The 115,027-nt window shown below is 32.2% G+C and overlaps 3 protein-coding genes across 10 annotated transcripts; 2 read left to right on the top strand and 1 right to left on the bottom strand.

Moving 5' to 3' along the window:
* Positions 1-6,936: 6,936 nt before the first annotated feature.
* LOC148627506 (uncharacterized) lies at positions 6,937-18,065 on the top strand. 2 transcript variants are annotated; one of them, XM_088574124.1, is made up of 5 exons: positions 6,937-7,026; positions 11,091-11,225; positions 11,671-11,799; positions 14,931-15,195; positions 15,430-18,065. In XM_088574124.1, the coding sequence occupies exons 2-5, from the start codon at positions 11,108-11,110 to the stop codon at positions 15,554-15,556; spliced, it is 639 nt and encodes a 212-aa protein (XP_088430250.1). In that variant the 5' UTR covers positions 6,937-7,026; positions 11,091-11,107; the 3' UTR covers positions 15,557-18,065. The 2 variants fall into 2 exon arrangements, with proteins under 2 accessions (XP_088430250.1, XP_088430255.1); XM_088574129.1 differs by lacking the exon at positions 11,671-11,799.
* Positions 18,066-30,484: 12,419 nt separating this feature from the next.
* LOC148627505 (uncharacterized) lies at positions 30,485-70,147 on the bottom strand. 2 transcript variants are annotated; one of them, XM_088574114.1, is made up of 19 exons: positions 69,643-70,147; positions 68,511-68,848; positions 65,103-65,120; positions 54,891-54,998; positions 48,374-48,451; positions 47,775-47,948; positions 47,272-47,494; positions 46,360-46,454; positions 45,804-45,854; positions 45,208-45,327; positions 44,919-45,068; positions 44,380-44,496; positions 42,506-42,679; positions 41,354-41,490; positions 39,956-40,019; positions 39,320-39,525; positions 37,782-37,968; positions 36,820-36,915; positions 30,485-36,123 (listed from the first exon to the last, which is right to left on the bottom strand). In XM_088574114.1, the coding sequence occupies exons 2-19, from the start codon at positions 68,835-68,837 to the stop codon at positions 35,989-35,991; spliced, it is 2,460 nt and encodes an 819-aa protein (XP_088430240.1). In that variant the 5' UTR covers positions 68,838-68,848; positions 69,643-70,147; the 3' UTR covers positions 30,485-35,988. The 2 variants fall into 2 exon arrangements, with proteins under 2 accessions (XP_088430240.1, XP_088430243.1); XM_088574117.1 differs by lacking the exon at positions 65,103-65,120.
* A 7,875-nt stretch (positions 70,148-78,022) lies between these two features.
* LOC148627504 (uncharacterized) lies at positions 78,023-113,589 on the top strand. 6 transcript variants are annotated; one of them, XM_088574106.1, is made up of 8 exons: positions 78,023-78,119; positions 78,414-78,524; positions 83,834-83,878; positions 103,011-103,065; positions 103,809-103,922; positions 106,919-107,165; positions 109,666-109,822; positions 110,374-113,589. In XM_088574106.1, exons 2-8 carry the CDS (start codon positions 78,519-78,521, stop codon positions 110,470-110,472), a joined length of 723 nt encoding a protein of 240 aa, XP_088430232.1. In that variant the 5' UTR covers positions 78,023-78,119; positions 78,414-78,518; the 3' UTR covers positions 110,473-113,589. The 6 variants fall into 6 exon arrangements, with proteins under 6 accessions (XP_088430232.1, XP_088430223.1, XP_088430218.1 ...); XM_088574092.1 differs by having other exon boundaries at positions 78,034-78,524; positions 103,812-103,922; XM_088574088.1 differs by having other exon boundaries at positions 78,034-78,524.
* The last annotated feature ends 1,438 nt before the right edge of the window (positions 113,590-115,027 follow it).

Here is a 115,027-nt window from a genome sequence, read left to right as displayed (position 1 = left end):
ATAGCCGACGCAGTAAAATTTGTTCTTTTTACTTATAATTATCTATATTTCATTCAGGAAATAACACATGGCACGCAATTTCATTTCCAATACATTTTTTTTCGAACGCCACTAAGTTATCAGTATTTGGCCAATCGGAAAACAGAATTTCGATCAGGTGACTTGCGTTTCCATGGAAGAGCGTCTTTAAGGTCAAAGGGTAAAAAGCGAAACTATACCGACTGCGTCGGAAAAATAAACATAAAACAGTGACCCTAATCGGCTTCCATGACGATGGGATAAAATCCATACACAATAAAATATATTACAATATATTATAAAAGCTGGAGATGAGGAAAACAAGACGTAACAAAAAAATATGGTAATTGTATACTCCTACAACTTAAGAGGTTGGAATTCCGTACTTCCAGTTTAGGACGGCACCAAGTCAGAAAATAGCTTGCCAGACAACCTCTAGCATTGCTGGAGTAGTAATTGTATAGCCAGAATAATGTAGCTCCCCGACACGATTCACAAATGGGTCTCAACAAAACACTATTCACACTTTGGCGATATCATTCAATTCAACAAAGTATATGCGATGTAAATAAAGTAATTAAAGCCGAAATGGTAGAAACTTATCCGAAATTTGATTACGATATTAAAAATCACCTTAAAAATGGACAACTATATACAGTTGTCGGGAAGGAAACTATCTTTTTTTTTCAAAGATTTTCAAAATTTTAAGGGTCCATGCATTTTCTGTCAGAAGAGCAAATGGCCCATGGCCCCTGCCTTCCAAACCCTAGGCCTGTATATATTTAAAAACGCCGGAACATTTGCATGCTCTTGAAGTTGATATAACATATCAATAAATCATGCAAAGAAATAGCATCGTTACAAGAATTTATTTTAAGACTTCAACAGAAAGGAAACATATCTGTGAAATTTCAACGTCCTCAAATGATGACAGTGTAATTAACTACTGTAAAATACCGTACAGAGAATAATAACGTCATTGAGTCACATTAGAGAGAACAGACTAAGTGTGGAATTAAGTATCAACGATAGTAATGACGAAAAAAGGAACAATCTGGTATCGATGCTTCAAAGATCGCTTAGTATACTGTTCAGGCTTTCCCGAGAAGACGAAGTGTGATTTATAGTAATTATAGCCATAGCTAGTACTGTTACAGTAATATTTTTCTCCGACACAAAATTCTTAATCATCTTATCCATTGACAGTAAATCATACTTTTGTTCAAATTTTAAACAAAGCCAAGGCCGTGAATTGAAATTTTCCGAAAAAAAACTTCAATGGTAACTTAATCATAGGTCCATTGTGCCGGGTGTACACAACATATAACTGTTTGATATAGATTTTATTCAGGGGCGTAGCCAGGGATTGATGTATGTGGAGGCTCATCACGGCAAGGGGTCTGGGGCCGGTTAAGGCCCCCGGTGGGTCGTAGTGGGACCCAAAGAGACGAAGCCCCGGAATTTTCGTTAATTGGAGACAAAACATCATGTCGAGATTACCATTTTGTGGTCTCTATATACTAATATACGCTAAATGATGAATAATGGAAGTGATGAAAATAACATGCATATACTGGTTCACCAAAATATACTCCTACAACGTAAGAGGTTGGAATTCCGTTCCTCCATACCCCAACAAGTCAGAAAATATAGCTTGCCAGACAAACTCTATCATTGCTGGAGTAACCAAAATAGTTACAATTCTTGACAAATTAAACGCATAAAACATATTATATTAAGAATGCAAAACTGACATGCACGGTGACAAGATTAATTTGGGAAAAGCGGAAAGGTATATCAGACGTACAAGAGCTTATTGTATTTTTTAAATTTAACCCTAGAAAAATTCTAAAAAATGGATCATTATATTGAATAATGTATAAAGAGAGCTAGAATATTTACTCTAGTATACTCGAAATGAAATCCAGTGAAATATGAGTATAATTCAGGTCAGCGTCGCGCTTCTATTCTGAAGTCTTCGGTCCTTACCAGGGTCCTTACGTACAGAGAAACAAACCATAACTTAGCCAATGTCATTGCATGCAAAACGCATAATTCTGTTAGTCGCTCTGTTGCAATTGCACAGTAAGATGAGCATATATTATTACAAATCTGGATAAAAGTTTATTTATTGCATGTATCTCTATAATAGCAAATCTACTAATTATTGCAGGATTTTAGCAATAAGTAATGGCGTTATCAGAAGTTAATTACATAGGTTTTCCTGTGCCATAAATACATTGTTTAATGAAGAGGGACTTGTATCAAGTCTAGTTTCTCCGCTTCATCTAGGCTGTTCCACTTGGGTTTCCATCAACGGACTTCACGTTTGAATTCATCTAATGTTGTGTCTGCCAGGTCAGACCTGAAAATGTCAAACAAAGTGTTTGTAACATCATCAATGAGATAATCTATCACTGAATGAACGATGTCCCGAACAAGAAAATTATCTTCATTTATTATCAGTCCTCCTTGAAAAGATGGTCAATCTTTTCCAATACTGATTAGGGTTTGCTGACGGACCATTCACACGGTGTTGCTGCATTGAAGCTCCTCGAGGGACACAGGGTATCACTTCTACACAGTTTCCGATCGAAACTGCTCATTCATATATTGAGTCTCACTCAGTGTTAATATCTCGCTTTTCCTACAACAGAGATACGACCTGTGCTTCTTAAACTGCTTGAAAAAAGTCTGGTTTGAAGAATTGCAGATAACCGAACATATTGTGTCGCAACCAAACCAACGATAAAGTTAAACTTTGTGATTAGGCAGTATAGTAGCTACGTACATTAGCATCACCATCTTGTTGCAGATCATCCGAAGAGCTCACAGTAAAAGCAGTCAAAAATGTGAAATTGCATCAATGGATCTTTGGTACGCCACGATGACTGAAAACTTCTGTTTCTATAACAGATACTTCTGCATACTTACCACATTCTGTACATACGCATTTATGTTCAATGTCGGGCTACTTTTGTCAACAATTCCATTTTTGAATTCATCTTTTTTATCATACCGCGATGCTTTCCCTAGGTCGATTTTTAAATTTTTCATCAGTTGAGCAGCTTGTAGATGTGGCCCTAGAACATCTTTATCGGCATTCGAAGCGTTAACAGGTTCATCGGCTTTGGTTTATAGATGATTAATTTTCTTAAAATAAATGTCGAAATTTCGTTGCATTATCAATTTTACTTGTGAATCGTATAAAATAAAAAGAAATTGCGCATTTCTTGTGATCAAAATTGCCGGCTTCGGAATCGATTGATACTGTGTAAATTTATAAATTTAGTTAATCGATGTCTCCACCAAACGCGGCCGTCAATTATGATTGAATGGCAAAAATTTACACATTATAAAAAAGGAATGCAGACACAAATATATTTACATCGTAGTTAAATCTGATACTTTGACGTAGTATATAGGGTCAACAGTACATAAATGATACATTACCTTTGTCAGTAGACATGTAGAGATCCATCGCCCCTCTCCCCCTCTCTCTCGTGTTTTTACTAACTTATATTTGGCCTCGCTAATTTGAATTGCTCCGATAAACTTACGTCAAAGGAGCTGTGCAGGTCCGGGTGTCGAAGAATAGGCCTGCAGCAGCAATAAGCTTGTCGTAAAAGGCGACTAAATAGTGCTCAGAACCCTAGCCGGGGGCTAGGGCGCTCTGCCCACAGAGCAACTGGGTTGTGTGCCCCAGGTGGTGGAATGAGGTACCCCTGGCGTGTTACATGCTGGGGTTGTCAGGCTATAATACGGAAAACCTGACCGCAAACCATAGTGGTGCACCATGTTGGGAAAGATGCCACGTTCCTCGCACGTTAAAAAATCCTACTGTGGTATTCTCCCGGAGTATGAACCTTAAGGCTCCGCCACAGGAGGCTAAACTGCCCGACCCTACCCACCTCTCCCTATTTCTAGTGGCAATCAAAATTTCTGGACCAATTGTCCTTGTGTCCCGAACCATTTTTCATTTCATCATCATTTCATGTTCATTTTATCATCCACTTCATGTTCATCGCCTGAATATAGCTGAAACATTGCTGCTCGGACGTAAACCCCAACAAACAAACAAACAAACCTTGAAGTTGTTCTGAGGATTGTGAGCTGACATGTAGAATCATGCTGATATATAGTCCTCTGCAGGTTAAAGTTAAGGTAAAGTCCAGAGAAGCCATTGAACATTGTGAAATTAGCATAGAAGCCTATGGGAAGTGGAATTAGTGGTTTTTAGCCTAAACTATTATAATAAATATGAAAAATCTTGCCATGTTTATTAATCATGGAGTTTCCAATGCTGGTAAAATATATTGAAATTTATGCAGAAGTATAGGTTCATATTCAAAGGCTTTAAGTTTTCCTTGGTGAAAGTTTTTCTGTTGTTGTATTCAGTTCTTTCATGATAATTCAACATCGTCTTGTCTCCAAATGATACATGTCAAAAAAAAAAACTGGGGCCGGAACGACTTTTCTGTTGTTGTATTCAGTTCTTTCATGATCGTTCAACATCGTCCTGTTTCCAAATGATACATATATATATACAATAAAAAAACTGGGACCGGAACAACTTGGGCCGGAACGACTTGCATCTAGTTCTAGTCCTACGTACATCTGCCTCACTAAATGACCAGACCAATAGCTGTACTAGTGAACGATTTTAATTTACGATTTACATGTGCTCTGTAATTGGCTGGATGTTTTCTCTTCTCTTATATGTATACACTCTGCGTTGTCAAGCCATGCTTTCAGTTCACTTTGAATTGTGAATAGTACGTATCAATCTAAAGAGCATGAATCGCTCACCTGGCTCGATAAGCGACAATGTATTTTTGTAAGAGCGGCCATATTTTTTTTCTTGGATAAAATTTTCTAATGCTCATACATTAGGAACAATTATATCAATTTTCATTCAATTGTGTCCAGTAAATAACATGAAAGAGTATTCAAGGGAACCAAGGTTATAGTGGCAATCAAAAGAATGCAATCCAGGGACAAAGACCAGACATGGAAAACAGACACACACAACAAAGAACATAAAGTAACTAAAATCATACATACAAAGTAACAAAAGTAAATGAGCAACTCGGACTCCACTAAAACCTGGGAGCATGGACCAGGTGCACCGGTAAGGTAAGCGTCCTCTGCTTTTCTAGAAACACCCGCCGAGTTGCTCATAAAAAGTCAAGTCCGGGGTAGACAAACAAGGAAAGGCAAACTATGACCCGTGGAATAAATCAGTTTTCGTGGTGCTGATGGATACATCATAACGATCCACGAGTTCATGATGACGACCATAAAACTTCTGTAGTGATGACTTCAATCTTGTAGCAACATAACCCTGTTCCTGAAGCCTATTTGTTAAACTTCTAGCGCGGTACAAAAAGTCTGCGTAGTTTCCGCAAGCTATGGCATAACGTATGAGTTGTGATATGAACACTCCATACGCAGTTGCTGAAAGGTTGTTGCCACAGATGAAAGGAAAGTTGACAATACTAATGAAAAGTCACCACGTTTGTCGTAAAGATGGCAAATAGTTTTCCTTGACCATCGATCTCTAAGTGTAGGTCAAGATATGAGCCTGGCTTAATTCAAAGGGTCTGCATGTAGAATCCTTTATCTCAAGTACTTTGGGGTAGATGCGATGTATAAAATCCCCGAAACTAGGATTAATTAACGATAATACGTCATTTATATAAAAGAAAGTGAGACTGAAGAATCTAGCTAAACGATGTTCCTTCCTTTGGATTAGATCAGCTATCAAGTCAGCCTCATAAGACTGAAGGAATAGGTCAGCAGGTAGAAGAGCAGTCCTAATTGGAATGACGACTGTTTGTTGAAAAAACGCGTCCTCTATACTAAAGAAATAAGTTGTCTATAAAAAATTCCAGCATTTTGAAAACATCTTCTTCGGTATATATTTGGAAAACGACGTGGAAGAGTAATCAAGGGAACCAAGGTTATAGCGGTAATCAAAAGAATGTAATCCAGGGACAAAGACCAGACATGGAAAACAGACATACACAACTCGGACTCCACTAAAAACTGGGAGCATGGACCAGGTGCACCGGTAGGGTAAGCGTCCTCTTTATTTTTACAAAGTATGAGGAATCTCTACCAAGAACAACATATTTGTATCTAGATGTACCGTCTTTTTTTTGGAGTAAAGGTTTTTTTAAATAAAGGTTTCGTATTCGTATTGTGTAGGCTATTCAAGTTGGGAATATAGGAGAGTTCGCCAATCTCATTAGTGATGTCATATTTACTTATTTGCATATCATCAAAATTGTGTCAATTTGGTGGGAAAATAAACAACTTACTAAAAAATTGACAAATTCATGATCAAAATCCCAATTTTCAAAACTTTATAACTTTGTTCTTTTCTATCCAATTTTGGTTCTATAAAATGTTTATTTTACTGCACATAATTCATATTTTGTTTGTGAATTTTTAACTCTTTTACTTGAAAAATAAATATGAAATGATATTTATATGTAAACCTCTATTTTCGTATAAAATTATTTTTAAAATTTTATGTTCATATAGTCTTATTACTTAATATTTATTTAAACATTTCATTGATAAAAAGATTTTTATTGGCAGTATAGGGAACCAAAAGAATTTTTCAATTATCTTTAAAAATGAAAAACAGTTATGATGATTTAAAGTTGAAGCTCCCATGCAACTCAATGGATTTTTTGTCAACACAAACCAAATCACAGGTAAGTGATGACATCACGAAGAATTCTCCTATAGAAAGCTGGAGGACAGTTGCCACATCTTTTGGGACTTTTTATATGTTGAGGCCATGTCTTCCACAAACGTACATCACGAGTTACCCAAGATTAGGGGTAAAATATACATAAGAAATAAGAAGTATTTTGTTTCGCTGTGTGCAAACCCCATTGATTTACCATTCCGTGCCGTGTGCAAAAACGAAAAGCAAGTCGAGAACGAGAGGAGAGGAGGAAGTTGGAGCTAGGACGGAGGATTAAGGGTGCAGTGGTAAGTTTTTTTTAGATGAAATTAACCAAAACGTATTATCTCAGTAAAATTGCTGTAAAATTGCGCGAACAATGGCGGTGTACGCGAAAATACGCATCATTCTGGCAACAGCAGGTGTAGACCGCATGGCCATTGAGACCCGTTGATTCTAAGCATTTCGTCGAGACAGTTTGAAAGTTCTATTTCGCTTGAAAGATCTTTGATTTTTTAAACTCGTTATGCTAGTTTAATGACGACATCTTGTCGTAAGGGCGGTCATAACTACCAATATTGACAGGACATAGAATTCTGTTTAGTCAGTTCGGAAACCGCCTACTGGGGTTTTATTGTTCATCAACATGAAAAAAACCGAGAGTGCTAAATTTATTTGAGACACGTGCTCGCAAAAAATTTACCATGTTTCACGTGTTAAACTGTCCAAGCGTTATTCTTGTGTTAAGTGGTCCCTTTCAAAACACAACATGGAAGAAATGACATTCTGTAGGAATGTTAGAGAAATGTTCTTGTACTCTATGTAAGGCGATCTTATTGGTTCTAGAAATTGGAGGGTTTCTACCGTCTTCTGCCATGCTTGGTATGTCGATTCTTATTCTTCAGCCCTTTCTTAAATTGTTTTACCTTTATTTTTTATTTAATTCATATATGTCAAAAAGAGCCAAGAAGGAATTATTATATGAGGTTTTCCATTTGCACTATTATTATCTTGCAGTCTACTTCATAATTTTCAATTACATGTAGGTTACTAATTTATCATCACGAAAAAAAAAAAACCAAATAGGCCAAATTTGGAATAGCAGCTAAGGCCGGCTAGACATAGATATAGTAGAGTTCTTCGTGATGTCATCACTTACATGTGATTTGGTTACGATAGGCAAAAAATCATTTGAGTGGCATGGGGCATTAACTTTAAATTATAACTTTTTCATTTTTTAAGATAATTGAAAAAATCTTTTGTTGGTTCGTTACACTGCTTATAAAGCCCTTTAATCCATTGAATTTTTAAATAAATATTCAGTAATCAGTGCTTTCCTTGAGAGCCATTACCCGATACTTTTACCCGGCTATGGTAGCATCTGGTACCGGCAGAATAAATAAAAGCAAAACAAATCATGAGGAAAAATCTAGTAAATAGATATCTAAGATCATTTCGTCTGTAGGCTATGGGTATGTCTCCAAAATCACGATCTTTACTGTTTATTATTGTTTATATTGGTGTCTTCATCGAGATCCGCGTCAGAATCTAATTGGTAAATCGCTTTAACCTACGACGGTTTAACATAGTGTCCATGTATAGAAAACTTGATGACTGAACAATGTCAATCACCGATTATTTTGTGCTGAACAAAAAGCTAAACACAGGTGAAGATTCTATGAAAACGTGTAAAAAAACTGCCATTCGTATTTGGAATTGCCCCATACCTGTCATTTTCCCGGATATTTGTTGTGATTTGTGCAGGAATTTTTAGGCGATACGTGAAACAGACTTACAGAATTCAATTATGATTTAAGGGACGACCATTCGATTCAGTGGGGAGGGTTTGGTAAAAATATTTTGGTAACCCTAAGTTTGAAAAGAACATGTCTGGCCTTTTCTCACAAGAATATAAAAAAAAAATATTGGCTCAGAGATTCAAAACTGCTACAGATTATAAAAGAAAATAAATACATTGTAATGTTTAAAACAAATTCTGTCCGTCAGACTAAAACTGCTAGCCTTGTTCTTTTTCAGAAGCATAGAATTTCTTATCAGACAATCATTTTTAGACAAACATTTCACAATAAGACACATGCAATTGCTCTACATGTCACAGTATTAATTAGGCAATAAACAACAACAAAGTTTAATTTTATTATGAAAATAATCAGCACTAGGAACCACCACATGTTGTGGAATTTCATTTAATGAATAAATGTTCAGTTTTGTTCCGATGCTTTTATTTGTACGTGTTAGTGTTCAAATTTTGTAACAAGTAAATAAAAGCCTAAGAACAAACTAAGACATTTATCAAAATTTCATATACAATGGCATAGTATTAAACAGTCAGCGAAGTTCATCAGCATTAGTCTAGAAATGGATCTGGTGGGAATCATGGGGAGCTTCTGGATTTCAGGGTTTTGAGACTAAATCAGTTATGATTCATCATATATATTGATTTCAAATTCATATATTTTAAACAAAACTGAAGCAAATATTGCAGACTTATTTGTAATCCCATATTTTCTAGTCAAAATTTAAATCTCAAAAAGGCTAACATCCAGGAGCTCCTGAACCCCCTCCAAGACATTGCCCTGGACCCACTGGGGCTGCTAAAGGCCACCAGACCCCTTGCCAAATTTATTTGATACCTCCAGCCTGAAAAAATTCATGGAACCCCTGAGTAATAGACCATATGAGTATAAAATTTTAAAAATAATTTTATATGATAATTGTGGTTTACATATAAATATCATTTCAAATTTATTTTTCAAGTAAAAGAGTTACTAATTGCCATACCAAATATAAATTTCGTCTGAATGAAATATTTAATTGGATGTAAAATAACAAAGTTATTAAGTTTTGAAAATTGGGATTCTAATCATGAAATTGTCAGTTGTTTTATTTGTTTATTTACCAAACAAATTGATATTTAATAATATACAAATTAGTGAATATGACATCACTAATGAGATTGGCAAACTCCTATTGAAGACCAAATGTACATCTGCTTTGTGTCAATTGTCACATCAAATCACTTTTCTTTTCTGTTTTAGTTTTTATACTGTAGAGTGTAGTCCTTCATCATAGCTCCACAGATCTCCCATCAATTAGACCCTTACATGGCTATTTGTTTATCGCAAATGATAGGAAAGAGTCTTTTTTTTTGTCTGGCTGCAATCAAATTTTGGATTTTTTTGGGATGCTTCAGTTAATATGTCTCCACCATTATCAATATTTTCAATAGGGGGTTCATAAGCGTGTCCAGCTGCCAAGTTAGTTTCTACAATTTCAGTTTGATTCTGGTAATTACTATCATTAATATTTTTTTTAGGCTTTGAAAAAGATTATTTCTTCTGTTTTGGGTCTAGCTTAAAAATGCCTTCGGTGGCATTTTCAATTTCAAATGGGGCCGCAAGTCCACGCTTTTCTGATGTTATATTGTCAAAATATTTTTATTCTTTAAAAGTATGTTTATTGTTCTTTCAAACGCGTAAGCAATCGAGAATATGTAATCTAAAAAATCGACTAAGTACTGTTTCATTCCCTGGTCTTCAAATCCCCTCGAAAACGTGGCAATCAAAATATCCACCTGCAGCTAATAAAACATTGTTTAAAGACATGTTTGTGCCTTTATTACTGTTACGAGTAGTGGACAACACTCCACCATTAATGTTCGAAACTCGATGTGTGCACATGACATGACACATTAGACACTCGATGAGCCATTCAAAGAGGAAATGCGACTGGCGCACGGTAATCCCAATCACTGCCCCTCTGAATACAAAAAAAAAACCCTTAATTTACATGCAGATTTAAGCTGCTAGGCTTACAGGCCTTTCATTAAGAGGCGGTACCAGGTACTTTTACCCTTCTAAACTGGTGAAAGGTACATTTACTTCCAGAATTTTAACATTTCATACATTTTTATTAAGCAAAATGATGAAAAGTACCTCCTACAAAACCAAAGGTACCTGCATTGCAAAAAATTAATGAAACCCATTATGACTTTTAAACTGAATGAGAAATACACATATATCATGATCATAACTAGTAAAAGCACTAATGTCAGCACAAATTTTAATTTCTCCACTCTCCACAGTGGATTTCAAAAATTGTAGTGTACTTCTCCTGTCTTTACACCAAGGTATATTTAATGGTTCTAGCTATTTAATAACATTTCTCAGTTATGGACAGGGAAAAAAAATATTGAAAAGTAAAGAATTGGAGCAATTTTATCGTAGATTTTACTTCGGTGGAGTCACAGTGGAGGACATTACTCAACTCAACTGTGAAGAGTGGAGAAATTAAAATTTTGGTTGACAGTAGTTTACATCATATTTGTACATCTTCTGTAATGCCCTTTCAGGTTGGTGTTAGTAAAGGATGAGTGATAAGTGTTACAAATGTAATAAGCCAGGCCATTTTGCCCGGGAGTGTCCAGATGGTGATGGCAGACGTGGTGGTGGAAGACAAGGTGACAGAAGAGGCGGTGGCGGTGGTGGTAGGTATTGCGGCTTAAAATGTCAGATTAGTAACTTTGCATGTCATTAAACCATATAAATCTGACAAAACTTTTAAGTTTACAAGACTTTTTATATTCATACTTTACCCTAAAAGTGATCGCAAGATAACATGTTAGCTTCAGAAAATAAAGGAGTTCATTTTTGCTTCAGCTTTTATGATAGTATATTTTTATGCCAATAGAAATTTATCTTATAAGGTAGACTTAAGATGTGTTAACTATTGGAGGAAATAGATACATTTGAATGTTGTTGAGAGTAAATTTTAAGTTGCACTTCTTTTTAAAATTTAGAAAAATTGTGATGCAGAGCCTTGGTGTTGATACTTAGCCTTGGAATTGCTTTGAAAAAGAATATGGTGAAGGTGTTCTTCAATTATATTTTTCATTTTGGGAATTTTTGGTTAAAACCTTTATTGTTTATTAGGACTGCAATGTTACAAGTGCAAACGTTTTGGGCATTTTGCCCGGGAATGCAAGATGGAAAGTGATCGGTGTTACAAATGCAATAAACTTGGTCACCTTGCCAAAGAATGCACAGAGGAAGTAGAGGAAGGTGGGTGTCTGTGTAGCGTTCTTTGAAAATTTCATTTGTAGATTTCATATTCCATCTTGAATTCACTAACATTACCTCATCAATTCAAATGTACTTATTCATTTGCATCATTCTGTTGTATACACTACTAACAATGTCATGTTGAAATATTTTAACTTGTTTGCTAACATTAAAATGCTGTGTCCCCACAGCTTAATCTACCCATCATTAGTGGTATTGTCCTTCCTTTGTCTTTACCTGTCACATGTATTAAAGAAATTTTTATGAAGACCTTAAAAGCGTGCATTTATCCTGAATTCATACTTCATTGTTGGAACAAAGATATATAAAAAAATCTTCAAAAAACTTTACTAGGTTCTACATACATTATCACAGTAGAGAAAACTGATTTTGTGTCCGGTCTACATTTGTAGAGTTGTTTGAATTAAGTGCGTTGTGGTTTACTTCGGTAGTTAATTAGTGAAGTTGATAGAAAATACGGAGGTCTCTTCATGATGAAAATGTCAATCCTTGGATGGTTATAAATAAAAGCCAATTAAATATACATCTCCTGAGGTCAGCTTAATATCCAATTGTTGAGAATTTTTTAGATGTGTGTTATCTTTTTTTATGTGACCACCAAATAATTGTGGTATAATTTCATGGTGCAGTCGTCATCTGGGGTTATTTCCTTTCCATGCGATAATTTTAGTTGTGGTTGAACAATTGTTCTGAAATTGTGATATGATTTTACTGACCACTTAAGGAAACTTCATGTTTAATTTGGACTTAGTGGCCCCTACCATTTTAGAAAAAGGGGCCAAGAAGTGTTTAAAATAGGTGTTATATTAAAATATTAAAACACATGTAGAATGTTCATTCCCCCCCCCCCCAAATCAATTTTAATTTTAATTCTTTTGGATTATTGTGTTTTTTATTAAATCTGATAAACTTATTATGTGTTTTGGATTGTTTTCAAATTACAGGGGTCGAAGTTGTCAATGCCCCAAAAGTTAACTTTTTATTTTTGGTCCGATTTCAATTTTTTTTTAAATTGGAATCCACGAAAAGCCCTGCCTGCTTTTTATCATCAGGTTACAGATATTTCTTATGGTTATTGAGTTGTTAGGGATCAAAGGGGCCACATCAAAACAATTGTTTTTTACTGGATTCCTGATAAAAATTCTTGCTGGTGTTTTTCAGTCAGATTTCAGATATATCTTTCAATTTTTAAGTTATAAGGGATCAAAGGGGCTACACCAGGAAAAATCAATTTTCTTATATTTGGTCTTGATTTTTAAAGGAATTGTGCAATATAGTGTCCCAACTAATTGTTTTGTCAAAAACTAATAACATGTCCTCACTTGCCCCACCTGTACTGGGTTTGACCACTAAAATTTGTAATCCACACTGAAACTTGTTAAGTGCTTATGTACATATTGAAAATACTTCTGTGCTGACAAATATATGAGGGTGAAGCAAATCTTATGGGTCTTGTTCTCAATGAATGACTTGTAAATGTAGATTGCTTTCCATTATTTGAAAATTTAATTTCAGAAAGAAAATGTAGATCCTGTATTAAAACAAATTTCACTTGTAAAGATCAGTTTTTGATGTGTTCTTTGTTTAAACAGAAGAATTTCTTGGGCTTTTACTGGTAACACTGGTATAATTTAATGATACTATGACTGAAACGATAGTCACCTCATGATACAATATTTATCATTTATTTTTCAACGATACTTTTACATTGTACTTTCGATACGATCACTACAACATATTACTAATACTACTCAGGGATTGATTTTCCCCATTTTTTACCTCTTCCTAAAAAAAAGCAAGTGTTAATTTTTTCTACTTGCTAAAATAAATTGCCAATTCTCATTAAATGATTTGAATTTAATTTGTAATTTGTCGACTCATGCTGGCATAATACATATTGACCTTTCAAGGCCGTTTAATTTTCTCGATTAATGACAATGTTGTTGATATTGTCCAGGTGCCTTGTGGTTCCACTATCTGCATGATCTAAGCTTACTTTTGAGAGTTTCCATTTGTTATTTTTAAAAAGCCGCAATTTGTCGACTCATGCTGGCATAATACATATTGACCTTTCAAGGCCGTTTAATTTTCTTGTAAATTACCCCGGTCAGTAAAATGCTGTAAGGCACGATAAATAACCTTCGCGTCAGGCGTTCTAATGATCCAGACGCTTGAAAGTGAAACTTGGCAATAAGAAAAAAACACTGCTTAAATTTGCTGGCATGATGTAACTTCAACTTGCTAAATTGAAATTCCACTCGCAATTAGTGAGTATTTCCAGTAAAACTTGATCCCTGATACTACTGACCCTTAGTGTGTATGAAATCAGGAACTGTAATTTGGAGGGGCAGCACCATACACCAAAATATTGAAAATACTGTTGTAATATAAGATCTTGTAGTCTTTTCGCCCTTATATAATATACATGATATATAAGTGTTAATAGAGTTCATTGTTCGTAACCAACTTATAATTCTGTTCTCAGACTCACTGCATCATCTAGGATTTTACAACTTGTCAATGATGTAGAAAAACGTGTAAGAATTTTTTGCCTATTCGTGTTTGGAAATACAATGTACTTATTGCTTCTAAAAATATTTCATCGTGCTCTACTGCTTGTTGCTGTATGCCTGTGTCACAATTTCTTCTAGTTGGAGGACACATCTTTAATAATATTATGTAATGATCTTCAAATAGTGTATAAACACAGTGTAATCTGCTGTTCTTATTTTATTATTTTTTCTACATGTCATATTTTTGTTATTTGAATTTTGGTTTTGTGGATATTACAAGCCATTCCAATTAATGAAATCTTTTTTCAGTTCTTTTGTTTTAAAATGCTCCATTTGCCCAGTACCTTTTTTGATCAGCAATTGTAATATGGCAAGATGTATGTAACATCTTGTAGAATGCTGATATATTATTGGGTTTGCACATCTTACAAAAAGAATGTTTCAGTTAGGGGGTGGTGGTGGTGCAAGAAATTCAGACTTGAGTTGGTAGTAATGAACTTATGCAAAAATTCCATGTTCACAATTTTATCAAGTCATGTACATGTATGTTGTGTGTTTAATTTAAAAAAAAAAATTTTTATGTATGACTGTTTACAGGCGCATGCTACAACTGTGGAAAATCTGGACACATGAAGAGAGATTGTCCACAATCAGCTAGAGGAGGAGATGGTGCCAGTTGTTACAGCTGTGGAAAAAGTGGCCACATTGCCAGAGATTGCCCCGACAGTGCAAGTGATGATGATCGTAAATGCTACAGTTGTGGTGAAACTGGTCATATTTCCAGGGATTGTAAGGCCCGTGATAGCAGAGGCCGTGGAGGTGGAGGTGGAGGTGGCAACATGAGGGATGTAGAATGTTACAAGTATGTTGTACTTTAAGTATTGTTAACAAATATTTTTTAATGTCCATAGAAAAGATTGTTCTGCTAGAAACACAGATCAACGTAAAATTGTGCTGCACTAAGCCTTCTTTTAGCACCCACTATCCTCAGTATAAATTCAAAAGGGTCTAAGATGGAAAAATCCAAAATGAAGTTTAAGACAACTCTTGTATTTTGATCCAGCATTGTTCTTACATCTTGACATACTGATTACAGGTGTGGGGAGATGGGACACTTTGCCAGAAACTGTTCAGGTGGAGGTGGTGGTGACAGGAATGCTGATGTCAAGTGCTATAAATGTAGCGAGTATGGTCACTTTGCCCGGGATTGCCCTGATGCATGAGTGGTACCACATCTTAGGAGGTGCCTGCATAAAGTTTCCTCCAGAGGTCCTGAGTTGAGATAACTTAGGAATATTTTGTAAATGTTCTAATGGTAGTGGCAGAGACTATTGTGAAGGGTCTCTTTAACAATCTTCGTAGATTTGATTTTGTTGTTTTCCTCAAGGATTGAGTATTTGCATTGTAACTTCTTCAAATGATGACTATTCAACACAAGGCTAAAAAATTTAAGTGTCTTCAATTAAAAAGATAATTTGTTTCTTTTTTTTTGTATTATTATTGATAAAGTGCAATTTGGGACTTTGGGATAATGAATAGTTGAGACTGCAATGAATTACAAATTTGCCAAGTAAGATGTTTTTATGTGCTTAAATGACCAGACTATAGCTGAAATGTTGTGTAGTTTTCATATTGTAAATATTTTTTGTGTAACTCCAAAGTTGTCAAGGTTGAGAAGGTTTGGAAGGAACGTCATTCCATATTAATCATCTTAAAATAGCTGTCCTCATTGTATAGCTGAATACATGCTTGTATTCTCAATTTTTTTATACTGACTCAGATTTTATGTTAAGTGCAGATTATGGTGTTTTGCATGAAGTTCAAAACTTATGCACTGCATGTACAATTTTTAATCCAAGACAATTGAAATTGTTATTGTTGTTGATTATTTTTTTGACTTTTTTGTTAGACATTTTATAGTAGAGGGTTCGAATTGGAGGAACCTTGAAAGTGAGAAGGATACAGAATTTTTTTAACGTTTTTTTTTTCCTTTCATAGTTAAAGGGTACAAGGCACTTGAAAATGTGAAGTGAGTAAAGGGATTCTTCGTAAAAGATAAGTGCCTTGTAGATACCAGATTTTGGAAAGATGATGGGTTAACGTTAAAGTTCTCTGTATCAGGGAACCTCAGGAAGAACCGTCCATTTTTTATAATGCTTTTGGAGATCAGAAGAGAAGTGGCTTTAGTATTACAGGGTTCTAAACAAGGCAGCTTGTGGTGTCAAGTGAAAAAAAAAGTTATTCAAAAGTCATTATTTGATAAACATATTGTGATATATCAAGGGAAGTTGTGGTTGTATGGAAACTAGTGAAGTAGATGTTTACAAATAATGCAAGGTATTGGTATGTAAATTAAAAAAATACATCAAAAATAGTTGTAAATGCTTTGTCTACTAGCATTTTTAACTTTGGGAGAGTTTTGTTGAGTATTGATGTAACACCAACAAGTTTGATAGTTAATGAGTTCTGCATGAATGGTTAAGTAAGCAGAACTTTAATATTAGGCTTTTAGACATGCACAGTAAAAATCCTGGCTGAAAAATGATATTGTGATCATGCTGTGATCTAATATTTGCTTTTATTTATAGCTGTATGAAGTTTTACTTGACCAATAATTCAGCTAACTTTATATTTTGGTATATAATAATTTTGCTTTTTTACTTTGAAATTGGGATCAGCCTACTGAGAACTATGCATTGTCTTCCGGTTTTATAAGTTGAGGTGGTTATGAGGAGATGTCTCCTTTTTGAGGAGAGAGTTGTTGGCATGCATTCAGCTTGGTCATTCATTTTGATTCATCAATCTCATTATAACCAAAGTCACATTTAATCATCACATCAAGTTGTTATGCATGTCAGCATTGAAAAGGGCATGCAAGAAGAAATTTTTTATATACAAGAATTAATTTAGCATTTATTAAATCAGTCCGTTTAAACAGTATTTTACAGAGCTTCACATTCTTGCATGGTCTTTTCAGAATTAACTCAAAGGCAGCTTAATTAAAATCATGTTGTCATGATGAGGTTTGTGGAGGAGTTTTTTGTACATATATATTGTTAAAAAAAAAAAAAATTCAGTGTCAATCATTTTACAAATTTTACCCGTTGTTGAATTGATAGATTCCCTCATTCATTAATTATAATCAAGAATGACAAATTCAAGAATCTATTATTAAGTAATTGTACAAATGGAAATATTTGTTCATAATGTTATTGATATGAAATGAAGTTCAGTCTTGAGTACATGTATTTTTTGTCATGAAACAGAAATTAAGTGTCAGTAAATATGAATTTAAGTTTATGTCTTGTTGATAACAAATTTCAGTTTAATTTTTAACTAAATATTACAAATTTAAATCTTTTTACTACATTGAATTAAAGTATTCTTAAAGAATTGTATGTTGTTTATCTTAAATCATAATGCAGTAAGAATTTAGTGTTAAGATTTTGAGTGACTTCTGTCCCCTAATCTTGTAAACAAACTTGTTTCCTTTAATAGAACAGGTACTGTATTTTGGTGTGTACAATGTGCACATTTTTACATAAAAACCATTTTTAGAGCATTGGGATGCATATTAATCATCAATACATGAGAATTGGCCTTAAAATGACTGATTTTCGTACAGGACAATAGATTGTGTAACAGAAACAAATATACTGGAAGTAGAATGCTGCTCAAAGAAAAATTATCGAATCAACTTAATACATCTTAAGAATTAAATTTCAAATCATATTTTCTTAAAATTTTGTTTTAATGCCTTTTTCACACGTTTTGGACAGGTTGTACAATGCCCTGTGAGCTATTGGCATTGTCATCACTTGGCATTTGTCTTCATTAAAAATTTTTAAAAGCTGTTCTCTAGAACTACTGAACCAATTTGAACCAAACGGTATGAATGTTCCTTAGGGTTTTCTGCAGATAACTGTTATTGGGATTTTCAATTGGTCTGAAAACTTGGCTGCCATTACTAAACATGGAACATAGGAGTAGGACGGAAGTTTTTCACATGTATCTCTAGAATCGTTAGGTTTAGCCCAATTCTTTCAATTGATGGAAGTGATCCTTACTGCAAGGTTTACAAAAGCGAATTTAATCAAAAGTTATTAGGCTACTCCTTTTTAGAGTTGTTGCCCTTGAAATGCAAAAATACAACCTGCGAGCCGCTTGTTTTTTTATTTAAAAAATGATACAGAATAGATGAAAGCACTGAAAAATGAGAAGTGTTACTCCTTGGTACACTTTCAAAAATGCACTGCTTACAATACATGAATGCATAGCATACACGCCCAAATCTGGAATTTCAAAATATATAACTACAGTTAACACGCATATCCACTTATTGGACCAAAATTCTACTTGCTCTTAGGGAATAACTTTGATGTGTTGATAGACAATCCAAGACATTTCAAAGTTACACTTAACTACTGGCTTATAGATTAATTCTGTCAACTATGTATTTTCTAGAGACTTTAATGCAATTTCATAGCAGTTTTAATGGAGCTAACAAAAGGGTATTTTGAGGGGAACTTGGTTGGTCATTGATGTTGGATTAAAAACTCTTGCTAGCTTGAAAAGTACCGGTAGCAATTCTGAATTTCAAAGGAAGTATCGAAGGCACTTGTTTTCTAGATAAATATATTCCCTTTAAAACGTTTTATACAGTTTCTTTACCATTACACGGGAGAAAGTGGCTAAACTAAAGAAAAACAATGACCTACCTGATGAGAAAATCCAGCAATCCTGGAAGTCCTTTGTAAAAGCAGTTAAAATGAACTTCATATTTAGTTTTTAGCTTTTTGAGTGTGAAATTCCGGTTGATAAAATAATGGATTTTAAAATTTGCGAAACGAACATATCAAATTGACCAACGAATTGCCTTTACCAACTTTAAGTCCGTTTTGTCAAAAATATATTTAATCCGTAAAATTAGTGATCTAATTCAAAATTGCTGGTCAATTTGACAACAGTCTTCATTACAAATGTTTTCTTGTTATTTAACAAATGTTTAGGATTTTTGTCGTTCGATTTCCGGTAGGTTAGACTTCTTTTATGTAAATAAAGACATAAAGTATTTTAAAACACATGTTTATATGGAACGCCTGAACTGTCTGATTAGATACACATTTGTTAACGTGTTGTCAATTTTATATTACTTGCTGTGGTTTCATAATTACATGTGGTCATTATGTATTTACGTTATGTAGGAACATCTTTACATTATTCCGTTTTGTCTTTACGTTTTGCCATTTCGTCTTTACGTTCAGTAATTTTGTCTTTACGTTCTGTCGTTTTATGATTACGTTATGTCCAGATATATTTACGTTATGTGGATTTATCTTTACGTGCAGTGGTTTTCTTATACCGTGAGGTCGTTTCATCTTTACGTTATGTCGATCTCGGAATACTTTATGGGCATTTTCTTTTCTTTACGTGCAGTGATTTCTTCTTTACGTGGTGTCGTTTCTTCTTTACGTGATGTGGACAAAAATTTCATGATGACGTGTGACCCCGGAACTTTTCGATCCGGTGTAATTTTCAAATCAGTCCGTAAAAGGCAAAATAGACGTCAAAACGCCGATCAGAAAAATGCTGAACGAAATACACTTGGGTATTCTATCCAATCACCCTAGAGTATTCTATAGTAAAAAATAGCTTGTTTGTTATTTACGTTCAATATTATCACAATTGATACACCTGGGACTCTGTTGATGACTTGTGGCAATTTTTGTAGTCGGAATATATTTTTTGAATTCCAAAAAACGTGAATTTCGACTACCGCGAAAATTTGCATAAATTCGACTCTTACAAGTTATTGCGTGACTAAATTTAATTTTCTACATTATTAAACACCAAAACTAATTTTCAAGAAAGAATTTTCAAAAAATGTTAGAAATATTACCCCTACCCCTAGAAAACTGGTCCCAGTATCAAACATAATTTTCATTCACAGCATACCGACACTGTGAAACTCATATTTTGGGCATTCACAATTAAGATAATGATTTACTCAACATATCTGATCAATTCAAAACAATACTTTTTTTATATTTTGGGCTACATTTTATACTTCGTTGAGACAAAAATCATTTTTTAGCTCACCTGTCCCAAGACCATGTGAACTATTGCCATCACTTGGCGTCCGTCGCCGTCCATCGTCGTTAATAATTATACAAAACTCTTCTCTGAAACTACTTAACCAATTAGAACCAAACTTGATATGAACGTTTCTTGTGGTATCCTCCATAGAACTGAAATGGGGATTTTTGTTTCGTCGAAAAACATGGCCGCCGTTACTAATAATAATACATAGGGGTCAGACAATAGTTTTTCGCATATATCTCCAAAACCGTTAGGTTTTGCCAAATTTTTTTTATTGCTGAAATGATCCTTATTATTAGGCTTACTAAAGTCTCCAGGGAGAAAAAGTTGTCAGACGTTTCGTTGTTAAAGTTATTGCACTTGAAATATGAAAAATGATTAGCCAATATCTTGAAAACTATGAAAGATAGAATAAAACTTTAAATTGTTGAAATGATCCTTATGACACGCCCTACAAATGTTTATGGGGGATCAAACTTGTTGGATGACTCTTTGTTAATTTTTCTGCCCTTGAAAGGCAAAAAAATATGTTTTTAGCAATTTTCAGCCAATATTTTGAAAACTATAATAGACAGAATGAAACTTTCAATTGATAAAAGGATCCTTCTGATAAGTCCTACCAAAGTGTTCATTGAGTCAAAATTGTTGGACAGATCCTTAGAGTTATTGTCCTTGAAAAAAAAATAACTAGGTGAGCTATTTAGGATCCTTGGAGCATCTTGTTTACGTTTTTTATACTTCTAACTTCTTTTTTTTCTGCAAAACGAAGTAAATTCATATATGTATGTATTAATATGCTGCCAAATGTCTCGGCTCTACAATGATACTAAGAAAGTTGCGGTAACACATGGGTTTTATATCAAAATGAATACAATGGAGCTGTCTCATAGAAATCGCTTAAATTGACATAGTTTTTAATGTCAAAACCCCTAGAGTATTTATTCTTTAGTGAAAAATGGCTTACTAGTATTTGTTATTAATGTTTTGGATATTCACAACTGATACTTCTTGGATTCTGTTGGTGACTTGTGGCAATTTTCGTAGTCAGAATTTATGAAACCAAAACAAAATAATAATAATAATAATAATAAATGCAAAACTGGAAATTTCAATATTCACGTAAAAAGTCGCATAACTTCGACTCTACAAGATATTACTCGACTAAAACGTCTCAAATTTTGAATAATTCGATAGAAATTAAATTTCCTGAATTAATAAACCACCATTAACTGATTTTCAAGAAAGATTTTTTTGAAGTGTTTTAAAATTTAACCCCTTCCCCGAAAAAACTGGTCTCAGTATCCAGCATAATTCTCATTCACAGCATACCGACACTGTGAAACTCATATTTTAGGCATTCATAATTTAAAAGATAATTATTTGCCCAAAATATCTGAACAATTCAGGCGTGTGATTTTTTTTATAGGGTTACAATTACTATAAAATCGTAAAAAGTAGAATTTACAGAATTTCAGAATTTCTTCTATATCACCCGTTATTATCTTTTCCAGAATACCGTAGTTTAAACAAGCTTTTGTGTGATACAGTAGATTTGTATAGTGTCTAAGCTTTCAAATCGGCCAGGTAATTAATATTTGAACTTTTTCAAGTAAAGTTGGTGCAAAAATTACCACCCCTACCTATGAAAAAAAACCTCAACATGAACCAAAATTTTTAACATATAAAAAGCGTACACTGAGCATGTTGCGGGCGATTGCTTTCATTATCAATGCATCCAACCTATTTGCTAATTTCAAGAGCGTAGGCCACAATAATGTGGGTTTTTTTCATAAAAAGGGAAAATTCATGGAGAAATTCAAACGCCTGAATTGATCAGATATGTTGAGTAAAGATGTTCCTACATAATGTAAATACAAAATGATCACATGTAATTATAAAACCACAGCAAGTAATATAAAATTGACAACACGTGTTGTGTATCTCATAAGACAGTTTAGGCGCTCCATATGTTTAGCTAATTATTATTAGCGATGGCTTTCAACATGTCAGATGCTAGAGGTTAGGATGACACCAAGTCAGAAAATAGCTTGCCAGACCTCTAGCATTGCTGGAATAGAGTTACTGCCTTATAATTCTTTGTTTTCTGGCTATTTTAAAATTTTCCAAAAATCTCTTCTGAAACTACTTGATCATTTTGAACTAAACTTGGTACGTATGTTCTGTACGGTAACCTGCAATAACTGAAGAGGGGGTTTTTGTTTTTTTGAACAACATGGCGGCGGTTACTCTAAATAGAACATGAGGGTCTGAAGTTTTCGCATATATCTCTTCATAACCGTTAGATTTAGCAAAATTCAGGAAATGATCCTAAGTGCTTCAAAAGTTGTTATATGACTCCTTGTTAGAGTTACTGTCCTAGAAAGATGAAAAATGAAGTTTTTTATTACAGTTTTCAGCCAATATCTTGAAGACTATGATAGAAACTTCCAACTGCAGAAATTACCCATATGATAATTAAGGCATAAAGTCTGCAGGAGATCAAAGATGTCGGACGACTCATTGTTAGAGTAATCGCGCTGGACATCTTACAATTAGGCTTCTGGAACAGGATTATGTTGCCATGTATACAAGATTGGTCATCACTACAGAAATATTATGGTCGTCATCATGAACCCGTGGATCGTTATGGTGTGTCCATTTGCATCATGAAAACTGATTTGTTCAACGTGTCATAGTTTTCCTTTCCTCTTTCGTCAGCCCTAAACTTGACTTTTTATGAGCAACTCGGCGATTGTTTTTAGTCCGAGTTGCTCAATTACTTTTTTTACTTTGTATGTGTTATTTTAGTTGCTTTATATTCTCTGTTATGTTTGTCTGTTTTCCATGTCTGGCCTTTGTCCCTGGATTCTTTTGATTTCCGCTAGAATCTTGGTTCCCTTGATAACTTTTTATTAACGGGTCTTTCTGAAAATTTCGGCATAGGCCCATCCCATTACGCTGAACAATTTTACCCACCCAGATTTCAGCTAAACCAAACTGTTTTTGAGTTATTTACAAAATTCTTCCATGTTCTATTTTTAGTAACAACAGCCATGTTGTTGTTGTTGCCTTGTGTAGATTTCCCCACTTCCTGGATAACTGCAGGCCTGGAACTTTAGCTATAGGCTCTGCATAAAGTCCATTCCTATAATTTCGTTTCAGTTAAATTACAATATTACTATACTAGAGAATAACTCCAGTCCCTGGTGAGATTCAATTAGCCCCGTGCAGGTCCGGGTGTTAAAAGAATAGGCCTGCAGCAGCGCTAAGCTTGTCGTAAAAGGCGACTAAATAGTGTTCAGAACCCTAGCCGGGGCTAGGGCGCTCTGCCCACAGAGCAACTGGGATGTGTGCCGCAGGTGGTGGAATGGGGTACCCCTGGCGTATTACATACTGGGGTTGTCAGGCTATAATACGGAAAACCTGACCGCTAACCATAGTGGTGCACCGTGTTGGGAAAAATGCCACGTTCCTCGCACGTTAAAGAATCCTACTGTGGTATTCTCCCGGAGTAGGAACCATAGGACTCCACCACAGGAGGCTAAATTGCCCGACCCTTCCCACCTCTCCCCATTTCCAGTGGCAATCAATATTTGTCGACCCTATTGTCCTTGTGTCCCATCCCTTTTTCATTTCATCATCGTTTCATGTTCATTTTATCATCAATTTCATGTTCATCGTCTGAATATAGCTGAAATATTGCTGCTCGGACGTTAAACCCCCAACAAACAAAACAAACATCAATTATCCATCCATGTTATGTACTCTATTGCACTAAGTCAATCAATATATATGTGTATTTGGTTATAGATGGTTAAAATCATTGCACATCAATCAGATTAGTTATCCTATAAGGCGCGGTATGGTTTGTGACTGCTTAAATTACCTCCCACGAATTCATTAACCCTTTCAGTGCCACGGCACATTTTTCATTTTTTTTTTTTTTGTTCAGTGCCACGGCTTGTTTTTTTTACTTTCAAATATCTGTTCAGTGACGTTAACAATGAACTAACGTCACAAAGCGATATTTGGGAAATGGCGTTTTCACCACAGGTGCTTGCTGCATTTCACATATTTAGCCCAAATATACGTGATATATACTAGTCAGGCTAAATATTTGAAAGTGGGAGCAAATATCTGCGTTATCACACAGAACGCACTTATCGATTATACAAGGCACTTGAAAACATAATTGCAAGGTACGGTAGCGAAAAGATATTTTCATTGTTACTGGTTTCCGGTGATCGCATTTAATTGGTTGAAGTCCAAGAAAAAGAGGCATACACACGACTAGAATGATTAAAATTTAACCAACAGACAAGGAAAAAACCTAAGAATGTACACAGAAAAATTTGGCCCCACTTTCTGCTATTATTTCAACCTTTATCTGAGTATCACACATATTATGAAGTTGTCTAGCCTACAAAACAAAACTGTATTAATCAATGAAAATTATTATTATTGCTATGTTTGCATTTAAAGCAATAAGTTTTCAGTGTTATTCTAACTAGAGTCAATTAGTCTTTTAGCTCACAAAATCATTCTTAGAACTGACTGCTGAAGTGGAGGTCAGTTCCAAGCACAATATTGTACCATCTATTAAATATGACGAAATTTGTAGTGTAAGGCAGCTTTTTCGCGAGATAAAGTATTTACTTTCAACAGACACCGAGCAGCAACATTATAGTGCAGATGGTAGCATTCTCCTCAGCAAGGAACTAATTGATTTTACAACCCTAGCAATGGAGAATAGGAATGAATATTTCAACAATTTTCTTGGTGATGATACAAGTGCTCGACTTGAATATATATGCATCACACAGAGTGAGGCTGACAGTAAAATGCTGCTTGAAAATAGGTCAAAAGTGACATAACTAAACTTATAATGGAGTATTGAACAATACAGAAGACCAGGGAAAGCAAAATTGTTGGAGGAGTGTTTCCAAAAATCAGTCAAGTCAAAAACGAAAAAAATGTTATAGAAGTTTTTACTTCACAGTTATAGAGTCAATTACAGCAGATGAATCGTCTGAATACAGCTGAAATATTGCTGCTCGGACGTTAAACCCCAACAAACAAACAAACAGCAGATGCATGTGTAGGTGAACAGTAATAATAAAATATCATTCAGATGAATAATGACTATTTTCATTTGAGTTAAATTACTTTACCCTATATTATTATCATAGTTATATCATTATTAACCCCCCAAACAAATATAGATTTGCATAGAGGAAGATACTTCATCATGCAACACGTTTTAAATTGTAAGATCTTGTAAGCGCATCTCCTACCTAACCGTTCAAAGGATTTCATTGAAACTTTACATGAAGCTTAGACACAATGTGTAGACATATAATGAGCTGTGGTAACAGTCTTTCTTGTTTGATTCAAAAAGGAGCTCAATTGCAATTTATGAGGATCATGCAAAATGTGAGGTCACTGGTGAATTGATTGTCACTTACCTGTTTCAAAAATGTCTTTCTTCTTTTTGAAAATGTTTTTTGTCTTTTCAGTTTTTCTTTAATGTAATCCTCTGAGATAGGGCCTTTGTGATGATTTTTCCTGATCTTTATATATAAATAAAAAACGTTCAAAGCACACATGGATTACATAGTCATGGTCACACATATAAATTAATTTATATAAAATGAAAACATATGGAGTAGGAGTCAGAGAGACAAAACAGGAAATTTTTGCTTCTTTATTGTTTGTTTGGTCTTGTTTATATGTAATAACTTTTAGATAGGAGTTTGTCAAATTGTACACACTTCTAAAAAAAATTGGGTGACTCCAAAGCCTATGACAAGGCATGGAAACTTCTGCAGCTTAACTTTTGTTTATCTTGTATGTAGATTAAGTGAGTGTGGTGTCCTTTGAAACTTGGCATGTATCTTTCATTAGTGTTACTCTAATGCTCATGTGCTGCACAAATGGTTTAATAAGAATTTCACATTGGCTTGACAGATTTTATGTTCATTTTTAAAACAATACATTTCATGTGTCAATGTACCACATATATCCCATAGGCTTGCTGAACAGTTGTTGAGATAAGATTAAGAAGATACATGTAGTTCATATTTTTGTGGGAAAAAGTTTTACAATGTCTTCTTAGGAAATTATATGACTTAATAAATGGTAATTACATGTCCTTCTTGACTTGGAATTTCTACAGATATTTCAGCCTGATCCGCGGTGTCCGAAAAACTGGGCCCTACCTCTACTTCCACTGTACTGATTATCTGTAACCCACAGAAAAAAAAACATTTTATGCTGTTGTGAATGACAATTTTGTATTTTTGTTTGAGTTGGAAAAATGTGTTTGTAGTACTAAAAGTTTTTAATATTAAATCTAATTAGGCTTTAGAAAAACTTTAAAGAGTAAATGTTAAAATTCATAATTTTAAATAATGTTAACCAGTAATAGAAAAAGTCCCAATTCTGAAATTCCAAAATAAAAAAGAACTACAACTATTGTAATGAAACTTGTGAATCTCAATTATTTTGTAATTGTATTAAAAATTAACAATAAATGTAAATTTAGAAAAAAAAATTATATACAATAAAATTACTTCGACATAAAGGCACAATTGTCTTGATGAAAAGGCACACAACATTATCAGAGAAACAAGGTACAAGGAGTCATTTAGCACTGAAAACAGAATTTCCTGTTCATCAGTGTTCGTACATACTTCACTCATGTCTAGTTCAGGAAACAAGCTATATGACTGGTCAGCTGAATCAGTTTCAGGTGACGAGGTCTCAACAATAAATGAACTGTGAAAATATTTAAGTGATCATAAAAATACATTTCATTTCAAAGCATTAACCAAGTAACCCCCCCCCCCAAAAAAAAAAAAAAAAAACCAAACAAACAAAAACAACAAAAAACAAAACAAAAACAAAACAAAACAAAACAAAACAAATAACACAAAAAAAAAAAAACAAGTGGAGGAACGTCAACCTTACGGAACTGGAGCTGCTTTGGAGTTTGTCAAGATGGATGATATTCTGGACTGTGGAAGTGGAAATAGAAGTTCTGTTCATAAAGTTTGTCATGTCAGTTTATATTAGTTTAACTTTTATTTATAATATCAATTAGCTGGTATAATGTTCATTTTCTCCCCATTTGGAGAATGCTTTAGTTCATAAATGAGTTACTGAGAGATGAGATCGGTGGAATTATTAACAGGGACAGATAACTACTATAACCTTTCTTCCATGTCTTTGCAATGACTGTATTTAAAAATTGCGCTCAAGATAACTTTTTTGCGCATGTCTTCTATTGAAAACCAATCGAAATTTCGTTCTCCATATACATCGAAAATTCGCCCGTTTCGGCGAATCTCCCGATTTGGATAAATTCACCGTTTTGGTGAATAATTCCCAGCTGCACACACACACATGTATTACAATGAGCACATTGTATGGAACGCCTAAACTGTCTAATGAGATACACATTTGTTTACGTGTTGTCAACTTTACATTACTTGCTGTGGTTTTATAATTACATATGGTCATTTTGTATTTACGTTATCTTGGAACATCTTAACGTTCTGTCATTTCGTCTTTACGTTCTGTCGTTATATGATTACGTTATGTCAACATATATTTACATTATGTGGATTTATCTTTACGTGCAGTGGTTTTCTTATAACGTGAGGTCGTTTCATCTTTACGTTATGTCCATCTCTAAATACTTTATGTGCATTTTCTTTTCTTTACGTGCAGTGATTTCTTTGCGTGATGTGGTTTCTTCTTTACGTGATGTGATGTTATTTACGTTCAATATTATCACAATTGATACACCTGGGACTATGTTGATTGACTTGTGGCGATTTTCGTAGTCAGAATATTTTTTTTTAATTCCAAAAACATGGGAATTTCGACTCCCGCGAAAATTTGCATAAATTCGACTCTACAAGTTATTGCGTGACTAAATTTAATTTTCTACATTAATAAACCACCAAAACTAATTTTCAAGAAAGAATTTTCAAAAAATGTTAAAAATATTACCCCTACCCCTAGAAAACTGGTCCCGGTATCAAACATAATTTTCATTCATAGCATATCGACACTGTGAAACTCATATTTTAGGCATTCATAATTAAGATAATGATTTACTCAACACATCTGATCAATTCAGGCGTTTGAATTTCTCCATGAATTTTCCCTTTTTATGAAAAAAAAAACCAAACACATTATTGTGGCCTACGCTCTTGAAATTAGCAAATATGTTGGATGCATCGATAATGAAAACCATCGCCCGCAACATGCCCAGTGTACGCCGTATATATGTTAAAAATTAACATTTTTGTTCATGTTGATGTGTTTTTTTTCATGGGTAGTGGTGGTAATTTTTGCACCAACTTAACTTGGAAAATTTCAATTATTAATTATCTGGCACAAGTCATCAACAGAGTCCCAGGTGTATCAATTGTGATAATATTGAACGTAAATAACATCACATCACGTAAAGAAGAAACCACATCACGCAAAGAAGAAATCACTGCACGTAAAGAAAAGAAAATGCACATAAAGTATTTAGAGATCGACATAACGTAAAGATGAAACGACCTCACGTTATAAAAAACCCACTGTACGTAAAGATAAATCTACATAATGTAAATATATGTTGACATAACGTAATCATAAAACGACAAAACGTAAAGACGAAATGACAAAACGTAAAGACAAAACGACATAATGTAAAGATGTTCATACATAACGTAAATACAAAATGACCACATGTAATTATAAAACCACAGCAAGTAATATAAAGTTAACAACACGTAAACAAATGTATATCTCATCAGACAGTTTAGGCGTTCCATAACATTGCCTACGCAGTAAATTAGTACCCTTGTTGTAAAATGTAAGGCCACCTGTGAACACCGCAGCAATGAACCCTTGACCTACTCTAGGCAACCTTCCTTCTCGGATATGAACAGAGATTACTTATAAGTAATAGGATAATTCATTGGAAAGAGTGGAAAACCAAAATATGTTACAAGGGCAAAAAATATAAATATTTAACAAAATTACAGTTTTTCAAGCATTCTTGTACAAGTAATTATATCTTAATTATATTTATTGTAGATTTTTTTTTCATGATTTATATAATAATATAAATCGACTGATCAATACAGACAAGCCATGGCAGTTCATGTACATTTATATATATTTCACCAACTTTGTACCGAGGCTCTAGAGAGCCCGAATTGCTCACCTTATTTTGAGTAGTCTCTTTAGTTTTCTAAAGCTGGACTCTTGACCTTGCCGTACTATTGTCACAAGAATCATTTAACCAATAGAGAGCACCTTAGTTATGCACCCTGTTTTCATATTATAAAATAAATCTTTCATAGTCATTTTTGACACTTTAAGGGCAATAACTCCAACATCGAGCAGCAGATATCTATGAAATATTCGGCATAGGTCCACCTCACCATGGATCTTTATAGTAGTCTAGTATATTTAACTTGGTCTCACCGTGCTGATCAATTTTTGTCCCCTGAGAAAATTTGGCTAAACCCATCGGTTATGTGAGTAATTTAAACAAATCCTTAATTTTTAGTAATGGTGGCCATGTCTTAGAAGGATAAAAAAATGTAAAGGATATTCTAACAAACATTCATGCCATGTGTGGTCACAATCCATCCTACAAGTTGTCTCAGATGTAAAGATTTAAAAAAAAAATCCATTTCAGTACACATATCTCATTCATCTGTCAACTCATCATGCTGAACAATTTTGCTCCCTGCCAGATTTTAGCTATACTCAATTGTTTTTGAGTTATGTGCAAAATTCTGCAATTTGACCCATATGGTCTATTTTTATTAACGGCAGTCATGTTTTTCCCAGATCAAAAATCCCCACACAAAGATTGTTAAAAATACCCTTAGGAACATTCATTCAAAGTTAGGTTACAATCTGTTCAGTAGTTTCAGAGAAGAAGATGCTTGAAAAAGTTTGCAGATGACGATGGCAATAGCTCACATGGCCTTTTGGCAAGGTGAGCTAAAAAGGGGATATTAAGAACAATCTTCAAGTCAGAAAATATATTTATTGCATCAATAACCTAATAACACAGTGTAATAACATTACTATAAAATTTCTTTATTCCATGGTAACCCTTCAATTCCAAAATGTTTCCATCATTGGTCTACTTGTCTTAGAAAGAAACAGCCAAATATTTATACATAAACATTTGTTTTATAAGGAGAGAGCATTTCAGTACCAATCCATATAAAATACAGACACTGCCAATATTAGAGGTGATAAAAGGAGCAGACAAACCCTATGAACAAATATTGTGTTTTTAGTCTACATATAACAATACAGTTAGCTCTGTACACAAACCTGTATTTTGAAGAAAACAATACATTAATCTCCCTCTTACATCAACCAAATCAAGAACCATAAGTTTTCGAAAGTGTCAATTTCATGCATGTACAATGTACATATTCATCGTCTTAAAATTACAACAACTAAATGACAAAGACTGGTTATTTGGTCTGTTACTGTTCCTGAATTAAAATTTGGAGGGATTTTGACATTCACATACCACCTCTTGTCTGATATTTTTAAAGACTGCTACTAAACATTGATTCAATTTTTTTAAATGAGATTCATTCTAAAAGGCTGACTGGTATACCCTAAAAGTTTTTCTAAGATTAACATGCCCTTTACAGTGGAATAGTTTATACAATTTGTACCATAAACAGAATAGTTGAAATATACTCTTTAAATGCTAACATACATATAGTATAAATATTTGTGCACATATTGATACTTAAGTAAACCTAAATGTTTGTAGGAGGTGATCATTTCCTTGTGCCATCATGAGGTCATGGTGACTTTTAAGTCACACAGGAATGCAATACACATTCCCATAATGATACACCCAAATACCAAATATCTAGTTTCTAGCAGAAAAAAAATTCTTAGGAAAAGTTCAAGTTGAACATTCTCCATCGACACTAACTCAAGTAGAGATCTTTATGAAAACGCAAATTTTTTAATGTAAAAATTCAATTTTTTTAGTATTTTTCACATAAAATATAGCAATTTTAACAAAAAACTCCCACAACTCTTATATTTTTGTGGGAGATCCTAAATTTTTCATTGATTTTGTGGGTCTTTCCCTCCTAATGATGGAGAGTGAAGAGGTATGACATTGTGATACAGACAAATAACCTGTTATAAAGCAATTTGTCTCCTTCAAAGGAAAATTAGATTCAATTGCACACTTACTAACCCTTTATCAATTTCATTTTTGCCTACGAGAAGAAAAACTTCTTAAATCAATCAAAATGATGGAGTATACCAATTAAAACATTTATTTATCATGATAAATGGTTTTAAACATGATCATGAATTTACAATAGAGTAAAATATCCTTAACAGGAATTCAGATCATTTTCTTGTATCAAGCAGAACTTTACGAATGGGAATAAACTTAAGTAGTATATGTGAAGTTTTCATTTCAGGGCTTGATAACCTTTGTGAACCCTCCCCGTCTCCCACCTTTGTTAAAGTGAATGTTTAATCTGAAATGTCAAAGAAGAGTTCCATGGAATAAATATAATTTATCACAGATAGAAATAAAATTCTTATATAAACAAACAATCTATAGAGGAATTCATCATTCAATAAAGCAACAATGTTACTAAATGAAACAACTTGGGCCAGCCCTGTCTATGTATAGTTTTCTGTTAAATGAGGTCAAACCATTGTAATGAGATTGCTTCTAACCGACAAGTGAAACTGGGGATCTGAGCATGATACAGAAAACTGCACAATTTGAAATTCCACTTCACAAAACACGAAATTAACTTGGTGTAGTATTGGACTGCTTCAGAAATCAATCTAAGTAAATAAATAATAACATGGAAATGAAAAATAGATCTTTCCAGATTTTATTTTCCAATCAATTTTTTTCAAACCTGCGACATTTATATGTAACATCTTTCAAAATAAGCCGTTGTACTTAGTTGGATGTTGTTTATAAAGAAGTACTGGCAGGCAGTCTTGTTTTATTTGTACATGAGGTAAATTTAGGAAGCAAACATTGAACCTTTGCTGGGGATCAGAGCTAAATTCAAAATCAGATAGTCTTATATGACCATTAAGTATTATGGGAGCAGCCTTTTCACATTTTAGGCAGAAAATGAGTCGAAATTGAATCACGTTATCTTCTATGGATTGTTTAATATTCCAAAACTTTTTTTATCTTTTCGTCTAACCCCCACAAAAGAATGGTTGCTACCTGAGAATGAAGATAGAGCAAAAAAGTACGAAAAAGGAGAAAATTTGTAATACACTTGTACAATATATTTAGTCCAAAAAAGACCCTTCATACAACAACATTGTCAAATGAAATAAAATAAATAGGATATAAAAATAATTCTTGTTCTTATATATGATAAACAATCTAGCAGAGACAAAAACATGATTGGACGGATTATATAACATGTATACTTATCACATTTTAAATTAAACTTCAGAGTTGAAAAAATACATAACCACTGCTGTATAATCAGTATTGTTAACATACCTGCTGTTGTTTACATAAAACAAAGATGAAAGTTTAAACTTTGTTTCATATATTGTATCAACTTAAGTGTTGACTTAAGTACAAAATGAACTAGTCATAAAACATATTGAATAACTAAGGTAAAAAAATAACATTTACAGCACTTACAACGATCATGTTCAGAGGATAAAGTTGGTTTTCCAATGAATAAATGTCAATCAATGGATGAGCTTCCTTAGATTATAAGCTTGCTATACAATAGCGAAGGAGATTTGAACTAAATAGATATTGGTTGAAGGTGTAAATCTCCAAAATTGTTTAGTCAACGACCGTAGGAAGTTCATCAGGTGATTGTCATTTAATCAAGACTACCCCTGTATGCGCTATAAAACATTCATGTAATAGCTCTTTGTTTTAACTGGAGACCGTATGACTACCAGTAGTACTTTAGGAAAACAATTATTTGCATAATAATAAATAAATATATAACATGTCAAAAATGCAGGGAGAAATATGAACAAATAAATATATAAATTGAACCATATTTGTTTCTAGTACTTTCAGCAGTTCCACTTTATTTAAGTTCCATAAGAAAATAAACTTAGCTGTCATTTATTCACCTAACACCCAAGCTCCTCTAACAACTTCTACATTTAATCAGTAATCTTAAAAGTTTGTTTACTTTTCTGCCCATAAACTTACCATAATAGTATCAACATCACACAGTTTTCATTTTCAACAAAAAAAAAGTTTGAACTAAACAGACATTCTGGTTACAAAAAAGTAGCATGTCTCTGTAAAGTTCAGGTGTTATACATTGTTTTATATTCATCTTCACAGAATAAAATGCTTCAGTGCCAACCAAAATACTCAATAGAGGTATTGAAGACCAATATATACTCAAACAAAATTTCTTGTTTGTTACAAACATAATTAGCAGGGATAGTTAAAAAAAAACCCGACTGTTTGTTCATTTCATTGCAAATTAAAAAAAAACAAATTAACACTGATTCCTTCTTCACTGGAAAATTCATACTACTATGACACAAAACTGTTTGAGGACCATCATCCTTCAAACAAGACAGCATTTCATTGCAAAAAAAATCTGGCAAATTCTTGCTATGACACAAATGAGACAATGTTGTCTATACATCTCTTATTACCATGATACAGTATGTATGGTGATAATGGATTTTCTAATAAACATGTCAAGGTTAATCGCCTTTAAAAATAAATTTATGAATGATTCCAACAAGTATGTCCACACTATGTACATCAATGTCATGATAATAAAAGTTAAAACTAACATAGATTTTGGTCATAAAAATGAACAAAATGAAAGACAAGGGGCTGTACTATGAACATATAAAGACACAAAATTAAGTCCTATATGACAGTGCAATGTATGATGATGTAACTTGTGGTTATAACATTGTACATTAAAGTTTTATGTGGTTATGATATACATATTAATTATTGAGGTTATGATTGTACCTTTCCTTAACAAGCAATCTTGCTTAAAAAGTCAATGCCCACTAATCAAGTACTTATAACTGTACATGTACTTTTATTTTTTGTATAAGCAGAATATGTATATAGCATAGGATATAAAAGATAAACTGTATTTTCCTAATTGAAAACAAAGCTAGCAAATATATATATGGTGCTTTATTAACACTCAGTGAAAATCAGATTTGAATATGTCATTTAAAGGATATAAGAAAAACTGAGCCTCTGAAGATACATATTGAAAGCTTAAGTGTCTAACAATTTACAAAATACAGACCAATGTCCAGTTTCATAAAAAATCTCATATTGAGATTTTTCTCAAATCCTTCAAATGATCACTTGAAATTGAAGATTTGAGGAATAACTCAGGATATGAATATATTCTCAACTTGAGATTCTTTTATAAAACCCAGGCCAAATTGGATATTTCCTTCAGGTAATTCACCCAATCGACCATGATGCCAAAGACAAAAACTTCAGTTCTATCAGTAAGAACAGAATTTGGTTGTCAAATGACCAACTAATGCCAAAATACAATGTTTGGGATCAGTTTAGAATGAATACATACACTTTTAAAAGATTTTCCATAATCATACATGATATATCCTTTAAACCCTTAGTCTGAAGATTTTGACATCATACAAATATTCAAACCATCATTTTCCCACTGTAGTGTATTGTCAAATGGTCATTTCAAAACAGTAATAAGTAACCTTATATTCAAATGAACCATAACAGTAAAAAAAAACAGTTAAGTCACCCAAACTTAGGTTCAGGGTAATATATGAGGTCATAGACAAAAATATTAACAAAAGAAAACTTGATACAAATGTACATGTAGGTACTTCAACCAAACATTTTTAGTTATCTCCCTTTTTACACAATTGCAGATAAATATCCAGAAACAGCCCTAGATGTACAATTAAAAAGTTATTACTACAATTTAAGTAGTTGGGCAACAATATAGCCTTATATGTTGATACCAAAAATGTGCACAACCCACCAGTAACCAAAATGCATATATTCATGGGAAGATTAATCCAACATACTAGTAAATCAACAAGTATGACGAAACCGCCACCCCACCCCCACCCCACCCCCACAAAAAAACCCCCAGAAAATTCCTATTTTACTACATCCCCTTAATTGGTATCTAGCCTCTACTAGTCACCACTTTTAAAAGACAATTAAGTGAGGTCATTTCATCCTCACTAATTTGACAGTAGTAATACTACCATTTTCAAAGTATTTTGAGAAGAACTTGTTGCTTTAGGGAAGTATAAAATTGTAGAGGTATACATCATTTTTCAAAAACTTTGCTTCATTTTATCTAGTCTTTACAGCCTATGATTGGCCATAAAATGTTCCCAACAAAAAAATACAACACAAACATTGAAATGTTATACATGAATTTTTCAACAGATATGAGAGTAAACTCTTTCTCCACCTCCAATAAATATTAAATAAATAAATAAATATAATCTGCTATAATTTGAAGTATTTTCCAGTTTAATCTCCTCCTTTCCTTATATTCTGTTTAGCTTGCCCCAAAGCTACCTGTTTAGCATTAGATCCAAATGTCAGTGTGCTTATTGTTTCAGAATAGTTATAACTGTCTGGACTTATGTTCACAAACAGGCATGCCTAAAAATAGAAAAAAAGCATGTTAGGTTTTACCGTAAAGGTTGAAAGAAAAAATGGTCATCAGCTGAATAAGAATATTGTAACTATCATAAATAATGAATCATCACATTTCATATAGTAATAGCATATACATGTAGCAATAAACATTAAGAACAAAGATTACAAACTTAATACTTTATTAATTGACACAAAAAATATTCAAAAAAATTCTGGCACATCTTTTACAATCATGTGAATAAGGTTTTTAAGTTAAATCGAAGGAGCAAAATTTCTACACACAGTAATATGTCCAATAAAGTCAACAAAATCTGTTTGGAGATATGTTATAAGTATATACAGTGTCAAACCATGCTATAAAATATAAGCAAAAATAAGATATCTGGTTTTTAAGTTCTGTCCAAAAGTACCAACAATAGAGATGGGCACGTGGATGAAGAAAGGGACTGAAACAATTAAATCCATAAGCTCCATTATTTTGCTGACTGTTATACTGCCATACACAGGAGTTGCTAGTCTATGTCAGTAATCATAAAACACAAATTAATAAAGTCATCAAAAATACAAATTTTACCCATACTTATACATTATATCATAGTCAAAAAAAAGAAAGAAAATTGGTCAACTTAGATTAAATGTCAGTATAATGATAGCAGAGCCTCCTAAGGCAAAAAAACTATGCCATCTGTGTAAACTGACCTTGGCATCTCCTCCCAATGAAGGTTGTAGAATCTGTGTCAGTTTAGAGTTTCTATATGGTATATGTAATTGACTTGTCCTAAGAGCTGTGAACACCTAGAATATAAGATATTGATATAAGCATAAATCTGAGACGAAATTCATTGAATATCTTAATTTTCAGATCATTTTAGATATCTGTTTCAGTAAACCATATCATAATTTTATCAAACAGCAATCAAGCAAAAGGGAGATGACTTAAATAAAATTTGCAACAGAATTTTAGAGAATTCAATCTTGGACTTCCTTGGCACTGTAAATGTTTATTTTTGCAGTAAACCTGTTTTTCTTTTTTTTATGGTAAAGCACAATGAGCAAAAAATAGTTCTCATTAAATTCATTTTTCAAACAACAAATATCACATTAAATTCATAAAACTGGATACTTTTAAAACGTTTTAATACTAAATTAAATTCAATAAATTGCTTTTATAGGAGAAAAAAAAACAGCCAAAAGATAAGTAACCCCAAAATATAAAACTTAAGTTTTCAATTTTACTGGACTTGTGGGGACAAAGAAAGAGGGAACAATAATTGACAAGTCAATCACAAGACATGATAGTTAATATTTACCTTACAGTTAATAATTTTCATAGAATGTGGGCAAAGAATGATTCTATTTAAGATTCTATTTATTGGTTGGTGAAAGGTTTCTTGTTTTTACCTGTCCTAGTGCAGACGGTTTCTTGTTTTTACCTGTCCTAGTGCAGACGATTTCTTGTTTTTTTACCTGTCCTAGTGCAGACGGTTTCTTGTTTTTACCTGTCCTAGTGCAGACGGTTTCTTGTTTTTTACCTGTCCTAGTGCAGATGGTTTCTTCTTTTTACATGTCCTAGTGCAGACGGTTTCTTCTTTTTACCTGTCCTAGTGCAGACGGTTTCTTGTTTTTTACCTGTCCTAGTGCAGACAGTTTCTTGTTTTTACCTGTCCTAGTGCAGACAATGACTTATTAATAGCAGCTGCTTCAACCAATCTCTGACCCTCAGCCTCAGTCTTTGAAATTCTCTCTGACCCTGCAAGGTCACACAAGGTCAAAGTTCCTTTAGATATTGCACCTGTGATTTTGTCTGTCCCCTCTACCTTCAGCAGTAGCAGTAAATGTGAACGTGAACTGTTTAAAAAAAAAGGAAATATGTTATAAAAGGTAGAGTCTAGAAAGAAACTAGACTTTGCTCCTAATGGGACTAGGGGACAAATGTGGACACGTGATTCATATTGGATACAATTTTTATGGGGATAGACTAAGCACTTTTGACACACAATTTTGCTGCCATTCTACAACACCTAACTCCAAACAGAAATCAGTACAATTTTTTGTTGTTGATAACAATATACAGAATATGATCACAAATTCACTTTTAACATAAATTCCAGACAATATGCAGACATCTCAATGGTAATCTAACGCTCAATTGAATTTCATTACAGGCCTGCAAACTGTTTAGGTGAAGTTGCAGACAATGCATCAGACCCATGATTTGCTGAAAACACCCAAGTCCAACAGCTGTCATTTCTACAATTTCTGCCAAAACATAAATTCCTGACAATATGCACATTCCAACATGGTAATTTAACATGCCACTAAGTTTCATAACAATCCTACACGTCATTGAGGTGGAGTTGCAGAAAACACATCAGACCCCAGATTTGCTGAAAAACACCGAAATCAAACAGCTGCAATTTCCACAATTTTTGTCTAAACATAAATTCCAGACAACCTGCACATCCCAATATGGTAACTTAACACACCAACAAATTTCATAACAATCCTGCAAGTTGTTGAGAAGTAGTGGACAACACATCAGACCAAATAATGTGGAAAAACACCTATGTCCATTAGTCATCACTTCTACAATTTTTACCCACACTTAAAATTCCTGACAGTATGCACATCTTTATGTGGTTACATTACATCTCACAAAAATTCATAACAAGTCACTTAGAAAATATTTGCGGGCAGACAGAGGGATGGATAGATGGACACACAGACAGGGTGAGCCTTATATACCCACCTACCTCTGTTTGCAGAGAGTATAATAAAGCATTAAGCAAGATTCCATACAGTGAACTTTTCAGTTCTCAAAGTGTTTTCATGTTTTAAACATCCCAAATTTATTCAAAATAAGAAATTGTATAAAATCATAAATAAAAATGTAATAAATTTGCAAAAAGCTGAACTCTAATACAATAACAAATGCAGTTTACATGTAAGTAGATGAAAATCTATAAATAATACTTGGAAATTCAAATTTCCAAAAATGTTATGCATTGAAATTTAGATATATCTAATAGTATATGATAAATGCCATAAACCTAATTCTTAAATAGCTGTTTATGATTTTAAAGTTTTACAATATGTTCACACAAACAAGTCAATCTGGGTTTCACCAAAGAATGTTTTGTATATTAAAATCAAAGTGAAAATGTAATAATTCTATAATAAGTGGCATGACCAACATTACCTAGTTGAGTTCATCTTGGTAGATGCAGTCGATCTATTTTTATCCCCCTGGGCCATGACCTTTTTAATGTCATCTAAGGTTTTAATATCAACCTCGGTGAGACCAGGTAGATTAACTTTATTGCCAGCTGTTTTCAAGTCCAACACTTTAGCATCCTTGTTCAGAAGATCTACAATTGTTTCGTTGTAAATCTCAATCAAGGCCACCTGAAGTATAAAAAAAATATCACTATTCAGATATTATTGCTAAGTTTTTTTTGGGAGAATGCAATCAAGATGTTATCACATTCATACATACATGTATATATTAAAATATGAAACTGTATTTTTAACATTACTACAGGGAATATCTCTTTGTATTTCTGAAGTCAAAATTTACATTTACTTTAAAATGAATGCTAAAATCACATCAATTTCTAACTTTTATGCTGTTAACCTAAGTATATCCAACTTCAACTATTTTATCGAGAGAAAGTGGTTTCATGGCTAACCATTTAAATTTCTAGACACATTATGAATTCTTCAAATGACTTCTACTAAGGAGGCTACAAGTATTGAGTTCAGAAGTTGGGTTTTGCAAAATTACATAAAAAAGTCCAAAAGCCTGTAATTAACTTCAAAAGGATAATGAATTTACCTTTAACACATAAGTTACAGTTTCTTTCTTGTCTTTACAAACCCTGAACAGTTCATTAATAGCCCTGTAACATAAAATTGTATTTCAATGTAACACAAATAGATAACAATGAAAACTCAATATGCTTTCACACAGCTAAATTTTTATGTTAACTAGGAAAAAGTACCTGACATTTCAACATCAAACTAAAAACACAGTGAGCAATGCTTCAATAATACCCAGGATCCCCATTTGACACCATTGATCTTTTAACAAATGACCTTGGAAATCAATATTTTTTTTGTTAATGACAACCTACATACCAAATTTGACCTAAAGCCCATAAAGAATGCCAATTCTTGAGTGGCCACAGTCATGCAGTCTAATATTATAAACTTCTCACTAAATTCATAGTACTTTATATTCATGAAACCAAAAGAAAACAATAACATTCAGGTCAAAATGAAAGTTCTAGTTCTAAAATATTTCCCCTTTTATCCTTTGTTAACAAAATGTCCTTTAGAAGGGCACTATAGTAAGTCTTGAATCTTGAAATGCAATTTTCAATGTATCATTAAAAAAAACTGTCATATAGTGCAGGTAGATGTACATGGATGCAAGAAAGTGTTTCATTATATAAATGAATTGCTTTATTTGTTCTTAAGCTGGATGTAGACAGTCACAAAAGTGTTTTCTTATCTGTTTTGTATTCATCACTACTTTTCTTGTACTGCATGTTTTATATAATTGGAAGTTACTTTGGACATACGATGTATGCTATGAAAACTGATATTAGATTTACTATACAGATTTGCTTATTACCTTTAAATATTAAATAAGGAAAACAAAAGGGTACAGAATGATGAAAGTTTCGTTCAGTACCAAGGTCTGACTTTTACAAATGTTGAAACACCATTCTGGCTACAAAATAATGGACCCTTATGTCTAGTACAGTAGATTATGTGAAAGTTTAATTAAATTCCATGAAGTGGTGTAGGAGGAGTTCTGGATATGAGATGGGTGCCATATGTTCATCAAAGAAGGCTAGTCTATGTTTTTCTACGGAGAACCCAAAAAATATGCAAGTCAACATCTGAAATAAGAGATGCACATATTCCATGCTTAGTGAATAATCTCTGAAAGTTCTTTTAATTCTATTCAGTTGTGAAGGAGGAATAGCAGACTAAAATCTTCATAGGAAACTAAACTGGTTTTTGGCAGACCGTACTCTAAATAATATGATAATAAAGGTATATAATCAGTAATTTAACCATTTAGTGATAAGTACATAGCAGTTTATAGTATGAAGTACTTATTAATTCTTACAATATAGCATACATCTACTGCTCACTGTTGAAAATAAAAAGTATGACCTTATCCACTTTTCACAATAAATCTCTTTATCTTGACCAGACCTACCTAATATTTATACCAGGGTTACTATCTGGTCCCATCATGGTAAATGTTTTACCAGAACCAGTTTGACCATAAGCTAGTAGACTGACATTGTAACCATCAGCACAGCTGGTTATTATGGCTTTAGTGTCTTCAAACACCTGAAGAAAACAAAACAATGTTGTTAGAAAGTGTAGAAGATGTAACAATCCAGTGTTACCTTTCTAACAAATCTCATAGCTTTTTTCCTTACAATTGTAATGTTTTCACATGTGTTAATGACTGCCATGCATGTTTGAGTCTATAAAAGGTCAGTAACTTTAAGTTAGTCAGCAACAATAATAAATGTAAGCATAACTTATGTAATCCACCTCTTTAGGAATTAGACATTATATGGCATTAAATTATATGGGACAAAAAAAAAAAAAAAAAAAAAAAAAAAAATGAATTGATAAAGATGGACGAAATATAGAATATTAAGTACAACTCTGCCTAAAAACCAGGCAGAGGCTTATAATGGGAGATTCATGCATTTCTTTATACCAAATATTTTGTATTGCAGATCCTTCTGTAGGCCGAGCAGAAACTGTATTAGGAAATATATGTGCATATAAAAGTAGTTTACCGGAGATATTAAAATTTAAAATTTGGTAATATTCTACTACAGAAATACTACAGGAAAATTTCCCACCAGAATTTTCCCACTATAACCAGTCAAAAAATATTTCAAGATATATAGGAGATCCCAAATATTTTTAATAGGAAATCCTTCAGTAGGCCTCATAGAAACTACATTCAAAAATAAAAGTGAAATGGAAGTTGCCCACAGGATATATTAACACTTATATTTTGGTTATGTTCTACTACAGAAAAAGTACAGAAAAATTTCATACCAGAACTTTAATACTATAACAAGTAAAAAAATATTTCACAATAAGAGGCAGATCAAAGGACATGAACATAGGAAGAGTTGTTCTGAAGACCTAACTAAAGTATTTATACATTTTCATTTTGTATCTGAAGATACAATGAATCACACTCCCCACCATACATAAGTAGTAACATTAAAGACCAGAATAAAACAGATGAATGCTGTTTTATAGTGAACTATAACTACCTGTAAAAAAAAATCAGACAAAGGTTTAAAGTACTTTATGTGTTTGATAACTTTCTTACTTGTTCCTGAGATGTACTTGGATCAAACGCTCTGTCAAAAGAGAACAGTTTCTTGCCATTCTGAGGATGAAGAACCATGACATCTTGGTCATTAAGAAATTTAAGACAGTTTTCAGCCCTGTCATCTTTTCTGGCTCTACAGAACACACGTATGTTACCTCGCAGTTCTTGTAACTGGAATTCAAATAATAGAGATAATTATTAAAAAAGTGCTACATGTATCTTAAATGTCAGCCATGAAGAAATTTTTTTTTTTTTTTTTTTTTTTGGTAAAATTTAACTGTTCCAAACAGTCCAGTTTTTGGTTATGTCACCAATAGGAGTTCTCACAATTTCCAGTTGTTCACTGAGTAGAATTTTATCAGCACTTTCTGGTCACCAAATTTGACATTTAAGTAAGTTTTACAAAAAAACTTGCTAATCTCAGTATTGGTACTTTATACATGCTATATCAATTCAAATTTTAAGAAATAATATTGTTTACCGTATTTTGGTGTGTATAGTGCGCATTTGTGTATAATGCGCAGGGTGGTTTTTCCATTGAAAGTTGATGTAAAAAACTATTTCCCGATGTTTGTACGTATTGTACACGGTGAAAATAGCGTAACTTGTTAGAATCAGAAACATTTCTGGCTTTAATTAATTTGTAAATAGAAGGGACCATTTTGTCTGTTTTGTGTATTTATTTCAATAAAGAATATTGTTTTTGTTACTTTTTGTATTTCTCTGTTTTGTCCGTGTTTATGTGTATTCATTTACTATTCAGGTAAGAAATGTTTAATGTAGACAATAGCTGAAATTGTCGGCTTGGACATATGTTTTCATTACCTTTGAAAGGTTTCTATTGAGAGTAATAAATTTCTGAAGATTGCTAATTCTAGAAGAAGAACTGTTTTTACTACAATCAATTAAGGGGTCTGAGCGAACAATGCAGACGGTCATCAAACACAGCATGTGTGTTGATAGCTTGGCCAAGCGTAATAATGAGATGCAGAATTTTCTCCGATGTGTATCGGGGATACATAAAGGGTTTATGTTTAAAATCAATAGTTTTTATGTTGGATAAGAATTTTGATATTAGTTCACTGAAAAAAGGAAGCCAATATTTTCAAAAAAGTAGAATAGCCAATAACTATGCAGTAAAGTTCAATACAATGCGTAAATAACGATATTTTTTGTTATCCAGTAATTAAATTGTTTAAACTTATGAGTACTTTAATCACTTCTTTCAAATCGTTAACAAGTTGTATACATTGTAAAGACATAATCATATACACATCACAAAACAATTTACAATCTCCTTTGATAATACCGGTAACTAATTGTCTTGTGTCAATTGCTTGTTAGATATAAAATTAACAGGTGAAACCATAATCAGTGACATCTAAATACCCTTTGCAACGCCCCAATAACCATGTGACAACATTAGTTAATCGATACACAAAAACGAAAGTATGACGGATGTAAACATAATCAGCCGTGTTCTTTTTGGAGGAAGTAAAGCAAAACCAAATTCTGTTCAAGAAGATTTTATTGACAATCTATGCTTACAAAGGTAACAAGTCAACAAAAAACTCGTGAAAAATCCATAAATATGCTTTGGGTGCTCATAACTGGTCTCTGATTCGATGTTGACTCCCTCGAGGTCATTATTTTTCGACCGATCTTAGGTCTGTAAAATTGTGTTGAAACGATGTATGGGTGTATTTTATGCACCCCGATGTTCTTAAATTACTTTCCTGGTAAAAAAGTGTGCACAATAATCACCAAAATATGGTAATTGTTTGTTAATTGTTTAACATTCATTTGCAAATATTTCATAAATTTTACTGTAAAAGTAGTGATATATAAGAGAGTGTGTCACTATAACTTACCTGATTATACAGCAATTTCCTTTGCAGGGCTTCCTTTCTATACAAAGCCCTGACTTCTTCCATTTCTTCTACTTGAGCAGCTCCTGTATTTTTCATTTTCTTCATACCACCAACAGCCTAAAACAACAGAAAATCAACTACTGTAACACTTTATTTACAGAGTCTGTTAAATTCTCATATTCATTTGTTTAACTTTCCTGGTTTCGTAAAGAATAACATGCGAAAATACGGGCAAGTAATGTTGTATGCACTATCTTTGTGAATAATGAAGAAAGCAAAAGCTGGTAAAGTGCAAAAAATATACTATCTATACAATATAATAATACAGTCCTGAGGAACTATTAAAAAGAAAAACATTTTACTTCCATTGTATTCCATTTTATTGAGGTGTTGCAAAAGTAAACAGACTGTACCATCTGATGCACGAGACCACTTAGAATGTCTATAAGCGGACGTTCCTAGAGGTAAAATTTTACACCAACAGTTTTTTAATTTTGCCAGCTCCAAATAAAAAATCAATACTTGAGCATTATACAAACCTGTCCAATAGAATCCTTCAAACTGTCAAAGTATCTCTGAACCTCCATTTTCAGTTTTGAGTGAGCTTTCCTTAATTCTATAGCATTCTTGTTCAGTATTCTAACATCATCTGGATTTACTGTTTCCTCTTTTACAACTTGAGTTACAACCTGTTATTAAATTAGGACAAAATTCTAATTGAATTATCAACTCAATCAAGCAGTATCTGAAAAAAAAATGATTAAATGAAAGAGTGAAAATCAAGTCTTAAGTTTTCTTTCTTGATTTCTAATGTATAGACTGAATTACCTGAGGTGTTTTAGGTCTCATGGCTGTCTTGGGTCTCTCGTGTTGTAATGCAGCCAGTTGAGCTCCTGCTTGTTTTGTTTCCACCTCTAATGATGAGATCTTATCTTCCTGTTCTTTAACCTGAATATTAAATGTATAACTAAAATAAATATAAATAAATCATAACACAATCACACTGATTTTCCTTACTTGACATTTGTTGACTTTTTCTATTTCATACACACTACCACTGAAATCTTAAATGGAAACATCCTGATGTTGATGATATCTAGGATATGTCTTATTAAGCATACTAAAATGATGGCATTAAAGAACTGGAGACAAAAAGGAGTATATAGTATGGTCGGACACACAGAAAGACTCATTAATAGACATAGACTGGTGGGCAGGACTACCAGACAAAAAGAACCAATTACATGATATATAAATTTGATCACATATGGGAATAAGATTATACAAGTACAGTAGGAAGATTATACAAGATTATACAAGTACAGTAGGAAGACTATACAAGTACAGTAGGAAGACTATACAAGTACAGTACGAAGATTATGCAAGTACAGTAGGAAGATTATACAAGTATAGTAGGTGCTTACAATTTTTTCTGCTTCTGCTTTTGCTCTTCTTTCTTCATCTAACTGCCGCCTCTGGAATTGAAAAATGGTATTCAAAAATATTTTTAATAAGAATTTTGAATACCTTTAGGTATATCCAAGAATTCATTTCATGGATGAATGGAATACATGTATATGCTATATATGTGTAAAATCCATAACAAAAACAACTGATGCAATGCTCCCTTCAACCAAAATAGGTCAAGTGCAAGTTTATGTGAATGTTTTTACTAAGGAGTAATTAATACTTTGCAAAATAACTCCAAATGAATATTTTGTAAAATGTTTAATTTAAAAGCTTGAATTAGGAAACCTTTTATGAGTACATTAATACAACTTGCTGTACCCAATGAAAAGGATATATTTTTATAGAAATTGTTTAACAATAATACAATGAGCAAACTATTATTAATAAGGCATCATTTTTCATGATTTTGGTAGTTCTATCTAACTCCCACAACACAAATGCTACAAATATTGATACAAAATGTAAGATCTCTTATATTATATTGAATTTTAATATTTTAAGAAAACATACCAATTGTTTAACTGTTTGTTCTAATTCATTTAATCTCTCTTCTTTATTATTCTGGTCCTTGGCTTCTTTACTTGTCTTTGGAGCCTTAAGCCATTCTGAAAAAACAGTGACATAGAACATTAAAAAATCTTTTTACTTCAAAAATATTTACCCAAAACTATGTTCATACAATTATGATTAAAGGAATTAAGTTAATGACTGGCTCTCATTTGCTTCTTTTATTTCTAATGCAATTTGAATTCCAATATTTCAAACCAACTTTCAGTAAAGTGCAAGTCAAAGACATCTCCATAAAACTATACTCAAAATAGCATTCCTATCAATGTTCATGATTAAGTGTCAGCCTCTGTAAGAATTAGGCAGTGGATGAAACATGGTATGAAAAATCCCACCATTTTGAAAGTTAAACTTGACTATTTACACCATCAGAATCAAGGAAAAAAGACAGGATTTTCCATATTACTTTGGTAAATTGAATTACAATTTCCTTGAAATGCACTGAAAATGAACATTTCAAAGACAAACAACACTGTCAAAAACCTGAATTTCTATTGAAAAAGTTCTGAGCAAATCCTGCAATGCAGGGATCAAATAATAGTCTTTTCAATTACAGAAAACATTCTTGAGTAAAATTATATTGTTAGAATGGTGAGTTTTTGACATGCATGTCTCTTATTTTTCCCATTTTGCCTGATTCTTACAGAAACTTACAGTTAAGTTCAATAAAACTGTGACATTTATTACATTTCGCTTGAAAATGTTCACAATGTAAATCTGACTGTTTTTACCAAGAATATTAGATGATGGCCAATTGAAATTCTGAATAACTTTAAAAATTGCTCATTCTGATAATTTTAATTTGAGTCACTGTACAAAGCACCATATGCAAGACATTATGTTTATTGTACCTACCATCACCATCAAGATGAAGATAAGTGTTAATACACTCATCAGCATCATAATTACACTGCCGTAACATTGCTAAGATGTCATGTCGGTCATTCCAGTGAGGAAGAGCTTCGTCAACTTGGTCTACCAATTTAGCAACCATTTCATGGTGTAACTCATATCCTATTGGCATCCTCATCCACTGGCCATTGTTATGGTCATAAAAACAATGGATGTTGTGTTTCCTCTGTTATATAAAGCAAAATAAAATGTAATTCATTTAATTTTCAAGCAGATGCAGTAAAAAAATGATAATAAATGTGCAATAAAAGTTAGTATACCAACTTCAAAAAGAAATTTTGCCTTTACACTTCGTGTTTAAGTCTCATAGGTACTGTGGCATAATGTTGGTTTATTGAAGATGGAGACTGAGTAAGTTGTCTAATTTTAACAAATTCTGAAAACAACATTTGGAAATTTGTTTAAAAGCTACTTTCCATATAAAATCTTACAAATAATTCAAGTACCTGAAATATGTATGTTGGAATTTTGCCCTTCTTCGGATGTTTAATAACCCCCTCTCTGTCATCCCCTCCTCCACCTCCTCTTGACTGTTGTTCCCCTCTTGTCCTTGACCCTCCTCCTTGACCTCCACTAGAACCGCCGGCAGCACCAGCAGCAGCCTCTCTGTTTCTTTGATCCTATAAATAGTCAGATCATCATGATCCAAACCCTATCTTGGTACTACAACTTTCTTCTTTCCCAGTTTTGATTTTAATGGAGATAGACATACTTCGTGTAAGTATTTTCTTAAGTTTTATGTAGTTTTTTCAGGAAAACTTTGTCAAAGTTAATTTTCACCACCACTTCTCTCTGACACATGGCTGGTGGGTTTATTAGAATTATTCAACATGTATAAAAATAGTTTTAACTGTTGTAATCACAATTAAACAGTGGTCACAATTTTTTGTTTGTTTTCTAAATATCATGGGCCGGCAGTCTTGGAATGATATTTCCAACTTCACATAAGGTATTAAGTGGATTATTCATGGAAGAATAAATCTGGAAAGAAATCTCATATAATTTTAGCATGAACAATAATAGTATACATGTAGATTAAACTTACATTTTCAGAATCTTTGACTACAGTATTAGTTATAAGCAGACCCTCTTGGTACCATCTTTTTGGAAATGGCTGCCATTCCTGCAATTAGGTGAAATCAAAGCTTAAAATTATTTACAGGAACATGAAATGATTTTGTGACAGTAAACATTCTAAGTAAGATGAAATGTACTTAAAAATTCCTCAATTTTCAAGGGGAATTTTCTTGAAATAAAATAAATCCAACAGATCTGTAGTCTATTCTAAGGAATTTAAAAGCTGTAGGACCAACTAATGACTTAAGATTCATTTCATCTCATCCCATGATGACATACATATCAGGACCCATCAGTGTTTTTTTTGAAAGTTTTGGTATCAATGTCTGCTCTCCAAACTTAACAAACTCTAATTCATTTTACGGCCACATGCCAAAATGAAATCATCCGTTGGCAAAATTTCACTTGCCAAAGTTGACAGAAAGTGGGAATCCTAAGACACTGCTCAAACACTTGAAGAAATTCTTCAAACCGTACAAAAATTAGCAACAGAAAAACAAACATACACAGCAAGATTAACACAGTAAATTTCTCATTCAGTATGGCATGGGACATAATTTGATAAGAATCTACATACACAAGTACATAAGTGCTTTTAAAGTATTTTGTAGGTAACACAGCCTACAACAGGTTAAAGGATACTAAAATTATGATTCAATATTTCCCCTATTACTTAGCAATGTGGATTAAAAAAAAATTTGGCTTAGGCTGCTGCTGAAAAAAAAATTAATTATTTTCGTGTTTGCGCAAAAACAAAATTCTAAAATCCCCAGCACCTCCTCTAAAAGAAAATAGTCTATGCCTTATCATACTACATGTAATAATGTTGTCAAATAATTTTTTTTTCTTTTTATATAACTACTTTTTGAAATGTAAAAATCTTTATACTTCCAAGAAAAAGTAAAAGTTCCGGTACTTCTAAGGTTTTTACATAACATTAAAAATGCCACGAGACAATTATAAATAAACGAAAATTTAATCACCAAAAATGGACAGTCTCCAAAAGCATGTCCTTCTTTAAAACATATGACCTAATTAGTTTTAAAAAACCAAAATATTGACCTTTATACAGTTTTAAACTTTTGATCCTCATATACCTTAATATAAGTACTTTATTTCATATCTAACATAAATATCTATTATAAGGCAGTCAAATTAACCTTATCTTTTATAGCTCAATACAACACTAAAAACAGAACAAAATGAAATATTCTTGTAAGAATTGATTTTATTCCAACACAGCTTGAGTTTTCTGTTCATCTTTATTGATTATTCAGAATCTAAAAATGTCATTGCAAGATTCTATAACAATTTCTATATGTTAATTGTAATAGGGCTTCTGAGCATAAAACATAATAATTACGCCAAGTGATTAGATCATTCATTTTCTGTACCTATCCTTTTCGGTAGAACTGCTCCAACTAGAAGTAATTATATATAATTACAGGCTTATTTTCAGAAAATGAGCATCAGGTATGATTGATGAAAATTAGTAAAATATGTTTTAATGCACATTTATAGAAAGCTAATATAAGAGAATGACTAGAGACATGTATGAGTCTGGACATACATGTATTGTACTCATACATGTATTGTAGATAATTCTGGGAAAGTACTTCATCATTTGATGGGATGACAAAATTATTGGAATGGCTGTTTCAAGAAATACATGTAATATCACAAAATCCAAACATGTATACGTGTATGTCTGGTAAAATTAGTCCCTTTCTGAAGTTGAGAAAAACCATGAAAAAAAAGAAAATGAGAAAGGAAACTGGTCCAAGAAAAATTAAGAATTTGAAACAACCACTGAAGTTAATTCATATGGCACTGACAGAATATTTGCTCTAGCAAATTACAGTATAGGTACATTTTCTGGTAAACTACATTACAAGTACATGTCCTGCTAATTATAAAAAAAAAAATAATTCACAGTTATAATTCTTTGATGAATTTTACTGCCAAATTTAAATAATCAGTATAAAAGGAGAATGCCTTTTGTGCTTTTAATCTGTCAAATTTCCATCATCCCTTTTTTTTGGAAAAACCAACTTAGTTTGTACTTTCCCACATCTAGTTCGATTTTACAAGTTGAAATAAGTTATTTCACAGTTTATTATAATTTATGCAAAACGTTCATGACTATACGTGCCAGGGGTAAACAACCGCAATGTTTTATCATAATTTCTGTCAGTCAGCCAATATAAAATATCACGATCTCATAAGTATCTTATAAGCATCATTTCACTTTAATTAAGTGCCATTATAAGCATGCTGTAACTTTATTCTATACAGCTCAATGTGAAAGGTATGAAGTCCTGAATTAAATAAAATGGTTTTAAACTTTCGTTGAACTACTGATAGAAAAGAACATTTCAAGACTGTTTTCAATTACAATTTTGAAGAAAGAAGTGAAAAGTTAATAGTTTAAATAAATGGGTTAAGGCAGAATGTTAAATGTCATCAAAGATTTAAAAGTGTTAAAATAGAAAACTGTTGGGAAATATTTTTTCTCTTCTTGGACTCTGAATGTGATGAGTTATGGCAAAATCCTATAGTTGGAATATCTTTCATTTCAAACATTAAAGATAGTCATTGGCCTTCATGTATCTCAATGTACCCTTGTGTCCATATAAGCCATTTTAAAAACATGGGACATGTATTTACGTTAACTACATACTTCTGTAGTAACCAGGAAAAGTTTTACTAAATTTGAAAAATGCATGTCAAAAATCCATAGATACAACTATATCTTCATTTATAATGGTCTTCTGTCCATTTGGAATTTTTGTTTCTGATCCAACTCACCACCTTTCCAGCAAACGAAGTTACTCTTTGTCATTACAATTACAAGTTTAATTCAAAGGAGGTAGTAAGCTTACAAAGATTTTATAATTTCAGTGTAATTTACAATGATAAATCAACAGTTTACTACTTGTAATTAAGGTATTAAAGGTCTTTTGTTGTTCTAGTTTATGTCATGACCCAAACAATTAAAGGTAATTTGCTTGAGCCTTTTAAGTCTTGAAAATGACATTCATCACTTATCATTAATGTTTAAAAGCAAACCTAAACATTCCATTTAAAAATAACTATCTTTAAAGTTATCACACTTTCATGTTGACCAAAGACATATTTAAGAGCATTAACGGAACTTTGGTCTGACAAACCTGTAGATATATATTGATCTTATAAAGCAATTCATTAATCAATGAGTCGTGGTAGGCTCTGACATTTTCTTGTTAGGTTGACAGGCAACATGCTAACAAAAACAAAATAATCAAAATTTGCAAGTTAAAAATTAGACCTTGTAGTCAATCAATAAAAATATCTTAATCTTATTAAAAATGAACATTTCTATTGAAGACTTTGTCATTGTTTTAGTACATTTTTAAAGGTAAAAGGGTACCAGATTTTATTGTATTATTTTATTTAAAGGAAAGTTTAATATTAGATCAATTTAGTTTTATGAGTACTCAGGTGTTTTATTTCAAGGTAGAAAAGCCATAAACCTGTGTCATGTTGGTAATTGAAAAGTCAAATGTATTGGTAGTTTTTATTTTAAACCAAAGATTTTATGATAAATTATAAACAACATCTAAATGTATTTGTTTAGAAACATTATAACAACTAAAGATATTAGCAGAAAATAAAATAACATGACCTAAAACTGTACAAAAAATTTACATCCAAAACAAACGGATGTTCTACTTTCCTTTTATGTTAGACTAAGTACCCCATGCCTTTACAATAAAATCAAGTCTTCTCCTGCAAAAAATGTAGGTTCAGTAAAGTAAATTATATAGTATATTCAATAACAACATCAAAGTCACTCGACCATGATTGCAAAGTTTCTAAAAAAAATTTGAAATTGGGCCAGTGGTCTAAAGAGACCTGTGTTCACCAACTTATCAGACAGACAGGACAGACAGACAACTGGATGAACAAACAACTGGCAACAAAGGCATAATATTTATATGGTAAGTCAGTGGACCACAGTAACTCCTGCTTTATTATTATACAATATGTAAACTTGAATGTGACTAAATCATTCGGGGCTTTGTCCTTCCCCACAATATACAATTTCTTACTACAAACAATCATTGAGAATAAATAACAACACAATTTTAATACAAAAATTCATATCATGTATAAAGAATTAATTTCTGCTGTTATACAAATAAGCCTCTACCTTGATGAGTTCAATTATTTAATGGTTTTAAAACATGGCAACAGATTCCTACATTCCAGGCCACAGAACCCATTTAAAAGTTTTACTATCTAACCGAAGATAGAATATCCTCTCTAACAAATATGTTTCAATGCCTTAGCCTAAAAAAATGGCAGAGAAAACTGAATGTCAAATGTATTTCGTATCTTTATAATTCTGTTCAAATTAACTGAGCACACTAATGATAGTTTCCATTGGACTTTTTTTTTTACCAATCTTTTAATTAACAAAACAGTCCCTTCATGTTTTCAAAGTTGCCCATGATGCTCTATTATAAAATTCTGGAGTGAACACAGTACACTAACAGTATACTCCTTACTTTTGAGCATGGATAAAATTAAAATATTCAGTACTGAAAAAAAGAATTGGCTCTATTGTCAATGAATTAAAGATGACAAGACCTAATTCTAGAAACTATATTTTAGGTAAGTAAGACAGCTGTTGATTGAAAATGAATAAATAACATGCCAAAATTATAAAAAAAACTTGGTAAAGGTGAATAATGCACTATGTAAACAATCCATCCATCTAAATAAATCCTATGGAGATCTAATGGTGCTGGCAGGTCAAAATTATTTCTCTAGAGAACTTTTCCTTTCAGAAGATTCCTTGTAATAGTTAATTTGGTTCAACAAATGGTGTCAAGTATGAACAAAAAAATGTTTACAAGAAAAAGTCATTAAATTTTTGAAAAAATTACAGAATTTTGATTTAAAATGTTTGAAATTGATATGAACATATGATGTTGCAAAACTAACAATACTTTGTTTTGATTAAAGAAAGCTTTCAAATCTAAAAAAGAAACATATTTTCTTCAAGGCCTTGAACAAAGATTGAAGTGTAACAACTGAGATACTACAGATAATCCCTGTCACTTCTAGTCTTACAGGGTAGAGACATCAATATTGTTATAGAATTACAAACTGACATTGATATGACACTGAACAAAAAAATTAGGAGAAGTGACAAACAATCTAGATTGACTTGGTCTTACAGTACAGTATAGCCAATTTAATTACTGTTCATATTTGTTTACTTTATATTTCTTAAACTTTAGCCTTATTTACATTTCTTTTAACCATGACCTAGATAAGCTAAATACAATTGGACTCCTTATGTCCATTCATAAACGTAATACAGGTTAACTCATAAATCTGAACATTAGACAAGGTTGTTTGTAAAATGCAAAAAGGAAAGGAATCATAAAGAGAAGTTGACATTTTATCAAAACTGATTTTTTGTTTATTTAAACAAGTCAAGACTAAATATCAATTTTATTGACAAAAAATACTGAATGCAAGAACTACTACAAAAATATGAACTCGGCATCCTTACTTTTCATTAATTAATCTCATCAATAGTCAGCTTTGTTTTTTGCAAGCTAAACAGTTCCTTTGATAATTAGCATCTTTAAGTGTCAGTCTATGTAAGAATCAGGCAGTGGATGAAACATGATATGAAACCCACCATTTTGGTAGTGTAATTAGACTATTTGCAGCATCAGAATCAAGGAAAAAAGATGATATTTTCCATATCATGCTGATGCATTGAGTTACAATTTCACTGAAATGCACTGAAAATGAACATTTCAAGGGCAGAAACTCTGACTAAAACCTAATTTTTCTAACATTCTATTGAAAAATTTCTGATCAAAGGCAGTGATGCAGAGATCAAATTATGGTCTTTTCAAATAGAGAAAGTATCTTTGAGTGAAATTACATTGTCAGATAGATGGGGTTTTGACGTGCATGTTTCTGATTTGTCTCATTTTACCTGATTCTTACAAACAATTAGTTGAAATATAATTTTCAAAATTTTGAATCCCTACAATTCAATGAAACTGAAAACACGATAGAATTGCCCATTGCTAAAGAGAGAACAACGTTATTAGAAAAAGAGTATAAAGATACACATACAATTTTGAAAATTCAGAAATTATGATTTGACTGTGGATTTCTTCAATTATGTTGCAATATTTCAACACATAGACTCAAATGTATAGTAGTTTTGAACATGCATGATATTTACTTTCAGAAATAAAACTATTTTCCTCAGTGAAGAAAAGGGCATACACAAAGACTACTCTGCAGTTAGGACAAAAGTGTATCCTGGAAATTTGGAATTTTTTTTTCTCTCATAAAATACTGCATTAATAATTATTCTAATATGCAATATTTTTACATAATTTCGAAGAAAAATTTATTTCTAAACAATTAAAAATGATTACCTTACCTGTCTTGAATGTTATCCTTACCTTTGATCCCCAGTCATCCAAGTAAAATCTCATTCCATTTAGGTACATACATTGGAACTCTCGTCCACTTCTGTGGTAAAATGTTTCAAATACAATGTCTTCTTGGTTCTAAAAATAGAGTCAAGTTTGTGTGTAAACAGTATCACTCATTACTGAGAAAAAAAATCATAGCCATTTAGCCCAAAATTTGCTACTAAACAAAGTCTTTACAAAGTTAAACAAAACTTGTCTTTCAAAAGTCTTGCACACATTTGAAATAACAGTTATCAAATTTACAATTCAAAGGCTGAAACCTTGGAAACAAAATATTTGGAGAAACATACATTTTGTCTTCTTATGAATATTTACAGGAAAGAAAAGACTAAATGTTGGAGAAGTATTGCACACAAAAAATAGCATTAAACATTTATTTCATTTTGTTTTAGAATTTTTTTCAGGTGTATTAATAAGAGAAAAAACTAGCTATAGAACTGCAACATGAAACTGTAACTAGCATAGACAGTGGGAAAAAGCAACTTAAAAGATGTTGTAAAATAATTGTACAATATGTCAGTTAGATTTCTGATACCCTTCAAAAGTATTGTAAATTCAATAGAGAGCTCTGCTGGGCACAGCATAATATGACTGCAGCATGTTGACTTCTAAATAGTATTGCAAATTCAAAAAATTATTGTGATATATCAACAGCAAATGTTACGACCATCCAATCATATGACTGAAAAACTATAAAATGCAAGTCTTCTTCAACAACTGCCTAAGACAAATACTAAGTACTGAAGATCAGATGGCCCAAGTAAATCACCATTGATGATCTATGGGAGAAGACAAAAAACATCCTGTTGAGTTTGAATTGAAAAAGTGAAAATGGCGCTGGATAGGATATAGCTATGAAAGCCAGCAACATTCCAACACCAGGCAATCACTGCAGATGAACCCAAAGGGAAAAGGAAAAGTTGTAAGGCCTTTAAACACATGAAGAAGAAACCTCCAATCTGAAATGAAAGCAGAGGGATAAAAATGGCAAGATATGGTCAGACCTCCACCGAATAGATCTAAATGGAGAAAAGTTGTGAATGGCATATGTACCTCACTGGTACAAAAGGCTTAAGGATGATTAGTATATGTACTCGTAAACTAACATTTAGAAATTTTTAGTTCAAATGAGTAGTTTTGTTTGTTCATGCAAATTTAAACTCCTATTTCAGTACATAAAGACAAAATAGCAAGAGTAAATGCAATCGATTCTCAATTTACAGCCGTAATTTTGCTTACACTTCAATTTGGCCTCAGCTACGCGCCTGGATTAATTATATTGTTTCAGCACATCACAAAGTCTTCAAGATTTGAGAAGTAACAAACAGAAATTGTCATAACTGTATGACATTTTGCTTCATTAGAAAAGAATGCCTATGCCTACACCCATTATAAACATCCTATTATAAATCACTTCAAAAATAGAAGAGGTAGATATAAGTAAAGAGGCCCTGAGATGAGGAATGTTAAAGTAAGAGTTATAGAGACTGGAGATTCAATAAAGAGAATAGGGAGGTTAGGATTTTGGGTTTGTTAGGTTTAGGACTGAATACACCTACCACTGGGAATAGGGAAAAGAAGCAGTGGAGCTATTACGGAAATATAATGGGAAAGAAGGGACTGCTAGGTGGCATGGTAGGATTGGATACACCTTAGAGGGCACGAGCTGGGAGTTAGGTACTAAAAGCTGGAAAAGAGGTTGCCAGGGATTAATTCAATATGCATGTGAGCTATAGGAAAAAGAATAAGATCTGGGTAGAAATGTTCTAAGTAGCACTGGTGACATAGGGAAATTAAAGACCCAACTATTCATTGCATTTTATGTGACAAAAGTAATCAATATATCATCTTTAATGGACACTAATTAAAGGTGAATACAAATACTGGTAAATAAAATGATTCAAGTTTTAATTATCAGTGCCTTCATTACATATTACTGGTTTACAATCACAATTAGGATGAGTAGAAAAGAACTTTGTCCATAATAGATAGCTACTGGATCAGCTACATGGATCAGCTGACTGATTTTCCATTGTTTTTGTCTCTTGGGAAAAAAATTAATATGACTGCCTAATTAGAACTTAAGTAAAACATTTACAACAAGAAATCATTCATGCTTGTTCTCACGTACACACATGAAAAGGTTACATGTGACTCTCCAAAGGTAACATGTGACTCTCCAAGGGTTACATGTGACTCTCCAAAGGTTACATGTGACTCTCCAAGGGTTACATGTGACTCTCCAAAGGTTACATGTGACTCTCCAAAGGTTACACGGGACTCTCCAAAGGTTACATGTGACTCTCCAAGGCTGCCACATGTTAAAGTTGCTCTTTTAAGTTGCTTTCATATCATTAACATTGGGCAAAGTTTTTCAGGTGATGTAAAAATGACAATGCTTATTTCCAGATTCTCATGTTTTGTTGTTATGTACTATAATATTTGCACTTCACCATTTTTCTGAATAAAATATGTTTAAACTAATACAATAGGGAACCAATCTCATGCTTTTAACAGGCAAAAAAATCACACATTCATTAGACTAGTAAATTCATCATTTCACTAAGTATTAACTGAAAATGTGAAAGTGTTTTAATTCATGGACTATTATTATCAGTTTTCTCCTAATTCCACAAACCATAAAATGTTATGGTTACTAAAACAGTCTAGTTCTAGAAGTTATGACAGGGACATTATGTAAACTTTTAAACCTATCTAATTTCACATTCTAAAACCTCCCACCAGCAATAGAGATCACTCTCAAAAGCCTATCCTTGATCCGTTACTAAAATAAAGCCTGAGTTTAAAAAGTACATCTTAATTAAAACAGTAAGTCCTATCTGTCAAAAACACTTGCTTAATACCACCATGATATGGTACAACCAGAATGCTTCATCATTCAACCATGTTTCTATATAATAGTCCAATTTAACTGTCAATATTAAATTACATTATAATCCATCAAAAAGAGCAAAAAATAATTTTTGAGCCATTTTAAACTTTTATAAAGCCCCTTTATTTTTAAATGGTACAAGTAATTTTTAATTTAGGACAAGGTTGTATCAATTGGATCACATTCTGTAATTTTTTAAATAGAATTCTTTATCAAGCTTTTTATATAATCCACTTTTATCTGATTAAACAATATCCCTCTTTATCTAAAAGAATTTTGACCATGATCTTGCATTTTAAAAAAAAAAATTAAAAAATCATAATCTTGTCTTATAATAAAGGCTGCTACAAAGGACTATATTGAAGTTTTAAGGCAGAATATGACAGAGAATAAGTTTGGTGGGACAGTTTCTGATCACTATGTATTTCATTACACTTATACAAGCACCAAACTTAAATCAACATTATTTAACTATATTTAAAAGAAAACGGAATTTAGGACAAAATAGGAGGTACACAATGGCATCATTCCATTTAGTGGTTTTACAGGAGTTGTGTATGTGCATAAGAAGATGCCCCACTCCCCTCCCCACTCCAAGTCAGCCAATAACTAAGCACATGTTTTGCATTAGAAAACCCAAAAAGCCAATCAAATGAAAAGAAAAAACATGAAAAAAAAAAAACAATGGGAGGTACACAATGGCATCATGTAATGAAGAATTTGTGAAGTTTCATCATAATGCATTCAGCAATTTCAGAGGAGTTGCAGATTATAGAATTGGGAATAGACAAATGAAGAGAAAAGGGGACAGATGGAGAGACAGAATGATCATATTTACCTCCAACTTTGAAGGAGGTATGATAACAATAATGCTTAAAATATATTTAACTTGTGACAGGAATCAGTTCTGCACATGTATCAAGTCAGTATGTTCCTTGTAGCCATCATGAACATATATAGATTACTGTGAAAGTACTTTTATTTGTTGGTACTAATTTTCTTGGTTTAGGGAAAAATGATCCGTTCAAAGATTCAATAACTTGTGGATTTGACAAGTCTATCATACAATCGAATGGGGAATTTCCTTTTTCATTGGGAATCAAATTTCATGGTTTACAAAACCCACAAATATTGATACTCCTCAAACAATCAAAGAAAACTACTAATAAAACTTCTTGGCATGCAGCATGTTACCATAGTTACCAGTTCAGGCTTTACATAGTCACCAGGCCTTCCAAAAAAGTAAGCTACATCACCAGGGTCTGTGGGATAGGATGCCAGAGAAAACCACAAGGGACTGTGAGAAGGCAGGCCAGATAAAATCACCAGGGTCAGTAATGTGAGAAGCCAGACAAAATCACCAGGGTCTGTTAGGAAAGGCAAACCTGATGCATTCACTAAGGTGGTTTGAAAAGGAGGGATATGTGGGAAGGTAAGCCATACTCAACCACCAGGGTCTATAGGGGCGGTAAACCATACACAACCACCAAAATCTGTGGGGGGAGGTAAGCCAGAAACAATCACCAGGGTCTGTAGTTAAATTCAAGGTGGTTTGTGAGGAGGGAAGCCAGACACAATCACCTGAGTCTGTGGGGAGGTAAACTAGACACAATCACCAGGGTCTGTGAGGAAAGAAGCCAGACATAATCATCATGGTCTGTGCAGGGATGATAGCCAAACACAATTACCAGGGTCTCTTGGGGTAGGGATGCCAGACACAATCACCAAGGTCTATTGGGGAATGGTAGCAAGACACAATCACCAGGATCTGTTGGGGGATGGTAGCCAGGCATAATCGCCAGAGTCTGTGGGGAGGGAAGCAAGACAATCACCAGGGTCAGTGGGGAGGTAAGCCAGGCAAAATCAGCAGCATCTGTGGGGTTAGGCAAGCCAGACAAAATCATCAAGGTTTTTTGTTGAAAAGGGAAACCAGATATTATATTTAAGGATCTTGTAATAGTAAATAATATGATACCTTGTCTATTTTCAAATACACAGAATTATTGGGCACTTAATCTGGCTGAGGGCTAGATTCCATCAATAAAGGTGTCAGAAGTTGGATATCTTGAGAAAGACATCAGAATATTTAATTCTGATTTACAAGCAAGATAAAATTGATTTAAAGTATTCCGATAACTGACTGAAGAATTAATGCTTGTATTTCTTTTAAATTACTGATTTATTTATTACAGTTATTCTGAATTAAAACAGGTAGAAGAAGAATGATTGAAATGATTGAAATCAGTTCATCAAGTACAGAAGCAAAGATCATCCTTGGTCTACTTCAGTCAAAAAGAATATTCTTTTGACAATATAAAGGGACAAATAATGAAGAAAAAATTGACTTTGGTTGTAAATTAGTGCATATTATACCTTTTTATTTGCTTTCAGTGTAACAACTAGCTTTTACAACAGCTACCAATAAAAGGGAATGGATGAAGCCAGAGTACATTTAAGAAAACCACCAATTTCAGCAAATCTTGCAAATCTGATTAAATTATACTTTGAACACCCATTTGGTCAACCAACCCCAATCTAATTGATAACTCAGGTTTCTAGTAAGCATATAATAAAAATAAGTGTCCAGCCAGTGGTAAAAAGGCAACAACCAATTATCTGGAAGATGTGTTTCCATAATGTAGAGATGTTATAGTGCATACAATGATCAGTCTAATTAGCCTCTCTGATTTTTAATGTTTGCCGGAACACAAGGTTTAATCTTAATTCGACTGATGCAATGATGATGTTCAGGGGTTCAAGTTCAAATAATAATTACCTAACTAACTACATAGTTAACTGTATGATGAAGGAGATTTTAACTTTCACCCACATATATGGAATGATATAAAAACTTCATCTCAATCTCAGTTATATAACTACCTAAGGCAATTGATCAGGTAAACACAACTTCATCCCCAAAACATCATCGTTGTATGTGCTGTAATTCAAATCCATATCAATATTTTTAACTCAGTGGATCTCTCCAATGTTCCAATTATTACTCCTGTAAAAGGGTGTGACTATCAACAAGGTGAAGGACTTGATTAAGTTAGGGTCAATTTCCGAATAATTAACTAATTACAATGTCCAATTAGATAGACAAAAATCAGACAGATTTTTGTAAAAGATATATCATGACTTATATTGTATATTTTCAAGGTCACAAATAAGATAGGATTAACTACTGGCCTATATCTTCACAGTGGTATGAAGTTGTCAGCCTATGTTTGTATTACATGTAATTTGTTAGAACTAATAGGTTTCAAAAATGTAAAATCCTTACCACAGTAACATGTCTTAGACTTAGAGAATGTACTCATTTTCCAAAACAAAGAATCTATTTTTTTTATGGCCATTGGACTTATATGCACACATGCACCTGAATTAATTAAATATAAAATACAACTTATAAATGCTTTGTCCATTCTGGGAAGACAAGGAAAGGCTACCTCATTGTGAATGTATTTTGATTTATTAAATGTACATGTATTAGTTAAGAAAGAACTCAATACCTTGAAAATGGAATCTGAAACACTCATACATACTTGGTATATAATAAATGATATCTAGACAGAACTAACAGAGACTTAAGGAGGTAGACCTATGGTAAAGGACATAACTCTTGAAATCAGTGATATGTTTGTATCCTATTCAATTTCACCAAAGCCTATTAAGCTTTCATTTGAAAACAGAATGAAATCAGTCCAAGTTACTTTGACGCTAGATAAAGGATACTAAAGACACTGTAAGGTCAGCTTCATATCTTGACCTACACTTAGAAATCGATGGTAAAGGAAAACTATTGACTTTACGACAAACGTGATGACTTTTCATTCAGAATTGTCAACTTTCCTTTCATCTGTGGCAACATCCCTTCAGCACCTGCATATGGAGTGTTCATATCACAATTCATATGTTATGCCAGAGCTTGCTGAAACTATGCAGACTTTTTGTATCGCGCTAGAACTCTAACAAATAGGCTTCTGGAACAAGGTTATGTTGTTACAAGATTGAAGTCATCACTACAGAAGTTTTATGATCGTCATCATGAACTCATGGATTGTTATGGTGTATCCATCTGCACCACGAAAACTGATTTATTCAACGGGCCATAGTTTTCCTTTCCTCGTCTGTCTACCGCGGACTTGACTTTTTATGAGCAACTCGGCAGGTGTTTCCAGAAAAGCAGAGGATGCTTACCCTACCGGTGCACCTGGTCCATGCTCCCAGTTTTTAGTGGAGTCCGAGTTGTTCATTTGCTTTTGTTACTTTGTATGTATGATTTTAGTTACTTTATGTTCTTTGTTGTGTATGTCTGTTTTACATGTCTGGTCTTTGTCCCTGGATTGCATTCTTTTGATTACCGCAATAACCTTGGTTCCCTTGATTACTCTTACATGAGGTTGATGTAAAACGCTGAATCCAAATGTTATCATGATTTGTAAGAGTCATGTCCCTTACCCTAGGTGTACCTTCTTAGATAATCGATCAAAATCACTTATCCAATGGATAACTTTTGTCCAGAGAATAAATTTTTAAACAACCAAGCCCAGATGTATTTATACACAGACTTCCCAAACAACCGGGCCCAGATGTATCTATACACTGACTTTCCATTTATTGGTACAACTAAAGCATAAACTTCTAGCTGAACATATCTATTTCAATATGTAAAACTATAATAGGATAAATACAATACTAAAGGCAAGGTACCAGATCACAAATGAACAAGGATACACTCAGGTCATAAAAGGCAAAATAAAATTAAATAAATTACAATCTTTATACCTTTTATTTTCCCAATATTTGCTAAGTTCATTTATATTTTACCAGTAAGAAATTATTCAAACACAGTGTACTATGTTTGTCTATTTCTGTAGGATACAGCAAGTTCAATAACTCCTTATCAGCGTGAATGTATGTTTTAATTATAAAATCTAAATAACAGTATAAATCTGAGTACATTATTTAGAATTCTGAAAAAAATTGAAAGTGAATTAATGGTAAAACATCAGACACCACAGACTCTGCTTTTTAAAATAGGTATAAAATGAGAGAGTCACCAGACAACAGAGAAAATGCATTTTGTGATCATTTAAGCCTTTAAGTAAGCAAAGTTGCAGAGAATATTCAATTGTTAAAATGGTACAGACAAGAATTTTCTAGTTCTACAGCCATTTCAAATAGCATGATTTAAAGTCCTTATAAAAAACTTGCTTCTTTTTAAACACCTAATGATAAATATATTGCCATATTCGAGTCATGCAAGCAATAGAAATGTACAATTTCAAAATTGGATACCATCATTTTAGAAAGACAGGAAAACCAAAATGTAAAAAGTGTTGAAGAATTTGTAAAATTGAATAATTATTTGAAGTTGAAGATGAATAAAAAATATAGTCATTCTCAGAACATAAAACAATTTTGTTATGTGACATAGAACTTTTTTTTTTTTTCATTAATTATACATGTATACTCACTTTGCAATTACAAAAATGTACATGTATTTGAGATCTAATATTGACAAGAACAAAAAATGACAAATATTAGTGCAATGTATATTGACTATTTGTTAAAAGGTACATGTATAAACATGTATATAAATAAAATTTATTCAATTCTTTCAATCTAGTGTCTTGTTTTTTTTTCAACTTTGACTAAATATACTTCAACTTGACCAATACATTTGGACTTTAGATCATCTATTTGCTTGCATGTAAACACTAGACTACAACTAAGATTGTTACATTACAGATATACCAAAATATATCCTTTACCATTTTCTACAAAAGTTAAAAATAAATACACAAATTTAAGACAAATATTTTAATGAGTCAGTAAAAAGAACAAGTTGCAGTATTATTCAAGAGCATTGTCTTCAAGCTTCAAGTACATTCTTGCAGCTGTGTAGTAATTTTTAAGCTTAATAAGTCTATGCTCTTATTGATATATTGCATTCATCTCCATTCCACATGTAATTAACAGTTCCCTGTTGTATTACAAATGATTTTAATACAATACACATAAATAACAACATTCTGCAGTTTGGTAGAAATAAATCCCCCATCAGCAGAAATCAGTGTTTCATAACTCATTGAAAAGACATTTAAAAATGCTATTGACCTTCCAACTAGAAAACAACAGGGTCTCAATATTTCTAAATATGTCTTAAGTTTGTCAGCTAGAAACATATGTTGATGTTTTTGTAGATTACTAATATAAAAGGGCTACAGAATGACAAATGGATAGAAGGACAAAATGACAGGATGCCATATCATATGATTACTCTATCCCCTACAAAACTTTGTAGGCAAAAGGATAAAAAATATTTCGGCTAAAGTTTAAAAGCCTGAAGACCCTTCTATGTTATGAGATTTTAAAAACCTATGAGCAAAATCTAAGGAAAACTCAAACTGAGTAGAGAAATGAAGATGTTTTCAAATAAGTCTATCATACATGTAAAATTAGGTTACCTCCAACAAAAAGGGATAACTCTGACAATGGGAGAAAACATCTTATTATATAGATAGCAGTGTTTTATCGAGTGTTCCTAGTGTAATAAATTTCCTAATTCACACTGTGAAATAAATTTGGTAATTTCACTCTCTGACTTTCTCCCACCAAAACGTCACAACTTTGATATCAATCCGCCGTTCTCAAATTTTGAAATTTATTTTGAAATGAGCAACGAATAATGGAGGAAATCTATATAATAAATAGGATAATCAATTGGTTATCATGAATAATCAAAATATGATCACTCATGCCAAGAACGCGCAAGAAACAAGTTCCGCACATTTGTTAAAACTAGGTGTTCTTTGGCACTTGTGATCATATTTTGGTTATTCACTCAGTCCTATTACTCTTATACCAGTATTATATGTAATTACTTTTACGTGTACTTACATGTTTGTTTGTGTACATGTATTTTTTATGATAAATTTGTAATGTTTGTGAATGTTCTGGTACACAAAGATGATGATTGTAACATATGAGCATATGTGTATTTACGTCATAATTGTTGGTATGCAGTGCAACACGCCATGCAGAATGAAACATGCCAGAACTTAACCTGAACATAACTTAAAAGATCAAAATACACTTCCAGCATGGAGATTTACAAATACATGTAATATACACATAAGACAACATAACATTGTTCTCACTCCATGCAACAGCTTGCTGTTTTATTTTTAACCATTTATACTATATACTTTTATGAGTGAAAGACGTTTATAACATAGAACATTTATGAAAACTCATGCCACAAAAGCAGATATATGTACCTCATCTCCCATGATTCTCTAGAAAGACAAGATCAGTTTAATGTGGCAGTTGTAGTGTACATCATGGACTTTAATATATATTCATTAAAAAAAGTTCTGATAAAAATTTTATTTACTTAGCATAGGTCTTGGACCATCAGCCTTTTTCATTGATACTCTATTGAGGACTTGATTTTCCTCAAGTAGACCATTGATTTTAAAACTTAGAAAAGTCCAAGACCTACATCCACCATTTTTGAAAGTAGGTTTAAACCCCTAAAAACAGGGCATGTACATACATTTGTAGATCCAGGACTTATAAAAAGTAAACTTGGCTGCTGTTTACATGTAGGATATTCTAAAAAAAAAGTAATGTAACATTTAAAGCTTCCTTTCCCTTGGTCATTAATTGTCTAAGGAATCAGCAAATTTATATATCTAAATTTGTTTCATTATTAACCGTCATAGCTGATGAGATTATAGTGCTTCAACAGTTTTATAACTAAATAAAGCAAACATTTCACTACTGAACAGGGCATTTAATGCCTCAAATTTTAATCTTAGTTGTAATCAACCCTATTCAAAATAGATTAATTTAAAATATGTTAACATAATTATGAATCTTCCATTGCATTTTGATTTCATTTAAAACATTACTCATTGAAGGTTAATTTTAGCCTTAGTACCAATTGTGAAAGTACAAATACATGTTTGTCACTGATTTAGCTGAAGGGAAAACATGGCATTAAGCAAGACCTGAACATGTTGTATATACACTGAATCAGTGGACACACCATGCTAAGTGGGACCAGGACTGTTTTGCTATACAGCATATTTTTGCCAAAATTACTTTACAAATAAATTCACTGTATACCAGGTTTGTTTTTGACGTTTGATACACTATGCAAAACATAGCCATTGAAGCAGGTGAAGCTGGGAAAATGCATATAATTTATTTTGCACTTACAGAATAACTTACATAAAAACACACCTAAAACTTCCAAAATTAATATCAATATTGTATAATGTAAAGTACATTATCCAGCCAAGACAATTACTAAAACCACAATTACAATAATTGCTTAGAAAATTGAAAGTGTAAAAAATAAAACTTACAATATTTGTCATTATTGATTTCAAGTAAACTGTCGTTTCTTTTAACAATAGAATTAAGATTATCCTTTGTGTGGCCTTATTGGACCAAGGAATAAGTTTCATTTTCTTTAAAACAAGTGACGTAAGTCATTTGAAAGAAATGAACATTGATTTTTTTGTAGTGCATATAACCATTTAGTTTCTTAATGGTGTGTACAACTAAACTTTAACTCTATCAATGTTTAATTTGACAAGAAACATGCAAGTCTTGCAAGTGAAACTTAATATTGTTTTATTTTTTTTTTTGTTTAGATATCTAAACTTTTAATGACTGACTGTTTTATTGTGTCCCATCCCATTTTTCATTTCAATATCATTTCATTCATTTCATCTTCATCGCTTGGATATGGCTGAAATATTGCTGTTTTGGCCTTAAGCACCAACAACCAATCAATCAATCATGATTTTCTTTAAATTATCAGTAAAAGCTGACCATTTTTTTCAAAATTAAAGGTAGTTGTTTTATAATTATAGCTGGTCAAAACAACCAATCATAATGGGGGATGGGGATCAGTTCTTAATCAGGTTATAAGTGGAACATGAAAATAGTTGCTTTTAAAATCATCATTTTGATTCTCTTAATTAATATCAATTTGGAATAACATTTGTGACACATGTTAGATGAAAACAAACAAAAAAAAAAAGGATTTTCAAATGAAGATATAACTGTAACTGAACATTTCATGGAAGTAAATTTTATGATGGCATCAGAAGTAAATATGAACTAAGTACTTCTCTGTCTAAGAATCGGGCAAAATGTGTATAAGGTGTGGTACACGAAGAAAAAACGCAGAGATTTTACTGGATTAACTGTGTATTTATACCTGATAACCCCTAGTAATAACCATTAAGTTGTTTGTAAAATTTGCCTCTAAAAGATATTGATAAGTCAAATTTAGTTGAAATGCACTATGAAAAAATTGTGGGAAAATTTTCCTGCACTTTTTTATTATAAATTTAACCTGAAGTATATTCAATGTAGATTCTTCATCGAATATGCTTCAGGTTAAATTTAAATAGCTTTTCAACTGTTTTCTTGATGTATTGAATAAAATGCAAATACATGTAGGCATGGTGTATATGTCAAAGAGACAACATTTGTATTTGAAGCAAAAAAGACCAAATTGAGAATTATGATGTGCCACCTATTGCCTGATTCTTACACAAAATAGTACTTAAAATGTTCAAGTGGAACATTCTGCCTTTATTTTTGCTATTTTATTGCGTGTACAAGTATTATACCTAGAATGGATAAAAAATTCCACTAACATCTATCTACGCTCATCTTAATATTAAGGGCCAATGGTTGATGAAATAATTACAAATGTCTATTTCTATTATCCACTCATTCAAAATTTTTGATAATGAAAAGGACAATAACTCCTCAACTGTATAAGTACAATATAACTTGATGATTACCTGCTTAATTTCATTGTTTATTATTATTTTTGAGTTTGAAATGATTTTATCAGATAGTTCAATAGTAATCATCCAGAAATCAAAAGTGAGATGGACAGACAGACAGACATGGGGACCTTCATGAAGCATTCTTCATACAGCAGTACAACATTTTATTTTGTCTGTTTAGCATTGTTAAGCAATACTCAGATATTTGAAAAAAGTAGAAAAATACTATCACTATTATAGTCATGTTTCAAATGATTTTTAAGTGTCCATTGCATGTATGTCTATTGCAAATTTCATTGATTAACTAGGGGCTAAAATATTTTATATGTTAAAACTTTATTTTTATTATTAGGCATCTGTAAATAGACAGTGCTACCATAACTTTTAGATAGGCTTGGTAACCATTTTTATTTACAATGTAATGCAAGCTAAAGGTCAACATTCATATTTTGTAGAATATATTTTTTTCAGGGCAAAAATGGTGTTCAGCTGGTCTAAATGTAAAAAAAAAAATGCAGATCAACAAGTCTCACATACATGTATTGAAAAAAAAACCCATAAAGAACTTAGTAGTGTAAAATTTGTTTTTGAATACTTTTTGGGCCTTGGTTTTATCCTCAAGTTGATTCATTATTAGAAACAGAAATTTGATTACATACATGTAAATGTACACTACATTATATGTTAATTGTGCATGATTACACATAAAGCTATATGGTGTACATGTACTTCATACATGTATGTGTGGCAAAATCATGAATATTGAATTGGTTGCGATATCTCCACTTCTTTTTCTTTAATACATGTAAATAATACATTTTCAAACCAAAATCTGATCTGATGATCAAATATACAAAATGTATTTACCTGAGGTTGTTGTGACCTTTGACCCCTGGATCCTCCACCCCCACTTGCCCCTGCTGCACTATCTTCTTGTCTGCGATCTTGCCGTGGTGGATTATTGCGGTTTGAGGCAGGATTATTCTGTGGTTTTGTTGTACTGTTTGGTTTATTGTTTTTTATTTCTACTTCCTGAAATTCCTTTTTTCGAGGTGTTGATGCAGGAGCTGCTCTTGGTGTACCTGCAGGAGCCCCATTTGTTTTTGTGACAGGTTTAACATTCACCTTTTGAACTGTGCTTGGCCTACTGCTTGATGGTCCTTGACCTTCTGCAGCTGATGCACCATTTCCCATAGTGAATGATGCTTAAGAATACAAATTAATGACATTTGTGAAGCTACAATGTGCATGTAATTAAAGAAAAAGTAATTTATTCCAAAAAAAGAAATACATGTAAAATAACATCACATATATGTACTGTTTATAAAGCTTCATTCATGACTGTTACATGCACCAGTACATACAGGTACCAGAAGTAATATCTTACATGTATTCCGTACATAATTCATTAAATTTATGGTCATGTCTAAGCTGTATATACATGTACATGTATATGCATAAATATTGCTTTACATCTACATATATTTCAATTACTTGCCAGATTCCATTGTCCTGAGATTAAGAATTTCTTACATGTTGATTTTACACATCTGTTTATATACATACATTATGTTGAGACATTTTTATATCCTACAGAATTCTCATCAGTTACATACATGTATATATATACATGTACTTCATGTTGTGCTTTATAAAGAATATACAAAACATGTCTGCTTCCCAGCTCAGTACTGTACATATACAAATTTTAGCAATTTGATTGTTTAATGCCAACTGGCAAATACTTTTATACTATAATTTTTATTGTATGATTGAAATAATACATCATGACTATTTGTCTCTTTAACTCAAACCTGCACTGTTCAAGACATTATCAGTATCTTTTAACATCTTACATTTGTAGATGAAACATGCATAGTTCAAGAAATTAGAATTGATTCTAGAAGACTCAGTGTACATTTTTGTACTCTAGCTAAAAGCAAGAGCTCTACTTATTCATTTTCATTACTTGCATCTTTACAAATATTATTTCACTTACCCAGTGATTGATATGTACAACTCTTACATTTTAATTAAATGTATGTCATTCTGAATTCCTTTCTAAACTGAATATCCTTTAGAATTTAACAGTGAAATAATCCCAACATAAAGATGATTGAAATATTTATTCCTCTTTCAAAAATCAGAAAATAGCTGTCACAAAAATTGCTTGAACTAGACCAAAACTTTCAAAGAATATGAAGTCCAATTTATTGGATCCCTTTTCTATCAAATTAGCAGAGTACTGTGTTTTCAGAATACCGGTCAATGGGCCATGAAAATTTCAACGTCATCGCACATATCAATCTTACTCTTTGGACACAAAATCGAATAATCAATAATTTAAAATTCTTTGATCTACCGGGTCCAAGTTGTGTATCAGGTTTACGTCACGACTGTCAATGCCATACACGATTGGATTTAGTCCACACCATGTTTCTATTGGTTCGACTAGATAGCTTTTCAATCTCGCTACCTAGCAAATGTAAACAAAGCATCTCAGTAGGAAGTACGTTTGAAAGAGAGGCAGTGAGCTCATGAAGCGTGTTCTTGACCAAGACTTAACAGGTGCGCAATATTTTCGAATAAAATCTTTTTATGATGCATTTTCTCAATTCTTACAAAAAGTTGTAAAATTTGCTCAAAGTATTTAAAATATAAATATTTGAAGTACATTATTGTCAATCATCAGTTATTTTTTCCCGCCAAAAATACCAGAACGGCACTCGTGGTAAAATTTAACTTGAATGGTTTCCCTTTGGCCATGATTTTGAGCATTTTTCATCGTTTATTTTACTGTATATCGTTAGTCGGTAGCGATAGTATCCATTATCATATAGTCACTGATTTTAGAAAAAAATGGCTAGGGAGGATTTAGAAATAAAAGGAAGAGATTATGGACAATTAATTTATCGAGCCTGGCACCGGCCCTATGCTAGCCAAAGTGGACAAAAATGAGTATTTTCTAACATTAAAAAATTGTTTTGTAATATTACACATTCATTTTCTAATATTACAAATTCAATTGTAATATTACAAAATGTGTGATGTTTTATAATATTACTAAATCAGGAATTTGTAATATTGGAAAATGAATTTTTAATATTACAAAATGAATTTCTAATATTAAAAAATCTTTTCTATTGTTAAAAAATGATTTTGTAATATTAAAAATTCATTTTCTAATATTACAAAATATTGATTTTTGTCCACTTTGGCTTGCCATAGGCGCCACTAAAACTAAATTTAAAAAAAATACTAAAGTCTGAGAATATTCTTAACCATTCAAAGTATTCAAACTTGATGACGTCATAAACAGTAAGGAATTTTTTTCAGACTCATCTAAGTTTTCAAGTTTTGTGGCGTTTGGGCCTGTAGCAAAAACGTTCCAGTTAGTTGGATGAGACATACAATGAAACGTGACAAATACTGGCGTACCAAACTGTTGTGTACAGCAAGAATTTGTACAAGACTAATCTAGAGCAAATTGGTTATTTGAGCGTTGATGTCATTAGTGCCAGAAAATTAAAGGAAAAATATATAATAGGTTGATTATGATATCAGACTAAAATACGATATAGTCTACAATCGGACATGCATGTGACCACCAAGTTTTTAACATAAATATATATTTTATATAATTTTACACCCGAGTAATTCGACTTGTTCTGGCTTGTACATTATGTTATTACCCAGTTAAGTTTTACGACAGTGCCATGTTTTAACAATATACAGCTTCCGCTATATATATATATTATCGTTAAACAATCATTGTTTCGGGGTTTTGATACATCGCATCTACCCCCGGAGAACTTGAGATAGAGAATACTACAGCACTGTGAAGTCAGCTTCATATCTTGTATTACACGTAGAAATCGACGGTAAAGGAAAGCTATTGTCCAATAAACTACATGTAAAAACGCGATGACTTTTTATTCCGTATTGTCAACTTTCCTTTTATCTGTAGCAACATCTCTTCAACATCTGCGTATGGAGTTTTCATATCACAACTCATACGTTAGGCCAGAGCTTGCTGTAACTATATGCAGACTTTTGGTATCGCGCAAGACTTCTTACAATTAGGATTCTGGAACTAGGTTATGTTGCTACAAGATTGAAGTCATCACTATGTTCAGAAGTTTTATGGTCGTCATCATGAACACGTGGGTCGTTTCGATGTATCCATCTGCACCATGAAAACTGATTTGTTCAACGTGTCATAGTTTTCCTTTCCTCTTTCGTCTACCGCGGACTTGACTTTGTATGAGCAACTCGGTGGGTGTTTTTAAAAAAAGCAGAGGACGCTTACCTTACCGGTGCACCTGGTCCATGCTCCCAGTTTTAAGTGGAGTCCGAGTTGCTCATTTACTTTTGTTACTTTGTATGCATTGTTTTTGTTATTTTATGTTATTTGTTGTGTTTGTCTGTTTTCGATGCCTGGTCTTTGTCCCTGGATTACATTCTTTTGATTTCCGCTAGAATCTAGGTTCCCTTGATTACTCTTTGACATATATATATAGTCGCGGATCCAGGGGGTTGGCATCCCTCTCCATTTATTGGGAAACTTGTCATTTTCATGTTTAAAACTGACAAAAAGTGGTAAATAGTATCCCAACACCCCCTATTCTAATCATACCCGGCTGGCACCATCCTTTCAAAGTGTGTGGATTCGCCCCTGATGCATATATTGATAAACATATAAATAATTCCTTTTTGGGATTCAGTGTCCGGGCTGTTTTTCCACAGCATGTTTCATGTTGGTATTCAAAATAGTAACTTCAAAGCAACATGAGTGTCAGTAAAAGATTACTAACACCACTAAATAGATCTTGTATTAGAGTGAGACAGGGAGATGTTTGAAGCACTAACATCTCTTAAACTTTTCGGATTAATAATGATTATTTCTTGTTGATTCCAATCCAGCTGATATTAATAAACATGACATGGAAGAATCTTGTAGAATTATATTTTATCTCAGTTTTAAGACAGGTTTTCAAACTAGAGAAGTACCAATATGTATATGAAGTAAAATAGATAATTCAAGTTTTTTTTTGCAAATAATAGACGTTCACCTAAGAATGTTTCTTACCTAAATAACATGGTCCTATGTCTTTCTGAAGTATGTGTTTTTCCTTACTATATTGCTATTGTAGTATTTTTGCGTAAGTCAACTAATAAACTTGTCTTGTCTTGCCTACATGTATGCATATGTCATTGTAATATTCCCGGAATATTATATCAATCAGAAAAGAGATTGTAATAGAGGTTACAAGCTGATCGCGAATTATTACTTCTCCGAATGGTGTTTGTGACGTGTATTTTGTCACAGTTTTGGTATTGAATAGATCTGAGAGACTTATTTTTGCTTTTCATTTTGATGGAAAGACGATTGTAGTTATAGACACAATTATTTAATAATCACTTAGATATATTCCTAGTGGATTTTTTTTCAATGTTAATACGATTTGTGTAAAAAGTGTTTAAAAGCTTGTGTGTATGCTATCTTTAATTTCACCGTGTACAGGCACACATTTAGTGGTATGGATACGTGGATACCGGGGATACAAAATCGAGGCGGTAAGGACGCAGGAAAGTCGACTTTTAGGTCTTGTTTTTAAAACAATGGCCCCGTGTGAGTCCGGGTGTCATAAGAATAGGCCCGCAGCAGCGCTTAGCTTGTCGTAAAAGGCGAGTAAATAGTGCTCAGAACCATGACCGGAGCTAGAGCGCTCTGCCCACAGAGCAACGCAACTGGGTTGTGTGCCCCAGGTGGTGGAATGGGGTACTCCTGGCATGTTACATGCTGGTGTCGTCAGGCCATAATACGGAAAACCTGACGCAAACCATAGTGGTGCAACGTGTTGGAAAAGATGCCATGTTCCTCGCACGTTAAAGAACCCTTAGAACTTTGTAATTCTATCGGAGTAGGAACCTTAGGGCTCCGCCACAGGAGGATAAATTGCCCGACCCTACCCACCTCTCCAAGTTGCAATAAAATTTGTCGACCTCATTATCCTTGTGTCCCATTCCATTTTTCATTACATCATTTCATGTTCATTTTATCATCCATTTCATGGTCATCGCATGAATGTAGCTGAAATATTGCTGTTCGGGCGTTAAACCCCAACAATCAATCAATCAATCATTAAAAAAATTAGACCGTTATTTGAACAAGCGATTATTTCATGAAACACTTTGATTATCAAGCGCGTGTTACATTGTGTTTCTGGTGGTAAAGGGGTTTCATAAAAGGTCGAACATATCAATAGTTCAGGATTGGGGCCAGTGCGAACAATATAAAATGTTGAATTCTCATTCATTACCCTGTGATTTGTTTCAATAATGATTCATGTAACTTTTATAGAGCCCACTTGAACGATCTAAAACAAAAACTAAACAAAATTTTCAAGTCGTCACTATACGCAAAAATCCTAGTATTGGGAGAAGGAATATACCTTGATTATGGTCTTTTATAAGAAAGTCAATACTAAATCGGCATTTCTGATCAGTTGGTGGGGTGTGCATACACTTTAGAGGGATCTCTTATTTACTAGAAATATTTTGTCATGTATTACTGGTATTTATTTCCATGAACTCTCCGAACTTTTCAAGGTTGGTTCCATATCCTTAAATTTGCATACAGCTTGCTGATTTGCAAAATTAAAAATATCCTAGCTTGAGGGCTTATTTCATGTCTTAATTTTGTATTTCCGTGTACTTTTATGTCATTGATAGTTGTTGGTATTTGTTTCAACATTTCACAATAACGTTGAAACAAAATCAAACTCCAGCGGAATTGAACGAATCATTAGACATGATAGTAACTTTTGAAATTAACAATAAAACTGTGCTGATTGCTGCTTAATGTAATTATTAAGTACTTAATACGAAATGTTTGGAGTACTATTTTTTTTAATATTCAATGCACGGTACGTAATGTCCGGAGTACGCGAATAGTCCTTAACAATTATAGGCAAAGTACCGAGTATTAAAAGGAGGTTACACCCTCATATGCATGTACGTACATGTATGTTTTATCATAGGATACATGAACAATAAAACAAGACCAACCGAAGGGTTTTGCTAATTGTCGAGAATCGCAAAAATTCCATGAAAATAGAGGACTCTGAGCCAGTGGCCCAAGACAATAAATATATTTTATGCTTCTCTTTGCTTTGCATCTAAAGCATCTCCCCTTTTATAACAAATTCTGAAATAACAAGAGCAACAAAGAGCTTTACTTTCCCTCGTCCCGAAATATTTTAAGAACCAATATGGACACTGTATCAAGTTTTTGATACATTTAGAGAGGGTAGACTGGCTATACATATTTTATGCTTAAACAATGTAAAGACAATCTACTATAACTTGTAGTTAGAACCTCATGGAAATTTTATAGTGAATTGGGTTAGTGCTTGTTAAATGCTGGAAATGCTTTTGAAAGCTCTTTTAAAACCACTATGCAGGAAAAATGTCTCGGTGCCATATCGATTATGACTTTTGATGCGCAAGCTTAAAAATAGGAATCAAGACCTTGCTGTGCATATGCATTGTTTTAACTTTGGTTGAAATCCATTTATGCTGACGATTGGTACTAAAGTCCACATGCAACTCCATTGGAGAGGAGGTAATACAACAATCTCGAAACAAAGTCAATTTACTGTTGATACCATTACTTTCGATTTTTAAAAATAGTTTTGCTTAGTTTTGCAACGAATATAATGGGGGTGGACAGGGTCGGGAACCAAGAGCAAAGGGGGTGGAGCGAGAGCCGGGAGTGGAGGATGCCTGAGGGATTGATAATGGTAACATACGTGCAAAAAGTGGCTACCCTTGATATAATCTGCATATATTCAACCTTCCATGAATTGTTTCGATTATGGTAAAAATTCAATATATTACAGGCGATGCAAATCTCGGCCATATTTTGGCGGTCTGATTAAAAGACAACGAATGTCATAAGAATTAAAATATGCCTGTTTACGTTGACATTGATTGAAAATATGGTAAACAGTTAACTCTGTTCTAAATTTTCTTGAAATTATTTTATGTAGACCCTAATAGAAAGACTCCTAGACTCACAGTGCTTAGCCAAAATCATGATATTTCGCGACTTTCTTCGGTTGAAATTTGCTGATAGAATGGGTTAAGACAGGCAGAAGAAATAATATAGGTAATATAACCTTAAACAGATATATTTTTGCATAATACACCAACTGATCAGAAATTCCGATTTAGTATTGAATTTTTTTTTAAAATATTTTAGGTATATTCCTTCGAATCTCCCCTATCTGCACTGAGAATTGATGGTACCCCCAGTCGGCACACGCAGTATTAGGATTTTTGCGATTAGTGACGGCTTGAAAATTCCGATTTTGTTATGTTTTTGTTTTAAATCGTTCAAGTGTGCACAACAAAAGTTATATAATTATTACTGAATCAAATCACAGGGAAATGAATGAGAATTAAACATTTTGTTGCGTTCGCACTGACTTCCACCTTGAATCATTGATGTGTTCGACCTTTTATGAAACGCTTTCACCACAAGGTAACATACGCATGATAATCAAAGAGTTCCGTGAAATTATTGCTTGTTCAAATAACTGTCTCGTTTCTTTAAACCAAGACCTAAAATTCGACTTATCTGTGTCCGTACCGCCTCGATTTGGTATCCCTGGTATCCACGTATCCATATCCTCAAATGAGTGCCTGTACATGGGGAATTTAATAATAGTATGTCAAAATACAGATTCAGATGAATTCTGAGGAATGTTTTTTGTAACTTATGCTGCGTATGCGAAAAATCGGAATAGCATATTTTGGAGAAGGTTTATGGAAATTATTTCTGAGAAAAGTCACACAAGAAATTATTAAATATAATTAAAAGTTAATAAAACTGACTAAATCATGCTGTTACTTATTGTATGCCCTAACGTCAGAAATATGGATATATTTGATGCACGTCTTGTCCACGGGAGGGGGGTATATACCAGTATATACAGACGCGCCAGTGGAATGGGCCTGTTTTTTTTTCAGAGTTGAAATATATGAATGGGTCATATTTTTTTTTCACTTTTCTATGTCAATGGGTCATAATTCTACAAATTTAAACGTAAACTGGTCAGAGAGTAGATCTCCTCGTTTTTGAGACAGAGGCAATTCTCGCCAATCTACCAACCAAAATTTTATTCCTCAATGAAAATTGTCGCATGAAGGCTCGTTTTTTTGAGAGCGAAATATCAGCAATCTATTAAATTTGGATTTAATTCATGTCCTTAAATTTGGACTTGAACTGATTTCACAGGAGAGGACGGAAATCGGTTGGCGAGAATTATTTGCCGCGGCGAGGACTATAATCCTTGACCAGTGATTTCTTGCTTGGACAAACTTTCCAATTATTACCAATTCATTAATCTGCAATTAGTGTCTGTTGTTCATAGTTTAATCTTAATTGATGAGGTGACCAATTGATAAATTAAGGATGCATGGGATCTGATCAAAAGATTTAGCAATTATATGTGCCCTTCTGCAACCTGCTGGAGACCATTGTTTTTATTTATCTTCTCTTGATTAAAAATATCGATGTAGTGTATACAATAGTAGAACATATGAATTGGTATGTATTTTGTGCTGAATAATATATGAATAAGACTGATTTTCTTGCAGACAAATATAAGAGTGAAGGCGTTTTTTCCAGCTCCAGCTATACCCTGTACCAAATTTTAACAAAAGTGACACAACCCCATGGTCTTGTCGGAAGAATGTGAATTCACTGTACTTTTGTTTCTTAACTTAATTAATTTTTTTAATCAATACTGCATTGATTTCAAAGATTATTACAATCTGACTATGAAGATTAAATCAAGTGTTCTCTAGTCTACCTTACAAATATTCATTTTGTAAAAAAAATATAATGAGATTAGTGCTTATTCTTAAAAAAGTAGAGAATTAAAGATATATTTAACAAATGTATATTTCTACACTGCAAAAGTTAAATAAAATAAGGGATGAGGTCCACTTTGTTACCGATAGAATGCCCTCTTTACAAGACTACTAGGAATGATCTATAAATCCACTTATTCATATAATCAAAATTAATTGGCTTTTTTGTACAAGAAAACATTGCGCTTCTAAAATGGCTGGGAAGTTAATTTTTATTGAATATGTTTGAAACGATGAGATTGATTTTAAGCTTATGAATTGTTTTATTTTTATCATTATATATATAGACAGGACCGACATCTATTAGATGTTCTGTAAAGGGCCCGAGAAATGGTTCTTTAACTGAAATAATTCTATTCTATTCTATACCGCATGCCCGGAAATTTGACAAATCTATTCCGAGTTTGTCTCGCACCTGTCGCAAATTTTGCTAATGATAAAAAACATTCTGAAGACCTTATATATATATCCAAGGAAGAAAAACGCTGCTGTTGTGGAAAAATCAGACTTATTTTCTGCTGAAAATCATACTCTGTATTAATAATATACTTCGCAATGGCATGATGTAGCAATGATGAAATATAAACAATAACTGTCTGTTTAATGGAATGCTAAAATATGTGCTTATAAACAAAATTAACGAGATATAACTGTAGTTTCCTGATCACCTGGTTTTTACTGTCTGCTTAGCTTATGTTACTTCCATGTGTTGAGTTTCGCTATCTGCTCTTCTAATGAACTAAATTTAATAAGATGGAAATATATAGCGCAATTTCTGATTTTAATTCGCCTGATACTGATGGAACTCAAAATATTTTATCATTTAAGAAAGGTGACTTGTTCGAGATTTTTGATGTGAACAAGACCAGTTCAGAATGGTGGGGAGCAAGAGCTGTTACAACTAACTCAGTTGGATATGTACCATCTAAATACATGAAGGTTTGTGTTATGCAAAAAATATATTGAACAATAAATATGCATATATACATTTGTACATTGAATTAGTATTAATATTGTATAGAAAGTGCAGTGTATTGTGCAAGTTAATTGAAGGCAGCCAGAGAATGCCAGTAATGAGAAAAAAAATATTTATTTGATCTACATAAGGGCAGATTCAGGTTTGGGGTGAAGTAGAAATACAAGAGTAGCAAGGGAAGACAATATTTGTGGGTAGCAGTTTTTTTATACAGTAAATAATAATTTGAAAGAAACGAAGAAAATGTTAAATAGGGTGACAAAAATGCTATTTATTTTTTTATTATTTTTTTTATAGTAATTTCATAGCTTGAAAAAAAATCAGCAATATGCACAGATTTTGCAGGACATCAGCATAAATCGAAAACACTAGGAAAATGTTGAATTACGTAAATCATGATTTCATTCCAAAAAATTATTTTTTCTTGATTTTGAGTGGGCATACTTTATGTTGCATATGCTAGGTTTACCCCTATGAAAGAGGACTTGCTACTTGCTTAAAAAAAAACCTACAATGCTCTTTTGGATCAAATTGACGTAGGGAAGATAACATAAGCATAGAAGGATCTGAAACATTTCCAACGATGTTAGAACTTTCAAATTTTCAAAGCAAAATTTTGGTGGTTCCCTCCACAGGACTTGAACTCGTACCACTGTGACATCTATGGCAACACCGCCTGCACATAGACCACTCATCCAGATAGGCGATATATATTTTACGCTTGTCCATTTTCTGAATAACAAGATTAAATATTTTTCCCAGTTATTACTGTTTAAAGCTGGTTACAATTTATGGAAGTTGTGTTCTAATCTGAAATGTTTTGCTTGGTTTCCAATCAGTTCTTTTTGAGATACATGTAATGCTGTTGTACTGTTGTAATTTGATCAAAATATGGTGAAAAATAGTCAGTTTTGGAAAAAAAAACAAGGCCACAGTGTGGAAAACCACTGCTCGCCAAATACGAGTAAATGTGTATTTTGGCGAGTTCTCATTAGCTTACACTTGTCAATTTGGCGACCGTCATTGGCAACTTCCAAGGGAAGTTAACCAGCCAACAGGTTATTTAGTAAAACATCCCTTAACATCATACATTAAAAATATGTTCCTTGCATTTTAAGAAGTTAAGTTTGAATATGTCAAGTGAATTTTGGCATGATATACACAATTTTATTGACTTGTAAAGCATTGTTTACGATTTGCCATTTTAGTTTCCGGTAAACGGGATGTGCCAAAACCTACGCGACGGTCCTGACCTCGTATTGGTATTCAAACGAAATTATCTTTGTAACTTAAGATTTGTTACCTTACAAATTAGTTGTTTATTGTCATAATAAGAATGAACAAGAAGCAAATGATAAACATTTCTTGTTTCATAATGATGAATCTGTTGAAATACAATTTTATTTTTGAAATATGACTTCAGAAATGGAGTACTTAATTTTGTTGCTGTAAAGTAGATGAAAAACTTCAATGGGAGGGAATATTCGAAAATGGAAAAGTTTTTGATAAACTTAAAAACAAATGAAAAGATAGTTGAAGAACGAAAAAGAAAGGCAGAAGACAGTCAAATCCAGGAGAAAACAGATGATAGTACAGAAAAAAAAACCCAAAAAATTTGGCTAGTTGAATTTCTATTTGGCTAGCAAGATCAATATTCCATTAGCCAGAATGGCAAGTTGGGGAAAAAATGGTTTCCCACACTGGGCCAGTGTCTGACTGAAGACTGAAACACTCTTATTTTTTGTTTCACTAAATAACAAGGTAAAGTGATTGGGATCTCTATATCATATAAGACATTTAAAAAAGTCATCACTGCCTTACATACATGTACATTGTAGGCTTGGCTTTATTTCTTGAACTGATTTGCTTATAATTACATGTATAGTGCTAATTTATACATCCATGTACATGTACATATATGTACATGTGCATGTATACTTTGATGTGGTATATATTCATGTGGATTAGTCTAGTGCCTGTATATTTACATTAGCCCTTTAATGTTAGAGGTAAATACATGTACCTGCCACTGCCATGACTGCTATAATTACTACATGTACTTAAGCATTCTGATTTCATATGCACACTAGAGAAGATGCTCTGAAAAATATGACACCATCATTTCCTTAGTTTGAGGAAGTCTGAACAATTTCAAATTCATGCTTGTGCACATACAAACCCAGGTTTAAACTATGTTTATTTTTACATGTACATTTTAGGAAGTTTAAATTTTGTAACTTTCATGTCAGTATTTTTCAGATCTTGAAAACTTGAATGCTATGCATTTTCAATTAGTTTCCAAGAGCTGGTTTGTGCTTAAGGCTTGCCACTCATAAACTGGCAACTTTTAAGCAGGGTTGACCAAAATTTAGAAAATGTAAATTTCTTGACTTCAAATTTTAGATTGAAAGTGTTGGTGCATTATTCAAAGACTCCCTAATCTTGCTAGGGGGTTAAGTTTATTTAAACATGTAAATGTAGTCATTTGCATGTACATAGTTGTATGTCAGTAGAGATATTAATCTACACATGTACTTTTTACATATACATGTATAATATAGTCTAAATATAAGGCAGATAATTGCCTTTTACATTTGTTTAAAATGTTTACAATCTACAATACTGGTATCTCACAGTTCATTGTCTCTAAACTAAGTTTTCTCAATAAATTTGTACACTGCTTGATAAACCTTTCAGGTTACTGAAAATTGAAACATTTTGTAACATGGTTAGTTGAAACTAAACCATCCAAAGAAAACATGTATACAACACAATTTTCATGACATTACAAATGCAGTTATATATGATTTGGAATCAGCAGTAACAACTGAAATATTCCAAAGATGATAAAGATTAACTTTTGATACTGTACCATATACATAGGTCACTGCGTTGCGAAGTTAAGAGGTAAACAATACCTTCATTGTTAGGATAATCTACATGTTTCATCCTCTCAACCCATCAGTTGAGATTAGAGAAAGTATTATAAACAATGCTGCCCTTTTGGTAAATAAACCTCTTTAGAAGGTTCATTACTTAGGTTTAATTTATACATAACATGGATGTATATAGTAATCCCATAAGGAGCTTGCTACTGTATAAAATGTACATGCACATGGTATAACTTTTACATACATGTGTACCGGTATGTGACAAGTAACAGATATTTTTAAGCTGGACAGATGTTACAAGAATTCAATGTTAGTCAGTTTCCGTTTAGTTTTACATACACACTATTGACAATAAAGCTTATAGATTAATTGATGGATTAGAGTGTTGAAATTAATTTTTATTTTATAAAGTTCCAATTAGGAGCTTCCTTGCATTGTAAACACTTTGGGTCCACATATATTTTTATACTGCTTGCAATTTTCTAACTTGATTTCAGTAATCTTCTCTACTGGATTCACAGAGCAGATAGTAAACAATTTTGGTAACAAACATTATTTGGGTAACTTATATGCACTTTAAAAATTGTGTCAGTTAGAGCACATAATTAACATGGCTGCCAAAGCTTCAATGTGCATATTTTTTGGACATACATTTGTACATGTACAAAATAAACAGTTTTAGAGATACAGGTGTATATAGCTTTTAACTTCAACTTACATGCATGTACATGTACATGTATATTAGAAAGAAAAAAAACTAATTTAACGATCCATCATGATCAACATGAAGTGGTCTACAAAAATCATCATTGGATAGAAGCTGTACATGTTAACTTTTTGAAGGAGTAATCCAAGTATTTGCCCTTGAACGTCCATATTGAAGTCTATGTCTTAAGCTTGCAACATTGTACTATGATAGATATGTGGAAAAATAACTTTAGGACAAAGTCTCCTAGTAGGTGTTATTTATGTGCGTTACATTGTTTTGCAATTATACCTATTAGGCAACTAAATATGGGCACAATAACTGTGTGAATTATATAGGTTAATTCACTCTTCATAGTGCTCTTTTCATTTCACAGGCTAGAAATGTGAAGTGATTGTGGGTCAGTAACAGTTCATTTTACAGTCTCTCACTATTTATAAAAGCATGTGCTTTATTCTGAAGACTTGGCTTTAAAATTGATATATTCACAATATATACTGACATTGATGGCTGAATAGAATCTATATACTTATACATGTACTGGTATTTGTATGTAAAAAGGCAACAACTGCCTTTAACATGGTTTAATATTTCTTCAAGACACTATTTTCACTTGGGCTGTGATCACCTCATTCAAATATTAGCTCACCTGACCACTGGCCAAATAATCTGTTGCCATCGCTTGGTGTCTTTCATTGTCTTCATCATCAACATTTTTTTCAAATGTCTCCTCCTCTGATTGTACTAGACCAATTAGAACCAAACTGGGTGAATGTTTATTGGGGTATCCTGCATAGTACTGATGTAGGAATTTTTAATCCATCAAAAAAAACGTGGTCACTGTTACTAAAAATAGAACATAGGGGTCAGACAGAAGTTTTTTTTTACATATATTACCTAAACCGTTTAGTTCAACCAATTCTGATAGGGTAAAAGTGTTTAGCATGATGAGATCTATCTGTGGTCAAATTTTTGTTTTAATTTGTGAAGCCATGTTGGAGTTATTGGCCTTTTTTGACATTTTATCCTCGTTTTTAATGTTATTTCTTTAAAATATTTTCTCCTCCCAAACTACCAGACCAATTAGGATCAAATTTAGTATGAATATATCTTAGAGTATTCTGCATAAGTCTGATTTGGAGATATTATCAATTGAAAAACATGGCCACTATTAGTAAAAATAGAACAAAGGAGTCTGTCAGAAGTTTTTCTCTTACATCTCCAAAACCATTAGATTAAGTTGTCTGATGACCGCTGTTAGAGTTATTGACCTTGAAAGGTGAAAAATGATGCTCTTTTACAGTTTTCAGCCAATATCTTGAAAACCAAGATAGATAGAAAGAAATTTTCATTGCTGAAATGATCCTTATTATAAGGACTTTAAAAGTCTGTGGGGATCGAAGTTGATGGATGACTCCTTGTTAGAGTTATTGCCCTTGAAAGGCAAAATAATCCTTATGGTAATTCTTATAATAAAGTCTTCTTGATTCAAAATTGTCAGACAACTCCTTGTGAGAGTAATTGCCACTGAAAGGTAATATTTAACCAGGTGAGTGATTCAGGCTCCTGGGAGCCTCTTGTTTACTTTAAACAAGCATTAGGCTGGGTAATGTATTATCAGGCAAGGGTGTGCATTAGGACATACATTGTAATACAACTACACTTTTATTTACAGTTCGAAGAAAGAAAGATTGGAAAACTGATCCCTGATGATGTAATGGTATGTTTTTTGTATTTATACATTCAACAACCACATTTTTGTAACCTAACTCTAACATCATTTTTCATATTTGTTAATATTGTTAGTTCTAATTTAAAACCTGTTTTTGAGATGCATATGTGCCTGGAATCCTAATCTACTTTTTACTTTAACTTATACATGTACTTTGAGCCCAGAATGGTGTAATAGCCAGTGTCATTTTGATGACTTGCTTCAGTTATTTCTAATTTTAAATATTGAGTTGTGCTAGTGTCAAGTAGCCTGTTATTGTTAGGATAAGTTTATCCCTCTAAACATAGGAAGATAATGCAAATTATACCAACCATGCATGTACAGAATGTATGTTATTTCATGCATATTATAGAAATATGTATGTAAGGTAATATGCAGTGTAAGGAATTTTTAGCCTTGTGGTTTAAAACTAGTGGTTCATTAGATTTAAAAAACAATTTAAAACCTCAGGTACTCTATCTGGTTCATGACTTTTACATGTGGCTGATGATTATATCTGATCTTTTTTCTCTTACCTGTTGTTTTACCTGACTTTTTGTAGTACAAGAGTAATGGTAAGACTGAAATCGTACAAGTATGAGTTTCTTGAAAAAAAGATTGATCACCATGGCATTAACATTTTTTTTTCTAATGTGAATATTTCTTATGTAACTTAAATTGACTTATAAGTCTTTATCAATGCCTGATCTGTGATGCAGTAAAATTTTCTATTTAATTTCTATTTTCTAACTATATTTTGGACATTGATGTAAATCTTACTTAAGTATTACAAGATGCAGCAGGAAATAAGTCTATGAAACCCTCATTATTTCAGTCTCAGTCTTATTTATCAACTTAGTCCCCGGAAATCAGTTATCTATATTGTAAATTAAAAGTCCTGACTAATAATTTGAAAGAAGCATAAAAAAGCAGTAATATTTCGTTCTCTTCGGCAATGTATAAATATATTTTACTCTTAATTGACACTAGAGTCACCACCTATTGAACAAGCAAATCTTGTTCCTGGGAGAGGGGGAGGGGATTGTGGGGAGTGGGGTTATCCTTTTGCAAGATGTGCTCACTTTTTTCTAGTTTCACTTTGTAGTAATTGTATTCAATTACATCCATAGATAGAATGATGTTTTTTTTGTATGTTAAAAATAAATTAAATATGAATTGCCAGTAAAGGTAACAATGTCATTGTAATTAATGCTCTATTCTTAAAATATAATAGACTTGTACATGTGTCTGCTGATGCAATGGTTATGGAAAATAAGGATTCAGGTTTCATATTTACAGAAAGCTTGTGGTTTTCTAAAGTTAACACAAGGAATTTTAGATCATCTAAATCTGGTAAATGGACACAAGATTGCTTTTCAATCCAGACCCAACTTGGTCACTCATGTACTTTTTGCTGCTTATCCAAGTTTGTGTAAATTAAAAAGTTAAAAAAGGTCTAACCTACCTGCACCTCAACTGTCATACAGACATATTTCCTAAATTGACCAATAAGCACATTTTTTATTTACATATACATGTAGGAGCTAACTTAATATGAATTTATTTCAAATGGTTTTAGAGCAAATGTCTTCCTGTATGTTAGGAACCTTATGAAGTTCCAGATCTTTTTCATCAGTCAAAAAACTTCTATCAAGGCGAGGAAGTATGGTACCTATGAAATTGTCCGAGTACCATGTAAATACATTAAATTTAATAATGTCACTTAAGAAGGAAAGTCAGAATTTTCACTTAGGGATATTTGATCTTATGATATGCATACATGTAGATCTAATACTGAGATAAACTCTATGTGAACCTGTTTCAACTACCCTATACCGGTAAGGTAAACTTATATTTGTTTGAATGCTGTTGGACTTGAAATCTGCCCTATCTGTAAATTTGTACATGTCTATGCATATATATATATATATGTATATGTAGCAGTTGTGGTAAAGTTATACATTTGTGGTATTTGTTATTTGTAAGATACATATTTAATTACTTGTACAATATACAACTTGTAGAATAAACTCATTTTCTGCTAAACCAAATTTTGAATCTTTATTTAAGTTCTTCAGTAAATGAAGTGTGGCTTATTTTCAAGTTTTAAATTCTGAGATATCTAGCTCTCTGGATTAAACTCAGAAAGGGCCATTTGTCAAATTCTTACAGTCATTTTTTTGCTTCAGTAAATTGTAATTCAGTAAATGTTATGTCAGAAAGGGCTTTTGATCCTCTTGAAATTTAATTCAAAAGTTGATCCTCCTGGATGATACACAACTTTATTATATACATGTTCTCCATTTTCTTATGATGGCACATATACATCACATTGATGTATGTTTTATTTGTATAATTATTTAACAATGGTTTTGAAGAATAAATTGTTTTGTTTGGATTCTGTTACTGAAAAGGAAAGGTATGACCCAAAAATTCCTGCAGAATTTTCCTTGACAATCTGCCATACATACACTACATGTAGGTTCAGTATTTCCTGTTTACATGTATATACATATTTTAGTTATTATTGCATATGAATTTGTTTCAACAAAATGGAATTTAGGCTAGCTGTTAGTATGTGCATTGGTAGACTACTTTGGTTAGATTTTCATAACAATTCTATCTAAAGGTAGTTCGATCATAGATCACAGATATATGTATTCTTGCATGCCATATTAAATAAACTCAGGACAATTCTGACAAGATTTGGCCAAAAGCTGTGTATACCTTCTAGAAATGAATACCTAATCTACTAAGTACAGTGTAAGGTCTGCAAACCGAATAATACTTCATTTCATTTTCTGTGGCATAATTGCTGGCTGAAAAGTGATCATATTAGTATTAGCTGTCATGTTTTAACAAGGACTTATTATTAAATCTGACAGCTCTAACTGTGACCCTTTTCATTGACTGACCATCTAACTGTGACCCTTTTCATTGACTGACCATTTGAACAGTGGTTAAAATGAGCAGTCATAAGATTATCCAATGTGCTGTTTTTGTCAAAGTAGAATATCTATGGAACCATTGGTTGAAAGGTTATTGTTACATTTTATGGTCTAATGATTTCATGTTGTTTAAATTCACCTGTTCATTATGAGAGTGTGTCTCTGATTTTGCTCCATAGTAGAAGGTTAAATCCAGAATAGCACATTGAGTTCTTTTGAATGGAGATTTTGTCACATAATTAATTTAGCACTGAATATTGCAATTATTTTGCAAAATCTCATATTTTGAGTTATTCACTGTTGCTTTTTTCTCCATGTATGTGTTGTGAATTAAAGCAATTGACAAGTTTTTCATATTTCTGAGGAAGTTCACAATGATAAGTTCCAGATCAAGAAGTTTATATAACCGTAGAGGAGAGCATATTAATATTGTTCCAGTGAGACGAGCAGGCTCACTTGTGTATCAGGTTAGTGCAGTTTTAAGCAAAAGGTCATACTACATGTGCAATGTATTTCAAATTTTTGAAGTAGCTTTAGTAGTCTACTGGTACATGTACATGTATATCTTGCATGAAAAGATACTGGTAACTGTAACCTACTAAATGTGAAAAATGGGCTACCATTAATTGTTTATTCTTTCAAACAAAATGTTTTATTAATAACATGTACTTTATATGTGACATGTGTAGATACATGCTTTGCATACAAAATATTTTGTAATCATTACAGTATACTGTATAACTTGTTATGCATTTTATTGAATTAAAACTTAGTTTGTGTTAATTACATTTAGTAAAACAACTTTATGTAATTTGAATTGGTCAATATTTAATTCTGCTTCACAGCTTTTATACCACATTTGGAATTCAAGTAAACAAAAATATAGTTAATACACATAATACTGACTTGCTTGACTCTTGTGATACAAATAAAATCAAGGGAAGGAGTTTGTCTAGCCACGATTGTCAATGTTGAACAAATGACCAGAAAGTAAATTAAAGACACAGTAATTGGCAATTCAGCTATTAATTTGTAGATTCTCATCTCCACATGCCCCTCTTAAAATCATTTCTTGTTGGCCTGAAATTGCTTAATAGTGATTTCATCTTATTGGCTGGTTTTGAAGTCCAGATTGACAATATAATGGCAATTTAAAAGTGTAAAAGGATTTTGTTAAAGCCACAGAGGCAACAAGCCTCAGATACCACAGTGTCAAGTACAGAAAATCATGGCACATATCAATACGTGTATATCTAAGAATCTACAAGTACGTATAATCCTCTCTGCACCCCAACTTCTTTTTGTGACTGCTGGTTGAAAAAAGACTTATCATATTATTTACTTTACTTAAACCAAATGCCAAAAAAAAAAATAAAAAAAACCTCAAGATTTTAAGTCTTTATTATGAAATATTTGAAGTTTGAAATTGATGTTGTGTGAAAAAAGACACAATGCGTCTTAATTTATGCTTTAACCTGATTGTCAGTAAACATTTTTTTCTTTTGTGTATTGTATAAATGTCATTTTAGAATGAGATTGATAGGCTTCTAGGATTACTGAATTATTACAGTGATAATCCTATATGTTTTGAACTTACAATGTATGTTTCTGGTATGTATATGCATACCTTCTACATGTTAAAGAGGACAAAGTGATCAATCTTCATGTTTTATGGAGATCAAGGCTTATTCATTTTTACTATGGCTTCATACATGTAGTTTTTAAATATGAACATTCCATCTATAAACAATTAAATAAATATGTGTTACTTTTTACAGTTCATGTACATGTATAATGTAAACCATTAATAGACAGTACTCCTGTCAATCACTTGATTTTCATGTCTTGGAATTATTGTTTAGGAGGAGTGTGCTTGTTGTCAGCTGGCTCTTTCTCAGTGTTCAGTAAATAAAGCATACAATTAAATTAGAATACTCTAATAGTAATAGTACTAATCTTTCTCCTGGTTTTTGGATACCAAGTAATTGAGGCCTACTTGAATTTCTGAGCTGTTATCATAACCTTGTTGACATTATGTATTTAAAGGAGGTTGTTATGTACTTTTGAAATGTTTACACAGAGATATATTTATTCTGGTAGGAATTGGTACCATTCTATAGAAATAATTAAAGCGGTCCAGATTTCAGTTAATCCTTATTGTCAATGTCGAACCAATTAAAACCAAAGAATTTTAAAAGTTTTTTTTTTTTACTTTTCTTTTTGGCATTTCTACTTAGTAGCATTTGATGACTTTGAATTGCACAGTATTTTTAGTTAAAATGTGAATTGCAAATGCTAACTACAGCTTCTTTTAGTTTATAATAGAACATGCAGTACCGAAAAGTCATGTTTATGGTTTGGATCAGAATTTAGATTTAAATGCCATTTCTTTGCTAGGGAAAATATTGAAACAATATGTTCAGGCGTATTGTAAAAATACTGATTGCAATGACTACACAAATCATGATATGGTGGTAAATGTTCTTATGCGTGTAATGGGATAACAAACCTCAACTCTTGAAGTTATGGCTAGAGGTGTAACATGCATTTATAGGTACATGTATAGCAAGGGCACTTGCACATTAAAAGTAAATTTTATTTCCAATGTGTATCAAAATACATTTGTATTACAAGTACATGTACTTGTTCATATAAGGCTTCATTTGTATTGATTGATGCTTTTATACTAAAAATTTGAAGAATTGGCTTCAGGACAATAGATGTAAGATAAACAAGTCCATTCCAGGTACATTTAAACCAAAAGGTTCATTTCAAAGCAATTAATAATGGAAAACATCTCAATAACCTCTAGATTTATTTTTCCCCAAAGCTTTTTCATATTCTCAACACATTGGTTGTTAATTCCACTGTCTTTTCATGTTGCAAGATCAAATTACTATCATAACAATGTTTTATCCAGATTCATAATACTAAAGTAGTAAGGAAATCATATATACTTTTATATTACTTTTGACTTGTATTAAGTGAATAGCTTAAAAACATATAGCTAGGTTATTAATGTATTTTTTACTACAGCCAGACCAGAATAAAACATTGTTGTGAATACAGAGTGTGTCCTAAACCAGCTTCCTAATCCTGTGTAATAACTGTGAATAAGGTTGGTTTGGGTACAGGGAAGAATATAGTTTTGTCATTGAATATAACAGTCTTGAAGTGTAATTAATTTATTGAACTCAACAATACTATTTTGGCTCTTTAGCTTATTTATACAGATTCTTTAAGACCACAGCTTTGTACAGCTGAAATGTTTATTTTTATGCTATCCCTTATACATGTAAGTTGTGTAAACAGTGTATGCTAACATATCATATTAAAAATGGAAACAGAAAAGAAATTTTATATAGCAAGGAAATTTTAGAATACTTGAACAAACAGGAAGTAAGGAAATCAAGTATCATGAACCACCTTTGTATAACAATATAGTATAGTGTGGCAAAGTGGTAAAATGAACCACTGGGGCTTGCTCCAGCTATTGAATATGCAGCCCACGTGATGCAGCCCGTATTAGTGTTTATACTAGTCAGGCTGCATATTTGATAGCAGGAGTAAGCCTCTCTGCATGAATGCGAGGTGATTGCTGACCCTAATTGTTTTGGACTGTTAAAAATCAAATGTTTAATATAAACTTTAACTGTATTGACAGACAAGGACTAGAGTTGGTCATGGGTATACATGTACTTCACGTAAACTCCTAGGTTTTAAGCCTTTAAAGATACATGTATATAAGTTTTACTACATTAGGATGTACATGTATACATATTACAAGTTGTAGGTGGATACTATGCATATAAATTATATCATATCAATTGATCTTGCATAAAGAAATGTATATCATTCCAAGGAAGAATGTGTTGAACCTCCTAACTAAATAGTAGATTTCTGGTTAGATAACTATCCTCCCTGAAACCTTAAGACTACATCTTTTTATTTGGGTTGGGCTGACATTTATGCATTTTACCTATATTAAGAAATGAAAAAAATACATCTTATTTAATTAACATATTTATTTCTCCTTCAGCTATAATGTATTGGGATAAGATTTCCTTTGCAATCTTAGATGTAAATGATATTGTCATGTTTGACTTTGCAACATATTAAACTGAACCTTACAGCTTACTATTGTCTCATACTAGTCAGTTGTAGATCATGAAAGGGCTGGAGGATGTTCACCCCCTCCTTTAAATTGGGAAATTATTTTTTTAGCTTGAAATCTTGATTTTTCTCATATTTTTCTTCTAAATTGGCTCAGCATTTTATAGTATTTACATCCCTAACCTGAAATCCTGGATCAGCCCCTGGTAATATTATTTCACTTAGGCTGTAAAATTGGTCTTATTTAAATACATTGTACAACCCAAAAGATCACCCAGTTACAAATTGATATCGATCAAGTAGATGTTTGCTTTAATCAGTTTTACCCATTTATAAATGTTGGTTGAGTAATTTTCAGATACAGTGTCACAAATTGCTTGTTACTGTAAATAGATAGTAGAAATTTTTTTAAGTATCAAGATTTGAATCATTTATCAAGACAGATGTATACATGTACATGTACCTCCAAGAACTAACATATGTTTGTTATGTTCCACCACCCATTTATCTTAAGATCTAGGACCAGATAAAAGGGGTCACCTGTTTTTTTTGACATAATGATTACACACTGTCAGTCAAGTGCAAGGTTTCCCAATACTTGATAAAATGTCAATATTTTATCATCTGTACTGATTTATTAGGTAACAGGTAATTTGTTAGAGTGTTATTATATGTGTTTATAGGGTTTGTGAATATTTAGCATGACCATCAGAGATATTGGAAGGGGGTAGATATTTTCTACATTAATTCAGTTGTAAATTGGTTATAGTCAATTAATTCTAACCAGGTGTCAACACAACTGCTTGATCGAAGGGGATGCCTGTTGCTGACAAACTCCTTGTCAATCATAGGTACCAAGAAAATCACCAACTGGTTTTTGCTGCCAGATCAAATGAAAAATCACTAATTGTGACAATAGGGAAGCTCATTGCAATCCCTGACCCTGCATTTTTTCTTTTTAAAAATTAACACCTGAAAACATGTTTGTTTATGGAAAATTATGCACCAGTTGAACCCATCTGAGAATATGAACATATTTATCAATTGATTTACATGTAAGTTTCCAAATCGGAAATCTACCTTTACAAGACCTTTCCATGAACTTCCCTACAGTTGAAAGATCTGTTCATGTGAATTTACATATTAAGACTACAGTTCTAGATGGACTATAATGCATCATATTTTATGATATAGTAAAACCTGTCTAAAGCCATACCTGAATAAACAGACACTAAACCAGATACTTCTTTAAGTCCTTTCATATCCGTTATATTGTATGTTGAACCTGACCAAACTGAACACCTGTCTTAACTGAATCAGTTTTAAAGGAATTTGGTTTAGACAGGTTTCACTGTGCCTGTATTTAAAAAAAAAACTAAGTGGGGAAAAGAATCCTACCTCCTCCAAAACCAAAATTGAAAAGATTTAAAAAATAGTTATATAAAATTATGGCTTGAATGTCAATGTGCTCTAACAAAAAAAAAAAAATAAACAATTCCTTCATAATATTAAAGTTGTGTTTTGAATCTGGTATTAACAAAAATAAGGTCCTACATGTAAAAGATATACATTTTCAATAAGTTGCATTTGAAACCTATTACGATTGGAATATACATTTAGTGTATTACAAAGAGTTTTGCCAATTATGCTGAAAATGTGAATGGTTACAAAAACTTAACACCATTTATAGCCAATACCTCATCAAGCAATAGTTTGTTTTTGAAGTTTGAAAATGAAATATTGTGTTTTCTCTTTTCATTTTTAGGAACAAAAACAACTATGTCATTGCTGGTACCCAAAAATAAATAAACCTAACTGTCTATTTTACTAGTAGGCATTTGCCTAAGTAGACATATTTCTGAAGCCCTGCACTCTGTCAAATTATAGTACACATTGTAAATAAATAACCAACTTTCGTTTTAAAATATATGCAGGAACCATGTCTGTGTCAAGCTATCAATCAAACACTGAATATAGTTTTGTGTTGTACATGTCAGGGGAGACATGTTTTATGGTGCCTTTATCTGTTGCCATAAGTGGAACTTCTGAAGTGTGGCTAGGTCTGTGTTGCTTTGTTCCAATTTTGGAGGCTAAAATGAAGGATTTCCATATTGTAGCCTCTGAAATCAAGAGGAAAATTGTAAGTCATGTTTATTTTTTTTCTGACAGTCTTAAACATTTCAGCTAAATTTTGCAGGAAACTTTTTTGTATGCCTCTTCATGTTCCTTATGATGTCTGTCTGTTTGATTTCTGTTGATCATAGGCCATTTATTGTATGTGAGTAAGCCCATGCAGCAGGCTACATAAATTTACAAGTACATGTATTTGAAAACCATGAAAGGTGCTCTTCATTAAGTCATTCACTATTTGCTGGCATTCAATGCTAATGCACCATCAAAAATAAAAAGAAAGGTTTGAGAAATGTCTTCTCTGCTATCACAGTTGACTCTTATATATTTCAATAAAGTATTCACTGAGAAAACCATTTTTGATAATTTCCTTCCGTAAAAGGGAACAACCAATATTAAATAGAATGACCAGTTTATGGAAGTTGATTTTATGAAGAGGCTGTTGTCATGGGATATTTTAGGGATTGATTGATTTCATAAAAGGTTCAGTTTAGGCAAGTTTTCAGTGCATACAGACTTTGTTTCTATTTCATATGACAATAAGGGACATATAAAATAGTTTAACTGCTTCTATCATAGATAAGATTTATTATGAAACTTTAAGGGCAAAAATCCCAACCATAACTTCTGGGCTGAATTTGAACAATTAGCATTCTACATTACATGGTAACTGACCCAGAGGTCTGTCTGTGGAGATTAGTTAGTTCAATGGACCTTTCTGATTGATGCTTCAGGACAATAAAAAAGCCATCAAAGGTGACAATGAAGACACCAATATTATGTGGTACAAATTAACTGAATGGTTGTAAACAAGTAAAACAAGCCTGAAGCCCTTCATGTCAAAGCTTTCCTATACTGTATCTATTGGGAAATCTTGCTATGATCAAATCTTAATGAAATGGAAACATTCATAATTTTATTTACATATGTTAGTTGATATTTTGACTTTAATGTCCCATGTTCATGATTTGTTGGAAGTTAAATTATAATGCTTCTAGCTGTATCAGGGGGTTTGACGTTTATTGATCAAGGATATATCTTTCTAAATTTAAATTTTGTTACAAATTTTTTGTCGATATTTGTCAGTTATTTCAAGGATTAACTTTTTTTGTTTCTTATTATATTGTACCACTAAATGATATTATTTCTCTCATTTTCTATTATACTGGTTCGTTTAGTATTCACTTGTCTAAATTACTGGCCCTGTGCAGGTCTGGGTATCAAAAGAATAGGCCTGCAGCAGTGCTAAGCTTGTTATAAAAGGCGACTAAATAGTGCTCATGAACCTAGCCTTAGAACTAGGCGCTATGCCCACAGAGCAACTGGGATGTGTGCCCCAGATGGAGGAATGGGGTACCGCTGGCATGTTACATGCTGGGGTTGTCAGGCTACAATACAGAAAACCTGACCGCAAACCATAGTGGTGCAATGTGTTGGGAAAGATGCCACATTCCTCGCACGTTAAAGAACCCTGCTGTGGTATTTGATAGGAGTAGGAACCTTTGCGCTCTGCCACAGGAGGCTAAATTGCCCGACCTTACCCATCCCTCCCTTTTATCTTGTGGCAATCAATATTTATCGACCCTATTATTCTTGTGTCCCATCCCTTTTTTTATTTCATCATCATCATTTCATGTTCATTTTATCATCCCTTTCATGTTCATCACTTGAATATAGCTGAAATATTGCTGCTCGGGGGCGTTAAACCCCAACAATCAATCAACAATCTTAATTACTGTGGGACTGACCTTCTTTTATTCTAAACTGTGTCATCTCCATCTCTTAGTTTTACATAAATTTTCTAAACAGTCTATTGAAAAGCTTTTTGAGTAACTACCAATCTATGACCCAGTTGCAAGTAACCACCTTTGTCTTAATCTGCAGAAAATGATTTGGGCTGGTGGAAATTCAATGGAAATTCACTTACTTAATGGAAGAAAGTTTTTTTTTAATTTTGATTTTGGATACACAGGGTAGCAGCTGGAAACATTCTTGGCATATACGGCAACAAATATTCTCAAAATTCAGGATCCAAAATAATTTTATTCATGACTGAATATCCATGTATAAAGTGTACATTGTACATGTATATATCCAAACAAGTATCCTAATTATCTTATTTAATGTCCTTATTCTTGTTCCTAAGTCAGGGAGAAGTGGATCATTATCTATGGCTAAATATACAATCAAATTGTTTGTTTACATGATAATAAATTTGATAGAATGTCTTGGTTTATATTAAATAATTGTTAGATTGTAAACATTTGTTGATGTTTTTATGACAGTTATGGTTGGTTATTATTGTGACTGGTATGTTTATTGTATGTGTAATGTTGCACATATCATGAATGCATGTTAGGGCATGTTATCATTTGTTTGACATTCTCTTCAGATGTGTGGTTTTAAGTACAAGTAATGTTTGTACCTTCTTCTATGTTTCACAATTTGTAAAAATAATGCAGACCTGTTTATTGCTATGTTTTCAGCATAGTTTACACGAAATTTGATAGCGAATTACGCTAATTTTTTCATAATACCCATGTTGAAATGACACAAAATTCTAGATTTTACAGTTCATTTTCATAAAATATGACTAAAACTATGCCTTGTCTTAAAGTAGCATACATAAGGTCTGTTAATGATTTTGAAGATTTCAAATAATTTAGAAAGGAAGAAACAAAATATGCTGCTAAACATGGATGGAATAGGATGAGACAAAGCCTTCACTGTTGCTTTTACAATTTTTCAAAAATTGATCATGACTATACATGTATAGTTCAGACTCTGTTTAGTGAGGTTGAACTAAATAGGTGTAGCAGGTGGATATCTAGGGATAATACATGGACAGGAATGCTCTGTATCAAATGCAGGTTGATATGAGCACAAAATTGTCAACAAAATCTGACACCATTAGATCAATGTCTGTATAGAACATATATAGGTAACATATTGATCAGCTGTCAGATGCTCATAATATTGATTAACAGAATATGGGGTGCATTTGAATAAGGAATAGGCATATTTGGATAAAATATCAGTAGTCATAAATTCAGATGGTAATTAGGTATTAAGGATACTTATCTGAATAATAAGTAGGCTTGAATATAGACTGATCATTATGGTTTCAATTGTAGTTAGCTATTATCTTACTGTTATAGATTAAGCTCTTTTCCAAAGTTTATGATACTGAATTTCTATCTTGGTTTTGAGATATTTTAGTTACGGAAACTTCTCTACAGTTGTGAAGAAATATAATAAAAGCTGTTCTTATTTTAAAGTACATCTATTTCTTAAATCAGAGAACTAAAGCATGCCATATATATAAGACATTGTGTTTGAGATGATCACTCCTTAACATATAACATGCATAAAACATGTATAGTTTTGGTATATTTAATATTTGCTGGTCAGGGATACATGTTAGTATTACTTACTGGAAATTGTTAAAATTGACACTTTAGCTTGGGGTCACATGGTGATGGGGGTTGGTGCACTTACCAATATTTTACTTGTACATGTTTGTCATTGTATGGTTCCATTTGGAGTTTTAGGGAATGGGGGATATGTTCTGGAAGATTTTAGCCCATTTTGTTTATTTTTAACTTACTTGGCCAAAGGCCATGTGAGCTATTGCAATCACTTGGCATCAGCCATGGTCCATCATCGTTAAAAATTTTTCAGAACTCTTCTCCTCTGAAACTACTAGACCAATTAAAACCAAACTTGGTTTGAATGTTTTGTAGGGTATTCTGAATAGAACTGATTTGAGGATTTTTGAAAAATATGGCTGCCATTACTAAAAATAGAACATAGGGGTCAGACAGAAGTTTTTTTGCATATATCTCCAAATCGTAAATCTATAATTTAAAACCTGCTAAATCCTTATTTTTGTAATAAATTCAGCTTTTGAGTTGGAATTTATGTGTACTTCTCATCACTATTTCTTAATAGATTTAATTATAATGATGAGTAAGATGAAACTGACAAATCACTTGAGTATTGATCACTGTAACTCAGATTAATGTGACATAAAGGTGGATGTATCATCAGTAACAGATTGTTATCAGCTCTATCCTTGTCATTACTTATATCCTATTACTAAAACTAAATGATGATAGATTTCTACATTTTATAGGTAAAAAAAAACTTTGCAAATTATAGTTAGATTGATAGCTATATGACCCACTTTTTTAGAGGACTTAGATAGATACATGTATAAAGAATTAAACTTGACCACATTCCACAACCCCAGTCATGCTAGACATTATGAACAGGTGTATAAGGCTAATTTAATCTTTTATTGTAAGGTTTGTTATTGATAGCCGTTGGAGGAATTTTTACCTACACTATGTTCATGAAATTGAATTCGATGAATTATGAATATTTTGGTTTTATATTGCTGGAATTGATTTGTGTTCACTAGCAGTTAGTTTGGGTAAGCATTTCTTTACAAGGGGAGATAATTGAGTTTATATGTGTAATTTTTAAATTTAAACTCATTCATTTTCTGTTTGTTATTGTTGATAGTTTATTTTAACATACAGGTACTAGTAAAGCATTATTATTATAAACAGTTACATTTTTACTGTCAGTATATATATTGGTATGTTTTTACAATATGAAGACTTTCTGTGTATCATGGTGCACTATAGATCATGAAATGAACTTAAAACTAGTCCCCTAAAATACATGTATTTTATGATACAAGTTATAACAATATCATTGCTTGTCCTTGGGAAGTAATGGAAGGTCAAAGTATCTTTTTTCATTGACTTTGAGTAAACAGTGTCTTCATGTATGCTTTGAGAATCCTTTATTTTGAATTCTACACCATATGTTTATGTGCTGATCAAATGTTTTTTTTTTAAATAATCTGTACTAAGATGGTTTTGAAAAGAAATTATATTTTTGAACTTTTCAGGAGATTGCCTATTCCTATTTAAAAACGATCACCTATACCCCCACCCCCACCCCCAATAAAAACACAGAAAAAAAAAACACTAAAAAACAACCCAAAATCAAGTACTGTTAATGTATAGTGTCTGAATTTTCTCAAAACAATCAGCTAGAAGATAAAAATAGGGAATTAGTCGCCTAATATTATACCAATTAAAAAAATGTTAAGAAATTGAGCAAGACCTTAAAAACCACAGGTTATCAATACTGATCAGCTCTCATTATAGTTAAGTGGTTGGCACTATGTTCTCTTCTCACTACCAAGCATGGTAACTATCGTCTCACTACCAAGCATGGTAACTATCGTCTCACTACCAAGCATGGTAACTATTGTCTCACTACCAAGCATGGTAACTATTGTCTCACTACCAAGCATGGTAACTATGGTAACTATGGTCTCACTACCAAGCATGGTAACTATCGGTTATAGGTAGATTGATGGATGGACGGAAGACTTTTATATGATCCATTAATGGATTGTACCTAAGTACCAAGTCATGTTGTAAATAATTGTATTAAGTACTACGTAGAAATGGCTAACTACCTCATTGACAGTAGGTTTTAGGCTAGTTTTACGATATTTTGATATTCATGCTTGTCTTTCTTAGGTCATAATACAACACTAAGAAGGTCAGACTAAGGAATGGTTGTGATTAGATAAAACAATAGAAATTTGGTCCCAATCTCCATTATTAAAATTGATAAATTATAACAATATAAATTTGGTCCCACTCTCCATCAGTAAAATTTATAAAGTATCCATAATGCAGTTTATCGGATAAAAAATGTTTTACATATGGCCTGTGCTGATTTTCTTTTCTTTTGTTTTTTCATGCCATGGTCCATATTTCATTCATTTTCTGTTTCTGTTCTCATCACAGACTGGTTAAGGTACTTATACTTTTTGGTTTAACCTGTATATTAATTACATAATACTTGCATATCTAAAAAAGTTCTTCAATGAGATATATTTTAACCACACCAAAGATTAAGATATTTATTTCTCACTTTTCTGATAAAATTTTATTCTCAGTCACACCAGATGGAATGATAAAAATGCAAAAAAATCGTTTCACATTGGATTTCAGTATACCTTATATTCATGTATCATCTGTTGAAAATGTTCAAGAAATGACATCACAAGATTGTTTTTCTTTTAACATTGTGAAACCTCCGGTATAATATGTTGACTTCCTGTTGTAAGCTTCTGTCTTGAGTGATGTATTAGCCTCTGACACTGATATCTAATATAGGATGTGTTAACTAAAACAGTTGAACTTTTTAATATTTTAGGAAGTGAAGTAAACCTGAATATTTTTGTGAAAATTGTTGCTTCATTTGCTTAAAATCTTGTCTTCATCTTTTCTTGGCTGGTGTAGGGTAGGTAGTCTTTATATATTTTAATAGTTTATGTGATCAATTACAGATTGATAACATGGAGCAAAGAAAGGTGATTTCAAACCTACAATTTCATAGATCCTAATTGACCATGTTCTGAACAAACATACACTACTGTAAACTTAACATGCCAATGACATATGTTAGCTCAACATTCTAGTCATTCATATGTGAACTCAACATTCTAATGGTCCCTATGTGAACTCAGCATTCTAATGGTCCTTATGTTAGCTTAACATTCTAGTGGTCAATATGTGAATTTAACATTTTAGTGGTCCCATGTGAACTGAACATTCTAGTGGTTCCTATGTGTAGTCAACATTCTAATGGTCCCTATCTTAGCTTAACATTCTAACGGTCCCTATCTTAGCTTAACATTCCAATGGTGAACTTAACATGTCAATGGTCCCTATGTGTAGTCAACATTTTAATGGTCCCTATGTTAGCTTAACATTCTTGCGGTGCCTATGTTAGCTTAACATTCTAATGGTACTTATATTAGCTTAACATTCAAACTGTCCTTGTGTTAGCTTAACATTCGATTGGTCCCTATGTTAGCTTAACATTCTAATGGCCCCTATGTGAACTTAACATTCTAGTGGTCCCAATGTTAGCTTAACATTTTAATGGTCCCTATGTGAACTTAACATTCTAGTGGTCCCTGTGTTAGCTTAATATTTTGAACTTAACATTTCACTGTACCTCATGTGAACTTAATATCATTCTAGTGTCCATTTTTGGCCTTAACAGTTGAAAGGTTGTTAGCTACTGTTCAAAAACTGTTTGCCTTAGGGAAGTTTGGAAGAATAACTAAATCACAGAATTTTAAAGCAAAGTAAATTTCATAATAGTGGGAGTAATTAGTTTATTAATTAAATTGTCTTCAAATAAATTACCTTTAGCAGAATGACATTTTTTTATTTCTGTACAGCCAAGTTCTCCTTTGTACATGTCCTGTAGATATTTACAGCCTCTGCTGATCTTGTTTCCCTAATCTGTGATGGTAATAAGTTAGCCATTATTTATGAAGCAGTCATATTAGTGAGGGAAGAAGAATTTCCTTGTATCCATGAAATATTAGTATGTAGTATGTAAACATAGTCATGATGTGTGTTGTATGTTCATTTACATGATTTTACAGTTTTTATAGCACGATTTGGGCTTTTCCTGTCATGTTTTATAATTAAGGTGGTGTTGGTCTACAATATTGATCCTGTCTTAGTTCCTGAATACAGATTGGGTTTGGAATAACATTTATACAGTTACATGCTTTTTTTTATGGTTTCCTTCTGTTTATAATTCAAATAAATAGTATAACATAAAAAAAAAATTAAATTTCCAAGTTTCTTTAGCTATCCTTGTTTTTGTATAAGTCAATATTTTGTCTCAATTTCTATAACTCTTCTCTGATTCTTGTGATTTAAGCACAACAAAGAGGTTAGAATACCAAAACCAAGAGTTGTTTATTATTATTATTATTTTTTTTGGGGGGGGGATGGGGAAGGGTGTGTTTGTCCAAGGAAGGAGTTTTGTTTAACTTTGCATTTCATGAAGTTTTTATTGAAGAAAATAGTGATTGAATGACTGTGTGCAGATAAAATGTTTGCCTTTTCAAAGGTTCTGCCTTCATTTAACTAACTTTTTTTTAGAAAAAAGGTGTATGCGATGAAACCCATCTGAAAAATAATTTAAATATAGACACATAGGAAAATTTCCCTGTGCATAATACCTCATTTTTTAGTACTTGAGCTTAATTAAGAACTAGCTGTAGTACTACATGTAGTATACTGTGACCATCCATGGACACTTGTATAGCAACTAAGTTTTAACTCAGAAACAATATTTGTTATGACATATTGTATAAGGGTTTATTTTTTTACATACTTAGCCAACAATAAGGATGTTTGATATTGTATTCTGGTTTATTGTACATGTATGCAATGTTTGTACTTCCTGTTTCCTATTGCACACTTGAGATCATGATCTAGTCATTTTTTTACCAGCTGATAGATGGTATTCTGTATAATATTAATATAGTTTACTACTGATTATTAGGTAAGAATTAACTCATTTGGTGAAATTATCATCTTTGTTTGATTTCCTTAGGTAATAAAGCAGCCATGTTATCCTGAGTGACCTACTGTCCTTGTAACAGTATGATTATGGCCTAGTAAATCAACAATATGTTTGATATGGTACTGCATGTTTACCAATTATTTAATATTATTGATTTATCAACCATTACCTAATATAAACATTTCTTTTTCATTTAAATTGATGATTATAAATGACATATAAGCATTACATGTAAAGTTTGTATGTAAAAATGTAAATCAGTTCACTTCATAGTGGGCCCATATTTCACCCAACTATCACTGGTGTTTCCAGCATTTGGTTTTCATTCAGTAATTGTTTATGATAAATGGTGACAGTTTTTGGTAAACAACTTGTGTATAAATGTCTTGTTATTGATCAGCTGAAAGTAAAATGTTGAAATGTCATTGTGATCCAATGAATTCTTTCATTCACTTCTTTTATGGGGATTTAATTTTGCTTTGTTGGGATTCAGTGTTATACATAAACAGATATCTAATACACCTATTTTATCAGTGTGATCAGAATTTTTGTGTCCTTGACAGTTTTATACTTACTTCAGTGTCCTAAAATTTCGGAAAGATAATTAACTTTCTCTGTTATCTTTGGAGAAAAAGTCACAAATTAATATAGATAAAAATATGCTGTTTATGGATTTTACATTCTTGACTTGTCACATTTTTTATTTTTCTGCATTTCATTTGTACATCAATGTAGTTTATGTAAATAGAACAATTATTTGAAGTTTTTGCATTTGTTGTTAGAGCAAACCAAGAAAATTGGTATCCCAGAAATAAGTATTTTACTTTTCTGTTTATTTTTTTTTCAACTTTATAAAAATAGATTTTCTCTCAGTTTTTAGTGGAGTCTGAGTTCCTCATTTGCATTTGTTACTTTGTATATATGATTTTAGTTACTTTATGTTCTTTGTTGTGTATGTCTGTTTTACATGTCTGGTCTTTGTCCCTGGATTACATTCTTTTGATTACCGCTATAACCTTGGTTCCCTTGATTACTCTAGATATCTGAACTAAATTGTTATAAATGTGGATTCCCCAAGAAAGGCAAAATTGTAGTTAAAGTCTTCTTACAGCTCTGTTATAGATTTTATTAACCCTGTAGATTTAACCATGTGCATATCTTTAAAAGTGACGACTAGAAACATTACATTGCTACTGACAACATAGCTGCGAAATCGTAGCTCTTGATCTTTTTTTTGTTTTGATTTTGCGAATCAAAATACAAAAAAAAAAAATAGTTAGAGCTATGTTTCGCAGCCACTGACAACATAAAATGTTTGATTTTTATATTTTTCTTCTGTGTAGAAATGTAAACAACAATACAGTTGTTTATATGTCTGGTGTGTTCTCTTTACTTAGAATACTTTAATTTTACATATTAATTGTCATCCTTAGTTTTACCAGCTCTTTGAACATTATCTCTGAAAAGCAATTTAGAAATATGATAGAAGTAACATTGAAAGTGTATTCTTTCTGTTACAGAGTCAGAGAGAAGAATCAATACAGAAATTCTCTAAGATGCAGAACACATCTCCTGGTAAGATCTACTATAAAGCTGTTTTGTTTTATGTCTAACTGTATCTTGCTTTACTCCTGTTTTTTTCAGTGATTATTATTAAACCAATATTTTTGTACCTGAGAGTATTTTAATACATACATGTAGTAGTATGGAGATCAGGCCTGTAGTCACTAATATTGGCTAGTAATTATTGGTTTTTGATATTTTTAGGAATTATGACTAGAAACACTAAGGTGCAAAACTTAAGTTTGCTCATGTAGTGCATGGAAATGTAACACATTTTTTTACCGATCTTTCTGGGCAGGTGTATCAGTTTCCTCCATTTTTAGATTTCTTCCTTTTACTTTAAGAGATTTTTCAGGAACAGGAAAAAATTTTGAATTATATTCATGTATATATTATCATTTAAGGGAAGAGGAAATTAGGATTTAACATGAGTTGATTAATTACTTCGAAGTATATACAACCAGTGAATGGCTGAACCAATGTGTTACTGTGAAGGTTCCTTTATTTGTTAATGTAAATTTTTGTGACTTATTGATATTTTATTTGATCATTGGTTTTGTTAAAGCATTAGAAGTTTTCATTGGAAATTCAAGACTTATTTTGGACCAATTACCAAGAAAACCATGAATTTTGATTCACCCTTCATATATCACATTTTTTTTTCCAAATATCTTTTGTTTTTATGTTTTTTTTTCTTTCCTGTTATAGTTTTTAAGGTTTCTTTTTATCCTGCATGTTTGTTTTATTTATCCTAGAAGATATGACACCGGTGCCGGACTATGAAGATAATGAAAACAACGATAATTATGATAAATATTTTTCGTTTGCTACGAGCTTTGGCAGCGTAATCAACAACATTAAATTGATAGGTATCTCCAGTCTATGTAGTGTTGTTTGTAATCTCTGTCACTCTAATAGCGTATCTTAATATGTTGTACTCTCTTGCACATTTATTTAATAGGTATAGAAAAACTCCAAATTTTACCAACAGTAAAATTGAATTTTTGTTTGATGCTGAAAATGTGGTAGCCTTACATGTATTTATACAGTATGAACTATTTATATACATGTATCATATTGCTCATTATTTTCTGTGATTTCTGTGTGACTCTTGTAAACAGATCGCTTTTTAATACTTCTTAACTTAAGAGGGCTTTTAATGATGAAGATGATTTATCATGATTTTTTTGCTTATACTTTCTCAAACATGTGAAGAAATATTAATATGGTCAAATTTAGCCTCAATGTATTGGTTGTGAACTGAATATTGCTATATTAAACATAACTGCTAAGACAATAATATTTCCTTTTTGGTTGTAATATAAACATTCTTTGGCAGATATTTCTTGCTCTTAAAAACTAGAAAATTTTATCAAATAATTAATCTTTGAGTGAATACATTAAGTCTGAGTTTTAACAAGCATGTTTCCTGAGGTAGCATCTCATACATGATGGTCTAGAAATATCTTCCCCATGCAGCTGGTCAAGGTCATTGATTCTAATAATAGAAATTTGCCACAGAAGTGTCTCAAATAAAATAAATGCATTAGTATTTCCATTGAAATGAGGTCTCATTAGATGGCTATTGAGCAAGTGTGCATTTTTTAAAAAAGAATTAAAGTGGATATACTGATAAGTATATAGGTTTACTGTTCCATTTAAGAATCTTTCAGGAAAAAATGTATGCATGCTGACTGATTCTTCAGAATTTTAGTGAAAATACTTTCAGTTGGTCCAATGAATGAAGTGCTTTAAATAATATTTATTTCTTTGATGTATTACATGTAGTACATGCATCACCTATAGTAAAAGTTTTCAGCACAAGTTAATTGTTTTTTTTTATTGTAATTTTTATTAATTCCCTATATCCAATTGATTGTCCTATTTTGGAATACAGTTGAAATTTTGTGATTGGTGAATTGATAATTTTTCAAATTATCTATGATATCAAATTAAGTTTTGTGATCTTTTTTGGGGAGAAAGTCAGAGAGTAATATCACAAAACTTATCTCATTCCTATATATATCAAAATTAGTACACAGGAAACATTCAATATTTCATATTTCACATCTATGTATTTAGTAACTTTGTATGCTATCCAATTTGGCCCAATATGGCAAGTGATTTTTGCAGAGTCTTTTGAAATCAAGATAACTAAGAGTTTGAATCAGCATGATTGGGACTTGAAAATATGATTTTTTACATTCCTCTTTCCAGAAGTGTTATAATGTGTAGTACTGGCTGATCTTGACCTAATTGACAAATTGTTCTCTCTGTACAGGAACATAATTGTACCAACAAGTGTCATATGTTCTTAATAACTAATGATTTTTAGGCATTTCTGTAAAATCCATTTTTCTAGATTTGCCTTGAATTTTAAATTATACTTCCTGCTAGGCCACAGTTGTAAATATTTGTTAAGGGATCCAATTGTCCAAAGTTTTAGTAGCAGGATACAATTGACACTGGCTGCCTTTTAATAACTGTCAACTAAAACAAATTTCTTGTCCTACAACATTTTTTTTCTTTTTAAAATCAATTTTTTAACTGTTACCTATTGATTTTATTTATATTCCCCATTATTTGAATGGATATTATATAAAGAATATTTAGAATAATAGAGTTTGACTAATTATAGTTGTGTGGTATAGTATTCAAGGAAGTTTGATGGCATTAGAGTAAATACTACAAACATGTAGATATAGATGGTGAAAATGTTTTTTTGTGATCATTGGTTGCTCTGCATATAGTGATTTCATACTAGTGAGTTAAACACACAGATAACATGAAAGCTTTGAAGTATGTGAAAAATATCCAAACATATAGCATGCATATGTTTGTATAATATGACTTTTTAGATGAACTTAATGCTTTTGAGAATTGACCTCATGTATATTTCTTGTGATTTAGTTATGTTTAAATTTTATTATGAAAAATCTCCGTAATGCTAAGGATTTACTTTTACATTTAAAATCTAATCATGCAATTATAAAAAAAATGTAAATTTTGTTCATTTATACATGTAGTACTAAAACATGTATTCTAACTACTGAAAATGTACAGATGTTATTGATGCACTTGCTAACATGGAATTTCTAAAAACACATTCTTTTAAATTTCCAACAATTTAATGATGGTGATGGGAAGTTTTATATAATAAGAACCACCTGTTAAAGCATGTTTATATAATAAGTTAAACAGTGAAAGTATATCTTACTGCTGTTCTTCTTGATCTTTTTGTCTGCAAAATTAATTACATATCTCTGAAACTTTAAAGGTCATTTCTAAAGATTATATGCACATAAGCATACAAAAAAACAACCAAAAAAAACCACAGGTAGAGAATGAAGAAAGATTTCATTTACATTTAATTTTTGGTAGCAGACTTTTGCAGCGTCTACCAGAATAGCAATGTACTGTTTTATAGCAGAGAATTTTACCAGCTAAATGAAACTTTCCCTTTAAATATGTTGCAGAGCTACGAACAGCTTTAGCTTAGCTATAGTGCTGAATAATTCTAGCATTCTAATAAAAACCAACTTTTTTTTAGATTAGTTTAGTTTATCAAGTATTGTCCAGTTGATGGACTGTCAGATTATTTCAGTTTTTTTTTTCTTATTTTTTTGTCATTGTATTGTTTCTGTTGATAGAATTTTCAAAAACCTAAATTCCAATATAAATCCAATAGTTATCCTTCAATTTTTTGAGATATTCAGTTTTATGAAAGTTGTACTCTGATTTACTCTTACATATTTGTTTGAATAATGTTGGATAGTAGATTGTGCCTGATTTATCCTTATATCTTAGGTATAAAAGTTTGATTTTAATACTGTGTATTTATTTCAACTTGTTTTGACTTTTTCAGAAGAACAGTATGACATACCTGAACCTGAACCAGATTATAATGATAATGATGAAATTGATTCAGAACAATTGGGACATGGTGAACCAGTCCTTATAAGACCAAGACAGCCATCAGAATCAGAAAAACGTTTGTCAGATCCAGATGTTGAAAATAATGAACTTATTAAACCCAGAAAACTTTCAAATCCATGTGTGGAATCAAAGGAGAGAATGGCATTACATAAAGAGTTATTACAGAATTATAAAATGTAAGAATTTTTCTGAATTCCAGTGTTTTACAGGTTCAGAGTGAACTTAAATGTAATCTCCAGAAGTTCAGTTGAATTACTGTGTTGAAAAAAGGATCATGTTTTATGCTATATTTATGCATGGTATAATTTCATTAAGGATCTTATTAACTTATCTCCCTTTGTACACAAAGTGAAAAAAAGTGGATTCAATGCAATTAATGCAGTTGACAAAATTTGAAAGAATCTTTAAGTTTGATAAGTACACTTATATGAATTTTAATTTCAACTTCATTAAAAACTTATGAATTGAGTTAGTAAAAAGTAATGTTCACCTTAGTATGTTTTCATGCAGATTATGTTATGTTAAAATCAGAACAAAAGTTACTTGTATGTGTTGTCTAAACTTACAATACAGTCATGTATAATGATTACTGTTATAAACTTACTTTGAAGTACTTCTTGGCATATTTGATAAATCTTTCTAAGCCTTTTAACTTGAGCTAAGCTTTGTTTTCAAAATACATCTCAAATGAAGTATTGCTTTATATTCATGTCCAGCAGACCACTGTAGAAATTCAACAGCACTCTTACTTAACAACATTGTGCTGTGGCAGGAACTCATAAAATACATCTTGACCAATTACATTACCAATCCCAGAATGTTATACAGTTTCTGAATTAGTCCATTCCAATACTTCAAGTAATTATTAAGCCATTTTCTGTAGAAAGTTGATTTGAGATGAAGTTGGAAACAGTAGCCAATTCTCACTTTTAACAACAAAGTGGATATTTTCCTCCTAATAAATGTATGCATATATGAAATATGTATTATGTATCTGATGCTGTAATGTATGATATTTCTTTAGATGGAAAGAAAGGTTTGTTTCTCACAAATGTTCTAACCAGAAATGCCTAATTAAACACTACTATGGGATTTATGCTTTGGGGCTTTGTGGGATACCATACTTATGTAATTTTGTTTTCATTGAATTTTGTTGTTTTGTAAATAATGAAAGTAATTGATTTGGGCACCAACTGGTTCATTATTTACATGAAGTGAACTGTATACTTAAGTATCAGTCTACATAAAATTCAGACACTGCCAATGGTAAAGTGATTCATGGTGAAGAAAACCCCACCAAACAAACGATGCTTTGTCAGTCCACACATGCTATACTTTCACATAACAATATTGGATAATCATTTCTGCATTCAGATGTGCATTTTTTAGAAAATCATACATTCATCTCCCACTAAAACCAACCAAATGAAACAAAATCAAGAATGATAACTCTTGCAAAGTGCCAGTTTATTTATTTTATTTTTAATTTTCATTTCAAAAGCACAACAACCAAATGAAAAACTAAGAATGGTTATATGATCTCTAACGGTTTTTGAACAAGAAATAAAACTGAATTTGGGTTTTTTTTTTATATCCATGAATCACCTCCTGTCTGATTTTTATTAAGACTGCTACTTAAATAAAATAATTACTTCTTAGTTGGGTTGTCCAGTCATTTGAGCCACTCTCTCTAGATTAATTTCAGGCTAGTAAAACCTGTAATGCTCCAACCGTTGACTTTGAGCTTCTTGGTCTCATTGAATCATGGTCTGAATTTTCACACATTCCATTGTGATGTCATGAATTCATTGGCCAGAAACTCCTTTTCTGCCTTGAACGATTTTTTTTTTGTGGGGGGGGGGGATTCCATAGTATATTGGAGCCTTTATCATAATTGGACTTCTTTACAATTTAGCTCCTTGTGGTTGCATAATAATTTAGTTCAAGTCATTAAACTAAATAATTTGCAAAATTTGGGTTTCTAATTGTATTTAAGGCAGTTGTTCAAAATATAAACCAATCTTTGAATGTATAAAATTTTGGCATCATTTATACTTAAATAAGTAAGTCATTGACATGATAAGTTCCTTGTCCTACTGTAACTTCTTTCTTCTTTGATTCATTCTGAGTGTGAATGAAAACATTTCATCCTTTAATACACATATGTTTGTTGCTATTGATGTGATTTTGTATGCACAATTTGAGTATTAACAAATGAAAATTGCAAGCAGCCTTCTCAGTCTTTCCTATACTTTTATATTCTCTCTCACTACTTTTTGGCTTATCTTATACTGGGTACATACACATTATTTGTTTTAAGCAATAGTATTAAACAGAAGGTATAGTCTGTTTATTAATACAATTTTATGGGCTATGGGAGATAACCCAAAGTTTTCAGTAATTTAATAATGGTACAACTTTTTGTCACATCTTTAGTCTTATTTAAATTGCTTTAAAAAGTATGGTTTTTCATTTAACAGCATGTGTATTTGATTGGTTATAGTATGTTACATGTAAAACCTTTTCTTTTGTATATTTGCTAAGGTTAGTTAATCATGCATGCATGAAGGTGAAATGATATACATTAAATAACTATGAATACTTTGCATGCCCTAATAACTTGCTTAATAATAGTGCAATTTTCTATAGTATTTGAACCTCTTTTATATTTTTCAGAGGTAAAAATGTGCTTGAAAAATCAGAACTGACAAAAGTGTTTGAACAGAAAAAGGAAAAACAACGAAAGCAGGAATGGGATGATAAAAAGAAGGCAGAACAGAAAAGGTCAAGTTTAGAGTGTAGATTAGAACTCCAAGCTTCAAAATTAAAAGAGGTATTTACAAGCATAGTTTTCCACCATTTATTTTAAATCTGGATTTTTTATTGCTATGATTTTTTTTCTCTTTACATTTACTTCAGTCTTATCTATTTTCCTAAGTGTTAAAACTATTGTTTCTAATCCCATTTTTTGTTGCTTGCTTGAGGTTTTTGAGTTATAAAAAAATCAAAATGGCCAATTTCCCCTGATTTTTTTAAAACATGTTTAGGGGATATATTAAGGAATTTTGTCCATCTATGATTATAAAAAAAGCTAGTAAAGAATTTAATATTCTTTTTGTACAATGTTTAAATTCAAGGGAGAAAGGGTCATTTCATTTTTTGTTTGTTTTCAAATTTTAATACTGAAAACAGGGGCTTGGGTCATCATGTTCTTAAGCTGTTTTTTGATGGAAGAAATCCAAGTAGTTTGTGACTATACTGTAGAATCCTAACCTATCTTTGTTGTTTTAATTTTTTATTGTGTTTCCCACTGAAAACACTCACATGAACAATCAATGTCGAAAAGAACAGTTAGAAATATATACTATATCATTTGTTTTGTAGCAAGAAGAGGAGACTATGAAACCAATTAAAGAAGAAACCAACCAATCAGAACTCTCTAAAATTCAGGCAAGGATTCTTAAAAATGGTCAAGTGAATTGATCATGAACTTCTACCAGCTCATCATCAAGTTTCTTGTCAAACCTTTCCAGAGAGAGAGAGAAGTTGTTTAATAAATGTGTACAATAAGCTCTGTGTCTATCTGATGAACATTTCAGTAGCTATTGTAAAGTGTGTGTGGCTATATGTTAATGTAAAGCTGATGGAAATTACCTCTTCATTTTATTTGATGTTATAGAAAATTTTCTTTCCAAATTTTATTGTATAGAGCGAGTGTTATTTCTACTAGTATCATAAATGTTTTCAAACTCATTAGACCATGCTCAGCCAAAATATTTTATTGACACTGGAGCCTTATGCTTTAAGTATTGTTGGTCATATAACACTGTCTTAACTATAATGTCCATGTCAAACCTTCTAATATGGTTACTTGTTAATATTAAAATAAAAGTAAAGGTTATGAATGGACCAATATGGTTACTGGTCAATATTAAAATAGAAGTAAAGGTTACGAATGGACCAATATGGTTACTGATCAATATTAAAATAGAAGTAAAGGTTACGAATGGACCAATTTAGTTACTGGTCAATATTAAAATAAAAGTAAAGGTTACGAATGGACCAATTTAGTTACTGGTCAATATTAAAATAAAAGTAAAGGTTACGAATGGACCAATTTAGTTACTGGTCAATATTAAAATAAAAGTAAAGGTTGCGAATGGACCAATATGGTCCTAATTTTCAATGGAAATGAATCAAAATATTAAACAAATTAAAGCATTGTAAGGATATGTTTTCTTCATGTGGTATTTTTACTTGACAGATTTGTTACAAATTATTTGGCACTTAAAGCTATTCCAGAGCTATCTTCTATAAGGAGCCAGCTATATGCTTTACTTTTTGGTGTAGATTATATAAAAACCTCAGGTACTTTTTTTTAAACAGTTGATGTTGGCAATATCTGCCATGATGAGAAATGTGTCAGCTCCAAATAGTCAGTTGTTGTAGTTGATACTAATATAATTCAAAAGTTAAAGTTTGTATATAGGTTTCATTTTCAAAGTTTTCCTGCATTTAATACAACTATGGGTATTTAATGTATCAATACAATTTGAAATTGAACTGATTAACTTCTAGTTGTAATTTTTTTGGGATATTTTTGTTTAAATGACCTGTGAAAACTAGAGAATTGATATCACATGAACAATGACACTTTCTCAGTAAGCAGAGTGGTACCTTCATTATTAGATGTAGTAGCATAGCTTGTCAGTATGGTGTTTTTTCTCTATTTTTTCTAGTCATAGTCACTTTTAATCCAGATACTAAAAGAAAAGTATGAAAAGCAGGGCTTTCATTTTCCCTGGAAATACAAAATGATCAATCTGATGCTCCTATAAAGGATGTGGTTCCGTTAACTGTTTTAGTATATATTTGATTTTTAGCTAACTAAGGAAATAAAGAAGCTAATGATATGTTTTGTTCTGCATACGTTAATACATTATCCACTGTAATAATGTATTAAGTATACGAATCTTATTTCAGTGAATTTTTTTCAAACACTTTGGACAGAGTTTTCAGAAAGAAAAGAAAATTTTTTGCCTTCAGAAGATGCCAATTTTAATGAAAAGTAATTTTTTGTTGTTTTTCCAATGCAAGACAGACATTAATTTTATCTTGTGTCATATTATCTACCCCCTGTTAGGATACTGGTGCTAATTCATTATAAGTCCAGCTGTTGTTGTCAATGGACTGGTCCTGCTTCCCTCCATTGGTGTTGTTAAATTCATGTTGTACTAGATAAATGTTTTATTCTTATCCAGATTTGTCCATGTAATTTTTAGTGTGGGATGCTTTTTTATTGCAGGAAAGGTTTTACAGTTTTTGTGTTTGTTTGTATATTTTAGGGATTCATAATTAGTTATGTTACTGTTCATTGTAACCATGACAATAGAAAATATACATACCAGTTAACCTTGTGGATCCTCTTTGTAGTAGATCTCCTGTAATTCATTTCCAAATTGCAGGAGATTTCGTGTGATGACATTTTCGGGAAAATGTGTATATATCACGTGTATATACTGGTCAGTATGTATCCAAATAAGGAAGAGGTTATTAACACACACTTCAAGAAGGACAGGTAGTTTCTGAAGACAATAAATTATTGAATGTACTAACAAAATGAAAATTTGAACAAAATTTTCTATGGTTAAATTATATCTAAAGGAGCCATTTAAAAAAAAAAATGCATCCGTCCTCTAAAAAAAAAATTATTGGTCATTTGTAATTACAGGAAATTTTGAATTAGCATATGGAAAATCAAAGCATTGTACTTGACATCAAATCCTTTTAAAAATATCAGTTCAGGATCATGAAGCTAGTATAGAAAAATAAACTTTGTATTTGGAATGTTTTCGCACAACAAAATCTTGTGTTTAAAAAAGCATTTATTGGACCAACATGTCATGAAAACACTGGTTCATACAGAGTCTATACGCCATTATTTATATTCTACATGTATATTGTGTAACATGCCTCATTAATATTGTATGGTATTCATAACCATTACTTCACATCTATTTTCTGAATTAAGAATTTCAATGTTCTACTTCTAAATAAAAAAAAAACAAAGTTGGTAGCATTTATTAAGCAAACTCTCACCAGCATAGTGTTATCAATTTTGGACACTGTTAATTTTTTTTTAGGTAATGGATAAAATTTAACAAAAATCATGGATTCCTCAGAAGTTAAAAACTTTATGCCATTCCAGATACATTTATCATTTGTGACAAGTTTTCATCAAATTTGCAGATAGCCTTTGAATAAAACATCAGAAAATTTAAAGCAATAGACCTGCACTGGCAGTCTTAGAGTTCGGAATACTTTTTACGAAATATAATTCCCAAGCAACAAATGAGTTGTTGGACAGGATGTCCAGTATTTAGCCATTCTTTTTTTTTTTTTTTTTTTTTGATTTGAAATATTATGTATAGTAAAGTAAGTTTTGTGACATTTTCTTTGAGGACCATTAATTAACTGGTAATGTTGTGGACCAGGCCTTTTAAGTGTATATATTTCATAGAGGTCCATAGTATGTTATTGTTTATAATTTGATCTATGTTATCCAGTATTATTTGTTATTAATAAAATATGCTAAACTGATTTCTGATATTTATGAACAAAACCCCATTACACATATCTTAGAATTCGAAAAAAGACAGTCTCCAAACAACTGTTTTGTTAATTCATTAACTGAATGAAAATGTATCATGGACGACTTCACTTAAATTCAAAAATCTTTTGAGTTTTGTTTTATTCATGCATTCTTCTTGCATGGCAAACGTTATCTATATTTGAACATACAACTTTTCTCAGACGCAAATTATAATCTGTCATTATCAGCTATAAAAGGAAAGTGGACTCAACAATTGAAAGAGTAATCAAGGGAACCAAGGTTATAGCGGTAATCAAAAGAATGTAATTCAGGGACAAATACCAGACATGGAAAACAGACACACACAACAAAGAACATAAAGTAACTAAAATCATACATACAAAGTAACAAAGGCAAATGAGCAACTCTGACTTCACTAAAAACTGGGAGCATGGACCAGGTGCACCGGTAGGGTAAGCGTCCTCGTGACAAGGTCGAAGCGAAATAAAGATAAAAGTACATATAAAACAAATCTATAAAGTATTTTAATGTCACTCACCTTCTTGTTAGAGTAAGGTTTTATAGAAAGAAAATGATAAAACCGTGGTCTGCGATAAACAAAATCACTTGGGATAGCGAAAGAGTTAATATAGGTGCACAATTGAAGAAATTTATACTTCCGCATCTCCATCTGATAAAATTCACTTTGGATCAAGGGCCTTGAAAAGGATTATATTGGTACCAAATTAGAACGAAAGCCATTGCAACACTCCGATCAAAATCTGTGATACGAGGTGCACATTTTCAATAATTAGTAAATATTATAAGAAAGTTTTATTTAATGCCACTTAGTATAGGTGGAGTCCTTGGGTAGGAGATTACACTATATTCATCTAATAATTGGTAATTACAAAATTACCAAACTGATAAAATCTAAGCAGCAGTCAAAAGGGGTAGTCAAAAGGGAAGTCTGTATAACAAATGGCAATATCAGGGCCAAAACCTTAAAGTTGCAAAACTACCGGAAATGGAAAGTTCGTGTTTTCTACTGACCATTTCACCATGAAATATATAAATCAAATGTTAAATGCCATGGTCTATAAGCAAAGTTTCATTTCTTTTGTCATTTCCGGGCTTCCGATGTCACCAGGTGGTAACCACAATAAAATACACGATACAGTGGATAATAGATCAGGGTGGTTTCTGGTGTTATGCAACATTTTTGTTAAAAGTTTAGCACCAAAAAAATATGAGCGACAAATTTTAGCCTGGAACTAGGAGTGTAGTCCTTGCTGTCGCCTGAAATCTCTTTCTTTATATAAGTTTCTTGATCGGAACCACTGTCCCCTTATTGTAAATACTAGTATATGGATCCACCAGGCCTTGCGTTGAAATTTCTGAAGACAACCCTTCCAAATGGCACTCAGCATTGCTCTTTTTCATATC

Source organism: Perna viridis, chromosome 1 (assembly GCF_037379345.1).
Source record: "Perna viridis isolate PV_CMFRI_1.1 ecotype Kerala chromosome 1, ASM3737934v1, whole genome shotgun sequence".
NCBI lineage: Eukaryota > Metazoa > Mollusca > Bivalvia > Mytilida > Mytilidae > Perna > Perna viridis.
Note: the sequence above shows the minus strand (reverse complement) of the source record. Positions and strands in the feature narration are given on the sequence as shown.

What these genes read in the sequence shown, in the direction of transcription:
- LOC148627506 (XM_088574124.1), top strand. Translation starts at nt 11,108, where the DNA reads ATGAGTGATAAGTGTTACAAATGTAATAAGCCAGGCCATTTTGCCCGG. An exon ending in CACAGAGGAAGTAGAGGAAG is followed by an intron (nt 11,800 to 14,930) that starts GTGGGTGTCTGT and finishes GACTGTTTACAG; the next exon opens with GCGCATGCTACAACTGTGGA. An exon ending in AGGGATGTAGAATGTTACAA is followed by an intron (nt 15,196 to 15,429) that starts GTATGTTGTACT and finishes TACTGATTACAG; the next exon opens with GTGTGGGGAGATGGGACACT.
- LOC148627504 (XM_088574088.1), top strand. Translation starts at nt 78,339, where the DNA reads ATGGAAATATATAGCGCAATTTCTGATTTTAATTCGCCTGATACTGAT. An exon ending in TACCATCTAAATACATGAAG is followed by an intron (nt 78,525 to 83,833) that starts GTTTGTGTTATG and finishes TTTTATTTACAG; the next exon opens with TTCGAAGAAAGAAAGATTGG. An exon ending in TGATCCCTGATGATGTAATG is followed by an intron (nt 83,879 to 103,010) that starts GTATGTTTTTTG and finishes TTTCTGTTACAG; the next exon opens with AGTCAGAGAGAAGAATCAAT.
- LOC148627505 (XM_088574114.1), bottom strand. Translation starts at nt 68,837, where the DNA reads ATGGGAAATGGTGCATCAGCTGCAGAAGGTCAAGGACCATCAAGCAGT. An exon ending in AACAAACAGTTAAACAATTG is followed by an intron (nt 45,855 to 46,359) that starts GTATGTTTTCTT and finishes TTTCAATTCCAG; the next exon opens with AGGCGGCAGTTAGATGAAGA. An exon ending in CATTGTCTGCACTAGGACAG is followed by an intron (nt 36,916 to 37,781) that starts GTAAAAACAAGA and finishes CTTATATTCTAG; the next exon opens with GTGTTCACAGCTCTTAGGAC.